This window comes from Melospiza georgiana, chromosome 3, assembly GCF_028018845.1.
Source record: "Melospiza georgiana isolate bMelGeo1 chromosome 3, bMelGeo1.pri, whole genome shotgun sequence".
NCBI classification, from domain to species: domain Eukaryota; kingdom Metazoa; phylum Chordata; class Aves; order Passeriformes; family Passerellidae; genus Melospiza; species Melospiza georgiana.
In genome coordinates, this window is record NC_080432.1 from 18,295,165 (window position 1) to 18,413,233 (window position 118,069).

The 118,069-nt window shown below is 41.0% G+C and overlaps 1 protein-coding gene across 8 annotated transcripts; it reads left to right on the top strand.

The window, feature by feature from the left end:
* The first annotated feature begins 5,250 nt into the window (after positions 1–5,250).
* ENAH (ENAH actin regulator) lies at positions 5,251–95,166 on the top strand. Of its 8 annotated transcripts, XM_058019989.1 has the most exons (16): positions 5,251–5,370; positions 49,083–49,248; positions 50,625–50,802; positions 62,131–62,142; positions 62,528–62,612; positions 77,639–77,958; positions 79,157–79,705; positions 79,856–79,966; positions 81,851–82,158; positions 83,005–83,144; positions 83,523–83,577; positions 83,875–83,923; positions 86,415–86,481; positions 92,251–92,329; positions 93,570–93,627; positions 94,762–95,166. In XM_058019989.1, exons 1-16 carry the CDS (start codon positions 5,366–5,368, stop codon positions 94,797–94,799), a joined length of 2,220 nt encoding a protein of 739 aa, XP_057875972.1. In that variant the 5' UTR covers positions 5,251–5,365; the 3' UTR covers positions 94,800–95,166. The 8 variants fall into 8 exon arrangements, with proteins under 8 accessions (XP_057875972.1, XP_057875970.1, XP_057875974.1 ...); XM_058019987.1 differs by having other exon boundaries at positions 79,157–79,966; XM_058019991.1 differs by lacking the exon at positions 79,157–79,705.
* The last annotated feature ends 22,903 nt before the right edge of the window (positions 95,167–118,069 follow it).

Here is a 118,069-nt window from a genome sequence, read left to right on the forward strand (position 1 = left end):
TGAGTATTTTAAAGCTGGCTTGGACATGGGAGGCTGCAGTGTAGACATCCCATACATAGCTCTTCTAGGCAAGAAGCCTGCCCTTTTTTGTGCTACAAGAGCACTGTAGGCACTTAACAGTTATTAATAATAACTAATTAATAATGGTCCAAATCCTTGGCTGTGATTGAGGACCTCAGAGAATAACTCATCTAGAGTTGTAGGAAAAGATGGCTCAAAACAATCTTAGCCAAATCCTGGGCCAGCTTTGTGCCTTGACTTTGCTCCAGCAAAAGATAAAGCAGCAGGGTACAATTTGTTCTAAGACATTAGCAAGGGAGAGAGAAGGACATAATGAATACATTTTATTGGTAATGCACAAGAAGAATGCAGAGTGGTGGCAAATAAGACTATTAGGGAATAAGAGTATAAAATTAGATGGAAAGGAAGAGATGAGATTGGTCAATTCCACTGGTCCTAAATCAACATTTCATCTCAGAAACCACAAAAGTCAGCAGCTGAGTGGAGGCGAATGAAAGACTAGGGTCAAAACAACAATCATAATTTATCTGAGTGTCAGAAAAGCATTTTTACACTAAGTACACAACACATCGATTTACACTTGATAGACAGTACTTACACAAAAAGAGACTTCAACCCTCCCTGAATAGCCTGCAGCACAATACAGATTCTTTTCATGGTAAACCTAGGGAGGGAAAACAATCCCTTTTTATACAAGGAATTTTCACTTAAGTATTTGAGTCTACTGGGAGCAGCCTGAAAGACACATGCCACACTCCCCACTCACATCTCCAGAGGCTGGTGGTTTGATGTGCTGATGCTGTTTGATAGTGTGGGGGGCACTTTTAGGAACCTTGGTGGAAAGAAGCACAGCAGAAAGCTTCAGCTGCTGGTTTCATTCCTCTTTGGAGGTGCCTGATGGAAGATCCAGGAGTTGTTTACTTGCACAACAAGGAGCAGGGTATGCTGGTAGGAAGACCAAGTTTCACCTTTGGGAGTCAAAGGACTGTGTTTGATAGCAAAAGATTTGCTTCCTTTGCTGGTGATGTTGTTTTTGCCTTTTCCACAACAGAATAAAAATCTTTTTCCTTTAAGAAAAGACCTTCTTGGTTATTGTTGTCGTTATCTGCTGAGTCATGCCAATAATTGTTTATTTTAGCATTCCTAGAGAATTTTAGAGATAGTTTACTCCCCCTTCCCCAGAAGGCAGTTAGGAAAAACTGTGTAATTTCACAAATAAAATAAAACTAAGGAGTTTTTAGTTGAAAGCATTTCCTTTAATGGTCTGCTATGCAACAGTTCAGCAGTCGGCTGACTCATGGCAACCTGAAATTGAAAATGACTTGGGGTTGAGGGAAAGCAAGAAGAGGACAGGAAGAATTATACTGGCCAGTATACTTTAACTATCTATATAATAGCTGGATCTTCATTTTGTTCAACTAAGCACAACCTCACAGAATTCAGGCATCAGCTCTGTGTCTGGTCCAGAGCAAAAGATGTATTTATAAATTAGATTAACATAATCGCTGATGAGAAAAATATATTCAATTACTTAATTCATTTTTGTTTTGATAATCTTCAATGCTACCAGAAACACACTGTCAGAGCTATTTTCTTTTAGTTCACCATTTTTGGAAAGCCCTTCACTATCTCTGGAGAGAAAGCTCATGCTTTGTTGTTGCAACTGTGTCACTTCTATTATATATAGCAAATTGTGTTTTCTTTCTATACTTTTCTATAGAAAATAATCCAAACAAGTGAAATAAAGTATCTTTTCTTACGTATTCAAAAACCAAACTCTGGATGTATTAAGTGAAAAGAACAATAACGCTCAAAAAGCCAAAACCACCAGAAAAAAACTCACTTTCCCCTGTTCCAGAAGCTTCTTTGACTGTATCCTGCATGATGTTATTTACAGTCATTGAAGAAGGCCAAAGTGATTTTGCATATGAGCTGCTGTCCTAGGACACTGACTTTTGTAAGACATATGAAGATCTCAGCTACTTTTTCCTTTCTGAACAAACGAAGACTGGAAAGTGGGAGATTGTTCCAGAGAAGACAGGGGAAATCTCACTGTGAGAGAAAGGATTACTCTGCTTTTTGAAGCTTTTGGATTCCCTGAATGTCTCCAGAACATTAGAACCTCCTCCTCCTGACCCTGTGTCAAGGGTGATCCATACTGATGAGATGTGATGGGATCTGCTGGGTTTGGACCTGCCAAGCCTCTTGCATTTGGCTGATATGAAACAGGAGCTCATTCTCTTCTGCTTTATGCCTGGGTGAGCCATTTCTGTAGCCATCAGAAAGCCTTCGCTAGTCAGGTTGTTTGGAGAGCAGGCACACCAAACTGCTCAACCTGAGCTGGCTTAGCTTTTCAGAGCCCCTGAATTCCAGTCCTAACCTGCAGCTGAGCAGCAGAAAATGCAGGAGGGAAGAATGCAGAGTGGTTTTGGGGTATCCTGAGCTGCTTGGGTCCAGAGGAGGAAGGGCATGAACACAATCCTTTGACACTGAGTGGAAGAACCATTACGTGGGTTGTCACGGAGCTCGAGTTCTTAGCGTGACACCACCAGCTAAGAGGGCTTTGTGCCACATTGGTTTGGTCACTGCCAGAAGAAGGGAGAGCAGTGGGATGGGATGCAGAGGGCATTGACACCCATGCTGTGCTGCTGGAGGATCCTGTCAGCGACAGAGGTGACAGCAGGGTCACACCAAGTGACTTGGACACAGGACACAGCGAGCAATTATGGCTTGGGAGCACACAGTCTGCTTGAGAGCAGGCAGATTTCCCAATGCATAATTCAGTACCATAAACATGTACATGACACTAACTCCTTCTCCTGCCAGACTACTCTCATTTCTTGACAATAACCTCACTAAATTGACCTGGAAAGAAAGAGGCATTCAACGTTTATAATTTGATTTCTGCCCTATATAATTTTGGCTCCTCTCCTCCTCATGTAGCTGCTAATATGAGTTACTGCAGATTTAGTATTTTGTTACAGATTAATTCAATGGGATTTTTGACTAAGCTAGCATCCAAAATGACTTTGCACTTGGTGACATCTGCGATGCCAGCATGCAAAATGATTCTTCTGGCATTTTTACAAATTCTATTGTACCACTGAGTAGGTCTTGAGAAATCCAGCTATGACCATATCTGATTTGGCTAAGAACACCTAGTAATATAACACAAATAGCGATAATAGTTATTTTGCAGGAGTAAAAGCTTCTGGCTATTTTCATTCCCTCTCAGGCAGACCCGGAGCCCAGGCACACTTTCAGTGGTTTTTATATACCTGTCACAGTCAAAATTCTTTTAGGTTTGACTAATAAGACCAGACAGTTGCATCAGGACAGACACATTATGATGCTGATTTTTATCCTGTTATAGAACAATTGGTGTCTTTGAACAAAATCCTCCTTCTTCTGACTGTCTCTGCCATCCCTTCTTCTCATGTACCTGCTGAAGCCCATTAGACATAGATCTTAGATGTATCCATATAGATACAGATTTTAACATTTCTGCTTGGCTGCCTTCAAGAGACTTTTCACTTCCAGAATGGCTTTCTTTCCAAACCTTTTATTTGGAGGATGTTCTGGTGGTAGGAAGCCCAGATCTTAGAAAATTCATTATGCCTTAAGAACTGAGGTCCACTGCCAGTCATTAGAGTCCTCAGCATTTGTTGAAAGCAATTAAGGTAATTTTATTTATCAGAATCAATTGTGTCCCTTTTCCAGACTGTCTTTACATTGTTGACATAGGTACACAATTTTTAAGATCACAATGTCGCTTTTCTTCTGATTACTCATCTGCATTTTGTGATTCACCTCTACTGCAACATTTTCATTGACATCATCCCTTTGCCAGTAAAAACATGTTTTCTTACTAAACTATTCTTCATTAGCTTCAGTTTCAGAGACTGTCCTTGTTCCCAAGTTAGTATTTTCTAACAATTGGCCATTTTTTCCTTCATTGATCAGTTCATCTCTTACTGGGCTACTGACACCATTAATTGACAGAGAGCGATTCTGCCTCACTGATCAAGGAAGAGGTGGTGCCAAATAGCTGAGATTCATGGTAAAATCCCCTTACATGTGTGGAACCTACATCAGAAATACACATGTATTTTTTAAATTCTTCATTTTTTTTATACCTAGAAGTCTAGATACTTATAAAGAAGATGCTTATTTCTTGTGTATATTTTTACTACTAGACCATAGAAAGCCCTGGTATTCATCAGGGAAAAATGAAATTGGAGGTGTGAAAGCACCAAGATGGCTTAACGGCATTGGGAATGGCAAAGACGCTTTGCTCATCACTTCTTTTAACCGAGACGAAAGACAACGGGCATTCACTCGCTAGCTGACAGCAAGGAGCCGGGTTAAAGTTACTTGTACAGTGCGCTGGGTCCGCTGCCGGTACCGACAGCAGAACGCAAACCCGCATTTAGGGCAGGCGCTTTTCGGGGCTACCGAAAGGTGCAGCAATAACATTCCTGCAGAATTCCTGAGAAAGGCTTGGGCCACCGGCTCCCGGGGCACCGAGGGGCCGCTGCCCGCGGTGCCTGCCGAACTCGGGCATGGGGACTCGGGGGCTCCGTGTTCGCTCCCGCACCGGGCAGGGACTGCGGGCCGGGCCGGACCGAGCCCGGGGCGGGCAGCGCGGGGCCGAGCGGGGCAGGCTCAGCGGACGGGCGGAGCTGTTCACACGTCGGGACGCGGCTCTCCGGGAGCCCATCCCGCCCCTCCGCTCCGGGGCGACTCCCGAGGCCGCCGGGGAAGACGCTGCCGCGGGCGGGCGGGCAGTTCTCCCGAGGAGCCGCCGCTCCTGCCGCCGCCTCACCTGCGGCCGGGCCGTCCCTCCACCCCCGCCACCCCGCGCCGGGGCCGCCGAGCCCCAGCGAGCCGCCCGGGCACAGCGCGGCGGTGGGCGCGGCCTCCTCCGCCGCCGCCCGCCCCTTCCTCCCTCCCTCTCTCTCTCCTCCCGCCCGCCGCCGCTCCCGCACCCCCGGCCGCCGCCGCTCCCGCGGCCCCGCCGGTGTCTCCGGCCGCCCCCGCCCGCCCGTTCGCGGTCTCCTCCTCCTCCTTTCCCCCCGCCCTTCCCGCGCGGTGGTTCGCTCCTCCCCGCCCCTTTCCCCCACCTCTCCCGTCCCCTCCCACCCCCGGCTCCCCGCGGTGGTCTGGCCCGGCCCGGCGGCGGAGGGAGCGGCGGAGCGGGCGGGCGGGCGGCGCTGCCGGGCGGGGGTCTCGCTCTCCGGGGGTCTCGCTCTGCGGGGACGCGGCGAGCGGCGGAGCGGGGCGGGGGAGGCGGCGCAGCAGGGAGCGAGGCAGCGGGAGCGGCTCCCCGACCGCGGGCAGCACCATGAGGTGAGCGGCCGGCTCCGGAGCGGGCGGCGGGCGCGGGCTGGGGGGCGATGCTCCGCGCCCCCCGGCTCGGACGGCGCACGGCCGGGAACGGGAAGGGCACTGGGAGCCGGGGGGATCGGCCGGCGGCGGGGGAGGGGGCCGGGCCGAGGGGAGCCCCGCGGTGGGGGAAGGGCCCATTGTTAGTGGCGGCGGGGGAAGGGCGGCCCGCCGTCCCCGTCCCCCCGCGGCGGCGGCGAAGTTGCGGTCGGGGGGCGGCGGCAGGGCCCGAGTCCGGGGCGGGGGGCGGCCCCGCCGCGGCGCCTCCCCCGGGCCGGGCACGGCGTGAGCCCCGAGCACCCGGCTCCTTTCTTTCTCTGCCGGTGGTGGTTTTTTTTTTTTCTTCTCCCCCTTTTCCCTCCGCCTTAGCCGGCGCGTGTTGCATTGCAGCAGCAGCTGGGCTTTTCCCTCGGTAATCAATAAAGAGGCGCCGGGGGGAAGCGGGGAGGGGGATCCCCCTCTCGGCAGCCGGGGAAGTGCCGCGTTCGGAGGTGCGCGATGTAAACACAGAGGTGGCCGCGGCTGGGGGCGGCAGGCGGGGAGGTGGGTGCCTGCCTGCCGCCTTCCCGCCGGGAACTCCGCTCCCCGCCGGCTTCATTCATTCGAAGGCGATTTTCTGCCTCCCCCCTTCCCCCCCGCCATCCTCCCCCCAGCTCGCTTTTAGCGCCTGTTCCGTTTCCATAATCTCCTCTGTGGATTGGTGCAGGACCCGGTGAGAAATGCGGCTCGGTGGCCGGGCGAGCGCCGGTCCGGCTGCCCGGGGACGCCGCCGTGCTCCCTGTAGGCCTGCCCCTCTCTCAGACAGCTGGGGAAACGAGTTACTCATGCCTTCCCTTTCTTTTTTTTTTTTTTTTTTTCCTTTCGCCTGGAAGTTATTGTCTGCCTTGCAGTTGGATATGAGCGTTCTTTGTCTTAAAGACACGACTGTGAGGTCCTTTGGAGTAGGGGTCCGGCAAGGTTTGCGTGATCAAAGTGGGCAAATTCCTCTGCTGCGTAAAACTGACGAGCCATTGGAATTCCTTGTCAATTACAGGAAAATCATAATAAAATTCTTTGTACTGCGAGGATTCCCTCATTCAGTGCACATTCAGGGGAAAGGGTAGCGTTGCAGCGGGAAGCATGGGAACAATCTCCCCGCTGTTTTGTTTAGAATTGTGTTCCTGTATTTCCCTCGAGTTTTCTTTGTTAACTGTGGATATTTATGTCCCGCGTTATTTTAAGCTTTGTTTTGTCTTGTGATAATTTATTTTCAGTTATTCGTGTTGCTCATGTAGAAGTCAGATATCCTGCGAACGAACTTGGAAAAACCTACAAGTTTGTCTCCAGATCCTTTAAGCAGAGGTGTTCTTTTTAATTATCTTGACAGCCTTCAGCACAGTGAACGCTGCTAATCGAGCAAGGCTTGGCACAAATACCTCGGGAAGCCCCATGGAAGTTTGGGATTCGTGCTGGCAAAAAGGTTCTTTAATTGTGAGGGTGATGCTGAGCGAGGAGAGCTAGTGTAGCTGTATGTGTGCTAGGACTTGTGCCAGCTTGGAGGGAGCACAAGTATTCCTCTCAACCAGCACAACAGGAAAGTGTCTAGGCTGAACCTACCCTTAGGTTGCTTATTTAGGTGTTTGAATAGCTGACTTGCAGCAGTGAGTAAATGTAGGTAAATGAATATATTACTGGCCTTGGAGCTTTCTGCCCTGCCTGGAGAGCATCAGGCTGCTGAGGGGGAGATGCAGTTGTGATTTGGAGGGCTGCTCTGATGAGTGGTCCTGGGGTGTTTCAAAGGAAACTGACTTCCAGAACGCTTGGTTCCAGCCCTCTGGAAAAAAAGAAACAAGCTGTACCAATTAAACTACACAGGCTAAAAAAATGATGTGGTTAAAGAAGTATTTTCTCTCTATAGAGGCACTATTAAACTCCCTCAGTTTTGTTTAATTGGTCCGACTCCAGTACAATGGCAAGCTTTCACTGCACTGCTCTCTCTTTGGGCTTGTTTAGACTATAGTTGATGGTATATTTCTGAAACATGTTCAAACAATATCTTCATGCTGTATATGTTCAGGCAATGACTTTTAATGTGCATTTGCTGGTCAAGGCGAGGTCTGATGGGTGAGGAGTGGCAGGGCAGATGGGACGAGCAACCAGCATTTCATATACAGCTCCTGTGTTTGCAGATGCTGTTAAATCTTAGCAGTTCATACCAAAAATATACTTCTGGCACAATATTGATGGTCTCGTGGGATGAGTAAACTGCATTCTGTCATTGCTCTTGGGCAGGTAAGTGTGCAGTTGGTGCTCCAAAAAAATAAAATAAATAGGTGAGGGGGAAGCACCTTCACTTTCTCTCCTATGTTTTAGCTTTTCTTCAGCCATCATGAGCCTGAACTAATTCTGATGATTTTATGTTAAGATCTTGTGTCTTGTCTGGGTGTTTAGCTGGTCAGTTACCAAAGAGGAAACTGATTTCCCTTCTGTCAGATAATACTAAACATCGTTGTGAAGAGCATCTTTAAATGTTCAAATAACCAGCAGCTTTGTGAGACACAAACACCGACACTCCACAAGAATTAATTCTTGCAGAAGTCTGCTTTGTATTCAAATTGAAATGATATGCTATTTGAATAACATCTGTTCGGGGTTTTAGGTTGCAGAGAAACCCTGAATATTGAATATCCCAGTGAAATGGTCTAGCCTGAGTATGAGGTTACTTGGTGCTTGAATAGGGCAGTGTGTATCTGTGTCTCCTGCCCTAGGTAAACAGCTGATTCCCACGGACACCTGTTGCTCTCTTTGTGCTCTGCTCGGCTGACAGAAGTGCTGCCCCTAATCCACTTTCCTGAGAGCACTTACAATATAATAGGTATCCAGGAATGGGCATTTTCAGGGGAGTTTCCATTCACCAGCTGACTGGAAGGTGGTGAGGATGCAGGTAACAGCAGAGTTTGGTGCCCCTGTTCTAGTAAAAGCATGATTTCCATCCTGTTTGTACAAGAACGTGTGTGAGCAGACTTTTATTGTAGCATATGTTGAAGTCTGTGTTACAGAAGCTGGTAAACACAACTCTGCTGCTAGAGCTGGGATTCTGCACTGAAGGTTAACTGAATTACCTTCTTTTTTTCTTTTTTTTTTTTTTTTTTTGCATATCAGGCTCATTTTGAGTGTTAACTCCAATAAAAACAAATGAGCTTTACAAGATACTGACTTTGTTAAAAATCAAACTGTACAGCCTTCTCTTGGGATTACTACATCCATTTCTTTGTGTGGGAAAGAATTGTTTTTCATTAGTGTGCTGGTCAGAAAGCAGGCTGCTTAGTCAGGTTTCATTACCCAAGTTCCCAAGAACTGGGAAAGAAACAGCGTTTTTTAGAAATTTTAAATTTGAGTATTTCCAGTATAATACTTTGTGTTTATGATGGGCTACTATGCCCATCTATACACTATATACTATCTATATACTATATCATATATATGTGAATTTCCTTCCATGTTTAGATAGGGCAAACAGCTAAATCACTATAGATTTTGCCGTTTCTGAAAAGTCATGTCATATTCTCGCTTGTGTTTTCAAGCTAAAAAAGTGGCTAAATTTGTGGTATCTAAACCACACTGAAATTTCCATTTACTTACAATCAGCAGCTTTTCTGCTCAAATATATTGCTACAGAATGCACTTCATGTTATTATGTAAAAGTCAGCATTTTTTGTGCCTGGATTGGTAAGCCTTCATTGTGTTTTAAGTGTTGTGCTAAGAAAACTAATCCCATACTCAGTGTTTACTGAGTGCAAGCCCACAGCACAAGTAACAAAACACGAACCTCCATTAGGACTAGGAATGCTTGGAGGAACCCACACACATTTCCTGGGTTTCCAGGAAAGTGGGTACACCAAAAGCATTATTAGAGACAATAGTACACTTCAGTCTGCTGCAATAACTGCAGTTATTTAAGGTGGTGAAACAGCACAGAAGCAAGGCCATCAATTTGATGGTGACATTAAGTTATTCTTGGATACGTAAGGTAACTCTTTGGAATTGTGCCTTTAGTTTTAATACTTGCCCGAATGGTGTATTTGAAATAGGAGGCTTAATTTAGTTGAGAAATATTTGACAAAATGTTGGAAGTGCAAGCAGGCAGTTAAATTAGACTGGATATGCATAACTGCAAGCAATACAGTTCCTAAAATTGCTTGTATCTCAAGAGAAAAATTGGTGGTGTGGGCAGGGTATTTTTTTTTCAGGTGGATACAAAAATTCAGGTTACTTTCCTTGTTCTTAAGTATACTAACAGATGGACTGAGTCATCTGTCTGATAGAAGTGTGGTCTTTAGCTTGCACTTTATTTGTGACAGTTGCAAGTAATTTTTGGACAGGCTGTTTCTGCCCACCTGATATGGGATCTGACAGCTGTTTTGCCCCCAAGGCCTCTGGGTAGTTTAGTGAATTATTTTAATAGTAAAAGTATAAATCTTTAAAAATTTGCCCTGTGAATGGAGAGTTGCAGGAATGAGAATCCAATTTTTTTAGACAAAGCTATTTATGACCATCTTAGCAATTGTGTTGTCAGCCTCTAAAAATTAGAAACAGTCTGGGAGTGTGTATAATTGAGGAATGCTCTCTGGAAAGGGCATGTACAAGTTTTTCCTTGACTCTGGTTCAGGGTTTCATGTTTGCTGTTGGAGGTCAGAAAACAAGAGCGAGTTAGTTGGCATCCTGCTTCAGGCCACTCCAGCCTAAAAGCCTTTTTTCTCCACTTCCATAAAAAGCAGAAACATTTTTCTCCCAGCACCTGTTTCAGTGGATGCTTTGCCCTAAGTGACGTCTCTGGGCTGTGCCTCAGGCATGTGATTGGAAATACTTTGTAATGAGGGCTGCTCCTTGCCATGCCAGGGCAGCTCATGTGGAACTATTATAGAAGTGGGTTATTGAACTACTGCATAGAGTCATTTGCTTTCATTACTAGAGAGAGCAAATGTATTTTTGTGAAACAGATATTATTCCCTTCTTTGCTTTGACCTTTCATCTAGAATTGCTTTTGACAGTTCGTGCCTGCTTCCACTCAGCAGTGGAGAAATCCATGTGCCAGCTCTTTAAACATCAGGCATGTTTAGGTTTTAAGAGTGCTGTAGTGGTGAGAGAGAGCAGAGGATAGGTGCTTTTTGTGTTCAATTAATAAAAAATTGATTTCTAGTCACAGCTCACATTAAATGTAGCAGAGACTGAAGTCACATCAGCCTTGCTGAGCTGTCAGCTGTGTTATTTGTTGGTGCCTGCCTCGCTCTCCCACCCCACCTTGCCCTGCCAGTCCTTGGGAATTCAATACAGCTACTTTGTGTTCTTGGGATTGATGTGGGAGTGAAGCTGCTCTTGTACCTGCCTGTATTTAAACCTGCGGTGAGGAGCCACTGTTGTGTCCCTGCTGTGCCTTTCCTAACTTCCCATGGGTTCTCACTAACCTGGAGAAGAACATTGTTTGTATGGAGCTTTTCTTGGCTGGATAATACACAGAAACTTTTCCCCCTTTTAGAAATAGCTGCACCACCTTATTTCACCTTTCAAATTTTCTAACATGAGAAATAAAAACGTGTGTCTAAGTAATTGAGTCTGATTTGAAAATGCTCTGTAGCAATACTGGTTACAGAGGAAAATGTTGAATTTTACTTCAAATACTCTTAATAAATTATCCTTCTAATTGCCAAACCTTTTCCCTGCTATCATATATTACAAGTCTCCTTCTCTGTAGCTGTTTCATGAGAAATGTTAAAAGACTTCAGAAGAGAATGGGGATGTTGTGCTTAGCAGCCTGTGCTGGTTTTTGCTGCTCCTGATGTTATGGCTCTGTATGGCAGCTTTTGGAACTGCTGCTGGGGAGGTGATGTGACATCTCTCTGGGGCTCCTGCCCAAAGCTGGTGACAGCCTGGTGGAGAGCAGGGATGTGGGATGATGTGTCAGTCCATTTCAGATCAGTCTTTCCAGCTGAACTGCTTGTAACAAGCACATGTTTGGGGAATCAGTGCACAAGTTAGTGTGAGGAATTGAAGTACAACTCTCTTGTCTCTGTGAGTAATCTTTAGGCAAGGCTCGTTAAAAGAAAACACCACCAATATTCAGGCAAAAGAAATATTCTGCTCTTGGTTTCACATATTGAAAATTCTCCAGGCAAAGCTGTTTTATGTAAAAGAAGAATGGTAAAAACAATTTCGGTTTAGAACAAAACTGGTCTGCTTCTTTGCTGAGTGTGTGAGTTGGTGTTGTGTGTTTTGACTTTTTATTTTTATTATGGTAAAGAAAGGTGCTGACACCAGGTGAAGTATGGGAGAAAGAAGTGGAAACTGATTGCACTCCAGAGGGTGATACAAAAATGCTGCTTTGCTGGACTGGTGTGCTGCCAGAAATAACTCTATAAACTTCTAGTGTGCAGCACAAATCCAATTGGAAGGGTTTTGTTTGAAACTGTTCTTCATTGTCTTTTCTTCACAAATTTGAAATTTCTGTTTCCTGAACTGGATTACAAAATAGTCTATGCTTACTGCAAATTCCACACAGAAGGTAAGGCAGGACTGTGGTTTGCTGAAGTATACTTGGTACCTAGTTCAGAAGAGAACTTTTAAAACCTGGAATTAAGCAGAATGGTAAAAGAGCAAGAGTAATCATTGATATAACTGAGGCCTATATTATGCATTAGTTGCAGTTTTATAGCAAGTAAAGAAAGATTTAAATTTTCTTTTTAGAGGAGATAAATTCCTATGTAGGTCCTTAAAGCAATTTCCTAAAATGCAGTTTAACTGACTTCTGTCAGTTTATTGCTGGTTACCATACAGTGAAAGCAACTTTTAAACTGAAATGCTTTGAAGGGCTTGTAGTTTAGGTAGAGTTTTATGTGGTCCCATCTGGCTCCTGGTGAACACTTTTCTATTTCAGCTGTGTAGACCAATATGTCTTTGTAAGTGGTCATGTCTGCTGGAACTTTATATTTTGTGGAGATTTCCATTAAGCTGCATTTTTTTTCCTGTCATATGGATTGAAAATGGAAGTACTAAATGGAAAGATGATTTAAGACTCTGTTGTAGTTCATGTATTTCCAACAAAACTTTCAATAGTGCTGCATTAGTGGTATTTTTATTGGCACTGGTGGAGAGAGGTGGTTGGTAGTTTTAGGTTCCTTTCAGCTCTCTGGTTGGCTTTGCAAATGTGTCTTCAGCATGTGCTCTGAGTAAATCTGGGCATTGAACCTGGCAGTATTGCTGCCTAAAATCACTAGTTCTTCCAATAACTTATGGTGAATATGTGGCTTTTTTCAGGCTCCAAGCTTCCAGCTCCAGATGAGCATGAATTTTCCTTTTCTAGTTAGTGTATGTTTTTCATGTCAATAATGCATTACAATGAACACTGTGCACTGCTACTCATTTTGAAAACTTGTTTTCTCCCTGTATTTTCCTGTTCTATAAAAATCTCATTGCCCTTTGCTTTCTTTTAAAAGCTTCTATAAAAGAGTCTTCTATAAACAGTGCATAGTGATGTGTGCACCTTTTATTATTAAAATCTCCTGTGTTGAACTCTTGTTGGTATTTGAGGAAAATGTATGATCCATTTGGCAAGCCTTAGTCCATTAAACAATGCTGGCTCTTCTTTAAGAGTACCCAGCCTAAGTTTAATAAAACTGATTTTTTTTAAAAAATATTGTTGGATTTGTGTTTAAAACCATACACAGTGAAACTTTCCTAGAAAACTTGTTTTGTGTTTTTGAATGCATTTGCAAAGCCTGTTTTTAGAAATCTGCAATTGGCTACTGTTGGTGATGGTAAATGAACTTCACAACTCCAGAATAAACATAGTTACCTATGGTCTGAAATAGATGGTGTGGCCAGACTGACCAAACAGTGAAACCTGATCCAAATAAGCCCAATTTTGGCAGACGTAATGAATCAAAATGGTGAATAGTGGAAAAAAAAAAAATGAATGCCAGCACTAGGAAAATGAACAGTATTGAAATTTACCATTTGTATATGTAAATTTAATCACTGAATGTGCTACTTAAGAGGTTTTCGTTATGTACTACTCTAGCAGAAATACTGACTTATTTAAAAAAAAATTATGTTTAGAGATACTTTTTTTCCTAGTTCAGAATACTTCTGCTTTGATAGAAATCTCTGAATATGGTCAGAGATTATATTTTATTTCAATTTATTGTTATACACCAATCTACTTAGTTGAATCACATTAGGAGGATGGTGCAGGAGGTGTGTGATGTATGTACATGAAATGAACACGTTTGGAACACAGGACTGCTTTCCAGTCAGATATGAACTGTCTGGTGTGGAGGCAGTAGTTCTGTCCCTAGTCTCTGGTAGCCAGTGCTTTCCCCCTTGGTCAGAGCCTGCTGTTCCAGGGCTCAGGGAGGACTGAACTTTGCAGCTCAGTGTTGTTCTCACCAAGGGAAGGCTGAGGAGAGAGGTCCATTTTGGAAAACGAGCAGGGAACCTGTGTCTAATCACGAGTAGGAGGATGAGGAGATGAATGATTAGAGCACTTGAGTAGTAATTGCTTGAACTCTAACACAAGTTGCTGTTCAGCTGCTTCTTCAGTGTTATGTGTTTGGGAGAGTAATTGACAATGAGGTTTTGTACCATTTCAATGGTTTCCTTGGGTTTTTAGTGGAAATGCAGTACTGGCTTTTGGATGAAAATTTTTACTTTGGGGTTGAGCAAGAAGACCAAAGCAGTAAGCACATAAAACAAGTCAGCCAAATAGATTTTGCATCTTCAAGATCTCATGCTGCAATCTGAAGGATTGTGGTGGAAATCATTGTTTTAATTCCACACTGATTGATGAGTCCAGTAGCCCTTGGTTTGGTGAATCAGCTGTGTTAACTGCATCATGTATGAATTATCCTCAGAATGATTTCTGCTGCACTTATCATCTGACCTTGCATTGAATTGTGAGATGAAGAAATCTGGACTGCTGCACTCAGGGATTTGATTTTGTATTCTGTCAGTATCTTTGAGTAGTGTGTTCATAAAGCTTGGAGGAATAGGGTGGCTTCAGGCTTTTTCTTTGGCATACTGTAAAGGTGACTTTGAAACCAAAGGGTATTCCTTTTATTTTGTGTACCTTTCTTAGTCACTGATGGAACAGGTCTGCGCTCCTGTAATTGTCACAGGAACATAGCTTCCAACAATAGCTAAATCCACAAATGGATGGCAGGATGACAAACACAAAGGTTGCCTTGCAGGTTATGAATGCTGTTGCTGTGTTGCTCTAAATTTATGAACATGACAAAGGTTTTATAAGGAGAGGCAATATATTTCATTAGATCACCTGCTGCAGTGGTGGGGAACAGGACACGGGCAATTTCACACACCCAAAGGCTGAGTTCCTCAGAAAGTTGCTCAATTATTTGGAGACATCATGTGGAGATTTTGTACTGTGTGGATTGTTGCAGATACAGGTAAATGTTACAGTGTGGTTTATTTTTTTGTAGGTAGCTCATGGTTTGATGTCTGACCTCATAGCAATATTTGGTATAATTCTTATTTCAGAGGTTAAGGAATTGGGTGCTTGAAAACAGGTTAGCAGCTGTAGGATCTATTTAAACTGCAATTTGTTTTTGTATTACCCTACAAAGATGATGTCTGCATAAAGGAAGTGGAGATGGCATTGCAGAGAGCAATGTCAGAAAGTAAACCTGTGAGAATACTTTTCAAATGTCACTGTTTCCATCTAAAGCATCAAGATATATTTTCCTTCGAATCATCTGACTGCTGGAAGCCATTGGGGGAAAAGGATGCTTGGAATGCCTTTTTAAAAGAGCACATGTTTGTTATTTTTGTGAAGACACAGTCTTGGTCACTGGTGTGACTTTTGTGTAGTAAATCTGTAGGATGCAGATAGAAGTGGATTGCATTGCAAGGCTTGCATCTTTAGACATGACTAATGCTTAATAACACTTAATAGTAGAATTTTATTTTCCCTGTTGAAATCCCCAGTTACCACAGGATAGAGGAGTGTACTCTCTATCTAATTGTTAAGCAAATTCTGAGTACCCAGAATATCTTGCCTTGAATTTCCATGCCTCCTTTTCTTAGGGCAGATGGATCAAGAGACCTCTCCTCTTGTAGTGCTCCCTGCCCCAACAATAAAAAGAAAATCTTGATATGAAGGCTGTTCATGTAACTGTGAGGAATGCTTGCAGCTTTGGTGATTTATGTAGTACTAGTCTCAGCATTGCCCAGATTTTGAATCCATGTATTTAAAATTTCACTTTTTTTTTCATCCTGAATTGAACTAACCTCCTGGGCCCTGAGTGTGTCTGTGCTTGGGGCGGCTCTAGGGACTAGACTCACCCCAAAGCCCACTTATCAGGTATTTTTATCCATGAGCTTTGCCTGGTAAAAAAGAGCTAGCAAAGAAACAAAAAGCTGAGAGAGGATTCTCTCCAATTTGCTGCTGCGTATTTTTATATAATTTATGATGGATCAATGTATCCATTTCCCAGCCTCTTGAGTGATTGTAATTTTCTTGTTCTTTTGGGAACATGGGGAAATCTTGTGCAATTCTTACTGTCTTATAGAAAACTTTCCCATGAAGAGGCACAGGGTTTAAGTGTGCCTACATTGTTATGAAATCTGAAGATAAACTAATTTTAACTTCAAAGTAGTTTGGGTAGGTGCTCATTTTTTATATTTTGTAAGACAAAACCAATCCCCCAAACAAAACAAAGCAAAACCATTTGGGAATAAAGCCATAGGCTTTTCTTTCAGAATTTGAGTGCTTTATTTTTTTTTTACATAGTATGACAGAAATGTTTTAAAATGACAAAAGCATTTAATGCTTAAGAATGGAAGTTTTGTGCATCTAAGAACTTTTTATTGGTCATTATTAAAGAATTAAAATGTTGCTGGCCATATGCACTGCAGCAGGGAATTTTCTATTGGCAGCACCCTACCCTCCAGCCACTTAAATGCACAAAATCATTTTAATATAGAACAGAATAAATGCTAGAGATGGTGAACTGGTGGCAAAGGTAATGTTTATGCTGTGGATATTCTGTTTCTCAGGAAGACTGGGGTTAATTGTAGCTTGGCAAGTGGGGGGAAAAAAAAAGTTCCATATTGTTTTTCTGCAGTAGATTCCTGTTGCTATGCAACAAACAGAATGTCACTTAGTGCAGGATATATTAAATTGGTATTCCCAGCACATATCTGTGCCCGTTCATTTTATACTTGAGCAGGAGGGGATGGTTTGGTTTCCTGTAGCCCTGGAGTATGAGATGTGCATGGGAGCTGCTATTCTGGGGCTGCAGTGACGTCAGTGCACTCGCAGAGCCTCTCTTTGTCTGCATGGATGGGACACCTGTGCAGCACAGTCAGGCTGCCAGGCAGACAGAAAAGGGCTGCTGGGTATCCTCCCCGAGGTGGGGTGGCATTGCCAAGCAACGTGTCAGCGCTTCCAAAGGGAGAGATTGGTTATGTGGGGGAAAGATGGTTGGGCTGTGAATTGTGAGGACCTTTATGCGTGATGCAGATGGCATCGTCTGAATCTTTAAACCAAAATATGTGGTTAATTTTTAGTTATTAGATTTAATGTTAATATTTGAATGTGTTCATACCTCCTCTGCCTACCTCCCCATTCCCTCCAGTGCTAAACCCAACCAGTCTCAGCATCTGAATTCTGCACATTTGCTTTCAGTGGATTCTGGAATAAATGTTTAGAGCGTGTTTGGGGAAATTACCCTCTGTGGCTCTGGAAGCAGTAATTAAGTAATGGACAAATGACAACATCTGGTAAGGCATTATTTTATAATCTAGTTAGTCTTCTGTAGTGGAAAACAAGGCAAAAGTAATATTTGAAATCGAGGAGGATGTTAATTTGATCTTTGCTTCAAAATCTGTCAAGCATTATAGATGTCTGAAATACAGAAACTGGAAAGCTGAGGATTTGTAATACTGTGCTTTTTTAACATATGCATTGTGTCTCAGGCATGATGTTTATACTGTGTAATCATCTTATTTTAGTCAGTTTTCTGAATTTTTGTGTGGGTTTTGAAGGACAATTCACAAAATCTAAGCTGAAATTAGGGTAGATATTTAAATTAGCAGGTCAAATACTGTCTTTCTTGCTCTTAGAACTGTCTGACATCTCTTTAAATCTGAAGCAGATTTGAAAGTAGCTTTTCTTTAAAAAAATACTGTAGTAAATGTACTTATGTGCAGCTTCTTAATAAAGCAGAAACCAAAAGGAAGAGTTGAAGTAGAGCTAGGAAAAGGTTCAAAACCCCTCTCAGTACTGTTTTCTTGCTTGTTTTGCCAAGGGGTGTCTCTAATCTATAAAGCATCATTCAGCAAGCAGCCTTTAGTAGCACAAATGCCTTTCTGGTAGTCTGATGCTTAATTCAGACCTCAAAGCCAGGGAGTTGTGTGCCTGTTCTCAGGCTGGCCCCATAAAAAAAAACATTTGTGTACACAAAGAGAATTTGATGCAACCTAAAAAATTCTTAGGGCATTTGGTGAGATCAAACCTGAGCTCTGTCACAGAAATGATTTAAGTACATGGACAGGGGTGCTTGGGGCCTTTTTGCTTTCTGTTTGGGAAGAGGGATCTCTGCTTCTGCTGCACAAATGTTTGATGAGAATAAAAAACTGCTTGTGACTTTCAATGCTGTGATGGCTTGTTTTAGTTCTGTCTTTTGGCTCAGGAAACAATAGGAATTTGTAAAAATGGAATATTAGGAATTTGTAAAAGTGTCTCCACTTCTTGAGAAGGGAGGCAGAACAAAATTTAATTGTGAAAATAATATTTTAATTTGTAATTTTAGTGAAATGGACTTATTTTAGTGTGTAGATGGAGAAGTTGTAGAATATACCCAGGAAGGTGAGAAATTAGAGCTGTAAGTTTTAAGTAGTGTGCTGCTTAGGTAAATCCTAAAGGAACTCAGAGTAGAAACTCTGGAAACACTGACTGTAGAACAAAGAGCATTTGAAAGTTAGGGTCAGGTGCTATGCTGTTATAATAGGACTATTACAATGCACTCAGCTTTTCTTATCCATCATCTTTCCCCCCAAATTGAAATTAATTCAATTAATTAATTGGGATAAATCTTGTAGGTTTGATACCACTGGTCCAAAGCTCTGTTTGGCTGTTAAAAAGAAATCAATACAATCTTTGTGTATAAGTGAGCAGTGACACCACCCTACTAGTTCTGGGTCATTAATTAATACCTGTATGCATACACCAGATGCAGAATTATCTCAAAAAGGATGTTGGAGCATGTGAATGGTTTTATGCTGTTTTTTCCTCCCATACAATAGAGCCTGGATTCTGGTTTGCAGATAGAAATAGATGGGGGTTTGAAGCCTGCTTTGTTTTGTTTGCTTGTTTTTTAGTTTCTTTCTCTGTTGCAGAGGTTGGAAAGTCTCTAATGAATGAGATAGGGAATTGCTTGGAGGTAAGATGATCTCATAGACTCAGTGTTTTCTGCAAGCACTGACTGCTTCTTATTTTTCAAAGAATTTCTGTCCTTTGGTGCTGCTTGAGAGTTGTCAGGGGTGTTCATTAGCTGTGTCCCAGCTTGTTTTCTTACTGACTAACTTAAGGCTGTGCGCCTGATCTGCCAAAATATTAAATTATTCAGCATCTACCTTAGTCCTTCAAGCAGAGCGAATCTTAGATGGCCACTGAAGACAAAGGCTCCTAGATCATCTTGGATTAAATGAGCAATATCAGAAGCCTGGGTGCACCAGCTGTTGTGCTTCAGCCCTCCCATGGAGGAAACAACTTCTTGTCTGTTTCTCTTTTACTTCCCAACTTTTGCTAATTTCTTAAAAAGAAGCTCTGCTCAAGTTTGAAGCTCTCAAATGCTATATTTTATGACACTGTGCTTAAACTGTGAATAACTTCTGAATTTGGTATTCAGAACAAGTTTTGATTAATGTGCAAAAAACGTCACTACACATTGAATAATGAAGAAACCTACTAGCTGTTCGTTTACTCCTCAGTTCATCTATCCAAAGTCAGAGGCAGTCTGAGAAAAAAGGTGGGAGGGGTGAGAGGAGTAAGTATGTAACTAAGACTTTTTAATGGTTTTACAACTGCAAGTCTCTCCTTCCTTCATATATAAGCAACCAGAACTTTGCAGGGCTCTTAACTCATGTACTTTTTTTAAACTTTGGAGTTTATTTTTAAAGCAGAATGCAGTGTAATTTTTTCATGTTCTTTAAAGATGGAAATAATAGGCCAAATATAATGTGCCATGATATTTGAAAGGCACCTAGATTTGGAACAGATTGTGTTGTCTAAAATCACTGTAACTCTTGGGAGTTCTTGTCCTGTTAGCAGAGCATGCACATGAAGGAAACAAAGTGTGATCACAGCAAGGTGTGCTTGCCAGGAACCCAAACTCCAGGGATCTGTGCTCTCCTTGTACTGTGCTTAATCAGAGTTGCTAACTTCAGCCAATTAGCATCCATCAATAGTTATCCATCAGCTTTTAAGACAGGACTGGAACACTTTGTTCACTGTCCTAGTGCTTTGTGTGGGTTAGACCTGGTGGCTTTCTCTGAAGGTGCTTTGCACTGGATTAAATTGATCTCCCCTTTGCCACACAGATAAAAGATGGGTGATGTTCACCTGACTGGAGCAGTCCACTTCAGTGACTCCTTTTGGATAACTGGAAGTGCACAACAAATGATGAGATGGGTCACTTTTGTGAGTTTTGGCTACATGGCAGATGTAGGCCTGGTTATTAAGGAAGGAGGTGTTGTGGTACCCTCTGAGCAGCAAGGGACAGCTTTTCAAAATACCTGTACACATTCTCTGCCTAAATCTTTGGAGGATCCAGAGAGAAATTACGCCAGAGATCGTCAGGGCAGACAGATTCTTCCTGCAGGCTCTGGTTTGTAGGTTGCAGTTTGGGCACCTTATTTAAATGTATCTTTAATCTGAGATGGTATCATCTCTATTGTGAAACTTTTTCCCATTCTGAATTACAATTGGAGGTTTTGTCTCACTACTTTATTTAAATCTTCCTTCTGTGTATTAATGCTTCCATACTCACTAACCATGGATAGTACAGACCAGCTTATTCTCTCTGAAGCTACTCTAGTGCATGTGAGGCTTTGTGTTTCTCCTGAGTCTTTTGAAGATTGAGCTCACCAATTTCATTTATCTCTCATTGTGGTCTGTTTTTAAGACCTCCTGCCAGTTGTTACTGCATTTGGTCCCCCTCATTTGGAAGCTAAGGCTGATTGTTGTCCAGTCTGTCACATCCTGATTTGCATCTGTTCACTGGCATGTGTCTAAACATAGACCTGAACTTGTTTTTTCTGTCACTCTTCCAGCCTGCCAATATTAGTCAGAATTCTTCCCCTGCTTGGATCTTCTTCTGGGCTCCTCTCCTCTCTGATAGCAAGAATACTCTTCCATCTCCTCATGGCTCTGCTGCAGCACAGGCATTGCAAAGCTGCACTTGATATATTTTCTCTGAGTGGAGCATCTGGTGTCTGAATAAGGTTTTCAGATCTCCTTTCTGCTCTCCTTACAGTAATTTTGTGTATAAATCTCTTACAAAAATGCCCTGTGAATGCTGTCAAGACTGAAGTCATTTGACAGCATCTCTGCCCTGTGTGGTAATTCATGTAGAACTCCAGAAGAACTGGAGGAAATTCAACTTATTTGACATCATTAATTCATAAGTGACATTGAAGATGCAATTGTTACCTTTTAGCAAGTTTTTACTGATAGTTTGTGCTGGTATTTTTGTTGTGATTGAAGTTAAACACATAGACACTTTATGGACATGCCAGCCTGCTTCCTTCCCCATCCAAACCTCACATCTGCTCTGGGTGTAACACTGGGCCATGGCTTCTGCAAACATGACAGACATCCCTCCATGGGCTGAGCTTGTGAGCACCAGCTGAAATGTAGTGGTTTCCTGGAAAATGTTGCTGAGTTTCACAGCTTGGAGCTGTATCTGTTCAGTGCAAGCCAAACAACTGCAGGCTCGTGAAAACTGAGGCTCGTAGCTGTGACATTCAGGTGGGAGAAGGTACATTGTAAGTGCAGACACAAAATATACAAAAAAAGTCATCAGTCATGGTTGTAGCTTGCAAATTTTTGCACAGTTGAGAAGATGAGCTTTGTAAAAAGCAGTGTGGAGCAATCTGTTGCTGGTATCTCTGTCAGTGCTGCAGGGAAAAGACTGAAGCATAAAGAGTGAGAGTGGTGTGAGCTCCCCTGTAATACTCCTTTGTGAAGGATTCCCCTCCTGGGATCCAAGCAGGGTGGATGAGTTTTTGCGGTAAAATGCTGGCCTACAACCTGCTGATGATAGCCTGAAAGAGGGAGGAGCTTGGTTTTGGAGGAATCACCCTCTTTTTACCTTAAACTCTTCTTGCTATAGTTACACAACTGCACTGTGCTTCAGATTCCATTCCCTTACTGTGCTACCAGTGTGTTGCAGGCACCTGATTAAAATCCTTTCAGTCTGGCCCGGGCTGTTGTTTGCTGCAGTAGATTGTAGCAGAATCTTAAATTTGCTCTCTACTGAATCTTAAATTTGCTCTGCCTTGCAGCAGGAATTCCATGTTTTCATCAGAATGAGGTATATTGTCATAAAAGGAATCTGCATAGTTAAGAAACCTTTAAGGAAGTCTAATGCATGAGAGAGTGTTTTGTGATTTATAGTATGTTCTTCTACAGTATAAAGTTGATAAGTGTAATCATTTTTTAAAACAAAATGCTTTACTTGAAAATAAACCTGTGCTTGAAGAAGCTTTGTGCTATGAGAGATAATTTTGCTGAGATGTAATTAGCAGTGCTTCTGGCTTCTGCACCTAGCAAAAATACTATAAAATAGTTTAAGAGACAGGTGGTTTGTCTCCTTTGTACACAGCTTATTTGTGTTTCATAATTCTCTGGAAGTGTTGGAAATACTGCTAGACTGGGTTATCAAATACTAATTTTCTGTGTAGCTGCTTGGTACACTTAGGGGATAAGCTTTTAAACTGGTAATCATGGATTATTTACTTCTATTTGAAAAACCATTTGAATTTTTATTAAAAACAGTATCACTACTCGTGTCTGCAAAACAGCTTGAAAATGTGAAAACCTTTGCATTTTATTTTCCTTTTGTGTTGCAACAAGCTGCTATTTGTAGCTATTGTCTTTCCATGGAATTCCTTTCATCTCCTGTACAATGCTGAGCATCTTCAGGCTTAAGTGAGTAACTTCAGGCTGGTTGTCTCCCTACTGGATGTTAGGCTTAAAAAGCTTCACAGACAGTATGGAAAAAGAGATCAGAAGAGGAGTGGGAATGGGGAGAATGCCCATTTTTTTAACCAGCAAATTCCATGTACACAGAAAGCTTAAATGGTTTATGGGGATTTTTTTTTGGTTTTGGGTGTTTGGTTTTTTGTGTGGCTTTTTTTTTTTTTTTTTTTTTTTTTTTTTTTTTTTTTTTTTGGTTTGGTTTTTTGAATTACTGTTTATTTAAAATTACTGTTCTAAGTAAAATCCAGAGGGTGAGGTAAGTGGCCATTTTTCCTATCAAGATTATCACATGCCTTCCAAAAACAAGTACTGCCTTTTGCTCCTGTCTTCTCCACTGGGGCCAGCAAAGGCACAAGTGCAAACCTGAACTAGATTTTTGCATTTTAAACCTCTCTCAGTGGTATTCTTAATGAAACAAATGTTCATTTGGCAGTGAGAGTCTGTCTGTCAGCTTTCTGCCAAGGATGCTTTCCAGGTGATTCCTGTAGGGTTACAGATACCTGTTGATGGGATGGATGAGCAGGAGAGCATCCACATCTTTATAGCCCTGCAGTTATGGAGCTGCTACCAAAAACGTAATAGGACAGAGAAGACTTGATTAGTAGTGTAACTTAGCTCAAGGTTTTGAAATTTAATTATGCTTGGTCAAAATAAATGTTGTTATGAAGGCTTACCTGATCACTGCTTTGTCTGAGCTTCACTAAGTGCTGATGAGTGATGCCTAGCACTTGCTAAAATTTTATTTCATTACAAGCTTTGTAGAAATTAGAAGCAGAATTTTTGTCTGAAACCGTTATCTGCTTTTTTGCCATTCTTTTCCTAAAAATTCTGAAGTTGATGGAACAATTTTTCTAATGATAATTTTAAAAACATTTTATTCTTCTAGAGATATTTAGGGATTTTTTTTTTCTGTGATTTATTTGGACTAACTGGACAAACTGCAACTGAAATATCAATCTTGAATTTAGTATGCATTTTAAAAGATCCTTTATATGCCTTGTTTGCAAAAGGCATATAAAAGATCGTTGTCTAGATCATTGTCAGGTCATTGTCTAAAAATGAGAATTTTTGTTTCCTAGCTTCAGAATGTCTTGCTCTATGGTTTAGGCAAGGGTTGGTGAGCTCAAACCACTTTAGAATCTATTTGCTCATCTTCAGAGATAATAGTATAAAAAGCCATTTTCAAATAAGACTTCCCCCAGTATTTCCCCAGTTGGGGAGAACTTCATTGACAGCCTGTGTTCTTTCTCCCTGTGACCATGGCAAAAAATGCTGGGATTATTTGCAGCTCTATTTGATCCGTGGAATGCACTGCATCTATTGTTAGCTCTCCAGCTGAAGCAGGAGCTGGAGTTGTTTTTCTCTTTTGACACTGCAGCAGGTCTGGCCAGGCACTGCTGCTGTATCAGCCTTGAGTAGTTAAAGGTGATGGCATTGGCCAACTTCCCATCCTTTTAGTAGCTGAGACGTGGGACATCATAGCTTATGGAGATGGGATTGCTTTAAAATTCTTCAGAGGACTGCAGGCAGTGTCTCCCTGCAAGCCTGTGAAGTTCACTGTGTTCAGCTTTCCTGTTGGGTTTAGTGTCTCTTGGAAGTGTAAGCTCTTTTCCTGGATAATTCCTTACCACAGAGATTAAACACTGTGTGTGTGATAGTAATGAGGGCAACATTGGCACATCTTGCCTGTAAACACACCAGCCCCACTAGCACACAAACACGTGCTCCTTTGCTGCTGAGATCATCTCTTTTTTCTTTTATTTTCTCTTCAGCATCAAATTTGGGTGTTGAACTCCTCACAGTTTCTTCACAGAGCTCGCAGATCTGTTAGTTGTCTCAGATTCAGTCTTATTCTGCATTGTGCTTTCTGAATCCTTCCATCTGACAGCCTGCTCTTAGAGGGGCAGTGCTTTTCTGGAGTTTCCTGATAACCAGAGAACAGGGCTTGTAGGGACTGCATTTAGGTTGATTAGTTTGTTATGAAATAATAGATACAAATATATCAAAAGTAGTGTAGCAGTAGATTACTTGTGAAATAATGCAAATAGGTTTGAAAGCTGATACATCTAAAATTAATGTCAGATTAAAAAAGAAAGCTTGCTAGCATTTCCCCAGTGGTGATCCCTGGGCAGAGTGGCTGTTTATTTAAACTGGGACTTCCTTCTGACTACTTAAAACAATAGCAAATGACTTTTTATCTCAAAGACTTTGCTTCCTATCTTAGATTTAACTGCCTTGATAACAAGACGAAGAAAACAGGATGTGTAATTTAAACAAGACAGATACCAGCGTTCTGTGATTCCCTGCCTATGGAGGGAGTTAGGCTTTGTGTGAACTACAGAGATTTTAATATTAGAGTAGCACTGAAACTGGAGAGGTGCCCTGCTGGGGCAGACCTCTGCTCAGTGCAGTCCCATGCACCATCCTGGGGAGCAGCAACAGGAGAAACAGCTTGGCAGAAATTGCCAGCAGCCCCATGGGGATCTCTTTTCCTCTCCCTCTGCCAGCACCCTAGAATGCATTGTCTGTTTTGAGGTGTTTTGGAACATGCCTATGGATTCCTTGTATTATTATTTTTTAAGAACCTGTTACCCATGAATTCCTCTAAATTCCTTTGTAGCTTGCTGATCTTATCTCTCTCCATAACTTCCTGTAGCAACAAAGTCCAGAAATTCGCTATCTTTGTATGTAACTTTTTAACCTTTAGGGTGGTAGGGATTTATTTAGGTGGAGTCAAATCAGAAGTTCAGATTTGCAACTCCTTCCCTTTGCCCTGTCATTGTGAGTTCTGCTTCTTTTAAGCAGCCTGGTTTATAGTGTACAATACAGTGAATATATTTCTTTGCAAGTAAAATGAAAAGGAGGAACAATCATGTTGCTCCTAAAACCAACAGGGCATTGTTAATTTTCCTCACTGTGGGTTAAGTGGATATGCAGATGAAGGAGTTTAGAGTATCCAAACAGCACCTTCCAATTTATTCCTTTTAGCACATAAAGGTCTGCACTAGTAAGGGAAGATCTTTCTAAACATTTTGACAATTTTTTGACAGGTTCCTTTGGTGATTGCTCCAGCAGTCTGTAATATTTTTATGGCACAGTTTCTATAAAAGTGTTCTTTGTGTGTCTAGCACAGAGGCAGCGCACGTTGCGTAATTTCCATGGCTGGAGGGAAGAGCCTAAAACTTGCACAGCTCCTGTGTGTGATTTACACTGAGCAAGAGCAGGGCTTTCCTGCAGCTATTCCTTGCACCAGGTCACTCTCCTGCTGCTGTACCTGGTTCATTATTCAGATTACAGGTCAGTTTTGCTTGTTTTTCTTTTTCCTTCCCCCCTTTTTCTTTTTTTAGCTCTCCCTAGGTAGCTGTGTTACCTAAGAGCAAAGCACAGAAAACTGAATAGAAATCCTGTGACACAGAGGAATATTAAAATTTTAAGCTTAGAACCTGTAATGCAGGAATGTGAGTTTTAAGACCTTAAACTTTAAATTCACAGGACTTTTGTATGTCAGAAAAAAGTCAGTAGATTTTTATGGTGTAGTAGTATTGGTTGGCTCTTTAACCTGCCTTCCCTTTATCTCCTTGACATGAGAGTTGTAAAACTGAAGCATGGTGACCTCAGAAGATAGTTATGGTGGCATCACTCTATATAGTGTGACTTTGATAGAAGCTTTTCAGTGTAAGAGAAATACTGACTGGAAAAACCCCAGCATCTATGATATGGTTAAAGTCTAGTGAAATGCTTGAATTTACTCCTCTTTTAAGTTGTATGCTGGCCATTGCATTCATACTGCTTATATTTGTGGATTGGCATAGTCTGTGTATTGTGAATTACTCCAGGAATTTTCTCACAGCATTTCTGGATGTTTTAAGTCTTAATCTGACACTAATTAAGATTTTGAGCTTGATTTCTCTTACATCCATGGTTGTCATAAGCAGGAGTAGGAGTAATTTTTCAGTGATGGAAAGTGGAAATTTTGTAGGCTTTAGATATTGAAGAGGTTAACAATCTAGTGTTGAAGTACAGGCACGAAACTGAGTTCCTGATCTGTTGTGGGGAATCTGGAGTTTAAAACCTTCACAAGTGGTGTGCACCCAGAAGGTGCAGGTAGCTACAGCAGAATTTTTTTTTTTTTTTCTGTTAAGATGCTGTCTGTAAAGAGAGAATGTAGCTGTGTATAAGAAAATGTGCTTGTGTTCTAGTTAATTCAAAATTCAATGATGTTTCCATGTCAGGACCAAAAGCTGTCTTTATTTACGGTTGTAAAGCTCCCATTGAAAGGAGCTGAGGTTATGTAATTTAAATTTAGGCCAAATTAAGTTCTTTTGGATTGTAAAATGGAACAGTGATTGAGGCAGGAAAGGCCTGACTTGTCCTGTCTCTTAGAATCACACCTAGTGAGGATATTTGCTGACCACAGTGAGCTGCCTTTACAAATAACTTACACTGAGCTCCCATTTTAAGGTGGATAACTCTTTTTGATACAGAAAACCTCTACCTTGTGTTTCCTTTAAAAGCAGTTGTGAACTTAATTCATTACCTCTCTGATCCAATTGAGACCCAACTCTGTATTCAGCTGTTTTGTTTCTCTGCAGTATTGTTGCTGATGGCTAGCTGCAAAAATCAGTGTGTACTTAGGTGTTTTAAACAGCTTTTTTTCACATGCCCTTTTTTGTCCTGCGAAATGGAACTCTTGACTGAAAAGGTGTTCACTGTTTGTTTGAGGCCATTTAATAAATGAATGTTTTTTCTGCTAATTGCTTTCATAGATGAATAATACTAGAACCTAGATGAAAATCCAAAAATACTGCAATAAATTTGGATTGCTACTCAAATTGCAGTGACAGCAAATTGATAATGAAATGTTGTCTAGAGGTACTTGCTATTATAACTGAATCACTTGTTTAAGTTTTATCACTGGAGTACCCAGAACTGAATATTAATGAAGGTTAGACACGATTCTGGCTGTTGTTGCAGCATAAATTTTGCAAAGAACAGCATTTTTGGCTGTTGGGATTCTACACCCTGTGTACAGCAAAGGAACTGAACAAAAAGTGTTAAGCAGCAATAAAATGAAAATGGAAATGATGGCATGGGATTGTTAGCTGAAGGTAAGCATAGAGATTATGGGTGAGTTAAATTTAGGCTGAATCAGGTAAATTCAACTTTACTAGAGGATGTATTCATTCAATAATAATTCAATAATGCTGTTGCTTTCTTTCCAGAGGAAGGGCTGGTGTATTGGAGCTCTCCTTTGTGAGCGTCCTGCAGGGTTGTTCTCAGCTGGAGAAGGATCTGGAGGGAGCTTTTTGTACCTGGCTGCCAGGAGGGGCCCTGCAGGTTCTGGCACCACCTGAGATGTGGGACAGTGGGAGAAATCAGTGCTTTGCCCTCTAAAGAACCTTCACAAACCCAGTGCAGGTCTCTTAAGGTGTAGGATTTGATGGAAAGCTTTTAAACAGCCTCAGAATCAATCATGTGAGGCTTTGTAGGGCGGTTTTTGTTTCCTCACAAAGTTTTATAGTTTTCAAGTCTGGAGGCTGCTTTAGAGTAATCAGTGATGTTATGATATCAGAAAGTATTCAAAGTACTTGTAAAAGTTTGGGGAACCAGAACTTTATTTAAATTACATTATGGCTGTGGTCATGCAGGCTCAGACAATGAATTCACTGATTCAAGCCAACAATTGGTATGTGAAAAACAGAGACCTGTTGTCTTTGGGATTGCACTTTGAGTCAAATGGCATGCACAGAGCAGGAATTTGTGCAGTCATTCTGCAAACAGACCTTGTGTACTGTCTGACAGGTTTTTTTTAAATGCAGTTTGTTAAAAATATAACCTCTCCATATATGCTGAAGTCAAGACTTTCAAAAATACAAATTTGCTGATATGTGCAAGTTTTAATTCTAAGCTTCCTTTAGCCAGTATTTCTAAAAATGTCACTTTGTATATGAAAGGGGAGCATGGATAGCACCAACCTGATTCTAGTACAGAGAACATCCATGCAAACTTTGCCACCCAATTTTCTTCTCTGGTTTTCTGCAGGCAGATTCTGATCAATCTGTTACAAAAAGGAGGAGAGAAAGTTCAACATCTCCTCTTCATCCTTTATATGTATTTATGTACCTGGCATGAAGGACCACTCATAGGGGCTGGGCCTTTAGAGAGCAAAAGCTGATTTCAGAACCAACACCAAATACCACAAGCCCAGAATTCTCAAGCTCTCTTTTTAGGAAGAGTGTTTTAATAGTTGTTCAGCCTTCAGGGGTCAGGTTATTTGAATCTAATTATCAGAGTTGTCCCAAGGTGTTAGAATTCATCCAAACACTAGAATTACACAGGAGAGCTGATACCAAGTTTCTCAGGGACATTGGGAAGATGGACAGCTTGGCCATTTGTTGTCACTTAATGCTCTGGCAGAAGCAGCAGCAGCTGGAGGATAAACATCTGAAGTGGTTGATAATGGGAGTTAAATTAGGCTGAAATGTGGACTGCAGCATCTGAGAAGCTGATGCATGTCTGGAGGTGGTGAAGAGCCACAAATTGCCATGGTTGGAATTACCAGGCACTTGCAGATGTTTGTGTCATCCTTGGTGCCACAGAATATTTTCACAGCACGGGTCAGTCAGAAGGAACCACTCTGGGTCACCTGGTCCAACCTCTCTGCTCGAGCAGCGACACCCCAGAGCACACATGATGGCACAGGGTTGTGTCCCCATGGCTCTTGTGTGTCCCCAGTGAAGGGGAGAGCGTCACAGCCTCTCTGGACAGCCTGTTCCAGTGCTCAGGCACTGCGCAGGAGAAGTGTTTTCTCATACTTAGGTGAAACTTCTGTGCATGGGTTTCTGCCTCTTGTGCTGTTGCCTGGCATCACTGAGATCACTGGGAAGAGCCTGGATCCTTCCTCCTGGCACCCTCCCTCAGATACTCAGAGACATTGATGACATTGGTGACATTGACATCCCTCTGTGTTGTCTCTTCTCAGGGCTGAACAGGAACAGGCCCAGCTCCCTCTGCCTTTCCTCAGAAGGGAGATGCTCCACACAGCAAAGCTGTACAAAATTCTTCATGTACAGTACATGAAGGGAAGCTGTGCGTGCTCAGGACTTTGTCAAAACCATCTCTAATCCAGAATTTTTAAAAGAAGCAGATAAAGATCCAGACTGTTTGACCAAAAAATTTGCATATTCTTATCAGCTGGAACAAAATACCATTTGAGTAACCACAGTGGAATGAGTTTCATCAGGTACCTTAATAATTGAAACCACTGAAACTTAAACAGAATAATACTAAAAACAAAATTATTATTTTACTATATTAAAAATTGTTGGGAACTGTGACCAGGAGTCTGTTTCTAGATTGTTTAGGGATTAATTTGGTTTCATTTAGGGATTCATTAGTTTCATTTTGTTTCATCTTAAGGAATATTATTGCTAAAGGTTAATGGGTTCCAGAAATGATAAAAACAGATAACACTTCATGTTGATTATTCAGCTTTACTTTTCACAGTCCCTCATTGTTTATGAGGACCAGGTTTCTGGTTCTCAGAATAGTAAATGCCTCCTATGATGGTTAAAGAAGAACTTCTGTTTTGTTTCTTTCCCCTTGCCCAAAAAATTCTCTCTGCATGTGCTGCCATGTGTAATATTTGAAACTTGGAATATTTGTCTCTTATATGGAGACAAATTTCCTATTTCATTTTCATAGAAAATATGAAATATTTCCTAAATATTTCATATTGTCTGAAATATTTAGGAAAAATAGGGCTTTTTGACCTTGAAAACAGACAATTTAGTGTCCCTGCCAGTGGATGGGAAACACTGAGTTAGAATCATTATTATGCAAGCCCTGCCTTTTTTTTTTTTTGGTGGGGAGGGGTTGTTTGTTCCTTTGTCAGCAACCTGAGAGTCTTTGTGTGTTGTGAAGTCACACGTGTAAGGAGGCAGAACGTTCTGCTCCAGCCATGAAGAGTTTGTTCTCTAATCTGTTATCCTGGGACTCTGAATTAATCAGATGCCTGCTCATAATTTACCAGCATCATTTCTAGACAGTGCTGCATTTGAGGGACTGTTTATCCTGGGCAGATAAGTCAAAATAAAAATCACTTGGAGAAGTGTGAGAAAAAACAGTAAGAACACTGCTGAGCTGTGTCTCACTTATGTTGATGAGACATTCTGAATTCAGGGAAGACTTCTCATTTCCTAAACCATGATAAGTGAGTGTTTAGATCATTGCTCAGTTGATTTCCTACATGTAACTTTGTCTCTGGAATGCTAAAGGAAGTTGGGATACTGTAAGCATCGGGGTTTTTTTTTACTGCCACAGACATTGAGAGGCTCAAATGACACAGCACGGTGCTTTGGGCCACCAGCTGGTGCCATAATTGCAAATTAGTTGAGCTGTAGCTTGGGATCCTAATGAAGTTATGCATGCTCCTTGGGTGTTTCTCAGACATGGGAGCAGAGCCATGGCCGGGGAACATCTGAGCCAGACACATTTGGCTGATTGATTCTTCCTCTGTGCCTTCTGAGACAGCCTCCTGCCGCCCTGGGAGCCATGAAGCCAGCACCTGAGTGCTGCAATCCATTTTGTAACTCTGCTGCTGTTTCCTGACCTTGTTCTGCCAGGGCTGCTCTCTCCCGTGCCAGGGTTCACCTGGGCTGGGTACCTGTGGAATCGCATCACTGCCTGGAGGGGTTCATGTGATGGGGTCTGAAAGGGGGGCTGGCACCTCCTGCAGGTGTGCTCTGCTGGCTGTCAGGTCAAGGGGTGCTCCAAAAATAGCAGCTGGGAAAGAAATAATCCAATAAAACCATCTTGACATGCATAACTTTTTCAGACTCTTCCGTGAGATTTCACAATATTTCTTCATAGTCTGTTCTAGTGTTTTGCTGCTGTTACTGTTAGAGGAATTTTCCTGTTGTTCTTATTTATAGAGGATGTTATTAGGGTTTTTTTCCTGTGTGGAATGCTTTACTCTTTTATTTTGTAACCTTGTGACTCCCATGTCTTTTTTGATGCACTTCTGCCTTGCCAAGTGTTTTCCCAGTTTGTGTCTGCTCTAGTCCAAAGTGTGTTACTTTGTGCTCGTGTTTGTAGAAAACAAACTGAAGTTGCTTTCTCTTTATGCTTTAGATTTTACATTATATGGATAGATGCCAATATACTTAGCATGCAGTGCTTCCCCCCTGCCCTAAATAATTTGGATAATGAAGGAAGGCAGTGCCTGTCACTTCTGTGTGATCTTTTGTCCTTCCATGCAGGAAGGTGGCACTTCCCTTGTAATCTTGTTTGTGCCCACATTACCTGAACCAGATTGTTAGAAACAATTCCCAAATGACCACTAGTAGCTACACCTTTTATTTCCCCCCCGCTATTTCATGGCAAGCTACTCATCAATGGATTTGTCACAGAAAAGGTTATAATGTTACATATTATATTACATTAAATCTTACATTCGCAGGTGACTGGGAATATTAGTTTTTATGAGCATGTTTTTCATACTTGGAGGTGGATTTGCCTCTCAACAGGAAGCCTCTGCTTTTGGCAGTAATGATACTATTTGGATTGTTTTGGCCAAGCCATTGTTAATATCACTAGACCTTGCAGTGTGAATGTTGGTTACTTAATGGAGGTGTAGAAATTGTTTGATACATCTGTACTTAGTACAATTATTTATCTTTAAATAAAAATAGTATAAAAGTGTTCCCTATGGGCTTACACTGCACTATAAAAGACATGCATGTTTTTTCATGAGGCTGTTCCATAAACTGAATGTCTTTATGGGATGCAACAGTATTTTTAGGTGTTTCAGGGTGCTGCTTTACCTCTTTGAAGGCTTTTCTAATTGTTTCTTTAGCTATGGAGGTGAAGCAAACACAGGTGCTCATGATGGGTCCACTGTATGCTGTGTTTTGTGAGCAATTGTGAACAGCATTTGGTCTGTTCCCAAACTTCCCAATTTGCTTTGAATGCTCCCTTATATTGTGTTGGCTGCTTTTCTGACCATTGTTAGGCAGGAAGAGGTAAGGCTGCATGCTGGTGCTTGTTATTGTATTTTTCATTTGAATATTTTCTTCAAAATGCCTGTGCTTTTGTGTTGGTTTTGGGTTATTTTTTTGAGAAGTCTTGCTCCTGTGGACCTCTCTGTGTGTCCATTTAATTTAGCGGATATTAGCTGTTAAAAAACACTGCCTGATGTCCCAGCTGGTGGAGGGAGATGTGTTGCCATGGCTGGATTTAAATAACCTCTGTCCTGCTTTGAGTGTGGATGCTGCTGTAGGTCTGACACAGAACCATAAGGGAAACAGCTACTGACATCCAAACTGCTGCTTCTGACAGGGCCTGGCTTTCATTAGGCTGCCTAGGTTGCTGGCAGCCTTAGGTGCCTGGAATAAAAGTTCCTAAACCAAACCAGAGCTTTGGCTAATTCAGAGCATTGTGCTGCTGGGGTGGCTGACCAGTTTGCTGGGGGTTCTTTTTTCTCCTTCAGCCTGGAGCAGCCTTTCTGCAGCTTTCTGCTTTGTTCAGTCTAGCTGGCAATAGGAACCCCAAGTCCCCCCTGCTTGGTTTTGCTTCCTGTCTGTCTCAGTTTTGTGGAAAACATCACCCAACCCCTGACACTTTGCACTAATCTGGATTGCTCAGAGTCCCACTCAACCTGCCCTACACTCAGGTCAGTGTCAGCCTGGTGTTTAAAAACAAGTGCTAAATTAACAAAAACCTGGTGTTTAAAACCAAGTGTTAAATTAACAAAATATGCAGGTGGGTTGCTTTTCTTTCCAGATGAAATTAAGTTTTAGGAAGACAATTCCTTCTTGTAATGAATCTTTCTTGTAATGAACCATGAATTGCATGTTCATATGTTAACACTGGAGCTAGAATGTGTTGCTCAAAGATTAGATTTTGCTTCTGAAGCAACTTGCACCAGGATGCAGCAGCAGAAGAGCTCTTCCATGGAGCAGCATGTGCTTCTAATAGTTCATGGTTGCATTGGCCTCAGTGGCATGCTGCTGGATGGGTTCAGGAGTAGTGTGCAGCCTGACAAAATGTGATTAGTCTGCACTTAGTGGTACACGTAGTGTCTGGGAAACCCTGATGTAAGTCTTGAAAGGCTTTATCTCAACAGTCTTGCTTGATAGCCTTTGGGAGCTTTTTTCCAAAACAAATGACTCACAGCCCTTAGGTCCTTCATAGAGGCAGTGAATGCTGTTCTTTGTGCATGGGAGGAGGGAGAACAAGCAGTTTACCTTTTTGCTTTTAAAGATAAACTCTATAAACAAAACAACCCTCACAAGTAATATGCTGGTGTAGGGGAAGAAAAAGGTCACAGTGTAAAAAAAGTTGAAAATATGTAATTTGTTGCAGCCTATTTAAAGGTTGTTAGTGTTTTCTGGAACATTACCTGTTCGTTTTATGCACAGAGATGTGTTAACTGAGTTCTGTTGACTTTGTGTCACATTGCATTAACCAAATTTTATCGTTACATTTCATCGCCCGCTTTTTAAGAAATTAATTTGGACAATTGGATATGCAGAAATGGAAACTGAATTACACTATGTCAAGGACCAGCTAATTGAATTGTGGTTGTAACATATAACCACATATGGCATAAAGCTGGTAATAAAACTTCTCTTTTGTCTCTGTCTCCTTGCAAAATACCTATTTAGGGTTGGTAGTGCGGTCTGTTTGCTTACCTTAGCTTAGCAGCTGATCACATAATGTATTCTGGTGTATGAATGCATAACTAGTCTGAAAATGCTGTTTGGTGTTAATCCCCTTGTCTTGTATATAATTTTCTTAAAAAAAAGGGAGCCAGGTACCTTTTGTGAGGCAGGTAACAACTGAAGAGAACTAAATCTTGCTAAGTGTGTAGCTGGTGTTACCAAACTGATGTGTGTGCTGCAGCATGGAAATATTCTTGAGTTAAAGAACAAAAAACCGCCCATCAACATGCCAGAAAAACCCAAAACAAACCAAATCAGAAAAATCCCACCCAAATTGCCTCAAAAGTCCTTATTTTCAAGAAGACCTGAAGGCCCTGGTTGGAGAGTAGTATTCCCAGAGTTTCTGTGAAGAGGGAAGCTGCAGAACACTCCCTGTGTGGTTTAAAGATTAAACCTCTGTATGGAGCTGTTGAAAGAGAGTGTGGTGACACTGGAAAAACCCAGCCTAGGAGTAAGGGCTGGAAACAGCAGCCAGATGTTCTCTGCCATAAATCTCAAGTTATCTCAGCACTGAAATGAGTAAGAGAGACAGCAGCATCCTAAAATGCAGGTTCTGAGAGGCAGTGTTGCCTGGAAAAGGTGGTTTCCAAAAGCTGGAGAGGGAAGGGAATACAATGGTTGGAGTGTTGATCTAGAGCAGTGAAAGGCACGTTCCATTTGGAGCTGGTCTTGTACAATGGGAGAGGCCCCTGGATGCCAGCTGGATTGTGCTGCCTTTATGTGTTAAAAGAGCATTTTCTGATAATTGCTGCTGGATTAGCTGAACCAGTGAAAATCCCTGCTCAGATAAAGCTTTCTGGCACTTGCAGCCAGCACAACCCTAAACAATGGATATGCTGATAAGGAGTCTTGATTTTCTAGTGTGAGCAAAATTGTTCTTCAGCTCACCTTTGCGTTGTAGTTTCTCCTCTAAATTATTTATCAGTGCAAATAATCAATGGATATATAAATTTGCTTTTAAATACTCTTTTCCCAGTTGCAGTTTGCAAATATTTTTTTTTTAATTTGGAATGTATAGTGGTTAGTATAGGCCTCTACCTTTTTATTCCTCTGATGTATTTTTAATACTTAAAACCATAGAATAAAAGCCTTAACTGGCTAGAGCTGCTGTTCTGTTTGGGCTGTTTGTGTTCCTGCTTTCTAGATTGAATTTCTAATTTCAGTTTAATGAGAATTACTTCCTTGTATGTAATGATTCACTGAATAAACTTGGGTAAGAAAAGATAAGCAGTAAAATTAAGTACAAAGTAATAGTATTTTCAGTTTAAATACTGGGCTCTGAGGGTGAGATAAGGTGTAGTCAGTTATGATCCTTGAAAAGGAGGAAATAGAATAGCTGATATCCAGTTCTAACTAATATTAGAAGAAAATGTCTAAACATATCTCCCAGTTTTGATAGTAATGTAATAAATGTACTCTTGCTAAATCAGGGGGTTTTTGGATCTAATTGCTATTTTGAAAACTTCATTTTCCTGTTTTTCTAGTAAAGGAAGTCAGTAACTACTTTTGTCCTTGCCCTAAAGAAAAAAAAATTAATTATCAGAACTTTAAAGGACTTCCCGACCTGGTAATACCATTGGGTACAAAGGACTTACACAATGGAATTTTTTGTAAAATAATGTATTATATGTACAACATAATATATGACAACATAAAAATCTGTAGGTTTTTTTCTTCTGAGAGATGTTTTTAATCAAATTTTGGCTGTTCTGGAGTCAAGTCTTGATTGTCAAGACTCAATTTCCGTGTGTGCACAAGTACAGATAGAAATTCGCATGCAGAGGTTTTGGATTTGTTGAATAATTATTTGTATTTGTTCATGCAGATATACTTGAAAGTGTGATTTGTCATGTCTGGGAAAGTTTAAAATGAAAGGACTCTTGGGAAATACAATCTCCTTTTGCTATCACCAGTAGATGTGATGCAATTTGTTCTAAAACTTGGGGGTAGAGGTAGGTGGTATTTTAATGGAACAGAACATGGATATGTGCCTGTTACTGTAGATCCTACTGTTTAACAGATTAGCATATTGTCCTGTTTCCAGCTGGGACACACATTTAAGATTAAAGTAAATGTGAAAGAGAGTTGCCTTTCGAGTCTTAAAATTGAGGTTTTGTCTCTAAACATGAGCATTTGCAAAGCAAAGGGAACAACTGGAGAGACAGCTGAAGTGCTGAGGAATTGGGAGCAGGAAAGCAAGGCAAACACAGTTTCTCACTGTTTAACTTGGGAACTGTTTTTCTGGTGTGAAGGCAGATCTCAGTGACAACATTTAAGGAGCTAACAAGCAAAGCATCCTAAAATGGGGGAAACAAAGTATTGCAGTCTGAAGCAATAATTACTTTGCCAAGAGGTTTGAAATGCTACAAGAGCTGCTCTCTAGAAGAAAAACCGGTGTGTAACTCATGAGAAAGATGTTGATCAATATAGTAACTTTTATGACCTTGCATAGTGGTTGAGTAATTTTTTTTCTTTGTGGGTGTTGTCTGCTCTGGACTGAGACTGCTCTTTCTTTTTTTATTTTTATTTTTTACTCTGAAACTATTTTGCTAGAATTTTGATACAGACCTATTTGAGAGAGGTGAGAGATGTTGAAAAATAGATTTTTTTTTTTTCAATGGTGCAAATGTGAATTTGTGTGGGTAAAACCCCTCCAAACAAGTGCTTGAAGCACACATCTGTGTTGATACACTTCTGTTGAAGGGCTGTGTGCTTACTGCCACTGCACTCTCTGCTTAATTTTTATTGCAAGAGATGCTTGAAATAGCTGACATTGTGGGAAAATCAAACAGCTTCTGCTCAGTGTTTCATGGTGCATGTAGATCATCCAGTTTTCTAGGACAGAACGTTGGAAGTAATGAATGCACAAATGTAAATGTTAATTATTAACTAGATTGAATTAGTTACTGCAGTCGTCTGTTGGTGTTCAAAGTTAAAAGTGGGTCACTGAGTCTCAAAATACTTTTGCAATGAATTCTAACATTGATTTTCCTATTTCTTCTTGTGCTGTTCTTTGCCTGCTAGTCTGGAGAGGAAGAGTAGAGCACCTCAAGCCTTTTGCTCGTGCATGTAACAATTAGTGTACAAGTAACCTGTTCCTTCTGTTTGAGTTACAGCAGCACACACATGACAGCACAGATTCCTCTGAATCCCTCTGCCAGCTCCAGAAAAAGCATTTAATTTATAAATAAATGTATAAATACTGGTAGAATTTTTAGATCATATTACCTTTACCACCTTGTTGTTAGCAAAGTCATTAACTGATGAAATCAAGATTCAGACTTTGGGGAGTGCAGAATTTTTTGCGGAATTTTTTTGGGGATATGAAGGATATTCAGAGGAAAAACTGATCACGGTTTTGAATGCTTATAGGTTAATTTAAGCTGCATTTAATAAAAGAATCTATGCAATTGAGATTATACCTCAGGGACTAGGTTTTAATGGCAAACCTTAGTACCTTGAGGGAAGTGTATTAGCAAGCCTTGCTGGAAGAAGGGAGGAAGTTTTGGGGGGTGGTGGATGAGTTGGAATCAGTAATTTCTTCAAGTTAAAACCTTGACTGACTTGCAGTCAGACTTGGAAGAAGAGCTTCTGAAGTAGCTGTGTGAGCAGCCACGTCAGGAAGGAAATTACTAATATGTAGGGTATAGGAGGAGTGAAAAAAGAGTAGTTCAAAAAGTGATATTGAGAGATAAAATGATGTGGGAAAGAAATCAGAGTCTTATTCAAATAAGACTGACTTAGCCTTGCCAAAAAGTAATTTGGATCAAAGAAGAGGAGAGTACAAGAAAAATGTGCTGTTCCATGAGTAAGTGCAGTAGTTTGGCAGGAAAATTGAATTCATGTTTCAATATAGGTGCTAACTTTGACTGCATTCAATGGCAAATGTAAATAACCCATAATTGAAGTGAAAGCAGAATGCTTCCAGATTGTGTCAACTTGATGATGATAAGCTCTCCTTGATTTGTGAAATCTGTATGTGGAAACCTGTGCTCAAAGAGGAGAGCAGACCTCTACAATGGAGAGGCATTTAAGTGGAAATTTAGTATTCCTTTGTTCTACACATTATCATAAACATCTCTACTGAATGCACAACATAAGGATGCTCATTAGATTTTCCTGTACAAGGAAGCTGTTGTAACTGGGGTAATTTTTACACATCAGTGTTTGCTTACTACACTGTGACAGGTCTTGGGTTGCTTAAGGATTCCTTTGTTTTGAGCTGCTTGAATAAGGCCCAGAACTTTGCCTTATCCTGGTGCCCTAGGAAATGAGGACAGGATTGTCAAGAGCTCTGTTTATAGTTGAAGTATTTTGTAGTACAGTCTTGTTAAGAGATGTCAGAAATTCATGAATCAATCTTAGGTGTTTTGTTGGGAGGAGAGTGTGAAAGAAATTATTGCTTATTATTAACTATTCTGACATTTATTTGGTAGTACACATCAGTGATATAAATACTATGTTGTTTATTTAAACCTCTTACTTTTAGGCTTTGAATATTAGAACCACCAGCAGTCTCTAAGATCTTCATTTAAAGGCTACAGAAGGAGAGGCTGCTTGAAACTTCAAGTGTGAAATGCATGTTGTTATTTTTGGGAAGAGCATTCCAATAAAATGAGGTGCTAAGGCAGAAATTATCACAAATAAAGTACTTGTGTATCTGCAGTTCAGTGGGGTGTTCTCAAAGAATTTTATTTCTTCTCAAGCCACACACTCTCTTAGTCAAGGTGGGAGTTCTTGGGGTTCATCTGCTCCCATCACCTTTGCTGGGTTGAATTTTGACGTCTCAAGGGATGGAGATTCCACAGCTCCTCTGGGCAGCCTCTCCCAGTATTTCACTGATTTCTTGGTGCAGCTCTCTGTGCCTGGCTAAAAGCTCCTATTCTGCACTTTTATCTCCCACCTTTCTGTAGTGCACTTCTGAGAAGATTGTGACTCTTGTTCCCTGTAATTCCCTGTTGAGTAGTTGAGAGTGGCCATTATGTTCCTAGCACAGCTGTGAAGCCACTCCCAGTGCATCTTTTCCTCTAGCCCCATTAATGGCTTTCTCTTTGATTTGCTCCAATTTGTCCAAGTTGTTTCTTCCACTGGGGAGCCCAAAATTGGGCACAATGTGCCAGATGCAGTCTGAATAGAGGGGAACAATCACTTTTTACATCATTGAGGTTATTTTGTCCTGGGTGCCAGTTTGAAGCCCTTGCCTCCAGATTTCTTGAAGTTTCTGTCGCCTGATTTCTCCAGCCTGCTGAGAAACCTCTGAACACCATACCAGTCTATCCCAATTTACAGAAATGCATCCACAGACTTGCTGAAGTTTCATCACATCCCATTTTCCTGCTGATAGACACATTAAACAGCATTGTGGTGGTGCTGATCCCCCTGAGAAATGCTCTAGTGACACTTCACCAGGGAGATGTCAAACTGCTGCCTGCAGCCCTCTGAGCCTCTGGCTCCCCAAGCCTTGGTTCTTGTTCTGCTGGAGCATGGTCATGACATTTGTCTTTTTCAAGCTGTCAGGAGCTTCTCTTGATTGCCCTGTAGAGCTGTTAGAGTGGCCTCATGGTGTCACCACATGGCACCTTCATGGTGTCACCACATGGCACCTTCACCTGTGTTTGGTGCTTGCTGTTCAGGTGGATGGACTCTGTGTATCCAGTGTATCATTCTGGAGCCCCAACTTTATTTCCCTCTAATGCAATACTCATGGAAACCTGGAAACTCTGGGACCAAACTTGGTTTTGAGGCCAAGGCAATTGTATTTAGCCTTTTCTTGTACTTTGCTGCTCACATTTGCATGATTAAGCCATAAAACCATAGAAGGTTTGGGTTGGAAGGGACCTCAAAGATCACCCATTTCCAACCCCTGTGCCATGGGCACAGCCACTTTCCTCTAGACCCAATCCAACCTGCCCTACACTCAATGTCAGCCTGGTGTTTAAAAGCAAGTTAACAAATTAAAAAAAATTAACAAAATATGCTGGTGGGTTGTTTTTCTTCCAGGTGAAATTAAATTTTAGGAAGACAATTCCTTCTTGTAATGAATCTTTTTGTAATGAACCATGACTTGCATATTCATATGTTAACACTGGGGCTGGAACGTGTCGCTCAGAGATCAGCCACCTTCCCTTTACACAGCTCTCTACATCAGAGGCTGCCCTTATATTAAATAGGTGATGTTAAAATGCTGCTTTCTTGCTGTTCAAGAGGAGCTGGGCATTGGTTATCTCAAAGTAAAATGAGTTACATGATCTGTGCTGCTGGTAATGTAATGGTGGATTCTGTTGCAGCACGTTCAGGAGCTGGGATTGCCTGGAGAATCTGGGCTCTGAAAGCTGTGATTTGTACCATGTGTCAGAAGCGTAGGAAATAACAGAAGAAGGTCACTTTTTTGTTAAAATATGTATAGAACATAGGAAATATATGGATGTGAAGTGGTTTTTCACAGGAAGTCATCAGTTGTCAGTCTGGTTGTTGGAGATGTTGTTTTTCATGCCTGCTTAGAAAGGTTTTCCACAATATGTTGGGCTCAGATTCATGGAATTGCAGCAAAGAAGGCAACAAACCCTCAAAAAACAGACTGTTTGTAGGGAAGAACTAATATGTCTGGCTAGCTTTTGGTCCTGGTCTTTTAAGGCCTTCAGGTTAAAAGCTTTGAACTTTTCAATCCATCATGATGTCTCCTATTCAGTAAAGATTCTGATTTTTATGGTTGATAGCTTTGTTCAATTACAGGGTACCCTGGTCCTTGCAGGTTGCTTCATTCCCAGATTTTGCTCTAGAGATTTTTGTCCATTAGCTTTGACAACAGAGACAAAGCAAGAAATTGATTTTTGATAAAAATCTCTCTTGAGATGGGTGAAAGGTCATGGTAGGAATCTCTGCTCCTGTTGTAGTGTTGAGTAAAATCAGTACCCAGGCAGAATTAGCCTTTACTGTGGCAAAACCTTTGGCTTGTGGTGCCACAGAATTGAATCTGCTTCAGTTTCTGCATGGATTCTGCACTGCCTTTTAGTGCAAGCAAAGTGGTAAATGCCCTGAAGAAACATGTTTGAAAAATCAGTGGAAAAATGGATTTGATTATAACAATGTAATATTTTCAGCAAAAAAATCAGGGTAAATTACCAAAAATGCCATGTCTAAGGGAACACCCCTGTGTAAGAGGATAAAAGAAAACAAGGATATGGATGAGTGCGTGGAGCAAGCATAAACTGAATTATCTTATTTCATGGTTCTGTGGAGTCTAAATGCAGGACTTTATTTTACCAGTATAAAAATAATGGCTAGAAAGATTTCCCCTGTCAGTGTAAATGTGTTTTAATGAAATCCTTGACCTCTGTATAGTCCTGATTTTTTTTCAAAACATCTGTTGGAAATATTTATTGGAAAAAAATATCATCGTGATTCTCTGTGGGATGAAAAGATATAGAAAATAGTGGAAGGAAGTGGGAAAATGCTGCTCTTGTCTCTTGCAGGTTGTTTAATTGAAAATCTTACCTCCAAGCTAAAATAATGAAGGCTTCTAATAAAGTATTTCCATAAAGTTACCACCAAGTTTGCATACAAGGCAAAGACCAAATCTGTGTATAAAATTCCAGTATATATGCAATTCTAGCATATATTCTTCTCTGTCTCAAGCTTGGAATGATGGATGGTGAAAGTTCAGAATTCTGTACTTTTTAAAGGAAGAAGACAGCAAATGGTTATTCCTTCTGTCTGCTGAAGGAATTGTTTAAAAAACACCTTTACCTTTGTGTATGAAAGGATTTTAGTGTCTGTTTCTCTTACAAAACTGGTATCTGGTTTTGGGTAACTACACATTCTGTTTAAATGAGAGCTGAGAAGTGAAGTATCTTAATATCATCTTTGGTTGGACTTCAGAGAGTATTTTTGAATTTAAGCGTAGCTAAAATTAGTCGCATATGTATATTTTATTAATCTCACACTATATTATTTTATATATAGCTAGCCATTGTTAATACAACTAGTTTCATGCTACTCAAAATCCAGTTTTTCAGTCTGTTCTTAATTCCTATTTATACTTCTGGGTTTTTTTAAAGGTTTGTCTCTGTAGAGTCAGTGTTTATTAGTTTGACTTGTGTTCTCTCCTAGTTATTTCTGATTTCCTTCGAGAGAATAGGTGAATTTTTATGTGAACCAGCATATGACAAACCTGGAGACAATATTGAATTGCCAACACAAAATTGCTTTGTCCATTGCATAAAAACATGAAATACATGAATATGTGAAATGTTTGGGTAAAGAAAATTCCTTTGGGCTTTAATTTGGGAGTTCTGTGTGAAATGTAGGCTTTCACTTGACATCAACCTGCTGTTCTAAATAATATTTCTCTTTCTGCCTGAAAGTCCTGCAATGATTTCTTTCAGCTGTTTGATATTCACCTGCTGCTGTGGAACAAGCTACAAATGCAAAATCATCAAGGAACAGATTTATAGCAGCAAGAGAAATTTATGAGACTTTTCTGGCTCTGACAGCAGGCTTCTCCTAAATTAATGTTAAATGCTTTTATGCATAAGATGAAAACCAATTTTCTTTCAGTGGAAGGTGTTCATTGAGCAAAGAAAGTTTGTCCTCAGCAAACTGTGTACCAACTAAAACTCGGGAGTGTTACAGAACCCTGTGCCAAGAGCAAAGCACCTTTCCTTTGCCAAATATTAATCCAAATGATTCAGTTTCCCCTGCTTCTCAGCAGTACTAGTGTTATTTCTAGTTGGGACTTTCCATGCAGGATTTTCTGCTGGTTTCTGATGTTGCAGCTAATCTGTATTCTGAGTAATTCATGAGAAGAAAAAGTGGGAGAGATGAATGAATCTCTGGCTTATCAGAGACGGAAAAGTGGGAGAGATGAATGAATCTCTCAGTTATCAATCAAAAGTTTCCCAGGCACAGGCAAGCACAGGAGAGCTGCTAGTGAAGCAATCTGGGATTTTTCCCTCTGCATTCACCTCCTGTTCCAGCAGGCTCTCTTGTTTGAGTTGGATCTGCTGGAAGGAATCAGCAAGGGGGGTTGTAGTGTCTGGAGAAGAATCTGCATGGAAGCAGGTCAGATGAATCAGCTGCTCCTAACTGAATCTTCTTTTAAAACCTAAATAGCAAGTGAATTCTGTCCTGGCTGAAGTGTTGGGGTGGGCAAGCTGCATCATTTGAAGTTGGGCACAAGTGCACAGCACAGCTCAGTTCCTGCTGCTGTACCAAGCATGTGATTTTCCCTTGCAGCACCATGTTTAGTAATGCAGGGAAAGTTGAGATTCTTCCTTTCCAGCTGAGGATGAGTTAGAGAAACTTGACTTATTGAACTGCTGTGTTCACCTCTGCAGAGCCCTAAAGGTCTATATTTTCCCATGATGTCTTGTTGGCAGAAGGAGGAGAAGAATTGTTATACTCAGCCCCCTCTGAGATGGCCTTCTGGCTGAAGTGCTAAAGTTCAAGAAATGAATAAAATTAAGGCAGCTGATTATGAGTTAAAAACCTAAAGTAATCCAAAGTTCTTCCCCTCTCCTCACTCACATCACCTCCATCAACAAAGCCAAGCCCTTTCCCCTGCTCCCAAAAAATAAATATTAAGCTGTGTAATTGAGTTCAGTCTGGAGCATATTTGAGGGCATAGGAAATATTTCTGTGTTAACTTCAAGATGCTAAAAAATAGCCTAACTGTAAAGCCAGATGAGCAACTTAGAATACATGGCAACTTTGTCTAGAGTGTCTGATTTAGTTAATAGAAAGTAGTGGTACAGTATACATGGGAATTTTTTAGGTTTTGGGTTTTAACTTCTTAATAGCTAAACAGAGAACACACATTTCCACTGTGATGTGCCAGTTGGGATTTAGGAACAAGCAGGAAAAATTACCTTGCAAAACACCACCACTAAGATAGAGAACTTTATATCTCCACCAGCATTTAGCTGCTTTTCAAAAATGTGTATTTTTAAGATGTTAGAATTGGAAATGTTTAGAGTTTCTTTCTAGCTTTGTGCCACATGGTTTGAAAATCCTAAACAGGCGTTTGATGAATCAGTGTCTCTTCCCATTCCTTCTGCCCTGCAAAGACTGCACATTTTAAGAACATGTTGTTATGTCTCTGTAAATTGAGAACATAGCAGGGAAAAAAAAAACCAACCTGAATCACCAGAGGCAGTGGTAATGGGATATAATTTTTCAAACCCCTCATTGTTACATTACTGACAAAAATAGCAAAGGTTGAGCATCAGAACTGTCACAGCTTTTATTAGTATAGTTAAATGACCTTTTCTGTGGCTGCAATTGTGCTGTTTCATATGAGTTTGGTCCTTGAAGTATGTTTATCCTTTTTACTTCTTGAGGGAGGAAAACCAAGCATCCACTTCTTGTGGAGAGGGAGAAAAAAAATAAGGCTTAGGTCAGCAGACTGGATTGGTGTCACTGTGCATTCAGCTTAAGAACTTGGGATGTGAAAGAATGAACACATTCCATCTGGGCAAGAGAATGATGTCTGCCAGGGTTCAGTTTGCTATGGTTTTTGAGCTTTTTGTATGATCTCATCACTGGAGGAGGAAAGTATATTCTCCCATAAGAATAATCTTATACTTATGATTCATTACTACTGTGGTTTTTTGTGTGAGCCTTTTGAGTGCCAGACCTCCCCCCACTCTTCCACCCCAAATAAAAACCAGCCACCCTGTCGTTGGCTTTATATGGTATTGCTGTAGGTGGACTTACCCAGAATAATGGCTGGCTTCAACAATCAGAGCCTTGCATCTTTGTCTGGAGAATAACTCCTCCTAACATATATTTATCCAGCTATTTGTCAAGCTTTACATTCTGGGAAGAGAGCTTTGTACACTTTGTCTCCTAAGGTTTGGTAAGCACTTTTTTTGCATGAATGTTCCCTCGTATGAATTTTCTGTTTTCTGCAAATAATTTCATAGACTTGGTTTAGTAAGTTGACTTGGGAACATACTGAATTCTCAGTTTTTCTTTGTTAATATTTCACTGTAGTTCCCCAGCACACTGCTAATAATCCAGCAATCAGTTCTTGGAGCAGCTGTGTGTTTTGGCAGTAGCATGTGAAGCTGGAGATGCTCAATCTCCCACATCCCCTAATCAACTCACACATTGAAAAGGTGCAGGCCAATCCAAGTCTAATGGTTTCTGGAACCATTACACCCCACCAGGAAGAGGAAAATTTGTAGATAGGCAAGTAAACCCAGTAGGGTGCTTTTGAAGGCCTGATGACATGGCATTTTTCTCTTGCAACATAGCTGGAGACAATTTGTTTATTTGCCACCAGTGTAAAAAAATCTGCATTTGTGATCAGACCCAAGTGATTCTGGTGCAGTGAATGAAGGAAGCCATCCTAGCACAGGTCATGTAAGGGACACATGTGTCACAGCAAAGCCTGGGGACTGTGAAGAGCTCATTTATAAATACTAATATGGGTGAAAATCTGTTCCCTAACACAAGTACAGCAGGGAAGTAGGAAAAGCAAGAAATACAATAAATGATACCATTCTTATTCACTTGGCTCTTGCTCTTTTGCAGGAGTTCATATATATTTGGATACAAGAGGCTGGTTCAGGTTCTAGTAACAATGTGTATGTTAAAGTCAGAATTTTCCTAGAAAAAGATGGATCTTCAGAAAACAACCTTAAACTGTATTTTTCATTAGACCTGTCAAAGATAGTCATGAGCTAACAGTGTGGATTTTTGATTTGGTGTAACCCTTTGAAGTTAATGGGTTTCTAGTATACTTTCCTTTAGCATTTTTAAATACTTTATAGTGTCTAATTATAATGTACAATATACAATATTCAGATGCTAAACTATCAAATTGCCATTGCAGAGCAGAACTAAAGATTCTTTTCACAAAAGCTCATGCCTCCATGCTTTCCTTTTTTTCTTCATTTTAGAGAGCTTATTACTAAGAGAGAGTAATGGAATAAATCACCCTTTCACCTGATAATTATTGAACCCTGGAAATAGGCTAGCATCCTGTGATGGTTTCATTTCTTTCTGATGGGGATCTTTTCTTTCTTTCATTTTTCCATCTTACTCTTGCAGTCTGATAAACAAAGTGCTGTGTGGTGGGAGCTGTTGGCAGGAGGGGAGCATGTCACCTTCAGATTGATACCTGGATATGAAAATTAGACACTTGGAACACTGAAATTTTAGTTACAGGATTTGTATGAAGTGAAGGCAGAAGGTTTATTATATAGTGATTGAAAAGGTCAGCTGGAAATGGTTTGTAGTTGTCATTTTTAAAAGTTTATGAATCATCTCATATTTTTATATGGATAGGACTAATTCCCTGTTATGAAAATTTCTGTTTTAAATAGAACATGAAGCAGAGATCTAGACTTGGTTAATATTTTCAGTTGTAAGACATGGTCTGAGAAGTGGAACTAAAAATAGTTTAGCAGTTGTTAAAGAAAAGCTAGAAATTCAATTCAAGGTCATCTTATTTGCACTTGTGAAGAGTACCACTTGAATACTGAATAGTTCTTAAATGAATAGGTTCTTCTTCTTTATTTTAAAATTTTTTTGTATGCTAAATAAAATAATGTAAAAAGTTGTATAAACTTAGGCTGAATAAGAGCACCTGAAATTTGATGGTCTGTCCTGCTCACTGTACCATTACTCAGTCACTCTCTGCTTCTACCTTTGTTATAATTGGAACATATTAGCTTAGAATCACAGTCTCAATTTTTAATAGAATCTTTTTTTTTTTTTTTTTAAATCTGTCTGGCACATGACTGAGTAGAAGTTACTTTTTGGCAAGAACTCTCCAAACCAAATCAGTATCTGGGCCTGTCACCTATGGTTTATTATGCCTGTGATTGATCCAAATTGAAATATAGCAAAAATTTATTATGGCTTCAGAAGTTTTCCAAGTTTACTATCAGGCATTTTAGAAAAACCACTACTGTTTGTCATGTACTTTGTGAACAGTACAGAATGTTTCTAGGTTTGAACTTTGAGATGTGTGCCAAAAGTATCTAAAAATAAAGAAATCCGGTAGGTTCTTGCACTGTCCTCTTCTCAAGTGAGTGAACTGTATTTCACTGTGGTATATATTTAATGGGACTGCAGAATGCCTAAAAGCTGTACCAAAGTTTATTTTCTTTGCATTTAGTCTTCATGTTTTGAATGTGCTCCTTCCAGTCTAAGCTATAAACTATGCTTAGAAAAGAAGCACTTTAGTTATGTATATTATTACTTTATTTTCCCTAAATTGAACTAGGAAAAGAGTGGTCTAATTAAAGGTTGTAATCCCATTCTGATCTAGTTGTTGAATAGGTGATGGGCTTAGAACACTTGCATTTTTAAAATTAAGAACCTATTTCCTCATTTGATCATGAATCTGCCATGTGCATGAGAGACATGATCTCAGTATTCTCTCTTCTCCATGAGCCCTAAAGAGCATCCCAGTATTGAGCACTTTTAGAATTGTTAGAATGCCATGGAAAGTGTGATAGAAATTGATTCTGTTTTCTCAAAAATGTCGGGATTGGAAGGTAACAAAACAGCTGGATGTAATTAAGAATTTTCTTGTATTAAGAGATGTGAATAAGATACTGAAAAGTCCAGCATGGTCTTTTGAAAAAAAACCCAACAAACACACACACCCCTTCCCAAACCAACCAACCAATAAAAATCACAAAAAACAAGATGAGTGGGGGAGGCATCCTTTCCCTCTTCCATCGAATATAAAGAAACAATCCTTTACTTTCCTGCATCTCCTCAGCCTTCTCAGTCTCCCAAATGTTAGGCCACATTCCTTGCAAGCCAGGCATCATGTGCTTCCTATAATGCTGGATGTGCTGGAGTGCTGTGTTCACAGAATCTGACTTACTGATAAGAAATCATTCCTTTCTATTTTGGTTTCCTGTCTGCATCTGGACATTACCCCCAAAGAGAACCTGCATGGATGGTATCACCCTTTCCTCTCCTAATAAATACACTGTTTCTGGTATGCTCTGATTTCATGTGTTTCTTATATGATGACGTTTATGATGTGCTCCTTTTTAACTTCAGGCTGTAGCTCAGCTTCCAGATGACTGGCATAATCAGGATTAGCTACCAATAGCAATCTCCTGATGAATTTGCACTTTCTGGGGATCAGTAGAACCTTTTCTCAGGGAGAAAATATTACATCTGGGTGTCAGCTGTTGTAAAATGTGTCAAAACCAAAATGAGTTTTATTTGTGAGCTGATGAATTTTTTGTGCTGGACTTTATTCCCTGTGTTTGTTTCCTTGTCTATATGTTAAAAGGTGCAAGGGCCTTCCAATTCTCATTTCTTGTAGCAGTGATTTCCACTGGGAAGGGTAGATTGTATGAAGCTTGTGCAACTCCAGATTCTTTGGTCTTCGTACGTGGTTATGGCATTTAATGAAAATTCATGGCTGGTGGTAAGGAAAAGGAGGGGGAGAATAACTGTAAGGGGGGAAAGTGCAAAAAGAAGAAGTGAATACCTTCTTGATCTCTTTTATTAGTTGTTAGGCCTGTCTGTCTGGACCACAGCTTTTCAGAATGAACTCTTATAAGCAAAATCTCAAAGTCTGGTGGTTTTGTGTTCAGAAACGTGGAATTTCAGCAAGTTGCAAGGGCTACTGCTTTAACATTTTAAATGAAAACAACTTAACCAGAAAGATGATGCTTTGCCACAAGTAATTTTATTTTTTCCTCCACTTTGTGTATTACCAGTGAACAGAGTATCTGCCAAGCACGAGCTGCTGTCATGGTCTACGATGATGCCAACAAGAAATGGGTACCAGCTGGAGGATCAACTGGATTCAGCAGAGTTCACATCTATCATCACACAGGCAACAACACTTTCAGAGTAGTGGGCAGGAAGATTCAGGATCATCAGGTGAGGAAATCTCTGAAAAATTTAGACTATTAAGTCTTTAGCAAAATTATGGGGCCAATTAAAAAAAATGTGGTTTTTTAACTGAAGTAGCAGAGCTTTTATTGCTTTTTCCCTGTGAACTAAGCACTTTGCATAGCCCCAAGGCAATAGTCCTTTTGCCATTCCTTCCTACAGATATCTATTTATAAAGGCTAGTGGTGTACACAGAAGTCATCTGGTTCTTTTTAAGGCAAAGTGGCAACCTGAAAGCTTCTCTCCCCCACTCTGCACTGTGAGCTGCAGCCTGGGTAGACACCAGCAGTTCTTTCAGCTCTTCCTACCTCATGGAAACTTGGATGCATGATGTCTCATATCCCCAGGTCATTTTGTTCAAAAAACCTTCTGATGTTTAGTAATGCTGATCATCTAGCACTTAAAGAGAGTGAGAAGGGAGTAACAGAGATTACATCTTTATTTCCTTGATGAAGTTACTGGCTTGTGATTAAATAGCAAATTAGCACTCTGTCTGTAAATGTGCTCTGCCATGTAATACTTGGGATGGGGTTAAAACCTAATATTTTGTTTGAGAAAAGCTCCTAATAGTTGTTTCCCTCCCTCCCAGCCTTTAATAGAATTCTTTTGGTCTGTTTTTGGTCATTTATTACACACCTGTGTTCTAAGCTGGTAACCCCCTGTGTGATTTGTTACTAAATATTTACTCCAAGTAATAAATGGTCTCTGTGCATTCATCCGAGAGCAAATCTGGGGGGTTTTTGGTCCCATTATTCAGCAGAAAAAGGTGAGAGGATATAGTTATCCAAGTGCAATGGGATCCTCTTAGTGGATGGCTTGTAGTAAATGGTTGCCCTAATAGCTCAAATTTTCATCTTTTGTGTGAGCCACAGCAACCTTGCAAAATGATACCCTGTGATCCGTGGTACAAATCCAGCAAACTGCTGCTGAAAGCCCTGCAAGCCAAGGGGTGCAGCAGCCACAGGGAGAAGGTGATAACTTGGTTAAAAAAGAAACCCAACAAATACCCTGTGAAATTCATGGGAAAAGGAGTTTCTGCTTTTCAGATGTGTGTTTCAGTAATCTGCTGCTGTTGTTATTGCATTGCTGTTAGGAAACGTGGCTGCATCTTTTGAAGTGAGAACACTTTAACTACAAAAGTTGATACAAAATATCTCATTAGTCCCCTTGTGTATTCTCACCACTGATTACAGACAGTGATGGAATTAAAATTGAAATGTTTTGTGCTTTCAGCCTTGTGTTTCACAGATTATGGGTCACAAATTAACCCGTGTGGTGGAGGAACAAAATCTACACCAAGCTGAAGCTTCTGCTGGAACAGCAATTTTAAACATAAGTAAACTTTTTTTTTTTTATGATTACAGGTGGTAATAAATTGTGCCATTCCAAAAGGGCTGAAGTACAATCAGGCTACACAGACCTTCCACCAGTGGCGTGATGCTAGGCAAGTGTATGGTCTGAATTTTGGCAGCAAAGAAGATGCCAACGTCTTCGCAAGTGCCATGATGCATGCCTTAGAAGTATTAAATTCACAGGAAGCTGGTAAGAGTCTCTTCACTTATTTTCTTCCCCTAAGATTGCTCAAGTACAGAAAAATTCAAATGTTTATGTGTAAAAGTCTATAAGTCTTGTTTTCCATCACAAATAGGCCTCTAGGTGTTTTAATTATTGGGATGTTTTGTCTGACTAATTACTGCTTCTTAACAGTGCTTCTCAACTCAACTGGCATCTCTGTAATTGCACTTCCTAGCAAGTAAATAAATTTACATATTTCTATATTAGATACAGAAACTGCTGGCTTTGCCTTTTTTTTTTTTTTTTTTTTTTTTTTAAGGAAGCAAAACAAAAAGACCTGCCCAAGAAGCATAAGGAAGATACTTTTCAGGATTTCTAGAGACATCCAGGTTCCTATTGTGTGTTGGTATTTTTGCTTCTCACTGGTTACAGGTTTATTAAAAAATTGTGAAGGTTTTTTTCCTCCAAACTTTGCAATTCTCTGGCAGTTTTTACCAGCTCCGAAAACCTTGAATCCAGGGTTAACATTCAGATGAGCACATACAATTTAGACACCAGGTTTGTAATTTCATTTGTTTGAAGTTCAGGGTGACATAGGCTTTAAAAGAGTGGTGGAAAAATCCCTGGCTGTCAGTATTCTGCTGATATCTGTAACACATTCTGGGTAGGCTCTACAGCAAATTGATCAGTGTAACACTGTGACACACACAGAGGGAGGTTCTTCTAAAAGACTAAGAGTCTTTTGTGTTCTTGTAACCAAATAGAATTCTTTTGTCCTCATTAAAGTTTCAAGATTGCCTGTGTAACAAGAGATAGTACTTGTGTGCCAGTTTTCTTTCTCTTGTGTGGAAGAGAGGCTGTAGATAACTATACCAGGGCTGTCTCAGCTACAGCAAAAAAAGGTGGTTTTATCAAGTTGGTGTTTTTTCTGGTAGTCCTTTCCAGACTTTTACCTTTTGAAACTAATCTGTCTAGGCTGTGGATGATAAATTCTGCAGTGCTTACATTGTTACACAACACAGGAGGCCAAAATAGAAGTGGTAGCTAGAGTTAGGAGGTTCCTTTTTGCCTGCTAAAATAAGCCAGTTGTGATTCCCAGTCTCCTGCCTCTCAGCTGGGTGTTTTCTCTTCTACATCCCTCAGTTCTGCTTTCCCTAAGGGTTACTCAGCTGTAAACTTTCCATGCATTCTGACTGTTCATCACCTTCTCCCAGCCAGTATTTGGGAACACATGAAGTGTTGGTTTGTACTCTTTTGATGAAAAAGCCTGATTGATGGTAATTACCACAGATTTGTGGGGTTCAAGTTCTTTCCCATTACCTGTACTTGCAGAATTTGTGTTTCAGTGTGTATATAGGCATATACACATTTTTGTAGTTCAGTTTAACTCCTCATAACACTGAACCTGAGCTGCTAGAGAGGCTGAAATGACATAGGCAGGCATGGCATTGCTCATGTTTTAATTAGACCGCGTGTCCTTTTTAAATTTTGTGCCTTGTAATTTCTCTAATGACTTGTTCTTTTGCTACTTAATGCAAGGTATTTATGGGCTGCTGCATCTTTATATTGCTCAGTAGTAGAAATTTTATTATAAACAGAGATGCCACTTCACTTTGTAAAGACTTGGATAAAACTAAAATTTTCTGACTGTAAAATTTCATAACTGTGCATGACTTATCACAGCCTGGTTGCTGACTACAGTGCTGTGGTCCTCTGGTTTGTTCTCAACAGTTCTGAGCTGGACACGAATTAAGGTTTGTAACCATGTTTGAAAGTGACTGGGTTAACCTTTAAGTTTTCTTCTGAATTACAGCATTGTCACTTTGTTTCTCCTTGTTGTGAATTTAATTTGTGGGTAGCAGCAGGCACAAGTCAAAATGCATTAATTAGCTGCATCACAAGCTAATGGTGAGCACAGGAGATAATTGTTCTTCCCTGGCTGCTGTCTGCCAGGGGCTGTGGTGGTTTCAGATGAGCTGTCACCTGTGCCACAGATAGGTGCTCTAGCTTCCACCAAGCTGAATTGAAACCAAACCTTCACATTATCAGCATTGTTTCAGCAGATGAGCGGTTTTGCACTGCTGCTTCTAAAAAAAATTCCTGATAAGGCACAGGGAATTGCTCTCTCAGCCTCATCTCACTTCAGACAATGTTTAAAGATAAATGTTCATCATGTTTCTGTGTTAGACTACTGTCAACAAGTTTTATCAGCTGGGAAGTTTGTCACTGTCTGATCTAGATATTACTTAATTTTTCTGAAGTATCTTTCTGAACATGCTGCTTCAGTAATGGCAATAGGTTGCTAAGTGGCTTGCAATTTATAATCCAACTAATTGTGCTCCTTGCTCAAAGCTCAGTGAATTTTGCTTCTGTGTAGCTGGTATAATTTCCTAAAAGTGCAGCTAGAAATGAATCCTTGGTGTTAGGTTCCTCCCCCAGGATCTCTGAAATAGATGAATATTTACTTAGACAGGTCACTGGCTCTGAGGCTCTAATATTAGCTCTTCATTTTAGGAAATGGATTGCAGCTGCCTCTCTTTTATAAACAAATTACTCTTTCTGAAAAGGTGTTGAGAGGGTGTGTGTCATAAAATAAACTTACACTGACATATGATGATCAATACATTATATATGATTAGTTTTGTTTCTTTCAATGTATCTGCTTGGATTTTAAAAATTTCTAACCCATGCTGTCCTTGTTGGTGTTTGGATGATACTGCTTCAAAAATCTGTACTTGAAGATGACAACTTGTCTCTATTAGTTTAAATAAATTGCTGTGTTTCCTAGTGTATCCAAAATGGCATACAGAACCTCCAACTGAAATAAAAATAAAGAGATCCTACATAGATAGATTCCCTTTTATTATAGAATTGCATCCAGTTAAAGTTAGATTCTTGCAGTATCCTTATTTTCTGCTGTGCTTTCTCATTTTGGCAATTTCTTTTATTAGCTTGCTTATTTCATGTTGTATTTTATTCATAAAAGGAAAGCAGTTTTAATGTTAGCTGAGCATACTATTCAGAAATTCATAAAGCTGCAGATGAGTTTTAAATTTTATGCAAGGGTTCACAGAAATCTAAATGACTTCTGAGGGGTATTAAAGATTAAGTTGTGTACATCCTTTTGGTTTGCGAGTCAGCTGTTGGGTAAGGCTCTCTCTTTTTAAAATAAAATTAAATCATGGTCTCCTTCTCTTGCATATATTTTAAAAATCTCATTGATCTTTTAGTTGGCATCCTCAGCTGTTCTGCTGCCTGCTGGCAGAATTGGAGGTTGTTTAATTTAGGATCTCCCTCTAGTGGATCTGCTGGAGTCGAGGCACTGCTGAGCTCTCAGGGACAGGTTTTTGTCTTTCTGATGAGTTCAGAGTGCACAGTGAAAACCTCTGAAGTGAAGAACAAAGGCTTTACTGCAAGTGGCAGCTTTATCTAAAAAAGCAGTGCAGGTTTGTCTCAGAAGCAAAGGCTGCCTTATCAGTGAAACTGCTGCAAATGCTCTGCTGATGTAGGATTTTATCCTCTCCCTGTGTTACAGGACTGATAAATGAACATGCTAACTTCTCAAATGCTTGAACTCTGCTTATTTAAATGAATTTATTTTATTTTAGCTCTTTTCTGGTTTGAATGATTGCATTAGCAAACTCTATTTCCCTGCAGGCTAGTTGGGCAGATTGTAGGCAATCCAGCAGAGTAGGACAACACAGGACTGCATTTTGTCCTGGAATTTTAAAGAATTTTAAAGAATTTTAAAGAATTTTAAAGAATTAAATAGTGCAGGTTCCTGCCCCACATTGTTTCAGAAATGCATTAAAAGTGAACCGAGGTTTTATTCCTGGCCCTCATTTGGGAAAATTTGGAAAGACTTACTAGTCATTACATGAAATAACTGTTTGACATGGTCAAAAGTGGCACCTTCATCAAATGCCAAGTGCATGTCATCAAGTTTAAGAGGTCAAATGAAGAGGATTTCTGGCTCTGAGGCTCTGTGCAGGGTGTTCAGATATTCAGTAATTGTCTTGTCTGGAGATGACAGCTTGCTGCAAAGGTTTTGCATTGCATGACAAAGGAAATTTTCATATCTGCATTAAGTAGGGCTCATTGTTGCAATCAGAGTGGCTCTGGAATGAGAGAAAAGCTTCAATGAGGGGAAATCAGACAGCTGAGAATTCTCTGATGTGTGAGACAATGGATTATTTCTTTGAAGGAATAAGGTCACGTAAGGGAAGCTTGTGCTGGGAGGAACAAAGGAGCATCATTCTCAGTTCTGCTGCAAAAAGCACCTCCTAGTTCAGCTGGGATCACTGCTGCTTTGTGTGGCATCTGTCCCCAACCTCAGGAAAGCCTTGCTGAGAGAATGTGGGGTTTCTAGATGTGTGATTTGCACCTGGGAGGTCCTGGGAGTTGTTTGTTGCAGAAGATGAAAGCAGCAGAAGAACTGAAGCAAGGATGTCACAACAGTAAATAAATCTATTTTCATTCTCTCTCATAGAATTACATAGATGTGAGATTTGTGATGCTTTTTGTGCTAATCTGTAGCAGTTGTATATTAGTTCTTGAAAATATTTTTGGAGTGTTCTGGATGTAAAGGCAAGGTCATGAAGGATTCAGTGAATCTGTTCTAGTGTTGCCTTAGATCACAGTTTAATTCATAGGAAAATGGGGAGGAAGAAAAAGAACCAGAGGGGTTTCTTTGTTTCCAAGGTCTCATTATTTTATCCTTCTGACCTTGGAGGGGAAAAAGCCCCTGTGGTTCAAGTTTTTTGAATTCCTCTTGAGTGAGTAACTCTAGAAGTTAGGTTGTCCAGTTATTAAATAAACAAATCTTTATTCACAGCTGTACATTAATGTCCTTTCTCTTCCAGCAGAGACAGGTAATTAAATCCTTGCTGGTAGAGGAATGCACTCAAATAATGGATTGAATAATTTAATATCTTTGGGAAATGCAAACTGAAACAAAAATTGGGGCTGCCTAATTTGAATATATAGAGAGATTACAGAGGACTGAAATGAGAAAAGTGTATGTGGAGCTTGGGGGGTGCTTTTCTTTGTACTGCTTTGGTTCATGTCATGCTAAAACTTGTTTTGGGAGAATAAAAATTCTGCAGCAGTGAAGTAATGATGCTATACCTGTACTCTCAGCAAGCCTCTGGAACAGGCTGTCAGCACTCCCTGTCAGAACAGGAGTAACATGATGGTATTTTTATTACCTGTGTTGTCAAAGGTTGGATAATATCTCTGGTCTTGCTAACAAGATTTTTCCCTTCCTTTTAAATGTGGGATTGATTAAATAATTTTTTTAGGTCATTACTAGGTGTTTATAATAGCTGATACTGATTAAGTAATCCTGATTTATGTGCCAAAATGCTGATCCTGCAGGAAGTTCTACCTGTTTATTGGGCCGAGTATTTCCTCTTCATGGTAATTGCAGATAAGATTATTGAAAGCATCATCAGTGTCAGTTGTGGTGTTTGGAAGTGAAGGGAGAGTTGCTAAGTTTTCAGAGTTATACAAACTTTTAAGAGTTGCCTGTATGGTGTTTCTAATTTTTTTCTTTTGGTTCTTCAGAATTAGTGGTGTGTCATGTGAAAGCATTAAACTTTAGGTGAACAATCTGAAGAATTTAATTAAAATCTGGTAGCTGGTCTAAACTGCATGGCAAATATTAATAGAAGTACATTAATTTATGGATAAAGTTTTGTTTAATAAACACAGAGGAATGTCAGCCTATTTTACAGTTGGGGTTTATAGTGTTGTCTTTAAAAATATTATCAGTAGAAGTTGTAGATAGATTTAATCTGCCTTTTGGGAGCAGGGTGTTTTCATAAAAGTCATGAAGATAGCTGTGAAATACACCTTGGTCAGGCTCATTTCTGTACTGTTATCCCCCAGCAGTGAGAGCCATCACCTATAACATTGCTATTTTATCAAATTTTGGCACAGCTGAGGCTGGAGGGGAGCTCTAAATATCCCACAGTGGGTGCTATTGACATATTTAACTTCAGTATTTGCTCCTTGATGTTTGTGGTGTTGTAGTTTCATCCAGCAGCTGCAGCTCCTGCTGGTGAAGCTTTGTCCCTGGGCATGGCAGGGTGGCACAGGGACACTGGGAGCTGCTGATGTCCCCCAGAAAATTGGGTTTGAGCCAAGCCTGGCTCCCAGGTTATCAGAGCCTGGTGTCCAAGGCACTGCTGGCTCTGATAGGGGCTTCTGCTGGCACTGATAGGAGGCTTACCTCTGCTTAAATTCATGTGTGCTTTCATGAATAGTTTTGTTGTTCTTGTTGCCTTTTATTGCCTTGATTGAATTATTAGAGCTTGTGGATTGAAGTGGAAAGTGTTTGGCTTCAAATTTGGAGTGATGAGTGAATTAACTCAGCTGAAGTGAGTGAGGAGGAAGGGGTTTGAAGGGAGGGGAAACCTTGGCTAGGGGTTGATTCATCCTAACAGAAGTACTAGAGAAAATTTTGTCACTAGTTAATACCCTGGTTTTTGGCCATCATGGTCTTGCATATAAACCCATAACACCTGTTGGGAGGGTATGTGTCATAAAATAAACTTCTACACTGATCTGATGATCAATACATTATGTATGGTTAGTTTTGTTTCTTTCAATGTATCTACTTGGGTTTTAAAAGTTTCTAACCCATGCTGTCCTCATTGGTATTTAGATGATACTGCATCAAAAATCTGTACTTGAAGATGACTACTTGTCTCTGTTAGTTTAAATAAATTCCTGTGGCTCAAGTAGTGACTTGGTTTTGATTCTGCTCAAGGCTGGTTAGAAATCAACCCAGCCTTTGTTCTGGCATGGCCTGGAGCAGGACAGGCTCTGAATGGAGCTGGAGACACATCAAAGAGGGATACCACAGTTGTTGTTCTTATTGCTTCCTGCACAGATCTCTGAAAAGCCTCATTCCCATTCATTCAGAAAACCTTTAACCATTTAAACACACATTCTTTTTTTATTTTTTAAATAAGTTCTTATATTTCCTAACAAAAACACATCTTTTTGGCTGTAGCTTTGAACTCTTGCCTGGGGTGTGGGCTTTGTTTAGTAGGAGTATTCAAACTGTCCTTAAAGAAAATATTTTCTAAGGATTATAATTAGCCAGGTCACTTATATCATATAAATGTATAAATAAATTTGCTGTCCACTTTCAGTCTTGGAAAAGACTTCTAAAAGACAAGTCACACTTTGATTTGGATATCAGACTGTATAATTGGAGCACTGCTTAGTTTTGGCACTAACATACTGAGAAGTGAAGGAGTGGGATTTCTTAGTTACTAAGTTGTTCATATAAACTTTTTCTCTGGGGAGAAAATGGAGATCTTTACCTCAAACTAAAATTCTTAAGTGTGATAGTTGACCAGCCTTAGCAGATTTATTCAAAAATTAGGGTGAGAATAAGCTGTACTCTGAATTACAGTAATTACAGGTGGGAGGTTTTCTGTGTGGTTTTGCCTTCTTGATTTAGGGCATGTGAGGTTCTGGGGAAGATTTCACATGATCTGGTTCTTCCAAACCCCTTTTCACCATCCCTGTGTTACCAGCTCCCAAGTGAGCCTGTCCAGCCAAAGGAAAGCACCCATTGCAGCTCAGTGCAGAACTTGCAGCACATGTGTTGTTGTGCCAGTCTTGAGCAGCTGATTCTTGGGGGTTTTTTAGGGCTCCAGGAATGTGATATTTTCTCTATCAGCCAGTGTCAACACTGATAACATCCAATGCAGCTGGCATGAAAAGAAGTGGGATAGGGTGGGGTGTGACACTCCAAAAGAGAGGAGGTGACTGAAAGATTGCAGACATCTTTTATGGAAAATCTTTTCCTTGGGATTTTTCCTCCTGAGAAGCTGGGAGGCCTCAGGAACAAAATGTAAACATTGATTATCTGCTGCTGTGGAATGCAACAGGTGCAGCTGTGATTGGGCCATGTTGGATGTTTATAATTAATGGCCAATCAAAGCCCAGCTGGCTCAGACAGAGAGCTGAGCCACAAACCTTTGTTATCATTCCTTCCTACTCTATTCTTAGCTGGCCTTGTGATGAAATCCTTTATTCTTTTAGTACAGTTTTAATGTAATGTATATCATAAAATAATAAATCAGCCTTCTGAAACATGGAGTCAGATCCTTGTCTCTTCCCTCAACCTGAGACCCCTGTGAGCACAAAAGAGGAACAAAACAGAGGAACAAAAGGCATTGAGGGAGGGCAAACCCTGTATTTCCTTCCTATGCTTCCATAGGGTTGTACAACTGAAATTGTTTGGCTTTTGAACAGAGATACAAAGTAACCAGTCAATTAGGGCTAAAAAAATCAAGGCGTTTGATAAACTCCAACTCTGGTTGTGGTTTAGAAGGGTGATGTTTGGGATGCTTGGTTTGGTTCAGGCACTGCCCAGCAGTCTGATGTTGATGTTCTGATGTTGATGCCACCATAATTGTCTGTGTGACTGCATGGAGCACCAGCTCTGGCTGTCATCTGGCTGGTGGAAATGTTTAATGCAGGCTTTTTCCCCTGAGATTTTAATGTGTTAGATTGCCAGTCCATTTTTCACCACACAGTTGCCTGAGCTGTCATAGAGGAAGGGTGATGCAAAGGTGAAAATAAGCTAAAAAACAGAAAGCATTGAAACTGGAATGGCTGCTGAACAAATTAGTATAAAATTATATCCTCTGTCTGTCAGAATGTGCTGCAGAGTGCACCATCTGTGCTTTTTTAGAAAAAGAGAGATGTTAGGTTTTCTTTAAAACTCAGAATGAATAGACCATTCAGCCTCATCTCTCTTGGCTTATATTGGCTTCTGAAGATAAAGCGATCCTGTAAAAGGATCAGAGTTCTTTTCCAGGCAGTATGTGAGTGTTTCTCATGGGGGTTGATGTTTCTTTGGTATCTTAAAGTGTTCAGAAGCCTCTGAGAGAGGTTTTCACTACCTAGTTCCTGTTTATTTAATATACCACCTGTCCTGCTACCCAGGCAGCTGTATTTTAGCAATGAAGTGATAGTCTTGGCTTGCTGTTATAAACCTTCTAGGATAAAACATACTTCTCCACCTGGCATGTACCTTTCATTTTATAATGTTCATTAGCAGGGTGGCTGCAGAGGGAAATTTCATGAGAAAACAGTATAGATGACTTGGGAGCTGAACTTCCCTTTTCTTGAAAGCCTTTGTTATACTCAAATTGCATTTCCTTGAGGCAAAAATGTGTAAGAAGTACTGGAACCACCAGGTTAATTGCCAGCAGGGGATTTTTTTCCTCTTCTGTGTGCACAGCTGTGAAAGAAGTCCATCACTGGAGTGGGCTGGCCAAGCTAAAGCTGCCTCGGCTTGCTCATGTTTGCCTTGTGCAGAACTGATGGATAAATTGGTGGTTTTCTGAAGGACAGTGCTCTGGAACAAAGTTTGAGGCTACAAGAACAGGCTTTCTCACAGCTAGGTGTGTTGGAAAGGCCACAGCAGGTGAAGTTTGGTGTTTACTTTCTGGAGGTGTTGGCTCAAGAATGATTTAAAAGGTTGGAGAGTGGTGGTCAGCACCCAGATACTGCAGCATGATAAAACCTTCTTCATAAAAACCTTTTAAATACTCTTAAAGATTAAATTGGCTGAACTGAACTTTTCGTTTCTACTGCATTTTTAGCACAAAATAGTTCTGGTTGGTCTACGGATGCATTGTGACCCTTTCTTTTCATTTTTGTTTTTCATTATTAACTTTCAGGTCAGCATGTTCCATCATGAGGAATAAGACAGGAATTTATGAATTTCATCCTATATCTGATACTCAAAGTGCTGCTTGCATTTTGCAGCTCAGGCTGTGAGCCTTGACTTACCCAAGTGTTCTGCTGGGCATGGCAAGCAGCAGAGCTGGTGTTTGGTGTTTACAGCACCTTTCACTGCTGCTGGATTTGTCTGCCTGTGAAAGGCCATGAAAGGCTGCAGGCAGCAAATAGCCCAGCTGCCTGGGAGCTGCTGTCATGGGCATTGCAGCTTTCCACCTCTCACACAGGGGAGAGGAGAGGAGGAGAATGTGTGTCTTATGGAAGTTTTAAAGCAAAAAAGTTTTCCAGATGAGCCATGGGGCAGATGTTTCTGTTTAATGGTCATTTAACTGCAATGATAAATTAATAAAATTTTTTTGCATTTAAAATACAGGTTAAAATATATAGTTTTTAAATATTGCACTATAAATATATAGTTTTTTTTAATATTGCATTAAAATATAGGTTTTATACCTGGAGGTGTCTCTTGGAGATACTTCAAGCAAAACTAGTGCATCCCAGCATCCAGGCATTGGGTATAAGGGCCTGATGCTTGCTGAAAGAATAGCTAAGGAAGACACCACATCTGTAGTAAACTGCCTGCTTTCATCCTCCACAATTAAGTCCCATTACTTTTTGTATTTGTAGGGTACATAGATAGTGTACACTTATATAATTTTCATGATTAAAGATCACAGTGGACACAATACTGTGGCATTCTGAGGAAATTAACCTTTTTGCAGGGCTTTTAGACACGGGACTTGTTTGCTGTGTCTCAAGCAAAATGCCTGTCCTTGATGTGTGTCACACATGGTCTTTTTATGGGTTTGGGTGACTTTCACCAATTCAGATAGGAAAAGATTTTGTATTTTGATATTTGAGATGGGGAAGATCTCATTACAACTCCATAACTCGAACTTGTTTGGTGGAATATCATTGAGAAATCACTGCTTTGCTCTTGGACATTTTCAAAACTCGATGTTTTAATTGATTTTAATTCTCACAAATTCTATAATATAAAATTATATATTATTCTATATATTATTCTATATAGAATAATAAATTCTATACTTTCTTATAAATTCTATAATCTTGAGCGTAGCTGTAGTCTAAATAATTTCCTAGATTACTGCCTGACAGCAGCAATGCATCCATGGTCTCCTGTATTCCATTCCACACTTTGTCTTCACTTCTTTTTAGTTTTGTGCTGTAAATACATTTGTGATTAAAATGGTAAAGCTTTTTTTGTTTCTAGAATACAGATCTCACATAGACAATTACTTGAAAGTTGTATGATTCAGAATTTCCCGTCAGTAAAGGCTGAAGATGATTTTGCATGACCTTCCCTTTTGCATCTCCTGTGCTTAGCAGAATTCCCAGTTTGCACATTTGTTGTATCCCCCATTCCTTTGGACACAATATTTACCTATGCAAAAAAGGTCTTTAATCCAAGTTGATGACCTGAAATCTGAGTAAATTCTGGTGTGACCTGTAGAAACATGCTTTATCTTCCTTCTCTCAGTGTGGTGGTATGGTTCTGATGGTTTTTCTCCTGTTCTTTTGTTTTTTTTTTTTTCCTTTTTCTGTTTTCTCCCCCTTTTCCAGTGTTCTATTTAGGTGAGTGGTTTCATTTTTTGAGCCTTTCCTGCTCCTCCAAGAGTATTTGTTCATTGTTTTAAGAAAAACAATCAGACTTGGAGTGCTTTTCAAAGCTTTTGTCAAATTCTGTCATGCAGAAAGTTTGGTTTGCATTTTTGTGAGACCTTTCCATCCATGTGAAATAAAATCATTCTGCAGATGTGTGAGGTAACATTGTACATGTGTGAGGTTGCAGTTTTTATTTGCTGCATTATGCTGTTGAGCTTGTTTGGCTTAAAAAGCAAAAGTGAGCAGTTCTTAATGTTGTGTGATGGCTGGCCTTTTTCTTTGATTTTGTGCTTTTTTTTTTTTTTTGCATGGTAAAAATTCAAACCATTAATTTATGATCTGTCTTTGCTCTTAGGTCCTACATTGCCTCGACAGAATTCACAGCTTCCCTCTCAAGTACAGAATGGTCCATCACAAGAAGAAATGGAAATCCAGAGAAGGTATGGTATTAAAAGTGAACAGCTGTTCAGTTCAAGGAAGTGATAACTCTTAATGAGGAGAAAATAAATGTCAAGGACTTAGAATTGCTCTCCTGCACGAGGGCAGCATTTGTATGTGCACAGTTTTCAGTGCCACTCTATAAAAACTTTGTTGTTGGATCCCTTGTTCCTGCTCTCCACCCATTCAAACAATGCAGTTGGAATTGGCATGCCAGGAAAGAGTTGAAGATCAGAGGGGAAGCCTTGGGAGATTTCACTGTTGTCATTTCCAGCCAGGCTAATTAATTTTCCAGTGACTGTTGTGTGTTCAGTTTTTGACACTGAAAAAAGCAGCAGGCGAGGAAGGAAGTTTGAGAAGCAGAGAACTGAGTCATCATGAATGACAGGGCTTTTGTCCTGAGTGTGGATGTGCTAGATCAGAACATTCTATTGCAAATCTTGTTTGCCTTTGCAGTGTATTATTTAGCAAAAAGCCTTAATTTTCTGCTTTTAGTATATAAATTGATGGAGCTTTTAGCAGTGTGATTTTCAGCTGGAGCATTGCTGGTTATATCTGTGTTCCCTTGGTCAGTTGGGGCTTCCTCCAAGTTTACCTGTTCCATGCAATTTCTGTCCCTGTGGGATATTTTTTTCAGACCTGTAGCATTTTGAACAGAGTTTTTTCACATTTCTTTTAATAATCATTATGTATTGATGAAGTGCCCAATTTCTACAGACTCTGTGGTTGCCATCTTCCCACTTTTGTTTTGTGGCAGTGTGGGGTGAGTGTGGGGGTTATGGGTGTGTGACATGGCAGAGGCTTGTGGGACAGTGCTCTCACACTGGGCTAAGGGAAAACAGCAAGACCTTGGGCTGTCCCAAGCACACTGCCTGTGCTGCAATCCTGGATTATTTTACCATCAAAACACTCCCAGGAGATTAGCTGTTCCCTTCCTGAAGGGATGCTGGGAATGATTCACATGCAGGACAGATCCAGGGAACGGGAGCCTTGGATAAATGGGAGGTGGTCCAGACTGGTGGTGTAAATGTACCTAATAGCTTTTTGTGCTGACTGGGAGAATGCTTAAACATGTTGGGTCTAATTAGCACTGAAGCTTATTCTATTTTGCTGTTCAGCATTTAGAGGTGAGCAGAACCCAATTGCCAATTTAGGAATAATTCATTTGATAATCAAGCTGTATATGTTGAACAAAGGGTTGCCATCAAAATTGGCATCATACTTGTCTGTCTATTTTCTTCTGTGTCTTCTTAAATCTGAGCAGGAATCACTTTATCTGAAAGTTACCTTGTTTAAGAACAAATAGCAAGAACCTCATTACAAATCTGTCTGTTTGATGTGTTTATGTGCAAGTTTGCTGTCATGATAAAAGTCTTTTATGTCACTTCTTTTGACAGACTTCTAAAAAGCCTTTTTTCTTTCAATATTTTTTTCTGTCCTACATTAGTGGTTTTTAGTATTTTTATTTGCTGTCAGTTCCTTTAGAAAACTGCATTATCTGAAATTTATAATGCTGAAATACGTTAGAGAGAAGCATTGTAGAGTGGCATCTCCTCAGAATAAAGTGCTGCCCTATATTAAGAGCTCTGAAAGTCTCTTGAAATTTTTGGTATGTGAAGGCCATCCTATCAGATGGCATTCTTATGGCTTGGCTTTTTTGATCAGTGTGCCCAACTTGTTTCCATTTAATGCAATGTCCTCTTTGAAGTCTGGGTCTGGGTTTGTTTTGTTTTTCCCTGAAACAAGGATGGAGCACTGGAATGAGTTTACTCATGCTGCTAGACAGATTGCCCGTGGAAGGACTATTGCTGCTGTGTCATTAAGCTTAAGAAGAACATGTAATTTTGTTAAAACATTTCACAAATGCTTCTTCAGTCTCATTACTCCTGTAACTACGTGGTGATAATAAAGTTCAATTAACTCTAAGCTAGAACTTTTCTTCTGTAGTAACTGTCTTGCGGCTTTCAGACTCTAAGAGCAAGAGTTACTACCATCATGTAGAGAGTAGTAAATAGTTGGGAAGAAAAGGTTGAAGTATATATTACTTTTAACATATCTCCAAGTGACATTTCCAATCTCACTAAAGGGTAAAAGCAGTGTGGGCAGGCTTGAATCCTGTGGGGAGCAGTAAGACTACAGGGAATGCAAGAAATGGGAATAAATGTTACTGCGTGGGAAGGAACATGGGGTTTGTGATGGATCAGGAGAAAGGCTGTGCCAAGTCTGTGGCTTGTGGAATGTGTGTCTGTTGGGTGGGGGTTTTCTTTCAAGTGTGGCTTGATAATAGTTGTCTTTGAGTTGTGTTCTCCCATACCTCCTCTTAGGTGTGCCTGGATTTAGTAGTGTGTAACTGACTCCTGTGCTAAGTGCAGGAAAATGTTTTTAAAATTATTCTAAGCTGGAGAAAAATATCTGCTTGCATGAAAATTAAAGGGACCCTGTGGAGGTCTAGTCTAACCCTCTGCTCAGAGAAGGACTAATTTCAAAGTTAAATTATGTGGCTTGGAGCTTCAGGGTTTTCCTAGGCAGAAATAGAAACATTTCTTCAGAAGTATTTTGCCAAAGGACTGACCAGTGAAGAGTGGCATAATAAAGAGAGCTCTTCAGCCATCAGGGTCTGATGTTTTCCTTTGCTTTCATAACCAGTGTTCAGGAATCTTGGGAAAATTGGGAATTGAAGAGTGAAATTAGTTCGTTGCCAGCAGAATACATTATTTTGGTTCAGAGATTTTTCTCTATTTTAGAAAGGATTTAGATGCCCTTGCATTTTGGGTAAAACTGCTTTGTTTATTTTGCTGCAGAGCTTCCTAGTGAATATTTGTATTGCTTACTGGGCAGTGGTACAGTTCCTAAGGCTGCTGGGACCAGATGTGCCATCTGAAACACTGAGGTTTTTATAAGGCCGAGATTGCACATAAGGTGTAATGAAGTAATTTTTTCTGTGAATTGATAACTTTGTTGCTGTGTTTTAAGCAACCTTAACACATGGTGGATGCTTTCCCTCTCAGGGAGCACTTGAAGCTAGCTGTAATTTTCCTTAATTTGCACTCACTTCAGTACAGTAATAGCAGGCTTTAAAACACTCCAGCTTCCATTTTTGATCCTCAAAACTGAAGGGATATTTTGTTCTGTAGGCTGGTTTTCATTTTGTCAGAGTGGTGGCCAGGCAGTGTTTATAAATTCCACTGATGGATAATGAGCCAGCTTCAGTTGACACACACATTTGTTAATAACTGCAGAGTTACCTAATGCCAAAGAGCATTTTAAAATACAAGATTAGTTCATGGCATGCCTGTGTGTGCTACTGGTGCATGTAAATTTACCTTCTCTCCCAGCCGTGGTAAATACATTGTCAGGAATATGAGTCACTGAGTTGGTATCTAAGATGACACTTGGGAATTTAATGAGTTAATGTTTATAAATAACTTCAAAATGGTCACTGCTTCATAAATAAAGAGCTCCAGGAACAGAGGAACTGTACAGTTAGTAAGGAATGATGAGGGTGTACAAGCCCCCCACTGCCCTTCAGGGGCGTCATGGACCAAAACTCGACCGAATCCTTTCGTAAGTACTCAAAAACATTACAGGTTTGGAAAATGCAACAGCAGAATATTGGGAGGGACTGTAATTATTAAATACTTTATTTCTTTGGTTTAGTTTGGTTTGTGATACTGTTAAAGAAAACACAGGGTATGCCTGTGCTAGAATTTAGTATTGATATGGTGTGGGTTTCATAACATCCTGTGGAAGGGTTCTTAGTTTTGGTACACGTTCAGAGACTGTCAAATGGAGCAGTTTCTTAGTAAATAAGAGACTTGAAGGCAAGATTTTTATTTTACAGATTAAAACATTTTTTCTGAATTTTGCTAATCTTATTCTTTAACTACAATAAAATGTTTTCCCCCCTTGTAACTTAGTAATTATTGCATACTCCTGAGCTGTTTTGAAAACATATGTAGAAATGCTAGGAAAAAAAATCCTGCAATTCAGTATCAATGTAGCTATTGTAGTTTAAAGGAATAAAAGTTTGCCCATGGCTGTGTGTCCCTGGTAGCCTTGTTTCTACTGACTTCCCACAGCCTGTGACTTTTCCCTAGTTAGTGGCCAGATGTACAGCTTCCAACTTTGCTTTGCTTCTGAAATGGTGCCATTTATCCAACAGCTTCTTCCAGGGAAGTAGGATTTCTTTAAAAGGCAAATGGATTGATTAGATAATAACTGAGCACACAGCTCTAATCTGAAATACACATGAATATGATGGAGTTGTTGGCTTTTTGGTTTAGGGTTTGAGAGGTCAGTAGCATCCACTCATATGATTGTATAGTTTGTAGCTGGGCATAGACATGGTTTAGATGGAATCAAAAGGGCTTTTCTTTTTTTTTTTTTTTTTTTTTTAGCCTAATTTTCTTTCCATTTGTAGTGAAGCTTTCAGAGACTAACCTGGCTTTATGGGTAGGTGTAATGGGTGTTGTATGGTTACAGCATAATTGTAGATGCTGGTAACATTGATCTGCTGAGGAGACCACTCTTCCATTAAGCAGTATTCCGATGACATCAGTAGAATTGCTTTCAAATCTTTCAGTTCTGTGAGCTTTTTTCTGTTTAATGCAGAACGTGAAACTGGAGTTGAAAGTTGTTCTAAACTTTTCAAGATTTTTGGTTATTGTGGTTCCCTTTTAAGAAATTGTGTTCAAGTTGTACTCACTGGAATTCACTACTGAGTGGGAGTTGCCAATGAAAGTAGGTTTTTCTACTGCTGAGATTCTTCTTTTTTCTAAAATTCCATGAGTACAGGTGTCCTTCTGTGATCTAGCATCTGCCAGGAAAGCTCATGTTCTCTTAGTTTGAGATAATATTATTAAAAAGATGGAGATGAGGAAAATTAGGCTTAATGAGGTTTATCCAAGAGCATTAATAGATCCCTTAGTCTGTTAGAATTCCTCTGTCTAATGCATTTCAAGTTTCTAGTTGTCTCTTCATGTCTTTATCACAGTGGCTGGCTACTAATTTTTGCTTGACTGATAAAACCTAGTTCTTGCTACTTGCAGCTAATGCATTTTTAGCTTATAACATAAAAGCTCCTTCTTAAACCTTAAATCCCTTTTGATCAAGGAGATGAAAGCCTGTTAATTTGACTTTGGTAACAGATAAAACATTGGACAGTAAACTGGACCCAGACAGTATTTTCTTCACAAAAGCAGAAAGGCTTTGGTAAAGCATTTGACAGATACCAAGAGGGAATTTTCAGTTCATGTGGAAGAGAGGAGGATTGCTGTAGAAGTGTGAGGAGCACAAAAACAGGCATCAGTGCACTAATGGGACCTGTAGCAATCAAATTTCTTTTGGTGTTTTGCTGAACAAAGCAAGTCCTTGTTGCTGATGTGAGTTGAGATACATCAGAATGAAGGAGAACAGGAGGGGTTGGATGATATATGATATAATATATGATGTTGCAGATTTTGATGATTAGAATAGAATGAGAATTCCTAGTAGGTGTCCTGTTTTTAGAGGGGAGAACCACCGACCTGTAGACCACATTAATGTACAGGGAAAACCAAATGGACATTGGAAGTGTTACATGCAATGGTGTCTGATCAAGAGAAAGCTGCCTGAACTTTAGGAATAGCTGTAAGGACCTGGATTTGTGCAGTGTTTCAAAATCATGATAAATGCAGTTAATTACATCATCATTTCACCCTGTGTAAAGTGTTTGTTACAAACCACAGTTTGAACCAGTCTCACCTCTCAGTGCTGCTGAAAGAACCAAAGGTGCAGAGCACAGTTCAGAGTGGCAGAAATTGTCATTTCCAGAGCAAATACAGCAACTCACTTCACAAACCTCTGGCATTTAACAGTCAGACTTGGCAAATCTTCTGAGTTCCTGTGTCTTACTCATTGTACCAAGCTGACTAAGTCTGGTCTGGGTTTCTCTGACACCATGTGGATTATGGTCTGGTAGAAACTGTCCTGACTGTCAAGCACTTGACAGAAAATAAAGCTGACCTGGTAAGATTTTTAGAGCAGGAGTTTGGTTTAGATAATGCAAAGTGAAGTTTATGCAGCTGAGATTGCTTAGGAAGATGCAAAGAGGTTAAATATTGATAATTTCTGCTGAGCTTATGTTATTGGTGCATCCTGAACTTCTTATTTATGAAGATTCTCAGTCTCTGTGGAGATTGCCTGTGTTTGATGTCAATACAGCTTGCAAATTTCCAAGTTGTGGATGATTTTCTCTTTGTACATGAATTATGAAATTTGGGGGGTGGTGTGTGTTCATTCCATGGTACATAATGTGTGGGCACTGAGATATTGTAAATATTCAGTAGCTTTGCGTGACCATACAGGAGAGTGAGCTCTGTGGCAAATGCTGAATTTTTGAGTGGTGAATAAATATTTAATATTAAAGATGGAAGAGCAAGTTTAATGCTTGTACTTCATTTTGATTACTCAGATAAATTCCTGCAAATTTGAAGAGCCATAACAGGACACACTTTCCTGAACTTGTACAGAAGATGATCAGAGGATTAAACTATTAAAAATCAAGCTAGGAGCTAAGTTCAAAATAACATGCCAAAGCGCTTTTTTTTTCCCTGTAATAGTTTCAACAAGGCTAAAGTAGGTTGGCTGTGTCTGTATCTACTTCTGTGGATGTCCAGATGTTCCTGGTGATCACAAGGTAGAGGACAAGGTGCTTCAGATGGAGCTGAGCTGAGATCAGCCTGCATCTGTGTGGCTAGGAGCTAAGTTCAAAATAACATGTTAAAGCACTTTTTTCCCCCCTATAATAGTTTCAACAGGGCTAAAATAGCTTGGCTGTGTCTGTATCTACTTCTGTGGGTGTCCAGATGTTCCTGGTGATCACAAGGTAGAGGACAAGGTGCTTCAGATGGAACTGAGGTCACCCTGGTGCCTGTGCCTAGGAGCTAAGTTCAAAATAACATGTCAAAGCATTTTTTTCCCCCTGTAGTAGTTTCAACAGTGCTAAAGTAGTTTGGCTGTGTCTGTATCTACTTTATCTACTTCTGTGGATGTCCAGATGTTCCTGGTGATCACAACATAGAGGACAAGGTGCTTCAGATGGAGTTGAGGTCAGCCTGGTGCTGGTGCCTGTGGCTAGGAGCTAACTTCAAAATAACATGCCAAAGCCCTTTTTTCCCCCTGTAATAGTTTCAACGGGGCTAAAATAGCTTGGCTGTGTCTGTATCTACTTCAGTGGGTGTCCAGATGTTCCAGGTGATCACAAGGTAGAGGAGAAGGTGCTTCAGATGGAACTGAGGTCACCCTGGTGCTGGTGCCTGTGCCTAGCAGCTAAGTTCAGAATAACATGCCAAAGCACTTTTTTTTCCCCCTACAAGGCTAAAGTAGGTTGGCTGTGTCTGCATCTACTTCTGTGGATGTCCAGATGTTCCTGGTGATCACAGGGTAGAGGACTGCATGCTTCAGATGGAGCTGAGGTCAGCCTGCATCTGTTACTGGTGCCTGTGCCTAGGAGCTAAGTTCAAAATAACATGTCAAAGCATTTTTTCCCCCTGTAGTAGTTTCAACAGTGCTAAAGTAGTTTGGCTGTGTCTGTATCCACTTTATCTACTTCTGTGGATGTCCAGATGTTCCTGGTGATCACAACATAGAGGGCAAGGTGCTTCAGATGGAGCTGAGGTCAGCCTGGTGCTGGTGCCTGTGGCTAGGAGCTAACTTCAAAATAACATGTCAAAGCCCTTTTTTCCCTCTGTAATAGTTTCAACAGGGCTAAAGTAGCTTGTCTGTGTCTGTATCTACTTCTGTGGATGTCCAGAGAGAGTTCCTGGTGATCACAAGGTAGAGGGCAGCATGTTTCAGATGGAGCTGAGGTCAGCCTGCATCTGTGCTGGTGCCTGTGGCTCAGGCAGACATTGTGTAGCCTGTGTGCAGCCAGCTGCTGCTGTGTTTGCTGCAGTGACTCAGTGCTGGGAGGAGGAGAAACCATCATGTGAGATGTGTTCTAGTGAGTAGTGACTGTTGGATTAGATAATGCTATCTGTGCCCACATGCTGGGGCTAACAGCATTTGAGAATAAAACACCAAACATTGCTGGCTTGCTTGTTGCTCTGCAGTTTGGGGCTGGGTTAAAGGAGCTCAGGGCAGCCCCAAAAGTCTGGGTACACTGAGGCTCCAGGTTGAGCAGCTCAGTTTGTTTGGATTGATGAGCCCAGCTTTAATCATAGCTGATGTGATACATTTACTTCTAGAATTTAGCATAGTATTATTCCTAGATTTCTTGCCTTTAAAACTTAAAAAACCCCTAGTGAAACACAGAAAGAAAGATGCATCAGCTCTTGAGTACTTTCTTAGAACCACATTTGGTTTCCTATACTGAATGCCTGAATGGTAACTTTCTGAACAATAAGTGCAGAATATTACTGCAGTACTTACAACCAGCAATAGTCTGGCAACCTTCATGCTGCCTTCTTAGTGTCATCCTTAGGTCTCTCTTCTGACACACTTTGTCATTTTAGAAAAAGTAACAGCACAAGCAAGAAACTATTTTTCAAAAAAGCAAAAAAACCACCATGTGAGACACAGAAAATCTTCCCTCAATTGTATATTTTTAAGTCCACGTTGTTTTTTGATAACTCAAGTGATGGCTTTTGGTGTCTTCTTTTGATACACATTGAAATTCTTTCCCCCCCCTCATTTGCCTTGTTTTTGTATCTTTAAGCAGACAAAACAGGGATAGTGTTCATATTAATCTTTGAGTGATTTGATGCCCTGTTTTGACACACAGTTTTTCTGCCAAGAAAGAATGAAATGTGAAATTGGTGTGTTCATAAATGACAACTAACAGCTGTCAAATATTATGAATTATCTGCCTGCAGCTGACCTCTTCATTCAATGCAGCAATTGCTTCAGTCAGGTCTGTTCCTCAAGATATTTTGTTTTCTGCAGGCTTTGTCTTGGATCTTTGTTTTCTACAGTGAGTTTTAAAATTAAATACTTCAAACAAGTTTCTGTTCATCTTGGAGTGTCTGTCAGCTCAGTGCCTCCTGAATCTGGATGTGATACAAAGATGCCTTTGTACTGTTCATGGAAATACCTCTGTTTTTAATGTAGCTGGCTTTGTGACAAGGAGCCTTCCAGGTTCGTGGCTGAACTCTGTTATTCAGGTTGATATATGGGCTCCTCAGTGCAGTTTCCTATCATCTTTTTAGGAAAAAATGTAATGGCTTGATCTCACAGCCAAGAGCAAAGCAAGCTAGTGTTAGAATGCTGAAGATTTATGTGAATGTACAGCACAACTTCCACTTGAGGAAGCAAGGTGACCTGCCAGAGCAGGCAGCTCTTTGCTTTGCAGACTGTTTCAGCTCTGCATTTGTTACTCATAGGTTTTTTTTCCCTCTTGGTGCCCTTGTGACAGAAGCTCTGGGTTTTGACACAGCTGGAGTTTCTTCATGTTTCAAGGCATCCTTGCTCTGGTGGAAGGAGTTTTGTACAAATCCAGCGACTCTGCTGCAGGTGACAGAGATATGGAGGCTTAGGTAGGGAAAGTGTCCCAGGAAAGGACAGATTCCCTCTGGCTTTTAAGTCTGCTCTGAACCAGAATATTGTTTTACCAGTAAACACTGAATTTTCTTAATCTAGTTGAGATCTTTGTCTTCTCTTCAACCTGTGTGGTAATGACCATATTTTAACACAATTAACTGAGGGCTCCATTCTTTTGATTGACTATGTTGAGATCTTCAGCAAAAGGCCCAGAGTATCTCACAGCCATTCACCTCGAGGAGGAGAAATTAAAAAAACCCATCCGTTCCCTTCCCCCTTCCCAATACAGATAAAAAAAAAAATAAATAATATTAGTTTGAGACAGCTTCCTAGTCACCCATCACTCACACTGGCCTTTGAATGAAGTGGTGCTACTTGCTAAATGGAAAGAGATCTCAGTGTGTGCATGTGGTGCTGGCTCATTTCACAGAATAACTGGAGCTGAGACAGCAAGGCTGCTTAATTGTTATTCCTTTTTATGATCAAGAGCCGGCCAGGAAGGCTTTGTGTGTACCCGAGTAAGTAAATTAACTGCAATTCTATTTTGCAGTTGTCACGTAGGAGAAATTCTAAACATTGTCACCATCACAGAATGTGGGGGGATTTTTTCCAGCAGGGATGCAACAGTGTGTGCTTAATTCTGCTCACTGCATCTTTTTTTTCCCCCATGTGTTATTTCAAGAATGTAGTCATGCTCCTGCTGCTTGGCTGCCCAAAGAACTGCAGGATTAATGCTCATATTAAGTCACGAGTTAATATTGTAAATATGATTCTTTCTTTATCCTCAGACAGTATCTCCTTAACTGGACAAAATTATAAGGGCAAGAGGGGAAATAATATTGCACCAGCTTTTAAAATTAAAGTAAGCTAATTTAAAAACAGCACCACCAAAACAAAAAATAACCAAGAGCCTCTCCCAAAACACCCCAAAGTGAACTTTCCCAAAATGCTTTTGGCATGAAGCTAATTAAAATCCACAAAGAAAGTGTCACGAACAGTCACTGTGATAGAGCTCCCAGCTATTCTGAGGTTCTGAAGTTGACTCTGAATCTAAACATGAGTAACAGCACCTTGTGTGTGACTGACATGTGCAGCTCTACAGCAGGCTCAGCTATTTCATGGAAATTACCTCTTACATTTAATAAGTCACACTTCTGAAATAGTTGGAATAATCACATTGTCTTTGCATAACAAGCATTTCACTACAAGACAGCTCTCTGTGGCATTTGGAGTATCTCTTTAGCTTTTCCAAAGTTGTCCTGGTGGCCAGATGTGCTTTCTAAGACTGAAGGGTGTTCAGGTATTGCTTTCACAGGGTTCTTGAACTACCAGTCTCTACATTCAGATGCACTTTAATTGGTGTGTGATGACTCTCCTTAATCTGCTAATGCTTTTGTCTAATATAATTTTGATCTCTGACAAAATTTAAAAATAAAATTATACTATCTAATGCTGACTAAACAAAGCCAGAGGGATTTATTTTTTTAGATTTTTATCATTAATAATCAAATGTGGTCTTAATCTTTTTTAGCTACAACTGTAACACTTGCTAAGATCTAGTGTGTAGCTTATGGAATCTTCCTTGCTTATTAAGTTGTGTTAAAGCAGCTTGATTGCATTACTGGCATCTGACCTATGCACCTTTTGGTTTGCTATTCAAAAGGTTTATTAAAATTGTTAAAATTACAGCAGAAGTGTAGTGAGTTGTGAGGTGTGGGGTTTTTTGGGTTTGTGTTTTTTTTTTTTTTGCTTGTTGTTTTGCCTTCTTTTTTTTTCTTTGTTGACAAAGAGATGCTTCAGTGACATATAATGAGAAATTATTCTCAACAATGGTGTATTTAATCTCATATTTATAAGATATGCTTGCAAGGTATTTTGCTGCCCTCTCTTGGTAGAGCTTTTGTATTGTAAGCAAAGTGCTTAACTTTGTTCCTGGCAAAAAATTCTGGGTTTATTCCTTTTATTTTCTGAAGAAATGGGGATTCTTTTACCAAAAAAATGGAAAAAAAAGTTAAATACTGCCTTACTCAATATTTACTAAATAATTACTAATTTGTTACTTGGGTGCTGTGTGGATAAAAGTGGTTATTTCACTGTCTTTTATCTTATTTGGTCAATATAATTTGATAGTGTTCATTGCCAGTTGAAATAATTTTTGCTTCAGACTAAATTTAAACACTTAGATGCATTTTGGTGTGACACAAACCCTTCTGGGCCAGGCCAAACACCTGGAATGCTTCCCTCTGCTGCTCTCCATCCTCTGGGCATCCCTTGGTTCAACAGCTTCTGCATGATGGAGTTGCTGTTTTCTAAGTGATTTCCCATGGTTGTGTTGGGGTTTTATTTTTTCTTCCCTGTGGGCTTTTTCCTGCTTTTTCTTTGAATCACTCTGGCAAAGAGTTCCATAGCTCATCTGCCTGATGTGCAGGGCTGCTCTTTTCTTTTGAGCTTTGCTCTCGTTATTTCATTGACTCTTTCCTCCCAGCTGTTGTGAAGGAGTGTCCCCATCACTCAGAGCTCCAGTTGTCTTTCCCAGAATGCAGAATTACAGCTTTCTAAATTATTTTTAGATGGAAGGTGTTGGGTACATTTGATAACACTTTTCTGCTGCTCTTAAAATCTTTTCGGTTCTGATTTTCTCCCTGTTTTGAGGTGGGAGCAGGAATGCAGGGATTGTGAGGCAGAGTGGTGCTATTTCTGAACTATCCATAATCCTTTGTTCATGTTTAGTGTCTGCTTGGGGTTTTTGAACAGGACACATCAATGAATGGATGTTGTTGTAACCCTTGTATCTCACTCCTGGGTCCACAGGCAACCCAAAGTCCAGCACTTTGTAAATTCATTTAGCAGATATTTCTCTCTCTCTGCCCTGCTTCACTTCAGTGAAGGTTTATTTGCCAATTTTATTCCCAGGTTAGTTGGAATTAGAAGATCAGTAATTCCTTCTAATCAGCCATCATCCTTGCTGCCCTAAATAACTAAATATTATTAAGGAGCTTTATGACAAGCACCTCACTGTTCCTTTTCCAAGTTGTTTATGGAAATATGAAATTATGGCAGAGCCCTTGGTATGGCTTATTGGAAAACAGCCTTGGCAATGCTGCCCTTGTGTGAGGAGTGACCTATATTGAGCTTCTGTTTCTGTAAAGAAATGAAGAACTAAAGAAAAATAAATTTTCTGGCAGTAGCTTGATGTGTTGTTAAACCCAGGGAATTGATACCTTCCAGTATTATAAACTAAATATAACCTAAAATGTTTATGATCTCAAATGTCATATCTACATTTTAGGTTTAGGATGAACAGAGTGTACATTTCTAGGTGGAATATGCTCATTTCTGGCCAATGGATGCAAAAGAATGATGGAAATAAACAAAGCTGCTTTGGCATCTGTCAGCGTTGTCTTCTGCTCTGAACAGTCTTTTAGATACAAACATGTGCATCCACCTCTCCTTTATGGAAAAAAAAAAAGAATTTTAACCTGACCAAGCTGGAGTTAGCCTTGATGCCTTGATGAAAACCCTGTTTTCCTCTAATAATAGGTTTTATCTGAGGAGAAAAAGGAGCACATAGTCAAATCAGTTTTGTACAGAACAAGCAAAAGTGTAACATCAAAAATATTTTTAATACCTCTTGGAGATATTATATTAATATTTCTATGGTTTGTATTATGTTCATTATCTTATATTATATTAACATTTCTAGAAACTCCTCTACTGACTCCAAATCTGTATGGGTCAATCACCAGACTTTTTAGTGGATTTCAGATACTAAAAATCAGTCATTTAACAAAAGCTGGGTTGCAGCAATTATTTCATAGTGACTGTTCTTACAGCTTTGGTTTGTGGCTGAGGGAGGAAATGGTCAAGGAGCAGAACTGGTTTTTTGCTTCTGATGGGTAATGAGTTAAGTAGTGAAAAAAGGCCTTTTGTTGTGCGCAACAACAACTTACTTGGTTATAGAAATAATAAAATTTCAAAATTTGTATTTTTTTTTTTTTTTGTTTTTAAAGGAAAAACAATGGTCTGAAAATGGAATGGATTTCAATAACAATAGTTCATGGGCTGAAATTTGCAGTTATGCTGGTATTTTCTAGTCATGAAAAGGAGTGAAACAGCTGAAGTTCCCTTCCTTTTCAGAATTCTGTCCTTATGACTCTACATACACAGCATAATATTGCCAATGACTGTCCAAATTAAATTGCCCAGTGGCATAATATAGAAAACACACATCTGTTAACTTGAGGTGTCAAAATTCAGATCTCCTCTCTGCTTTATAGTTAAGAGCTGGATGTGCTTTTTGTTTGTTGAGAAGCTGTCATCAGTTTGCTTCTGAAACACGGCAGAAAAAATGGCTCTGTGCTTTGTAGACCAGATTTTCTTTCTAACTGTTGTGATTTATCTCTTTTTTTGGAAACAAGAATTAAATAGAGAACAACAACTAGCAGCATTTTCAGTGTTTAGTACTGACAGGAGCACACTGGCCACAGCTGGGAGGAGGATCAACCTAATTTTGTTCCATCACTGAGTTATCCCCAAGAGATGAAAAAGCTTTGAAAATCAAGAAGTTGTATTTTAACCAACTAAGAGGATATATCTTTTGAAAAGCCCTAAAAAACCCTAAAGAAAATACAGAACAAGTTGAGAAGAAAGGATCAGACAGGTGGTATATAGTTTTTCCCACTGCATTTTTTTTTTCCAGGAAAGTCCTTTCAGCCAACCCAGTGGCTTTGGCAGAGAATTTTGCAAGGTTTCTTCTTACCCTTAGGGTATTTCCACTGCCTGGCTTTTACTTGTTTTCCTCCTCTTCACATCTTCCCCCTCTCTGCTTTGCTTTGCAAAGCCTCCCATGAGCTGGAAGCCCTGCCAGCTCCCTGCAGTGTTTCCTTGGCTGCTGCACCCTGGATTTTTTTTGACCATGTCCATTTTTCCTGTGCCTTCAGGGTGTTCTCATGTTGTTGCCAGTTCAGCTGTGTGTGTCTGTTAGGATGCAAGTGAGGATGGACACGTGTGCATTTTGATGGATATGGAATAAAATAAAATATGGACGAATTCTGTCTGACTAGTTAATCCAAAAACCATAATTTGTTTGAGGTGTTTCTTTTTTTTTTTAATGAGTACTTGTATTAGTGCTATTTCACTGTACTTCTATTCACTGCTGTGAGTATAAAATACTGTGCAAAGAACAAGTGTAACTCCATATCCCAAACTGGGAAGATTGTATCAGTTATTAAATGAGCAGTAAATTACCTCTTGAAGTTTGTCTCTCAGAATGTTCAGTTAGTTAAGAGGAAATCAGATATGTGATTCTTTTTACTGTAAACATAATAAAACTATTATCCAGCTCAGAAAAGTGGCGTGTTAGGATTAGGACTTCCAGGTAAGTAGAAATGCTGTGCTTTTGTTCTGGCTGCTTCCAGGATTGTTGGTTTATGTCCTTGTCCTTTGAGGAGCTGCCTGATGTGTTTGGTTTTCACTTTGGAGCTGAGTCTCTTTCCTTTTCTCACCACTGCAGACAGTTGCAAGAGCAGCAGAGGCAGAAGGAGCTGGAACGGGAGAGGCTGGATCGCGAACGGATGGAACGGGAGAGGCTGGAGAGAGAGAGGCTGGAAAGGGAAAGGCTGGAAAGAGAGCGCCTGGAGCAGGAGCAGCTGGAGAGGGAACGGCAGGAGAGGGAACGGCAGGAGCGCCTGGAGAGGGAGAGACAGGAGAAGGAGAGGCAGGACCGCGAGAGACTGGAACGACTCGAACGGGAGAGGCAAGAGAGAGAGCGGCAAGAACAGTTGGAAAGGGAACAGTTGGAATGGGAAAGAGAGAGAAGAATTTCAAATGCTGGTAAGAATTTCAAAATCCGAGCGTGTTCTACAACTAGACCGCTCTTGATGTGTTTGGGTGATGGAGTGGGAGAGAACCAACAAATGGCAAGGGTGTAGAGCTGTGTAGCCACAGTCAGTATTTCAGGCTTCATTTGGCTGGAATCCCTTCCCTTTTTTTATGGCAAGAAGTCTAAGATATTTGACTTTCCTGTCATAATTTTCCATTAATTCTGAAATAAATTTTTTTGCATTCTTTGCTCACTCCATTGCCGTACTCTCTGATTGCGTGGAAGAACTTGAATCATTTTGGGCACCTCCAACATTGGTTGAAGTGTGATGAGTTAAACTTTCTAAATACCTTATCATTTTTAGCTCTATTCAACAAATGTGTTGTCATTATATAAGTTGGGAAAAAAACCCTAAAAGGTATCAGGTTGAGTGTGTTAACATAGAAGGTATGTTGCTATATAAGGCAAAGCAATAGTGTGAGAAATGCTTTTCAGTCTGAAGCCTTGCTTAATCTATCATTGTAGTAACATTTCAGTGAAATGTGTTGTATGTATTTGTAGATAAGATAATGCTCTGCCTGTGGAAAAGCATCCAGTGATAACTGAAAGCTTTCTCATTTTGGTAATATAATGGAACATTAGTCAAGTGCTTGGTTGTTCTTCAGTCTCAAACTCAATTTACATAAGTCAGCTATGGTGAAAGTCAACGAATACTATGTAAGTCATTTTAGAGCAGAGGATTTTATTGGTAGCTTTATTCCCAGTACTTTCAATATTTGCTATGCAGCTTTTTATGGGGTATAGAGAGATGACACTTGCTGCCTATGGTAAGAGTTGAAACAAATGTTAAGATCACTACATTTGCTTGCAGTTTGCAACCAAACAAGAAGATAAAAGCTGGTAAAAGACTGACTGCTCAACCCAATATCTAACCCATCTCACAGATGGGATTTGAGAAAACTTTCTCTAGAACGTACTTGTAAATTCAATTGTTGGCACAAAAAGAGTTGGTAAAATTTAAGAGCAGCTGTTGATAATATGTAAAACTTTCCTAACAGTATTTTCACTTGTGCCTAATCCTCTGGTACTAACTGTAGTCTACATTTTTACATTTTGTTCGAATGCTGGTTTTGTTGCTTCATTAGCTCCCTTTTTCTCTTTCTCCTTTTTTTATCCTGCCTTTGCTGCTGCTTTCCATCTTCTGTCCAGCTCCATCTTTCGACAACTCCCCGTATAGCACTCCACTTCCTGAATACTCCAGTTGCCAGCCTCCTTCAGCACCTCCTCCATCATATGCAAAAGCAGTCTCAGCGCCAATGGCCGAGGCCACACCGGAGTACGCTGTAGTGACTTCTGCACCACCGACCTCCACTCCCCCTACACCGCCTCTAAGGCACTCTGCATCGCGTTTTGCTACATCCCTAGGCTCGGCTTTCCACCCCGTTCTCCCCCATTACGCCACGGTTCCTCGGCCCGTGAACAAAAGCTCCCGGCCCCCTTCTCCCGTGGGCGCCGCGGCCACGTTGCCTCCCAGCAGCAGCAGCAGGCCCGCGGCCTGGGCCGCGCCCAGCTTCGCGCCCCTGCCCCCGTCTCCTCCGGTCATGATCAGCAGCCCTCCGGGCAAGGCCGCCGGGCCCAGACCCGTCCTGCCCGTGGCGGCTTCCAACGCGGCGGCCCAAGCGTCCACGTCTTCTCCCACGGCTCCCAACGGGCTTCCCGAAAACCTGGCTTATCCGGTTCCTTCACCTTCTACCTCAGGTTCAACGCCGCCTCCGCCACCTCCTCCCCCCCCGCTGCCTTCCTTTCCGCCTCTGTCACTCTCTGGGCCTCAAGCTTCTCCTTCTCCCAACTCCCCGAATGCCTCGACTCCCTCATCCAAGCCTAGTGTTCTCCCTTCTCCCTCTGCAGCTACCCCTGCCTCTGTTGAGAACTCTCTAAACTCTGTGCTGGGAGACTCCTCTGCTTCTGAGCCAGTCTTGCAGGCAGCCTCTCAGCCGGTTGAAGCTCCGAGCCAGCAGGGTAAGGCTTTCTGTTATTGCTACTAATGCGCTAAGCAGGGCAGGGCAGAGCCCTGACTGCCCCCAGGCATGAGCACGGTGCTCCCCAAGCTGCACTGATCCTAATGCCCAACACTGCTGGGGTAAGGGAAATGGAAGAGCTCTGTGCCTAGGAGCCAATGTTCTGTGGCCTGTCATGAGTAAAATCCTCATTTCTTAAGAACTTGCCTTTGGAGAACACAGTTGGTCACATTCTTGCTTGGTAAACCCTGCACTGTTGGTTTATTTGGGAAGTGGTGTTACCACTTCATTGTTCACAGATCATTAATAGCAGCCAACATAGAGGAGCACATGTGTGGCTTTGGACATGTAAATGGCCTTCAGTGAGGTCATGGTTTATTTGAGAAGTGGTGTTACCACTTCATTACTTCATAGATCATCCATTTCCTAATGGCAGCCAACATAGAGGAGCACATGTGTGGCTTTGGACATGTAAATGACCTTTGGTAAGGAGTACTTCAAATTTAGAAAGTAATGTGTGCACCTACAGCATTTCTTTCTGGGCAGTGGTTGTATTTAGATACATAGCCTAGTGCACATACATATATGCATGTGTATTTAGATACAGGGAGACGGTCCTTCTGCAGTATTTTACCAGTGTAGCTAAGAAGACTTTGGACAATAAGTTTGATTTAAGCAGGTGACAACCTTAATGAACACTCCACCAATATGATAGAAATGCATTTTACATGGTAATACATGTCTTTGTTAACCTGCTTTTATACTGATTTAACAGATTTAGGTGGATTTAGTAGATGTAGGTCTTTGTACAGAACTCTGCAGCAGCTCCAAAGGTGTGGGCAGAGGGGTTCCTGGGGGATAAGCAGCTTGGTACAAGCCATGAAGAATGGACCCTGTTTATATCCTCCTGTCTGAAATGAAGGTCTGAGCTGCTTTGGGATCGAGTGGAAATAGAATAAATGGCCTCACTTCTAGTAGGAATAAAAGTGTGCACTTGGACAGTGAGTGATGCCAAGAGGGTTTAACAGAATTTCTGCAGTGGTAGCAGAGTAGGAGACCAGGAAGACTCATATGTGAAATTCCTGCCTTTAGAGATTAAGGTAGTTGTGCAGTATTTTCCTGCCTTTTGATGGTTTTGGTGAGACAGAGGTAGGATCTGTGGAGGTGTGGAGCTGTTGTCTACGTCAAGATTTCTTAAACTCTTCCAATAATAATAATAATAGTACAGTGATCATCAGAATATTCTTTTTCCAAAGTACACTTTGTATTTGGATAACAATGTGAATTTAAATAAGTAGAAGAATGATAGATAAAATATAGAAGGGCTTCTTCCCATTAGCTTGAAATATGTCAGTCTTCTAACTCACTAATTGCTGTTTGTATTCAATTGTAAAAGTTGATTGCTGGAATTATTTTAAAGGAAAGATTTACATACAGCTTAGAAGTTAGCATTGGCACTGGAACAGTTCAGGGGTTCAGATGTTTGGGTGGTGTGTTAGGGTTTGTTAATGCAGTGAGGTACTGTTCAGCACCATGTGAGCACACCCTGTGGTTCTCCTGCTACGATGCTCATGCCTGACTTTACTCTCTGCCTGTTTTCTGGTGTAAAGCTGTTCTTGGTTGCAGCACAGACCCTGACTGGTGGGGTTTCATGTAAATAAATGTCTCTGGAACTGTCTGATCTCTCACAGGATACTGTGTAATTTTTTTAGTACATTATTTAAGAATGCTTCTCTCCTGCTGAAGTTCAGTGTTTCCTTACCCAGTATCTTACCAGTTCTAATGTCTCGTACACTGAGCAAAAGAACCACCCATTTCAATGGAAGCAAGACCCTTTGTTTTCCAAATCCCTAATGTCTTCTGTTTGTTTTCTCTCTGACACTAGGTGCTGTCCAAGGACCGCCTGCACCTCCTCCTCCACCTCCCCTGCCCCCTGGCCCAGCTCAGTCTTCAATAGCAGCCCCGGCTCCTCCTGGCCCTCCGCCACCTCCTCCCCTGCCGCCCTCGGGGCCGCCCCCGCCGCCGCCGCCGCCTCCTCCGCTGCCCAGCCAAGCCCCTCCCGTTCCCCTGCCCCCTCCGGCTCCCCCCCTGCCGGCCTCGGGATTTTCGGCGGGGTTCGTGGCCGAGGATAATCGCCCTCTAACTGGACTAGCAGCTGCACTCGCTGGAGCCAAGCTTAGGAAAGTCTCACGGGTAAATAGAGCTCTGGTTTCTTTTTCACCTTCCTGTGTCCCCCCCTGCTTCTAAGCTTTGGTCAAGGTCAACAGCAGTATCAAGGTATTTGGGGTAGGCTTAGTTCATGAAGGAAAAAGCATTACAGGATGTGCTGCCAGCCCATGCCGTTCTTCACTTGTGCCTGTGGCATTCACATTCTCTGAAAAAATCCCTTCACCCAGGATTTCTCTCCTGGGAAGATGAGAAGCCTCAGAGAAAAAGATAAGAATGGATAAAAGTGCTTCTCTCCTGCTGAAATTCAGTGTTTTCTTGCCCAATATCTTACCAGTTTAATGTCTAGTACACTGAGCAAAGAGCCACCATTCCAGTGGAAGTCAGAGCTTTGTTTCATTCACATTCTCTGAAAAAATCCCTTCGCCCAGGATTTTTCTCCTGGGAAGCTGAGGAGCCTTAGAGAAAAGGAAAACAGTTCTTATCTCATTTGCTTCTCCTATGTTGTGCTCACATTTGCAATGTGTTTGGAGTCATTGGATTCTGCTGTGAGTTGTTTTGACTCTGGCTAATTGGGGCCAAGCTCTGTCAGGACTCTAGAAAAAGTCATGAGTTTTCATTATTATCTTATAGCATTGAGTACGTATCCTTTCTGTATTCTTAGTATAGTATAGCATTCTTTAATATAATACAAAATTATAAAGTAATAAATTAGCCTTCTGAGAATATGGAGTCAGATTCATCATTCCTGCCTTTGTCAGGACATTCCCGGCAAATACAATATGTGCCTTTCTTGCACATGAACTTTGCTGGTTCCATGAAGTCAGCTCTCATTCTGTTGGCACATCTGCTGTCTTTTTGTGTGCTCTGAAGGGTGAAGACTCCTCCAGTTCGAGTGGAGGAGGAGGAGGAGGCTCTGCTTCATCCAAAACAGATGGTGGCCGTGGAAATGGACCCCTTCCCTTGGGAGGCAGTGGGTTGATGGAAGAAATGAGTGCCCTGCTGGCCAGGAGGTGAGGAGCTGTTCCTGCTCTGCTCCAGCTGCTTAGTCATCATCACACAGGTGGGATTTGGGCTTGCAGCTGGCTGGGGATCAGATGGAGAGCAGCTCAGGGTTGCTTTGGGAAGCTGATCATGTTTCATGAATAGCCATTCTTATGTGAGTGTAATCCAGTACTTCTCTGTAAGCCTTTGTGCAGCAGCAAGGGAGGGCATGCAGACTTCAAATTGCACAGTTGCTTTGGCAGGAAGGCTTTGCCTTTGAAGGTGCTTTGAAAGTACTTCTTAAAACACTAATTTTCATGAGGCTGTATAAGTCTTTAATTGCAGTAAACAACATTCTTCCATCTTAAAGCCATTATGAGCTTGGTAACATTTGTCTCTGCTTACAGGAGAAGAATTGCTGAAAAGGGATCAACAGAACCAGAGCAGAAAGAAGATAAAGCTGTGAGTTGAGAAATTTTATCTGATTCACATTGCTAGTACAAGGATTAGCAGAGAGATTCCAGTGGTGTACAAGGGATTATTTATACTTTACTGTATAAAATATACATATAACCACTCCTCTGTGAAGTGCTTGCTCATTTTCTATATACAGTTCTGCAGAGCCATTTTAAGTATATATATATATATAAACTGAAATATTTAAACAGTTGAGATTGGTTCTTGTGAATCTAACAGATTATAAAGATTATTTTTCTCCTCTCCTCTCTCCCTATTCCCTCTCTTCTCCATTTTAATCAGGAAGAATCAGAGTCTTCATCTTCTAAGGTTTCTTCAACAAGCACACCTGGTAAGTAGCTCAGGTTTGTGAACTCTGGGACTCTGTAATGCTAAAATCTAGTGACAAATCTTGGTCAGCTCTGCTGAATTTTGGAGCCTCCCTCTTCTCCCATGATTACAGCCTGGGATTTTGCTGTAGAATGGGTCCTGGTTCAGAAGATGATGGATAAAAAGACTATAAGTGAATAAAGAATATAAATGCAGAGTGCTGAAATTCTTTGCCCATGACCCCTCTGCTGAAGGGGCAGTGCTTGGAGCTCTGTAGCCAACACAGTCAGTGAGGAAAACTTACACATTCTGCAGGTGGCATGCAGATGTAAAATATGTAAATTATTGTCTCTCAAGAGACACTCAAAACTTTATTTTCCTGTCCCTTAGTAGTCCCTTGTTGTACCCTCAGTTTCCCTGGGCACCTCTCAGTACATACCTGCAAAAGGAGGGGGCTGTGCCATTTAACCCTGCAGTCTGTCACCCCAAAAGGCACTGGAAGCAGAAAGGAAATAACTGGATAATGAAGACACCAACTTCCAGTATGTTCCAGCTTCCTCTGCTGATTGCTTGCCCATGTGTGCACTTCTCTTCCAGATGATTCAACCACTTGATGATGTGCAGGCCTTAATACTGAAAACCACTGCTGTAGTGTGAACAAAACCTGGCTGGGGAATAAAAAGGAGTGCCAGGGGTTGTGTGTCCAGATGGAAATAACTGGCAAAGTTAGTACTGAGATACAGGCACTCATCTAGAGAAGTCAGACTGCAAGGAAATAAATGACATCACACAAATCAAGGTTTTCACACACACACACCTTTTTTTTTCTCTTCTTTTACAAGAGTCTGCTTCATTTTGTTCAACACATTCTGTTAAACAGAAAGGACATTAGCCTTGAGAAAATGACTGCTTTTGGAACACTTCTAATAATATAGGCCCAAAAAGAGGGAAATTAAAACCTCTGGAATTGGTTTCTTTAATTGGTGATGATAAGAAGCCTCACCAGACCTGTTAAAAACGTCAAATGCGTTCAGAATTTGACCATTCCCTTCCAGTTGAGGAAGTTTTCTTTGTTTCTTGCTGTAGGATGCTCTGGTAGTGCTGAGCCTCATCACTGGAACAGGTCTTTAAAGTGTTTTAAGAGGGATATTTGGCATCCTTGAGCAAACTGCAGCCATAGCAGAAGTTTCCCAGTTTTGCAGATATAGCTAAAATCCTTCTAAAATAACTCCTATGGCAGGACAACTTCTGAAAACTGATGTATAAAATTAAGTTTAAGGCTTATTACTTGCATAAGGAGCCTGCACTTGGCTGGGTTACAGACTGTGCTGGCAGACTTGTGCAATTTAGATGTTCTCAGTATCCAGCTGCATCCCAGGGAATTTTCTGGTCAATAAGAAACTCTGAAAGGGCCTTTCTGCCTCTCTGCTTGCCCAGCTTAGCAGAGCTAACTAAGCAATATGAAAGAAAGTGAGCACACCAAACAAACTCCAAATCTGAAGTGAAGACTGATAAGATCACTGGTGCACTGAAGTCCTGAGTAAGTAATGATAGCAATTAATAGCAATCCACACTACAGAAAGGCTGTTTTAACTTGTGCAGGTTGTAAGGAGTGAACCTCCTTCTTTCTTGTTGCTGAAAGATACTCTGGTTGTCAGGTTGTACCTGCTGGCACTTCACTGAAACTGGCACTGAATTAATTTTCTGTGATTAAGAGTTTAAGAAAACTCCTTTAGCTTAGAAACCTATTCCTCAAGTGTCTGCACCTGACTGGTTACAGAATTCCATGGTTCACAGCTGAAGCCATCCAGTACCTATAAATACCTGTAAATAAATCCAATGCCTATAAAATATAGGCTGACCTTCTCCCAGCTGGATTAAGAATCAAATGGCATTTACAGTGTCTGGGAGACCAGTGACACTTCAAGATGCTCTCACTTGATACATTCGCATGTCACAGACACATTTTATGGAAAATCCTTTCCTTAGGATTTTTTTCTTCCTGAGAAGCTGGGAGGCCTCAGGAACAAAATGTAAACATTGATTATCTGCTGCTGTGGAATGCAACAGGTGCATCTGTGATTGATCTCATGTGGTTGTTTCTAATTAATGGCCAATTACAGTCCAGCTGGCTCGGACAGAGAGCTGAGCCACAAACTTTTGTTATCATTCCTTTCTATTCTATTCTTAGCTAGCCTTCTGCTGAAATCCTTTCTTCTATTCTTTTAGTATAGTTTTAATGTAATATATATCATAAAATAATAAACCAAACCTGCTGAAATATGGAGTCAGATCTCCATCTCTTCCTTCAACATAAGACCCCTGTGAACACAGTCACATTCACAGGTGAGTACAACAAGAGGTAGCTGAATGTGAAAGAGCTAAAGCAATGTAATAAAAAGAGCAAAACACCAAGCAGCTGACTTGAGTCGCCAGATGCTTGAAGTTTCCTCACATAAATTACCCAGTGGATAGAAAAAAAAAGTTTTTCATCTCCTAACTCTGTTTTTCAGAACTAACAAGAAAGCCTTGGGAAAGGACAAATACAGTGAATGGAAGCAAGTCACCTGTTATTTCCAGGTACTCCCCTTTTGTACCAGCTGCTTTTCCTTACATTTGTTATTGTTGCACATGCTGCTAAAGATACTGAACTAGAATAGTAAAGATCATCTTTATGGGTTTAAAATTGCTGCTATGAACCTGCTTTAAGCAGTTTTAAGTAGGAATGAAGAGTTACTTTTGGAGAATGCTAATAAGAGAAATTTTTGACACTAAAATCGAAAGTTTTACCCCAAAAAGTTTAACAATTTTTGGTGTATAGCCTGAATTAATAAGGTCTATATTTGCCTACAGCAATGTTGAATTTTTTATTTGAAGTCTGAAATTTCCAGCAAGGTGAAACCAAATGTGCTGCAGTTCACATGTTCAGTAGTAAATCTAGAGAATAGGTGTTCTTTCTATTTCTCTGCCACTCACAGAGTGCCTTTGTGGATATTTCAGTTATCTTGGTAAGATTTGATTCTGTGGCAATTTTCAGTAGCTCTCATACCAATCTAAGAAAGTCCATCCTAAAGGAGTATAGAAATGTTTTACATCCTTCAGTGCATCAACTAATCTTTGATAACTTGTCAGCTGGAACTCTGGTGAGTAGGGAGTCTTTTGAAAGGCATTTTCAGCAAGTAAAATGGCTACTTTAGCAAGTTTTTGGATATATATTTGATTGTAATTTACTTTAGGCAGAAGGCTTGTTCATTTAGAATTCCTCTGTATTGTACACAGAGGTTAAAAGTTCTGACCCCTGATAATCTGAGAAGTTCCCTGAATTTCTTGAGAGAAAGCAAGAGAAACGTGTTCAACTTGGGAATGCTGTGTTTGAAATTACTTGAATTCCCATTAAAATCTGGCTATTGGACACAGCTATAAAATATTTGGTGATGAGAGTATTAAAAACAATTGTTCTGTGAGTGGCCTCACTTGTAGCTGGGATTGCCCTTGGGGTCTTCAGTTCTAAAATGCAACACTAAACACTCTTTGTGAAGAAAGTATCTCTGTTTTAGAATAAATGCAGGAGTTTGAGGTGTCTGCAGCCTTGGTTCTGGTTGCTTGCTGTGTTTTTTGTCCATAAACAGGTGCCATTGGTGGTGATGTTCCCTCTGCCACCCTGTCAGTGTAACAGAATCCTGCATCACCTTTGCCCTTGGCTTTCCCTGCCCTCTCCCCCTCCTCCCCAGTAGCTCTGACCTGCTTTGACCAAGGTCCCTTGTGCTGAGATTTTGATCTGCTTCAAAAGGTGGCATTCCAGGGGAGCTTGTCACAGAAATAATTGGTGTAAGGAGTCCTAAAGAGCATTTTAGAGTTCATGTTGTGCGAGACAGGTGCTGACCTTTGGCTGTAGGTACTTGGCTCAAATTGCTTATCCGTAGGGTAAAGGGATTAATAAGTAGGGCAACTCTCTATGTCTGACTCTTTTGGGGAGTCTGGGATGTTCTGAAGTCTTGATTCTACAATAGGTTTTTGTAAACTGTTTCATGCTTCCAGTTTTTCTGATCTTTTTCCAGCTAGTGAAATTCAGAGGTTGCTGAGGTCTATTTAAAAATGTTTTCTGACCTAGAGGAGTACAGAGGATTTTTAATATCTCTCTTAGATTTATTGGGGCACTTTCTCCATCAGACTTTTGTCTTCATTCATCCAGTGGAAAATGCAAATAGAATTTAACTTGATGTGAACTTCCCTGGGTGTATACTCTAATCCAAAATAAGAATTCTGTGTTTATTTAATGTCAGTTTTCTTTCTCAGTGCTGTCATAACCTGCTGGAAGGTGCCATAACACATACTTCAGGCCTGCTGATACCATTTTTTAGTCAGTGTTGACAGCATGCTCTGCCAGGATGAGGAAGGTTTCATACAAGGAGAAGCTGTTAGAAGAAGTCTCTCTTGAATATCCTTGTATTTCTCTTAACTTCCTACATTTGCCAAGTCTCTCTCAGCAAGCAGCTTGTTAAATTAGCTTTGTTTAGTCAAGGGGAGCTGCAGTTTGAACCACTAACACTGTGTTTGCCAGGAGGGGATTTCTTTCACCCTTTAGGATGTGAGGATTTCTTTCACCTGACCTCTGCAGGGAGGATGTGAGTCACACACAGGGATTAAGCAAAGCACACTTAAGAAACTGGCAAGTCAGCAAAATTTTCTCTTCAGAGCTTCCCCAGAGGTAGAGGATAAAGTTGTTGTTATCCAGAGAGAATGCTAGAAGTATTTTAAAACAAATTAGTGTCCTGTCTAAAATGAGGCCTTTGCTTTTTGGAGCAAACAGAAAAGACTTAAGCTGTGGGTTTTTAATATTTCCTGAAACATGCAAGTAGAACTCTTGAATCTACTGAAACCCCATGGTGTTGAAGGTGCTAAAAGTGAACAAAATGAAGAGCTGTAATAGCTTTTAAAGGTAGTGTTTCTCCCCCTAATAGACGGGAATCTCCATGGAAAAATCTGCTTGCTTCTGAAAACAGGTTCTATGATTCATTAAACAGGTATCATCCTGTTGGGATTTGAGACTTCCTAACACCTCCTTTGACCAGTTCAGGGTTGGAGTTTTTCTACATGGGTTGGTAATCACCACATGCACCACCAGGTTCCTCCCCCACATTTTGTTTGCCCAGTTGAGCCCATTTTTGGACTGGTTAAAAGGCAAATTGAGATGGCTAAAGAACCAGGTAGGAATTCATATAAAATCCTGCTTTTCTGGCAGTCTCCACCTGCAAAGGTACAAATTCCTGTTGAATATGCCAGGATTTAGTGGACCATTTGCAGTGTTTTAAGAAGCAGGTTTTCAAAACTGTTAGTTTAGATACAGAGGAACAGGAATTAATTTTCTAGGTGTGTTTTTACATCTGCTTTTTGATTGAAGACTTTTAAAACGTAAATTTAGTCTTTCTACTTGGAACATATTCACAAGTTGGTTAACATCATGTGTATTTTTTGCTGGAGATCTTAAATTTCGCTCTCTAGTGGTCATAAAGTGCTGACATTGAAACCCTTCAGGCTTTGAGAGCTTTCCAGAGGTAAATGTTGTTCCAGAGCCTCTCAGAATTACTGAGTCAAATTCCAGCTTTGTTTCTCATGAAGGCAGTCCTTGTGGTGATTACTTAATCTTTTTGTATGAAAAGTTCCCCTTTTAGCTACTTATCTTGGGTGGTGTGTTCTGCATGTTGGCATGGATAAGAACTTTCCTTTGCATGCTTGGTTGAAGGTGTGTTAGGGACTGTCAGGCAATGCTATGGAAAACCACACGGGAGAGCTCTTCAGCCACGTTGGGATGTTTGTATTCACTCAATTTCAATAGTTCATGTTTGCCTAAATGACAGCTACATTCAGGCTGAAAAAGAGGAAAAAAAATTAGCATAATTTGGGGAGGAACACAGCTAGATTTTCCTGATGTTAGAAATTATTTATTTTGCTAATTATGGTATTTCAGTGTTTGAATTAAGAATGTTTTGCATTTTGGAAAGCAAAAAGTGAGCACATTGTCAAGACTGAGGGGCAGTGTTCATAAAAAAGCTTTCCTGAGGAGATTTTTAACAGATAGAAGCAGTAGATAGTTGTGATGGGTAAAACTGACTCTTTGTTCTAAAGATATGGAGAAAAGGAAGCAGTCAGTTTGTGTAGAGCTTTTCTCTGAAGTCATCTTATGAATACATTGAACTCATAAGTAATTTTTAAAAATATTAAAGCATAATACTGATTGAGTTTTTCCATTAAGGCAGGCACTAGGTGACTGTTACCAATTGCCAGGTGCTGCATTTAAGAGGATTTTTTTCAGTCATGTTGGATAAATGCTGTCATGCCACAGTGTATGGGAACAGAACTACAGTCAACGGAAATGATCAGAAACTATCTATGAGCTATCTGAAAAAATCAGTGTTCTGCCTGGAGTAGGTCAGGGCTCACAATTTCAGGTGCAAACTGCAAGTAACTCTTTAAATACCAGGTACCTGATGAAACAGCAATGGCCAAAGATCTCAGCTGATAAATGTTTTTGAGCAAGGAATTCTTCCATACTGACCTAAGCACTGTAACATGTGAACAGTTCTGTAAAAGATCCTAAACTGTGGTTTGCCTTCATAGCATTAGTGCACACTGTAGTTTCTCTGGTGGTTGCAAGGTGAATTCTATTTTCCAGCTGCTTTCATATCAAGTTACTCAATATTTAATCTTCTGTCTTACTCAGCAGATTGTGTGTTTCATTTTGGTGTGTTTCAAGAATAATAATTAGCAATTTCTCTCTGGGAATTTATATTTAAACTGTGTGGACTAAAGTCTTTACAGCTGTGACAGTTGAGCTCTGTGATCCCCAGGGAAGAACAAGTATCAAACCAACATTTTGATGTGTGCACCCTTTTCTGTGGGAATCACATTTTTGAGTGTTCTTCAGTTAGCAAGTCAGAACAAAGTCCTGTCAGGTTGTAAAAGCCAACAAGACAACCCAGTGTGAGGTTCATTCAGCTCTTACTGAACAAAACCAGTAGAATAGGATAATTTCCTTATGGATAAACTGTCTTGTAAGGGAAGATGCATGAAAGCTCAAGGTAGTTATTTTGTAAAACAAACGAAGAAATAAAGTTTTTTTTTTCATTCTTATCGACCTTTGTGGCAGTAAATCTGTCTGCACCTTCATGTACCAAATGCAGAAAAATGCAGTGCTGAATGAATTTCTCCTATGTAGGAATTTTGAAGGGACACACTGAGTGTAGGCCAGAGATGCCACATACAAGGGCAATGAAATAGGACCCAGCTTAGTCTACTTTATACTCTGCCCTTCCTTAAAATTAGCATACTGTGATAATTCTAAACCCCTTGAGATGAATTGTCAAGAATTTTATCCACAGCTTCTTTTTGGCTTGAAGTTGGCTTGGTAAGGGAGGGAGAATGTTAGCAAAGGTGTAAAAAGTATTTAAGAACAGCAGAACATTCCTCCCTCTTGGGAGAACTCTCTTGGTATTCCTGCTGTGAACATCCAGGCTCTGTCTCTGCTCACAGCTCTGTAAGTCCCTGAGTCTGAATTACCCCTTGAATGAAAGAGGGGATCAGGAAAGAGAAGTGGAAAGGCAGGAAAACCCCCTTCTCTTGGAATCTGTGTTAAAAATGCAAGGTGATCTGTGGAAGCAAGTTTTTGATGTCTAAAAGAGAGTATTTCATAAGCAAACATGAAATATGACATAGTCCAAAACATTAGAACTTGCTCTCAGTTATCATAAATAAAGATAAATCTTGGTGCTGTTACAGTATTTGCTTTCAGTAGCTTTAGAAAGCAACTGATGGAATAATTGAGGTTGCAGAGGAGTTGGATAGCATTGCTTGGGTCTGTCAAGTGTTGAAAATGCCCCAGGGTGATTGCTCAGCATCCATACAGTCAGCATCAGCATGCAGTCATTAGTTGGTGGGAGTGCTTCCTTGGGAGACAGAGCCTCTTTTGAATGAGCCTCAGTTACAAAAGGAAAGTGCTTGACATTTGAAGGCATTCAGCTTTTCATGCCCATTATGAAGAAATCAGAAACCACTGACAGTGAAATCTGTCTGCTGCTTTGAAAGTTCTTGGTTTGAACTAATAACTCTTATGGTAATTATTATTTCCAGTGTGTGGAAAACGTTCTTGGGTGTTGCTTTCTATTCTGTGTGGTATTTTGGGTCTGCTTGATTTTTTTCTCATCCTCCCACTCCCAATATTTTTTTGTTTTTCATTCTGATTTTTTACTATATTTTTGTTATACAAATATCAGCAATTTTGATGGGGGAATCTCTTATGTATCCTGTAATAATGAGCAGCCAGTAATTCCTGGATGTGTTTTTGTGCTGCAGACCAAAATCTACACCAACGGGACAGCCCAGTGCCAACGGAGTACAGTCAGAAGGTCTAGATTATGACAGATTGAAGCAGGTATGTGGATAATGCTTTAAAAAATGTTGCTGTGGAAGTTGGATATAAGAACATGCAGCTGCCTGATACCAACTTTTAGCTGTTTTGTTAGTTGCAAAGTTTTAATGATTTAGTAATTACTAGGCTTTATTTTTGCCCAGGCATGTGTCAGTGTTCTTAGGAGCTGTAGGATGGAGGCTTAGACAGTCCTGTTTGTGTCTCACAAAGTTCCTGCTTTTGCATTAGGAGCACTCACAGGATGGTGTTGGCATTATAAATGGAACTGGGAAATCAGTTTGCCTGGAAAATCTTTCCTTCTCTGCTGTATTCAAACAAACACCAAGCCCTTGGGGCAGCTTTAGCAGTACCACCATGATTTAATATCAGCTGTGAGCACCTGTGGTCACAAGTTTTGGGGTAGAAGAGTACCCAGGGATGCTGCAATTTGTGCAGCTCCCCAGTTCAAGAGCAGAGGAATCCTGTGGGAGTTGTGGAGCTGGAGGTGAAGGATCTCCAGGTGGTGTTTGGATCAATCATCCCCAAGTGGGGAGAGAAATTCTGGTTCAGGCTGCAGCTCAGTGGGTAATTGTAGAGCCACTTCTACTTTGATAGCAACTTTTAGTTGCTTCTAGACCATGTCCCCACATAGTGCTTGGCTTTAGGTTGGTTTAAGGATCAGTTTTGGTTGGTTCTGGATTGGTTCCGGATTGGGTCCTGGTTCAGCAGCTTTAGAGTGGCTTCTGGCCTGGGGGGTGGTTCTGGAGGAGCTTGGAGGAAAGGATGGAAAAAACAGCAAGCAGGGACAGCACTTCACTCTGTTCTCTTCATTCCATCACATTCCACTGGGACTGGGACCCTGATACCTTGGTTACCTTGGGTTTTTTTTTTTTTCCTTGGAATACTTCCTTGGCTTGTGGTGTTTAGTGAGCTCCTTTCTTTGCGTTCCACATCACATCTCACCTGCAGCAAAGCTCTCTCGTTCTTAACCCTTCACCTCTCATAAATTGTACAGGAATCAATCTGTGGCACTTCTAGGGGCTGTTTTTTCTGTGTTGTAACTGCACTAATAATGTTCTAGGGATGCCTTAGGTTTTCAGGATTAATTTGGAAGCTGAGGGGTGGGTTATGCTTCTCAAAAGGGTTAAGGATTAATGGGAAGAATTGTAGTGGGATAATTCTGGATTTCTCTCCACAGAAATTTACAGTTTGCAAAAACTAATCTCTTTGCTAATCTGTTATTTATGCCTTGACACATTTTTAGGATATTTTAGATGAAATGAGGAAGGAGTTAACGAAATTAAAGGAAGAACTCATTGATGGTAAGTATTGCTCTGTTCACTGCTGCTGCTCAGAGTTAGAGTAGCTGCAGGTGCTTTAAAATGTAAATGCAATGTATTGGTAGCCTGAGAGCGATTTATTGGTAAAAGTAGCTTTGTTCTTTGTCTGGTGGCAAAGCACTGGTGCCAGACCTGTTCCAGTTGATGTGCTTCAGGGATTTCCCTCCTGGGGGTTTTGTTTTAGTAGAATATTGATACAAAGGTGTCTTTTAAGAGTGGTTGAAGTGATGCTGTATTTGAGTGATTTGAAGTTATCTTTAATGTCATGTGGTGGTAGGTGGGTTATTTCTAAATAATCCAGAGCTGCTGAGGTATGTATTTCAAAACTAGAAATATTTAGAAGAGAATTTGAAAGAATTTTAATGAAAGCTTCCAGCTTTCAGTTACCTCTTTGATCTGTAACAAATGATTCAAAGAAAAGAAGTCTCACAGTTTTAATTTCTATTTTAACACAAGATATTTTCCTATGTAGTCTTCTGTACTTAAGGGAAATCATTGAGAAAACATAATCCTAAAGGTTCACCTGTCAGGAATTAAGCAAAACTCTGTATATTATTTACTACCTTGCTGGGCCTTTTGTTCTTTTTGGCTTTGTGGAATGTACCAAAACAAAGTGGGGAGGAAAAAAAGTCATATTAATCTAATACCACTGCTGATAAAATATTGAATGTCATCAACTGATATGAAAGAACTGACTGGTTTGGGACAAAGGAAAGTGTAGTGCTTTTCCCCATATTTTGTTTGTGCTGTGTTGTACCACGGCCTTTTAGACCAGTAGAGTACAAACAGGCCCCCGAGGCTGCTCTTAAATTAAAAAAAAATTAAAATAAATGAAAATCGCTTTGAAAATCCCAATGGTGGTGTTTCCCACAGGCTTGCTGGAGGTGGGAACTAAAACTTAGGATTTCAACATAAATTTTACAGGAAGAAACAAGGCAGTGCCTGGTTGCTAATGCCACTTGTCTGAAGCCACATGGGGCTGCCTTAGGTGCTGGTTCTTCACATTGTGAGAGCAGGATGAGCCTGCTTTGGGGGGTCAGTTGTGTGTCCAGCTTGCTGCCCTGAAGTAAAGAATTCTTTATTTGATTTGCTAACCCTGTCTCTGTCTCTCTGCAGCTATCAGGCAGGAACTCAGCAAGTCCAATACTGCATAGAAAGACTCGTACTAAGCCGATGTGACTCTTTAACTTGATATAAAACTGACTACGTTTTGTGAGCTGTTAGAAGAAAACGGAGACAGACAGACACTTGGAAGGAGGGAGAAACAACCTATTCTGAAAAGCTTCAGACACATCACTCTGGTGATAATGCTCTTCCCCTCCTAGTTTGCAGCTTTTTTCTGACCTTTACAGCAGGGTGGAAAAGACTCTTAAAGTTACTGTAATGATTATGCAGAAATTCCTACATCTATCAGACAAGATCACAGTGCTTTGAAGTCTACTCATGTCAAGATAAAATTGCACACGTTTCAGAATTTGTTGTTGAGACAAAAAAAAAAAACAAAAAAAAACAAAACAACAACAGGGAAAAGCTTGGGAAGGCTTTTCAGAGAGGTTTTCTTTATTAATGAAGGAGTTAGCAAGTTATACTGTTGTACTTCAAATGTATCTCAGGTTTGTCTTCCTATCATATCTGATGTTTCCATGAGTAATTTAAGAGATCAGATGTGTAGAAGTTCGGTTCACGAGACGAGGAGCAATTGGAGACACGTGCTTTGAAAGGGCAATATTTGTAAGTGAGGGTGACCTAGACGGTGATGGCATATCAAGATTTTGGAATTTTATGATAGGAAGCCTCTCTAGTTAGCCTTCATGCAATTTTCTAGGAAAATTTAAAAAAAGAAAAAAAGCAAATACAGTCCAGAGTTTAAAGATGTAGATGCCTTCCTACATTGTTACGATGCTTTACCAAATCTAAGACTTCGACATAAAGCGAATCAGCAGTCAAATGTAAATCATTAGTATGTTGTAGATTTACAGTAGATTTTGGGGCTTTTTTTAGATTTATGCATGTGGACATTTTGTAATGTAACACAACACAGCCAGCTTTTTAATTAAAAGAAAAATTGCATGTCACAGAGTAGCCTTTTCATTTGTAAGGCTTAATTTATGCCCAGGAAGATGTGGGAAGAGGGAGGGGGAAGGTGACACATTTTTATTACTTTCTACACTTTTTCTTCATCTTACATGCATGTGTAATAATGAGGAAAACATGACTTTTATCAGTAACCATGTTAATGGAACCAGGTACTTGATCCTTTTATATCTTTTTTCAGTTTTCTATTTGAAATTCAGTAATAACTTCCAGTAATGGTTCTGAAACTCCCAGGTGAACCAAACTCATTTCTCGGTGAGAGAAAAAACGTTGTAGGCATCTGACTTGCTGAGGATGCCCCTGTGTAAGTGCATTGTCCTTCACCTTTTCACCATGACCCTCTGCTTCACTCTTTTCTGAGACTCCTTTTTGTTTGGTTGTTTAATGAAACAGAACAGCAGGAGTTACCTGAGAACCATCAGGTCACAGTAAATGGCCCCTTCTCCTCCTAATTTATCTGCCACCCTCCTTTCCAAAAAAACTCAAAGCCGACAAAAAACCCGCACAGCTCCACACGAGACAAACCCTGAAAAATAGCAATGAAATGCTATTGGTTTTGCTCAACAATTTGAGAGTCATTTTTAGGGGAGGTGAGGTGATACCTCTCTCTTTCTCCAGGGTTTTCAGTCTTATGAGTGTAAATTTTATTTTTTTATTTTGTTTTTTAATGTGGTAAAGTTCAGTGGAATAGACATTCTGCAAATTGGCTTTGTAGTGCTTTGAACAAAAAAAATATGGATCAAAATCTTCCCTTTTCCTTGCACTGTCCATTTTTCCAAGCCCTGTCTGCTTTGGAATCTGTGCTGATCCAGAAGAAAAGTTTACTTACAACTTGTGGAGAGATTTGCTTACAAGTACAGGCAGCTCCATTCGTGGCACAGATTCTTTCAATAACAGAGTGTCTAGAGTGCTGAACACCAAAGCAAAACAGCACTCAACAGCTTCAGAAAGGCTTCACTAGGAAATCTTTTTCCCATTCAAACATTGCCTGATCCTTCAGGTTCAGATTCTAAGGGAAGATGACAGTGGAAATATTGCCTAACTCTATTTTTTTTTTTTTTCAATAAAGAGGAGAAACAACATCACTTTTCTGCATGCATTTATTGAAGGCATTAAAAAGAAAAAATCTATAGTATGCTTGTCAAGTACTGTTTTTCTCAAAACAAGAGGAGGCATTTTCATCTTTGTTGATGTAGCTTTTTGTTTTACACAGACTTTTTGAGCAGTGAGGATGTTTACCCTTGTCAGAAATCACGTTTGATTCGTTTCTAGGAGGGTTCAGGAGTTACACAGTGGAATAGCATGGATGGCTATAAGTGGTCCAAAATTAAAGGCTGAACTTCTAGATTGTGCAAGGAACTGGCTTATGCACTAAACGTTTTGTGCCTTGGTCTACAATTAACATGATTTCTGTTTAAAAGAAAAAAGGAACAGATGTTGTCTTTTTGTGCTGCTTCTACATCCATACTTTCTGTAATCCCAACCTGCAGAACTGGTTCTTTCCAGGAAATTGGATTGAATTAAAGATGACTGTAGACATTTCCTGACCTACTGACAGTTGCACCGTTTCCAGAGATTTCAGTATTGAAAATGAACTGCAGAAGCTGCGATTGCTTTGCTTACCGGTGACTTAAGTCCTTTAAAAACCATATTGTGGTGGTTCTGTGCTTTTGTACATGGATGTCTTAAGCTGAGGGCAGTTTAAGGGATCCTTCCTAATGCCAGGAGGGCGTTGCTTTCCTCAACACTGTGATCTGACCTGTGATAAACCTGCACTAGAGACGAGTGGCTCCTGAGTCAACCGCAAACCAACTGAATGTAAAACCCTTAGTGCTGGTGCTGAAATCTCTTCAGACAGTCACAATGATTTCCAGTTCCTTGTTTTAAAGTTACCAAGTGTCAATCAAAGACTGAAGCTGTTCACTAATGAATGTTGACTTTTCATGCATTTAGGTTTACCTTCTTTTTAGTTTCTCAGTTCATTCTCTGCTATTTTTATCATATTGTGTCATTTTAAATTTCTTACATGCTAACGTTTTGTTTGAGCGAATGAAATAAAATTGCAATATATACACGTTGCCACCATTTATTTCTGGAACCTCATAGAAGACTCTCTGAGATTCACTGCTCAAAGTCCCCAAATTTTTAATGACTGTGATCATTCCTTACTCCTCGATTCCACTTCCTTTCTGTTTCTCCATCAGAAGATCCAGTAGAGAACAGTGAAGATTTAACCTTATAAAGAATGTAACTGCAGGGACTGTGTACATCCATGAACGGTGACTGCTGTACATAAATTAAAATTAATTTCAAATGTATGATGTGATTTACACTCTCACATGGCATATACACACTTTGGTCTCTGTATCCATGGAGAACATGGAGGGAGAAGGAAAGACTGGGAAGAAAATAATTGCATCCAGTCTGACTTTTTCTCTTGCTGCTTTTATGTTCATGACTTATTTTCAGTACTGGTAATAAAGCAATGACCTACCATGGCAGATCATTAGAGGTTTCTGTGCACTAAGGACAGTTTCCTCAATTTATCTTGCAGCAGAATCCTGAGCAGAGCTGTTCAAATATCCTTAACTTGACATCCTGAGGCTGTACTTCACTGCTGCTGCTGTTTGGCAAACCTTGGTCCCAGTGCCGAGTTTGGCACCAACCTTAGTGAGTTATAAAGGTTTGGGGTTTTTAAAATAAAATTATCACCAGATTCTGAAATTATCTGCTGTTCTTGGGGCAGTGCTTAGGCACCAGGTGTAAACATTTCTGATTTAAGTGTCCTAACAGTGTTACCAACTCAGTCCATTGTTGTCAAGAGGTGGATGGTAGCTACTTTTCAAAGTTGTGTATTAAAAGGCAGGGAGATGGTCTGTGGTTGATCACAGTGGGGATTGCCATGGGCTGTTCTCAAAATGTTCAGTGTGGCTCAGTTCCAGTGCTGAATATTACTTGCCAATGTCTTTTACGTCTAGTCATACAAAGAAAGTGCAAAATCAAGAAGATTCCCTCAGTTTTCAGTAGGTGACCAAGATGGGAAGCAAGAAAAATTTTCCCCCAACTGTTTTTTTACCAAAGACTTCACAATTCCTTTTGAAGCTGTGTCTTGATTCTATCGGCTGTTGCTGGGCAGGAGGTGATGGAGAGAAGGTACAAAGGGAAAAGTTGGTGATTTTGGAGGAACTGGGGCCACTTGAAAGTTCTTGAAGAATAGGCTAAAGATCACTTAAATTGTCTGAAGGGATGATTTCGGGAAATGAGGCTTCTTTTGCATGCTGTCTGTGAGTCTTAAGGGAGAGGGAGGTTGTGTGTGAAATCAGTGCTGTCACAGCATGCATTGGCACGTTCAGAAGAGCTTGTTTTGAAGTCAGCCTCTTTGAGGGCCTACCAGGAGTTAATATTTATTTGAACACTGGAAATGGTCACCTGAGACTGTTGAAATTGATACACAGGAAATGTATTCAAGTCAGTCTAAGTTTATAATCTTAATTAAAAGCTTGTACAATAGAAATGGATGTAATTTTCCAAGTTATGGCAGAGGAGGGGTGGTTCTGAATGTGGAAAAGCTCAGGCAAACCCAACAGTCTGCAGGATACCTGGTGATCAGCATCTTCATTGCGTAGGGCCTCGGATGGTTGGTTGTCACAGTGATGCTGAAAGTCAAGCAGCTTTGGAAATTGCCTCCCTTTTATAATTGGATCCCAGTTGAACTCTGTGTAGAACTCGGTGTCCTGGATCTCAGTGAGTGTTATTCTCTGATAAATGTTCAGTGGAGATGTGGAGCAGCTGCTGCAGCTGGCTCTGTTGCTGCTCTGGCTGTGGCAGCTGCAAGCTCACATCTTCTCTGAGATGCTTCATTTTGCCATCATTGTTACTCAGTGGTGGGCACCACCTTCTCCTCCCTTCTCAGCCTGTTTTAGAGCTGTCACCTGTGTGACAATGCCACTTCTCTTTGTGACTGTGGGTCCTTCTCTGCCTCAGCTCAAGCACAGTAGAGTTGGAAGGGATCTCCCATCATCATCTGCTGTTTGCCATCTTTAATGTAACTTTTTATCACCAAGTCCCCAGCTATTCCCTGAACAACATCAGCCCAGCTATAAATTTTCTGTGCTAATGTGCTGGAGGTGTGCTGAACTGCTTTTCCTTGCAGAGTCTCTGGGAATTGTCCTGCTGACACAGGCAGAGGGGAAAAAAATAGAGGTGAGGAAGTGGGTACAGGAGGAGAAAGTGTAGGGGAGTCTGGAAAGTGTTCAGGTTGCCCGCAGAGAAGGGTGCTGCTGGAATGAATGGGGCTGGAAAATACAAACAGCTTTTAAACCTTCTCTGGATGCTGATGGAATCCATAAATTGAGATAGTCAGTTCTGGGCAGTCTGAAGGCTGCTTGTCCATCACTCTAGGGCTAAGAAGTTTAGAAATAAATTATCTCTGTGTTGAAGGTAAATTTTCTGCTACTTGGCATTTTTTTCCCCAGTCCTGTTCTTGTGAAACCCCTTAGACCCCACATAGCTCAGTGAGCCCTGGGATGCTGCAGAACCAGCCCCAAAAGCCCTCCTGGAAAAAAGGGGGGTGCACACACACTCATAACTCCCTCCTGACTGGATCCAGGGCTGTCTGTCACTGCCAGGAAACACAATTTTCCATGGCTTTTAGGCTGAAATCTTCCTTTGCCAATGCCAGGCGAATTCTGCCTCAAAGGTGAGCATCAAAAACAGCTCAGTGATGAGAAAAGCTCTGCCTGGCTCTGAGTGCCACAGGGGAACTCTGCAGTGTTGGAAGCTGAGAGGGGTCCCAGGAGTCCAGTGCTGATGGAGCTGCTTCATCAAGGAGTTCATGGGGTAAGTGAAAAATCCTTGTGTTCAGAGGGAGTGAAGGCAGAAATGCAGCCAGTGTTTGGATTCTCTGAGGTGAGAACCTTTTATAGCCTACTCTTACCTTCCTTCTTGTTGTGAGAGTGAGTCTCAGTCACTGAGCCAGTTCATGTGTTCCACGTCCCCAGAGTGACTTGAAGCAGGAGTTGGGCACTCAGAAAACTCAGATTGGCTGTTCTGTGCCTTAATGAAGTGAGGAGGAGGAGGAGGAGGTGACCACTACGCCCAGGAGCCGTGGGGAGCTCAGTCCTGTTGGACACTGGAAGTTCAGGGGCATGGGAGGGGCAGTACCTGATGGATTCTGTGTCCCCAGAGGGAAAGTGCAGTCGGCCATGGGTGCAGCATCAGAGGAGAAAGGAAATCCACTGCTTGTCACCTTTTTCCTTTGTTCTCACCTTAAAGAGATGAGTCAGTGATACCCAGCAAAGCTGGAGATTGGGGGATCTGCCTAACCTGGCAGCTCAGGGGGTGCTGGAGACGTTTTTAGAGGCAGAATTGCTGAGTGAGGCCTTAAAATTTGCTTTGGTTATTCTGTTCCTTGAGGGGAAACAAAATCCTTCAGATTTAAAAGATTTAAACACTCTTCCCAGGTACTTTTGTGGAGCTGTGGTGGCAAATTTACCCCAAATCTTCACAAGGTCCCATGCCCACACAGATCTCAGAGGGCAAGGAAAGGGAACACACTGCATACCAGTGACAGCTTTCAAGTACTCTTTAAATTAATTTCTTTTTAAAAAGATAAATAAAAGCACTCTTTGAGGGCTTTTACAAAATCAAGCTGGATATGTGGCAGTTGTGCAATTTATTGATTGGCTTAGAGATGGAACTGGGGTACTGCAGCCTCAGGGAAAATAGGTAGAGAAATCACAAGTCCACAGCAGTGGTGGGCAATGAGAGGACTCCACAAGAGAAAGGGTTTGGCAGCCAAAAATGCAAATTCTTTCCTTGAAAATGAAGGAGTAGGGTTGCAAAGGGCTTCAAAGATGGTGGCAGAATTAGTATGGTCAAAACAATTAATGTTGATTGGAGCATCTGGGTTTTGTGTGTGAGGAAACCAGAGGAGAAGAAGAGAAGGGGAATGGGCACTTTAAAATTACTGTAATTTCTTGCTGCATTCCTTTTCACTTTTATGCCTTTATTTTTTCATTAGAGGTGAACTACATGACCAAAATAATGCCTTTGACATATCTGGTTGGCACAAAGTGAGATGAGTTCAGGAGTGGAGGCTGAGCCCTGCAGGCTCCAGCACAGCCTGGCCCTGGAGCCCTGAGCACCACCAGGAAATTTCTGTCATTGTGCAATAATTGCATTTTGTGTGTCTGCTGAAGGGCAGCCTCATGGGCATGAAGTCATTGCTCCTCTTCAGTGTCAGCCTGCAACCTTTAGAGCAAATAAATCAATAAAAAGACCAAATTTACCTTCCATGTTACTCTAAAGGCAAAAGGGTTTGTGATTTGTTTACTGGACCCAAATCATGAAGGTTTCCCTGTGTAACTCTCACCTATCAGGATGAAAAACATTGCACATGTACAAGCCCTGAGTATTCTCAGCTTCTCTGAAGTCAAGACCAGTTTGGGGTTTTTTTTAGTCTGAAATGTTCCCAGCCATCAGATGGAATTGTCTTGTACTTACTACAATCCAGTAATTGTTGCAACTAGTAAATCTAGTAATTGCCCAGCATTTTTTATGCATCTGTGAAAAATATTTTAAGCAATAAAATATAATGTGAATTGCAGGAAATGGCACCTTTTTGGTTTTTTTTCCTGTTGAATAGCTGGAATAGCTGAGGCAGAGATACTGGATAAATAAACAGCAATTACTGACCAGTCAGGGCTCCCTTTTGAGCAAGAAGCTGGAGGGCATCTCCAGCTGGTGCAGTTTGGAGCTGGCATTGCAGGGGGATGCAGCCACTGCAAGCCTTGGAATTTGGAGTTCTGCTACTGAGTTTCAGTAGAACTAAATTTCTACTAAATTCAGTAGAACTAAATTTGCAACAGGTAAGGGAAACTCCTTTTTAGGGAGAGGTTCCTCATTAGAATCTCAGAAATGGCAACAGGTCTGATTTAAAGGGAATAAAAATGCTTCCATTACAAAGTTTTCTCAGAGGAGATTTTTAATATCATTGCCAAGGCTAATGCTGCCAGAAAAAAACTTCACTGAAGTGCTGCATCACAGACTGAAATTCTGTATTGCAAACCGACTTAGAAACAGTTTTTTTGTATTGTGTGAACTTCATAGAGATTTCATGTTCCAGTTAATTTCAGTTCTTCCTCTTGAAGATGCCCTTTGGAGCAGCTGAAAGCATCACTGAGCTGTTAATGGAACTGCTTCCTTCCCAATCTGGAAAACAATTTCCAAGGTGATTTTAGTCCTAAAACAGCTTCAGAAGAGGCAGGGGTGACTGTTCAGACTGTTCATGGTCTTTTGAACCTTGAATTCATCTTGAAAGGTAGGCACATGGATCTGGATCCATGTTTTTCCTCCAGGCTTCCTAAATCTTCTCCCTTAGCATCCTCTCGCTTGCCTGTTGAGAAGGTTTTTGCAGCTCATGGCAGAGCCTGAGCTATCTTGTGCCTCCCTTGTTTTCCTTGGGGTTTATTTCTCTCTCTATTAGTAGTAGTAGTACTATCAATTATTAACCTGCTCTTATCTCAGCCCATGAGTTCAGGGCTTTTTGCATCTTTTTTTTTTTTTTTTTCCTGATTCTCCTCCCCATCCCACTGGAGGAGCAATGAGCAAGCAGCTGTGTGGTGCTTGGTTGGCTGCTGAGGTTAAACCATGACACTTTGCCCAGGTGATTTGGGTTATTGGCTGTCAGGAATTAGGTTTAGGCTCCAGGAGATCTGCTCCTCTCTGGGGGTTTGCTGGGGCTGTACAAGCAATCCTGTGTTGGTGGTGTGCTCATTGTCTTCCCACCACAACAGGAACTTCTTCAGTTGTTGTCCAAAAGCAGTGATGGCAAAATAAATAAATAAATGGCAGAACAGTCTGTCTGGAGCTATGGAGGAGAGGGGGCAGGTGATGTGGGCTGTGCTGTTTGGCACAATGCTCTTTGCCATTGGACAAGCAGGAAAAATACCTGGCAAGCCTCAGGGCACAGCAGTACAAACACCCAAGTACTTCAGCACCCAGGATACAACTTAAAAATAAAAACCTATGGAATTCCCTTCAGGAATGCTCAGGCTGGAGGGTTGTGCAGATGACTGTGTACTGAGAAGTAAATTATTGCTGGTAAATCCCTCTGCAGAGTGTTTCCCTTCCAGATACAATGCCCAGTGTTGTGCTGTGTCATGGGAAACGTGTAAAAGAGCTGGAGCTGAGGAAGAAGGAAAATAAGGTCTGTGGGAACTAAGGAATAAATTGTAATGTGTGTGTGATTGCACCCTGCCAGCCTCAGGAAAAACACAATGGGCCCATTAGGAGAAAATGTTCAGAAACAGCATGATTCTCAAACACCTGAGATTCTGCTTAAAATGAAAAAAATTATCAAAGATCTTTCCAAGGTCTCAGGATAAAATGGGATTGATGAGCTGGCAATCTGTGTGGGACACAGAGACAAAAGGATCACTGACAGTGTTGGACCAAGACAGGAATAAGGAAAATGTCATTCTTTTTTTTTTTTTTTTTCTTACAAGAAATTATTAATATAACTGTAACTTCCCAGCCTCTCTGTCTTATGCTTTTCATAGGAAATAGTGGAAGTGAGAGGAGTTTCCCTGCATGACCCCTCCATAGCCACATTTCTGTTACATTTTTCCAAAGAAAATCCATCCATCTACTTTGTGTCCTTGCATGGATTTTCTCTGGAAAAATGTAACAGAAATGTGGCAATGGAGGGGTCATGCAGGGAAACTCCTCTCACTTCCACTATTTCCTATGAAAAGCACACCATCAAAGTAGACTGTGGCAATAGAGAGATTTGGATTAGAGGACCTGATTCTTTTGGTCTCATTCAAAACCAAAGCTTTGCTTGTGTGGGGACTACAATTTAAAAGGAATTTTCCATACTCAGGTTAAATATTTGTAGCAAACTACATAGGGGATATCACAAGAAACTTGTGGTATTTCCACTCCTTGCATCAGCATCTGTTATTTTCTTAGTTTAGCAAAGCAATTTAATTCTTGATAGGCTTTTCATCCATAAATCTGAACTCCTACTTAAGCCTGTGATTAACAATTTCCACTTTTTTCAAGTGTAAAAAAAGTTGCAGATGAGAGAACTCTGTCTGTGGACAGCCAGATGGATTCTGTGTGTTGAGTCTGCTTTGCCTGCGGACCAAAATTTATACTGAGCCTGCACAGATACTGTGTCATGTTCCAAAAGATCTGTTAAAACAAAAAGTGGAGATGGTAGGCACCATTGGACAGCAATAGTTGCTGGGGGGAAAAGAAAAATCTGCATCTGCTGCTTCAGTTCTGCCAAATATGCAGTTGGTGCATGTTGGTGATGGTTTTGCCCAAGTGCATTCATTCTTCTAAGGGATTTTATTAAATATTTCCTCTGTTTCTTTTGTTTTTCTCCACTGACGGAGTAGCCCTTGGGCTCAGCTGTTGATGTTACATTCAGGTAGAATTTTCTGAAGGGCAAAAATAACAATCTTTCAAATAATCACCCAGTAAAAAAAACATATGCATTTTACCTTCTAGCACAAACCTGAGAGTGACACTTCTACATTTCTGAGGGGCTGACCCTAAAACATGCTGCTAAAATTTCAAGAGAAAAAGAAAGGAAATATTTCTGTGGTTTGAGTTATTTCCTGCCATGAGGCAACACCTTTGTGTGCCACAAGCACACAGTTAACCAAAAAAGTTAGCAGAAAATTGTCTGGTGAGCTCCTGGCCCTGCCCATGTTTCCAGACTAGAGATGTACAGAACATCCCATGGCCAGTGGGGTTTGAGGCTGGAAGGGCAAAAAGGTTCTGGAGAGTTGGTGAGGTGAGAGCTGTTGCTGAAAGGAAATTTGATTTGTATGGGGAATGTTGGTGCTGGGGGTTGCACCCTGCTACAGGACAGATGCCACCTTCACCTGCCCAAAAGTCTGCTCTGACCATGGAGAGATGAGGAGAAACCAGGGGTGGGGCTGAGGGAGAGGGAACATCCCCTTCTCCTATGGGTGGGAGAAAGCATCTTGGGAACAGGGAAAATCCTGAGCTGTGGATGCCAAGGGTCAGGCTGGGAGCCCTAAAGGAAACCTACAGCTCCAGGAGGGACTGGCACCACCTCAGCTCTCACATCTTGGTCAGTCTCCAACTCCAAACTGCCCAGCCTAGAAAGCTCTGGAGAGAACCAGCATCTCCAGAGGATGGAGGCTTCATCCATCCCTCTCAAACTGGCTTGACAACAGGGGACCTCATTTGCTCAAGAAGAGCCTTTGTGCTCTTCATGCCAAGGGATTTGCTCCAGTTCCCTGACTGCTGTGCTGCTGGTGGGTGGTTTTCATCATTTAACTTGAGATCAGGGAGATTAAGAAGGAAAAGAGGCTCATTACACAAGGAGTTGGATGCACCTGTGAAGAAATTCCCTTCTGAAAAACCCAGGAGCCTGGGGTAGAATCTTCTGCTGGGAGGTGAGTGAATCCCTCCTGTGTCCCTCTCCACCTCCTCCAGAAGCTGGTAGGTTCCCTCAGTTCAGAGGATGCCCAGGAACTGTGTGGACACCTGGTTGTTTAAGGGTCCATCTTGCTCCTATTGCCTTTTCTAAGGGGTTTTCTAAGTTTTTTTTTTCTAAGTGGGTTTTCTAAGTTTTCTTCTAAGTGGATTTTCTCACCTTCCTGTGCTCACTCAGAAGCAGAGACCCCTTAATTACTGCTCTGCAATTTGCAGGCCCACCTCCACATCCCCCAGCCCTTATCAGAGCACAGGTCCCACCACTCCTGATCTCCCACCACAGCCTCTGCACCCAGAGTTTCATTTAAAAACGAAGCCAGGGAGCAGGGGGAGGCTGGGGTGTGGTGGTTCCTGCCTGGCTGCTGCCTGGATAAGTCCCAGCCCAGCACTGCCAAGCCCCACAGAGCATTTTGAGCCTTATCAAGGCTCCTCAGGCTGCTGAGCTGGCAGGAGTGCTGCAGCAGCTGGGCTGCTCCTGTCAGTCTGTCTGTCTGTCTGTCTGTCTGTCTGTCTGTCTGTCTGTCTCCAGAGAATGTAGGCCAAGAAAAGCAGATGGGTTCTCCCACCACCTCCTCAGGGACTCACATGCATTGTCTGGACAGTTCACTGGCAGCAGTGCTGCTCTTCCCTGCTCTGGGCAGTGTCAGGGACTGAGAGCCTCAGCAGGAAAATGCTCCAGCAGAGGTGGAGCCTGGCCTTGCCCACAGGAGGCTGCTGGTGCCTGCTGATGGCTGCATTTCCATGTGTGAGCCTGGCCAGGCTCCTTCTATCAAGAACCAGCAGTTTACAGAGAGAAACTTCAGCAAGAAACTAACAAAAACCCCAAACGCTTTCCTAGCCCATTTCTTATGGAAGGAGCTGAGAGACTCCTCAGGGTGTCCTCAGGGTGGGATTATTGGGATGTCCTGTGCAGAACCAGGAGCTGGACTCGGTGATCCTGATGGATCCTTCCAACTCACCTTATTCCATGGTTCTGGGACATTTCAGGCTGCCGAGCTCTGCAGGTTTCTGAGGATTTGGGCAGCACAAACTGAAGGCAGTGTGGCTGTTCCTTGAGGTTTCTGGTGGCTGTTCCTTGGGGTTTCTGTTGTGTCCTCATTGTTAAGGGCAGTGAGCAGCATCTCTCCTGTCCAGCCTCTCTCTGCCATGCTGAGGTTTCTGCACCAACCCCAAGATAACTCAGTTCCCTGAGAGGGGAGACAGTGATGCAGGACTTAGGAGTTTTTTGCCCAAGGAATTTTTTCCCAATCATCATCTTTTGATCTAAGCAATTCTGGAAAGCTGCTGGGCAGGCACCGTGACGTACCAAGCAACAAAATGTCCTAATCTTGGCTGTTTTATGTATTTCATACCAAGTTTCCTGCAGTGGCATCTGCTGGCAAGGTTGACAGCTGCAGGGTTTGCAGTGATGTGATGCAGGGTGGGACTGCTGGGTGCTGGTACAGGCACTGAGGAATGTTCTGCTGGCCTGTTTAAAATGCCATATCAAGGACAGTGAAAGCTCTGAGTGAGCAGGCCTGGCCTTACAGCTGACCTTGTTCTGAGATGAAGGTTAGGTGAGCCTGGGTCTGTTCCAGCTGGAATTTCCCTGCAATCCACTTTACAAGTGAGAGTTGTTGCTGAAAGAAAATATTATTTGTTAGGGGAATGTTGATTCTTTGATTCTTTGCTTTAAATATCATGGAACAAAACCCACTGATTCTTATTTCCTTTAAGGATTTGCTTTCCTTGAATCAGTGTCAGTCCTAGAAGATCTCAGCCCAGCTGAAGTCACTTTTCTCTGATGACTGTCACCAATGAAAAATGCCAGATGTGTTTCCCTGGTCAGGCTGGGTAATTTCAAAGTTCTTCACTGGGATTCTGTCCAAGGAAGGAATATGTCCCAGGACAGGAGCAGTGCAAGGAGGAGGAGGGACTGAAGGGTCCTGAGCACATCTCCAGCTGTGTGAGAGTTTCCCTGGCACTCATCCAGATGTGTGCAGCCCCTCTGAGGTCACCCTGAGCTGATTGTGGAAGAGAGAACAGACGTCATGCAAATCACACTCAAATTAAGATTGCTGTGAAAACCCCTCAAACACCCTGCAAGCTCAGGGAATTGTCCTTCACCACCAGGGACAGACCTTGTTTCAAATGCTGAAAGAAGTCACTTTGGAGACAAATGTTCAGTGATTTGAACTAAACAAGAAAAACTCTGCTTTATTCACCCCCAAGGCTCCCCACCAGAAAAGACACGGAGTCAACTGAATCCCACACGTCATGTGGATGAACACAGAATCTGCTTTTAAAGCAGAAGGGACTCACTCATCTCCAGGTGATGTAAAAAGATGCACCCAGTTCAGTTAACACACCTCTTCATATGTAAAATCACTGGTAAATGAGAAACAATTGTAATAGAAGCTTTAAATCCTTGCAGTTCATTCCATTGTATAATTCATAGCAGCACTCTGGTACTGCTGACTTTGCAGACCCAAATTACATGTTTGGTTTCAAGCTGCATATTTTATCTAAAATAGCATTAAATGTATTTTAAATAATAAGTAATTATTATAGTAGTAAATACGTAATTACAAAAAAAGGAGGGGAAAAACCATCATCTGAAATGCATGTTTTTCCCCTGGGAAAATTTTAACTTGGCATAGTAGACCTGCACAGATGCTCTTTGTGTTCAATGTTTCAGATGTCTGTAGAAGATATCTACCTATGTTTTATAATTATAGAGTGAAACACAAAATTAGTGTGAAAAATGCCAATCACTTGTTTTTTAAATTTTTAAATTTAATAATAATAAAATGATTATAAAAATAGAAATACAAACAGAGTAATAATAATTTGGGCAATTTGAATTAGGACAATATGAGACAATAGAAACAAAGAGTTACAGACAGTCTAGGTACCTTTTTCTGGGCAAAATAAGCCCGAAAAAGGACCCACATTAACAGAGGATTAACCCTTAAATGCAACACCTGCTGCATATTCATACACCTCATCCATGATGCATAAATTCCATTCAATCTGTGTGGTCAGTGACAGCTTCTTCCTCTGAATCCTAACAGTGTCATCCTGCCTGAGTGACGTGGGAAGAAGTTCATTTCTCCTGATAATGGAACAATAAATTCTTTTTCTCTGAAAGATTTGGGTATCCTGTGACTGCTATCTCAGTGCAAGTCCTTTCTTTAGAAAAGAGGTCTCCTACAAAGCATAGTTTCTATTTTAACATTTTGTTATAACCTCAATTCAACACACTACTTAAGAGAATTAATGCAGCATAACTTCCTAACATAACACATATAATATTCATTTCAATATTTGCGAAAAGCCAATCATAAAATATGCATTTTTCATTATTAGCTGGATGGGCCTACTGCTGTACTGCATAACAATACCATTTACCTTTTTCCTGCAGAGTTTCAAGAGCCATTTCTATATGTAACTCATCCTCTACAGCAGGAAATGAGAGAAATGACAGAGCAAAGCACTGCTGGACCTTTGTGAAGCCTACTGTGCTCTGAAAATAAAAATAAATAAAAGGTTTTGGTGTTGTTTCAGAGCTGCAGCAGCACAAACCCAGCACAACTCGGATTATTTTAATAGGGAGCAATGAGATTATTTTAATAGGGAGCAATTTTTGTCTGGGCAGTGCCAGAGGTTTTCATTGAGACAACTCAACAGGACCGATGCTCTGATACAGCATGTCACACTTTGGGGACACCAGAACGGGATCGGAAGAACAACAGGCATAAAGCAGCTTAACGCTGACCTAAATAACCCAATACATTCCCTTTTAAAAAACCTCTTGCCCTGCCATCTGGGGGGTGAATCCCTACAGATTACAGAACGCGCTTTCCTCGGGGAAGCTTTCTCTGCAGGGCGGGCCCCGCAGCGGCAGCAGCGAGCAGGAACCCATCGGGGCGCGGGCACCGCGCTGCCATCGGCGGCCACAGCACCAAAAGCTCCAATAAAAATCCCGGCAACACCCCCGGCCCCACGCCTCCCAGGCCCAGAGAATGCCGAATGGAGCTGGAGCTGGAGCTGGGCCGGGCGGGGGCGGCGCTGGCCAAACCCAGAGCTCGTTCATTTCCCGCCGAGCGCTCCGGGCCCGGCCCCGCTGCGAACCCCGGCCCTGAACCCGCCCCAGCCTCCGCAGCCGCTTCCGAGCCCTGGCTGTGCAGGAGTAAAGGGTTCCCTGCTAATCCGAGAGCTGGCTGTGGGAAATGAGTGTTTAGGATCGGCTTTTCGCAAATATTGAAATGAATATTGGATGCATTGTGTTAGAAAGTTACGCTGCGTTGGTTTTCTTAAGTACCATGTTAAATATAGTTTTGGGTTATAACGTAATGTTAAAATAGAAACTATGCTAAGATACTTTTTTTAAGCAAAAGAACTCCCACCAAGATAGCAGCAGCAGGACACCTAAATCTTTCAGAGAAAAATAATTTCTTGTTCCATTATCAGGAGAAATGAACTTCTTCCCACCTCGCTCAGCCCTGAAGATGCTGTCAGGATTCAGAGGAAGGAGCTGACACTGACCAGACAGAATCCTGTGCTTGAATGGAATTTATGCATCATGTATGAGGTGTATGAATGTGCAACAGGCTGTTGCTGTTAAGGGTTAATCCTCTGTTAACGTGGGTCCTTTTTCGGGCTGATTTTGCCCAGAAAGAGATACCTGGACTGTCCATAACTCTTTGTTTTTATTGTCTCATATTGTCCCAATCCTAAACGTCCAAATTTTTATTACACTAATTATATTATATTTTTATGTCCATTTTATTACTGTTAAACTTCTAAAATTTTAAAAACAATTAAAAAAACAAATGATTGGTGTTTTTCCCACTGGGGAAGAGGCTCTGAACTCCTGCAGCCCAGGGGGAAATGGATGGGGAATCCTGGAGGTACAGCTGGTGCCAGCTTAGCTGTGCTTTGGGTCCTGTTTCTGGGAAGGCCCTGCCCTGGTTATTTGAATTATGGGAATTTAAATACGTGACATTGAAGTTTGTGCTCTTTATTTTGGGGAAGGGGAGGAAAGCAAGCACTAAATGACCATACTGGAGGGGTACCTGCACCCAGAAAATCCCAGGAACTAGCCTCTGCTCCTTTTTTCTAAGGCAGGTTCTTCTAGAACTGACACTACTCTGCTGCATGCTTGTCTAGAAGTATTCCACTGTATCCCACAGTTTTACCACAGTAAAACCTGACAGTCTCTGGGGCTTGGCATAAAATGCTGTATCTCACCCCAAAATCAAAACATGCACAAGTTGCTACCAAGTGCAGCTGATGAGGCCACAGGTGTAATGTTAAAGGGATGTTACTGCTTTTTCATGTGTAGCTTCCCATATGTTAAAACTTTAAATTTTCTGAACACTGTCAATGCTTTAAAAATCACTTTTTAAAATACTGTAATTCAATAATCAAGATTTAAATCATCATTCTGTCCCTTGAGTCTAAGGTTTAATCAGAATGATTCCTGCATTTTTGCCTAGCAACACAAAAACCTTCTGGAGAAAAATTTATTCCTGAATATTTTCAGAACTTTATATAAATGCACATTTAAAAATATTTCTAGTGCAGCTGAGTGTGGTGGTGTTCACAGGGGTGAGGGAAGAAATGGATCTGACTCCATGTTTCAGAAGGCTTGATTTATTATTTTATGGTATATATTATATTAAAACTATACTAAAAGAATAGAAGAAAGGATTTCATCAGAAGGCCAGCTAAGAATAGAATAGGAAGGAATGATAACAAAGGTTTGTGACTCAGCTCTCTGTCCAAGGCAGCTGGGCTGTGATTGGCCATTAATTAGAAACAACCACATGAGATCAATCACAGATGCACCTGTTGCATTCCAGAGCAGCAGATAATCAATGTTTACATTTTTTTCCTGAGGCCTCCCAGCTTCTCAAGAGGAAAAATCCTAAGGAAAGGATTTTCCATAAAATGTGGCTGTGACAGCTGAGGTCTGAAGTGATCCAGCTCAATCCCATACGTGAAGCAGTGGGGTGGGTATGTGTTAGTTGGTAGTCTGAGTTGGAGCTACCCCTGGATGTACAGATTACAGAGATCAAACTTGAATTAAAAGAAATGCCAGTTTGATTCCCTCCTATCTGAGTTGATCTCCCTCTTCCTCGAAGCACATTTCAATAACCCTCTTGTTGTCTCCCTCCGAGTTCCCGGATGCTATTATTGTTCTCATCTATACATTCCCTCGATTCTGGCACTGCCCTCTGAGCCTGTCAGGGCTGTGGCTGCCTCATAATGCCTGCAATTATTGCTCCGTGGGCTGTCAGGGCCACTAATGATGGTGAGCTGGCTGTGGGCAGCGTGCTCACCCTGCAGAACGTGCTGGGAGCAGCAACGCAGAACAGCAATGCAGAACAGCAATGCAGAACAGCAATGTAGGTCACAGCCCTGCCAGGATCCCCCTCTGGGGCCTATGATGGGGCCAGGGGGGTTTGCATCGGGTTCACAACCACTGATTCCCCTGGAGTCTCCTGGGTTTTCCAAAGGAGCAGGTTCTTGTGTGTTTATGTTGTACTTTTTGATGTGTGTGGCACCCGCAGCTTCTACTGAGATCTGCTCCCTCCACGTCCTCAAGGTTGGTGTTTTCATGCACTCTCTCCAGATAAATATCCATCTGCTTGTTCAAAGCATGCTGCTCTGAGCTGGATGCTGTTTCCTGATCTGTAGCCCCACATTTCTCCTCACAGAGAAATGTAAGGCACGATTCTTCCCAAGAATATTTCTGAGATTCGCATTTTCTGAACCTCAGAGAAAGAAAACACAATTCTTATCACTTGCTGTGCCTGTGTTTGTGCAAAAGCAGAATGCAATATGGAGATTGTTTACCCACAGTGATGGTGTTTTGTTTCCTTGGCCTGTCAGGGCCAAGAGTGTGTGTGTGTGTCAGGACTGTTGGGTGACAGTCATGGGATTCTGTGCAGTGTGAGCAGTTGTGTGCTTGGCAGATTCAGTTTTAGATGTATAGAATAATAATATAGTATAATAAAGTAATTAATTGGCCTTCTGATATCCATGCAGTCAGATGCATCATTCTCTCCCCTCGTTGGGAACATCACAGCATTGCAATACTGATCAGAGTGTGTCCAAGAAATTCCTCCAATTTATCAGCCAAAGCAGCCTTCCCTGCTTTTTTGGCACTGTGTAGAAGCTGAGGGTGGGTCCAGACAGCGCAAGACCAATCCTGCATCCTCACATGTGCATTAGCCTATGTGCAAGCTGTGAACCTCACAATGCTGAAATCCCAGCTACAAACTGGTACTTTTTATCACCACAGACTGAAATTACTCTTGTAAAGTGGTAGAGAAAAATTTCTGCATTTTGGGTCATTAAAACCATGTTGCAGAATTACAATATGGTAAATAACACACCATAATATCCAGCTATAACTGGATATTTACTATATCAGTATAGTAAAGTACCAGTATAGTGTAGTACAATACTATAGCAGTGTAGCATAATATAATTCTGGTATAGTAAATAACACAGCAGTGCTGTGGCACAGCAAATGCAGGATTTGCTCTTGGAGGCCTCTGAGCAGCATCAAGTACAGGTGGGGAAGGAACAGACCATGGAAGAAGCATCAGGGCAAGATTTTATCCTGTAAGTTATTTCCCACAAACACGGGTGGGCAGGGAGAAGGAGCAGGGATGAGAAGTGTCCCAGACTTTGTAATATTTTTGCACAGCCTGTTAAAGGCCAACACCTCATAAATCAGACTTGGCTTTGCTTGGCTAAATGGGGCATAAGCCCAAGAACAACATCTAAAGTAGGGCAGGACGAGGTCACAGCTGTGTGCTGGGGAAGGCAGCACAAACCCTGGCTCCCAAACCCACCAGACAGACACACATCCTCTCACAGGCTCCTGGCTCTGGAATCCAGCCCAGGAATGCATCCTGGACCACTGCAGGGAGGGTACCCCAGGCCATGCCTTGGTGGCAGCCAGGTCAAACTGCTTTGCTGCCATTCTCAGCTGATGAACCCTCGATGCTCTGCTAGTGACTGAGGAAAACATAGGAAAATGAAGAAACTCAAGCCTTTTGTCCAGTTCTACCTCTGCGAAGCAGTGACTTCCACTGAAAATAGAAAAGAAAGTTGAATTTTGTGAGTTAACTTGTATCTAGCAAGTACTTTCTCCCTTTCCCAGGAGAAGGCAGGGCTGGAGCCTTGCAGCAGCTTTCCTCACAGATAATTAGCACGATAATTGCGATGTGTTTAACACACACCTAGCGTGAGAGGTCACAGCAGGCACTGATTGCTTGGCTCTCCCCTGCTCTAATTGCAGCCTGTCAAGCCAGAAACCACACGTTCATGGTCCAACGTGCAAGGCAGGGTCTGGTGAATGGTCTCTGGTGCTCTGAGAGTGTTATCCTCTCTGGTTTTGTGTGTGAGGCTGCTGTGGACGTGGGCTTTGCTGAGAAAAGTGTAATTTACTCTGAGCTCACAGTATTGTGCGATTCTCCATCAGAGAGGGCTGCTAATGATGCAAACCCTGATCTTTATAGGCTCCCTTCGTGCACACACCTGTGAGCTGCTGATTCAGGTGGATTTTAATGAGGGGACTAAATCCAAGAGTGAAGGGAGCTCATTTGGACAGTCTTGGGCAACCTACTGCTTTGTGAGACCTGGAGGCTTTTGCAGAGTGTTGGTGCTGGACACAAAAGCACTCGGAGAATATCTCTGATCCCCAGGTGGGCATTTCAAAAGAGGCCATTTTAATACTGAGAGGTATCCTTCAGTTAATAATATATTAATAGCACCAGCACACGGGAACATTTCTCAGTTCATACCAGTGCTGTATTGTCAGCTTGTTGGATGTTCACACCAAATAAATCCTGTTTTTCAGGTAGAATGTGATAAAATAGGTTTGCCTCTGCCTCAAGTTGCAGTTGAGGGGGCTTTCAGATAGCTTCCTCAAAGAAGAGATAAAAGAAGTACATATATTGAGAGGGCAGGTTCAGAAATCACAGTTTTATCCATGACAAATATCCCCTGCAAGCTTTGGTAGTGGAAGCTCTTAGAAGGGAGAGCTGCAACAGCCTTCGAAGCTGTTACAGATGGAACTTGCTGCTACAGTTTCAATAAATAAAATGTAGAGGAAACTTTGTTTCCTGAAAAAAAAAAAAAACCAAAAAAAAAAAAAACAAAAAAACAACTTATCTAGTGAAACTTTTTTTTTTTTTTTTTTTTTTTTTTTTTTTTTTTTTTTTTTTTTTTTTAGGTTTCAACAATTCCTGGGGTTGTCCTGATATCAGGACAAGTAAACCATGGTGTAAGCTTTTCCAGGGAGCCTCAGAAAGCACAGGAGAGGAAGAGCTGGCTGTGGAAGCAGCAGGAAGATGGATCCTCCCCTAAACCCAGTGAGTGCCAGCTCAGATCCAAACCCTGCAACAACCTGGTCCTGCAAGGGACAGCTGAGAGGTGAGACTTGGAATGAAAGAGAGGGCAAAAAACACACCAGGATAACTGTGTGAGCCTTTTCCTTCCATGCTGTGAACACTGTGAATCCCCAAAAAAACTGCCAGCCTGCAGCAGCCAATGTCACCAGGTCACCAAGGCTGGCCCTCAGTGCAGGGACACACAGCAGGCAGCTGAGGGGGCTGTTGGCATCTGCCCAGTGACAATCTCACACAAACTGCAGCAGTGGGAATGGGTATTCCACAGGACCATGGAATTACAGTAATGCCAGTGAGACATGGGACAGCCCACAGCCTCCATGTCCTGCTGCCTATGGATAATGCTCCCATGTTTCCTACCAGCACAGTTCTCCAGCTTCCACCAGTTTAGGTGGAGGTCTTATTCTCATTACCAAAACCAGATTTTTCCTAATTGGCCTGTGTATTTGTTAATTTTACCCCTGCTATTTTAAAATTATTTTATTCTGTATACCAGAGAGCAAATACAGCCTAGATTGGACTGCATAGACTAGACTGCAAGGGTACTGCAGCTGTGACTAAAGTAGCTGTGTTTTGTGCAAAAGAGGACAAATTCATTATAGAGTTTCTCCTCTCTGCCTTGTCCAATTTCCCCCCATCTCTATGGTCCTGCAGGATGCCACCCCCTGAGACCACAAGGTGAAACCCAGAGGCAGCTCATCATGATCTTGGTGTCTGTGGTTTCTTTGATAATGTCTCTAAAAGCTATTTCTACTGAGATGTAAGGACTTGCATTAAAAAACAAACAAACAAACAAACAAAATAATTTTAAAAGATCTCTAATTTGTGGGAATGGTCCCAAATCCAAGCCCCTCAATGCCTCAGGTTGGAAACTGCTCTGTATGGTTTTGGTGTCACTGCAGTAATGCTGCCCTGGGAAGGGCACAGGTCTTCCCTCCCTGTGGCCCTGCTGTGCCAGGCAGCCCAGCACTCACACCCTGAGCATGAAATTTAGGGAGCAGGAATGGCTGAGGGCTTGTTTTGCTCCTCACATGAAGTTATTCATATCCAGAACACAACATCAAAGCTCAGCTCTGCTCCCGTGCCACCAGCGTAGACGTTGGGCGAGTTTGGCTGCTTTGTAAAGGGATAATGAGAGGTGGGAAGAAACATGCAAACAAGTAATGAAAGAAACCAAACAGATTAAAATCAGAAGCTTGAAGTGCTTTTTTATTTTTTTCTTTCTTTCTCTTTTCTCACTTTTTTTTCTTTCTCTTTTCCTTTCTCATTTTTTTCCTTTCTTTTTTACCCCCTTTCTTTTTCGTGTTTTGTTTCACACTTGCACTGTGCCGTGCTCTCAAAGGGGGTCATTTGCACAGGAGAAATTGCTTAGGAGAAATTGCTGTGACAGGCAGCATGCTCAAGACTGTATCTTGGAATTGCCCTCCCTGGAGCAGCTGCTCAGGATGCCAGGGGTACAATACTTTTCCTGTCTGAGAAACAAAACAATAAGGCTCAAACATGGCTTCTGGAAACACAGGCAAACTTCTTACACACTGAATGTGCTGAAACTATAAACTAGATGTTAAGAGGGCTGAACAGATTTCAAGTGCTTTCAGGAATTTCAGAGAAGGCTCATAGCTGTCTTTACCATGTAAGTTTTGTATTATAAAATTTGAAAAGTGTTTATATTGCACACACACATATATTTATATGTATATATATATATATAATATATATATATATATAACACATGGGGGTTTTATATTATAAATCATGTCATTCTGCATAACTGTATAGTAATGAATTCTGTAGCAGTAATGTATTATTGTGGATTATTTGCAATATATAGCCTATATAATGAGATAAATTTGCAGTTACAGATTTCTTATGTATTTATGAACAGTTCCTTGCATGTTTATAAGCCTATAAGCTCTGATTTGTTTTAACTATTGAGTTATAGAAAACTTCTCTCCAGTGTATGACTCCAATCCTCCCATGCCCCTTGGGAGCTGTGACATTTTGTTTGCCTGCACATGAAAAGCTATGGCAAAGCCATAACAGCTCTACCATGCCAATAAAAATAAGGCAGAAGAACGAGAATGAGTAGGAATAAGTCACTAAAGACTTACAGGGCTCTCATTTTGCAAAGGGAAGTCAGTGGAAATCTTTGGTGCTGACTTATGGACACCTGGGGAGCATGAGGCAAAGCAGAAACTGGACTCCCTTTGCTCTTGAAAGTGATGATTTTAAGTCCTTATCCCCACCCCTGCAAGAAAAGGAAAGTTTAGACTAATGAGCAAAGCTACTGAATACATACAAAGTGGCCAAACAATTAGTATTTCCCATTTTTTTCAGTTTTCTGAGATGCTGTATACAGTAACCAGATGTAGACTGTGGTGTGGAGAGGGATTTGATGCTTTGAAAAGAGGAAATACCCCTCTCCCAGCGAAGGAAACGTG

Bases quoted from the DNA above. Each gene is read 5' to 3' on its own strand.
- ENAH (XM_058019987.1), top strand. The intron at 49,249-50,624 runs GTGAGGAAATCT...TTATGATTACAG, and splicing joins GGAAGATTCAGGATCATCAG to GTGGTAATAAATTGTGCCAT. The intron at 86,482-92,250 runs GTACTCCCCTTT...TTTGTGCTGCAG, and splicing joins AAGTCACCTGTTATTTCCAG to ACCAAAATCTACACCAACGG.